This window comes from Anser brachyrhynchus (assembly GCF_964034855.1).
Source record: "Anser brachyrhynchus genome assembly, contig: SCAFFOLD_49, whole genome shotgun sequence".
Classification (NCBI taxonomy): domain Eukaryota; kingdom Metazoa; phylum Chordata; class Aves; order Anseriformes; family Anatidae; genus Anser; species Anser brachyrhynchus.
Genome location: NW_027664038.1, coordinates 324,323 through 468,501, shown reverse-complemented (window position 1 = coordinate 468,501; position 144,179 = coordinate 324,323).

Here is a 144,179-nt window from a genome sequence, read left to right as displayed (position 1 = left end):
TCACTGCAGTGCATCCCCAGTGGTGCCAGTGCACTCTCTGGACACACTGAAGTGCATTTTCAGTGGTGCCAGTGCACTCTCTGGACTCACTGCACTGCATCCACAGTGGTGCCAGTGCACTCTCTGGACTCACTGCACTGCATCCCCAGTGGTGCCAGTGCACTCTCTGGACTCACTGCAGTGCATCCCCAGTGGTGCCAGTGCACTCTCTGGACTCACTGCACTGCATCCCCAGTGGTGCCAGTGCACTCTGTGAACTCACTGCGGTGCATCCCCAGTGGTGCCAGTGCGCTCTCTGGACTCACTGCAGTGCATCCCCAGTGGTGCCAGTGCACTCTCTGGACTCACTGCACTGCTTCCCCAGTGGTGCCAGTGCACTCTCTGGACTCACTGCAGTGCATCCCCAGTGGTGCCAGTGCACTCTCTGGACACACTGCAGGGCATCCCCAGTGGTGCCAGTGCGCTCTCTGGACTCACTGCACTGCATCCCCAGTGGTGCCAGTGCACTCTCTGGACTCACTGAAGTGCATTCTCAGTGGAGCCAGTGCACTCTCTGGAGTCACTGCGCTGCATCCCCAGTGGTGCCAGTGCACTCCCTGGACTCACTGCACTGCTACATCCGCGGCAGCCGCTCCAGCCGCGGTAGCCCTCCAGCCGTGGCAGCCGCTCCACTCGGTAGCGGCTGGAGCGGCTGCCGCGGCTGGAGCGGCTGGAGCGGCTGCCGCGGCTGGAGCGGCTGCCGCGGATGGAGAGGCTGGCGCGGCTGGAGGGGCTGGAGCGGCTGCCGCGGCTGGAGCGGCTGGAGCGGCTGCCGCGGCTGGAGCGTCTGCCGCGGCTGGAGGGGTTACCGCGGGGTTGACTCGGCTGGAGCGGATGCCGAGGCTGGAGCGGCACTCTCTGGACTCACTGAAATGCATTCTCAGTGGTGCCAGTGCACTCTCTGGACTCACTGCTCTACATCCCCAGTGGTGCTAGTGCACTCTGGACTCACTGCAGTGCATCCCCTGTGGGGCCATTGCACTCTCTGGACTCCAGGCACCGCATCCCCAGTGGTGTCAGTGCACTCTCTGGACTCCCGGCACCGTATCCCCAGTGGTGCCAGTGCACTCTCTGGACTCACGGCACTGCATCCCCAGTGGTGCCAGTGCACTCTCTGGACTAACTGCAGTGCATTCCCAGTGTTGCCGGGGCACTCTCTGGACTCACAGCACTGCATGCCCAGTGGTGCCAGTGCACTCTCTGGACTCACTGCATTGCATCCCCAGTGGTGCCAGTGCACTCTCTGGACTCACTGCACTGCATCCCCAATGGTACCAGTGCACTCTCTTTACTCACTGAACTGCATCCCCAAGGTGCCAGTGCACTCTCTGGACTCACTGCACTGCTCCAGCCGCGGCAGCCTCTCCAGCCGCACCAGCCGCGGCATCCGCTCCATCCTCGGCATCCGCTCCAGCCGCACCAGCCGCTCCAGCCGCGGCAGCCGCTCCAGCCGCTCCAGCCGCGGCAGCCGCTCCAGCCGCTCCAGCCGCGGCAGCCGCTCCAACCGCGGCAGCCGCTCCAGCCGCGGCAGCCGCTCCAGCCGCTCCAGCCGCGGCAGCCGCTCCAGCCGCTACCGAGTGGAGCAGCTGCCACGGCTGGAGGGCTACCGCGGCTGGAGCGGCTGCCGCGGCTGGAGCAGTGCAGTGAGTCCAGGGAGTGCAAAGGCACCACTGGCGATGCAGTGAAGTGAGTGCAGAGAGTGCAATGGCACTACTGGGGATGCACTGCAGTGAGTCCAGAGAGTGCACTGGCACCGCTGGGGATGCAGTGCAGTGAGTCCAGAGAGTGCACTGGCACCACTGGGGATGCACTGCAGTGAGTCCAGAGAGTGCACTGGCACCACTGGGGATGCACTACAGTGAGTCCAGGGATAGCACTGGCACCACTGGGGATGCAGTGCAGTGAGTCCAGAGAGTGCACTGGCACCACTGGGGATGCCCTGCAGTGAGCCCAGAGAGTGTACTGCCAAATCTGGGGATGCAGTGCAGTGAGTCCAGTGAGTGCACTGGCTCCACTGGGGATGCACTGCAGTGAGTCCAGAGAGTGCACTGGCACCACTGAGAATGCACTTCAGTGAGTCCAGAGAGTGCACTGGCACCACTGGGGATGCACTGCAGTGAGTCCAGAGAGTGCACTGGCATCACTGGGGATGCACTACAGTGAGTCCAGGGATAGCACTGGCACCACTGGGGATGCAGTGCAGTGAGTACAGAGAGGGCACTGGCACCACTGGGGATGCAGTGCAGTGAGTCCAGAGAGTGCACTGGCTCCACTGAGAATGCACTTCAGTGAGTCCAGAGAGTGCACTGGCATCACTGGGGATGCAGTGCAGTGAGTCAAGAGAGTGCACTGGCAGGACTGGGGATGCAGTGCAGTGAGTCCAGAGAGTGCACTGGCACCACTGGGGATGCAGTGCAGTGAGACAAGAGAGTGCACTGGCAGGACTGGGGATGCAGTGCAGTGAGTCCAGAGAGTGCACTGGCACCACTGGGGATGCCCTGCAGTGAGTCCAGAGAGCGCACTGGCACCACTGGGGATGCAGTGCAGTGAGTCCAGAGAGTGCACTGACACCACTGGGGATGCAGTGCAGTCACTCCAGAGAGTGCACTGGCACCACTGGGGATGCGCTGCAGTGAGTCCAAAGAGTGCACTGGCACAACTGGGGATGCAGCGCAGTGACTCTAGAGAGTGCACTGGCAACAGTGCGGATGCGGTGCAGTGAGTCCTGAGAGTGGACTGGCACCACTGGGGATGCAGTGCAGTGAGTCCAGAGAGTGCACTGGCACCACTGGGGATGCACTGCAGTGAGTCCAGAGAGTGCACTGGCACCACTGGGGCTTCAGTGCAGTGAGTCCAGAGAGTGCACTGGCACCACTGGGGCTTCAGTGCAGTGAGTCCAGAGAGTGCACTGGCACCACTGGGGATGCAGTGCAGTGAGTCCAGAGAGTGTACTGGCACCACTGGGGATGCAGCGCAGTGAGTCCAGAGAGTGCACTGGCACCACTGGGGATGCACTTCAGTGAGTCCAGAGAGTGCACTGGCACAACTGGTGATGCACTGCAGTGAGTCCAGAGAGTGCACTGGCACCACTAGGGATGCAGTGCAGTGAGTCCAGAGAGAGCTCTGGCAGCACTGGGGATGCAGTGCAGTGAGTCCAGAGAGTGCACTGGCACCACTAGGGATGCACTGCAGTGAGTCCAGAGAGTGCACTGGCACCACTGGGGATGCACTGCAGTGAGTCCAGAGAGTGCACTGGCACCACTCGGGATGCAGTGCAGTGAGTCCAGAGAGTGCACTGGCACCACTGGGGATGCACTGCAGTCACTCCAGAGAGTGCACTGGCACCACTGGGGATGCAGTGCAGTGAGTCCAGAGAGTGCACTGGAACCACTGGGGATGCGGTGGCGGGAGTCCAGAGAGTGCTTTGGCACCACTGGGGATGCAGTACAGTGAGTCCAGAGAGTGCACTGGCACCACTGGGGATGCAGCGCAGTGACTGTAGACAGTGCACTGGCACCACTGGGGATGCGGTGCAGTGAGTCCAGAGAGTGCACTGGCACCACTGGGGATGCAGTACAGTGAGTCCAGAGAGTGCACTGGCACCACTGGGGATGCAGTGCAGTGAGTCCAGAGAGTGCACTGGCAACACTGGGGATGCACTGCAGTGAGTCCAGAGTGCATTAGCACCACTGGGGATGCACTGCAGTGAGTCCAGAGAGTGCACTGGCACCACCGGGAATGCACTGCAGTGAGTCCAGAGAGTGCACTGGCACCACTGGGGATGCACTTCAGTGAGTCCAGAGAGTGCACTGGCACAACTGGGGATGCAGTGACGCGAGTCCAGAGAGTGCACTGGCACCACTGGGGATGCAGTGACGCGAGTCCAGAGAGTGCACTGGCACCACTGGGGATGCACTGCAGTCACTCCAGAGAGTGCACTGGCACAACTGGGGATGCAGCGCAGTGACTCTAGAGAGTGCACTGGCACCACTGCGGATGCGGTAGCAGTGAGTCCAGAGAGTGCACTGGCAGCACTGGGGATGCAGTGCAGTGAGTCCAGAGAGTGCACTGGCACCACTGGGGATGCAGTACAGTGAGTCCAGAGAGTGCACTGGCCCCACTGGGGATGCAGTGCAGTGAGTCCAGAGAGTGCACTGGCAGCACTGGGGATGCAGTGCAGTGAGTCCAGAGAGTGCACTGGCACCACTGGGGATGCACTGCAGTCACTCCAGAGAGTGCACTGACACCACTGCGGATGCGGTGCAGTGAGTCCAGAGAGTGCACTGGCACCACTGGGGATGCAGTGCAGAGAGTCCAGAGAGTGCACTGGAACCACTGGGGATGCGGTGGCGGGAGTCCAGAGGGTGCTTTGGCACCACTGGGGATGCAGTACAGTGAGTCCAGAGAGTGCACTGGCACCAATGGGGATGCGGTGCAGTGAGTCCAGAGAGTGCACTGGCACCACTCAGGGTGCAGTGCGGTGAGTCCAGAGAGTGCACTGGCACCACTGGGGATGCAGTACAGTGAGTCCAGAGAGTGCACTGGCACCACTGGGGATGCAGTGCAGTGAGTCCAGAGAGTGCACTGGCACCACTGGGGATGCACTGCAGTGAGTCCAGAGTGCACTAGCACCACTGGGGATGCACTGCAGTGAGTCCAGAGAGTGCACTGACACCACCGGGAATGCACTGCAGTGAGTCCAGAGATTGCACTGGCACCACTGGGGATGCAGTGCAGTGAGTCCAGAGAGTGCACTGGCACCACCGGGAATGCACTGCAGTGAGTCCAGAGAGTGCACTGGGGATGCACTTCAGTGAGTCCAGAGAGTGCACTGGCACCACTGGGGATGCAGTGACGTGAGTCCAGAGAGTGCACTGGCACCACAGGGGATGCAGTGACGCGAGTCCAGAGAGTGCACTGGCACCACTGGGGATGCACTGCAGTCACTCCAGAGAGTGCACTGGCACCACAGGGGATGCACTGCAGTGAGTCCAGAGAGTGCACTGGCACAACTGGGGATGCAGCGCAGTGACTCTAGAGAGTGCACTGGCACCACTGCGGATGCGGTGCAGTGAGTCCAGAGAGTGCACTGGCACCACTGGTGATGCAGTGCAGTGAGTCCAGACAGTGCACTGGCAGCACCTGGGATGCAGTGCAGTGAGTCCAGAGAGTGCACTGGCACCACAGGTGATGCACTCCAGTGAGTCCAGAGAGTGCACTTGCACCACGGGTGATGCAGTGCAGTGACGCCAGAGAGTGCACTGGCACCACTGGGGATGCAGTGCAGTGAGTCCAGAGAGTGCACTGGCTCCACTGGGGATGCCCTGCAGTGAGTCCAGAGAGTGCACTGGCAGCACTGGGGATGCAGTGCAGTGAGTCCAGAGAGTGCACTGGCACCACTGGGCATGCAGTGCAGTGAGTCCAGAGAGTGCACTGGCACCACTGGGGATGCCCTGCAGTGAGTCCAGAGAGTGCACTGGCACCACTGGGGATGCACTACAGTGAGTCCAGGGATAGCACTGGCACCACTGGGGATGCAGTGCAGTGAGTCCAGAGAGTGCACTGGCACCAATGGGGATGGCCTGCAGTGAGCCCAGAGAGTGCACTGGCACCACTGGGGATGAAGTGCAGTGAGTCCAGTGAGTGCACTGGCACCACTGGGGATGCACTGCAGTGAGTCCAGAGAGTGCACTGGCACCACAGAGAATGCACTTCAGTGAGTCCAGAGAGTGCACTGGCACCACTGGGGATGCACTGCAGTGAGTCCAGAGAGTGCACTGGCACCACTGGGGATGCACTACAGTGAGTCCAGGGATAGCACTGGCACCACTGGGGATGCAGTGCAGTGAGTCCAGAGAGTGCACTGGCACCACTGGGCATGCAGTGCAGTGAGTCCAGAGAGTGCACTGGAACCACTGGGGATGCAGTGCCGCGAGTCCAGAAAGTGCACTGGCTCCACTGGGGATGCGGTGCCGGAGGTCCAGAGAGTGCATTGGCACCACTGGGGATGAAGTGCAGTGACTCCAGAGAGTGCACTGGCACCACTGGGGATGCACTGCAGTGAGCCCAGAGAGTGCACTGGCACCACTGGGGATGCGGTGCCGGGAGTCCAGAGAGTGCTTTGGCACCGCTGGGGATGCACTGCAGTTACTCCAGAGAGTGCACAGGCACCACTGGGGATGCACATCAGTGAGTCCAGAGAGTGCACTGGCACCACTGGGGATGCAGTGCAGTGAGTCCAGTGAGTGTACTGGCACCACTGGGGATGCACTGCAGTGAGTCCAGAGAGTGCTCTGGCACCACTGGAGATGCAGTGCAGTGAGTCCAGAGAGTGCACTAGCACCACTGGGGATGCAGTGCAGTGAGTCCAGAGATCGCACTGGCTCCACTGGGGATGCCCTTCAGTGAGTCCAGAGAGTGCACTGGCACCACTGGGGATGCAGTGCAGTGAGTCCACAGAGTGCACGGGCTCCACTGGGGATGCACTGCAGTGAGTCCACAGAGTGCACTGGCACCAGTGGGGATGCAGTGCAGTGAGTCCAGAGATCGCACTGGCTCCACTGGGGATGCAGTGCAGTGAGTCCAGAGAGTGCTCTGGCACCACTGGGGATGCACTGCAGTGAGTCCAGAGAGTGCACTGGCACCACTGGGGATGCAGTGCAGTGAGTCCAGAGAGTGCACTGGCACCACTGGGGATGCAGTGCAGTGAGTCCAGAGAGTGCACTGGCACCAATTGGGATGCACAGCAGTGAGTCCACAGAGTGCACTGGCACCACTGGTGATGCAGTGCAGTGAGTCCAGAGAGTGCACTGGCACCACTGGGGATGCACAGCAGTGAGTCCAGAGAGTGCATTGGCACCACTGGGGATGCAGTGCAGTGAGTCCAGAGAGTGCATTGGCACCACTGGGGATGCAGTGCAGTGAGTCCAGAGAGTGCACTGGCACCACTGGGGATGCAGTGCAGTGAGTCCAGAGAGTGCACTGGCACCACTGGGGATGCAGTGCAGTGAGTCCAGAGAGTGCACTGGCACCACTGGGGATGCACTGCAGTGAGTCCAGAGAGTTCACTGGCACCACTGGAGATGCACTTCAGTGAGTGCAGAGACTGCACTGGCACCACTGGGGATGCAGTGCAGTGAGTCCAGTGAGTGTACTGGCACCACTGGGGATGCAGCGCAGTGAGTCCAGAGAGTGCACTGGCACCACTGAGAATGCTCTTCAGTGTTGCCAGAGAGTGTACTGGCACCACTGGTGATGCACTGCAGTGAGTCCAGAGAGTGCACTGGCACCACTGTGGATGCAGTGCAGTGAGTCCAGAGAGTGCACTGGCAACACTGGGGATGCACTGCAGTGAGTCCAGAGAGTGCACTGGCACCACTGGGGATGCAGTGCAGTGAGTCCAGAGTGTGCACAGGCACCACTGGGAATGCAGTGCAGTGAGTCCAGAGATCGCACTGGCACCACGGGGGATGCACTTCAGTGAGTCCAGAGAGTGCACTGGCACCACTGGGGATGCACTGCAGTGAGTCCAGAGAGTGCACTGGCACCACTGGGGATGCAGTGCAGTGAGTCCAGAGAGTGCACTGGCACCAGAGGGAATGCACTGCAGTGAGTCCAGTGAGTGCACTGGCACCACTGGGGATGCAGTACAGTGAGTGCAGGGAGTGCACTGGCACCACTGGGGATGCAGTGCAGTGAGTCCAGAGAGTGCAGTGGCACCACTGGGGATGCAGTGCAGTGAGTCCAGAGAGTGCACAGGCAGCACTGGGGATGCAGTGCAGAGTCCAGAGAGTGCTCTGGCACCACTGGGGATGCAGTGAAGTGAGTGCAGAGAGTGCACTGGCACCACTGGGGATGCACAGCAGTGAGTCCAGAGAGTGCATTGGCACCACTGGGGATGCAGTGCAGTGAGTCCAGAGAGTGCACTGGCACCATTGGAGATGCAGTGCAGTGAGTCCAGAGAGTGCACTGGCACCACTGAGAATGCACTTCAGTGAGTCCAGAGAGTGCACTGGCACCACTGGGGATGCAGTGCAGTGAGTCCAGAGAGTGCACTGGCACCACTGGGGATGCACTGCAGTGAGTCCAGAGAGTTCACTGGCACCACTGGAGATGCACTTCAGTGAGTGCAGAGACTGCACTGGCACCACTGGGGATGCAGTGCAGTGAGTCCAGAGAGTGCTCTGGCACCACTGGGGATGCTGTGCAGTGAGTCCAGAGAGTGCAGTGGCACCACTGGTGATGCACTGCAGTTACTCCAGAGAGTGCACTGGCACCACTGGGGATGCGGTGCGGTGAGTCCAGAGAGTGCACTGGCACCACTGGGGATGCACTGCAGTGAGTCCAGAGAGTGCACTGGCACCACTGAGAATGCCCTTCAGTGAGTCCAGAGAGTGTACTGGCACCACTGGGGATGCACTTCAGTGAGTCCAGAGAGCGCACTGGCACCACTGGGGATGCAGTGCAGTGAGTCCAGAGAGTGCACTTGCACCACTGAGTATGCACTTCAGTGAGTCCAAAGAGTGCACTGGCACCACTGGGGATGTACTGCAGTGAGACCAGAGAGTGCACTGGCCCCACTGGGGATGCAGTGCAGTGAGTCCAGAGAGTGCACGGGCTCCACTGGGGATGCAGTGCAGTGAGTCCAGAGAGTGCACTGGCAACACTGGGGATGCAGTGCAGTGAGTCCAGAGAGTGCACTGGCACCAATGGGGATGCAGTGCAGTGAGTCCAGAGAGTGCATTGGCACCACTGGGGATGCAGTACAGTGAGTCCAGAGAGTGCACTGGCACCACTGGGGATGCACAGCAGTGAGTCCAGAGAGTGCATTGGCACCACTGGGGATGCAGTGCAGTGAGTCCAGAGAGTGCACTGGCACCATTGGAGATGCAGTGCAGTGAGTCCAGAGAGTGCACTGGCAGCACTGGGGATGCAGTGCAGTGAGTCCAGAGAGTGCACTGGCACCACTGGTGATGCAGTGCAGTGAGTCCAGAGAGATCACTGGCACCACTGGAGATGCACTTCAGTGAGTGCACAGACTGCACTGGCACCACTGGGGATGCAGTGCAGTGAGTCCAGTGAGTGTACTGGCACCACTGGGGATGCAGTGCAGTGAGTCCAGAGAGTGGATTGGCACCACTTGGGATGCACTGCAGTGAGTCCAGAGAGTGCACTTGCACCACTGGGGATGCAGTGCAGTGAGTCCAGAGAGTGCACTGACACCACTGGGGATGCAGTGCAGTGAGTCGAGAGAGTGCATTGGCACCACTTGGGATGCACTGCAGTGAGTCCAGAGAGTGCACTTGCACCACTGGGGATGCAGTGCAGTGAGTCCAGAGAGTGCACTGGCACCAATGGGGATGCACAGCAGTGAGTCCACAGAGTGCCCTGGCACCAGTGGGGATGCAGTGCAGTGAGTCCAGTGAGTGCACTGGCACCACTGGGGATGCACAGCAGTGAGTCCAGAGAGTGCACTGGCACCATTGGAGATGCAGTGCAGTGAGTCCAGAGAGTGCACTGGCACCACTGGGGATGCAGTGCAGTGAGTCCAGAGAGTGCACTGGCACCCCTGGGGATGCAGTGCAGTGAGTCCAGAGAGTGCACTGGCACCACTGGGGATGCACTGCAGTGAGTCCAGAGAGTTCACTGGCACCACTGGAGATGCACTTCAGTGAGTGCAGAGACTGCACTGGCACCAATGGGGATGCAGTGCAGTGAGTCCAGTGAGTGTACTGGCACCACTGGGGATGCAGCGCAGTGAGTCCAGAGAGTGCACTGGCACCACTGAGAATGCACTTCAGTGTGTCCAGAGAGTGTACTGGCACCACTGGTGATGCACTGCAGTGAGTCCAGAGAGTGCACTGGCACCACTGTGGATGCAGTGCAGTGAGTCCAGAGAGTGCACTGGCAACACTGGGGATGCACTGCAGTGAGTCCAGAGAGTGCACTGGCACTGGGGATGCAGTGCAGTGAGTCCAGAGTGTGCACAGGCACCACTGGGAATGCAGTGCAGTGAGTCCAGAGATCGCACTGGCACCACGGGGGATGCAGTGCAGTGAGTCCAGAGAGTGCACTGGCACCACTGGGGATGCACTGCAGTGAGTCCAGAGAGTGCACTGGCACCACTGGGGATGCAGTGCAGTGAGTCCAGAGAGTGCACTGGCACCAGAGGGAATGCACTGCAGTGAGTCCAGTGAGTGCACTGGCACCACTGGGGATGCAGTGCAGTTAGTGCAGGGAGTGCACTGGCACCACTGGGGATGCAGTGCAGTGAGTCCAGAGAGTGCAGTGGCACCACTGGGGATGCAGTGCAGTGAGTCCAGAGAGTGCACAGGCAGCACTGGGGATGCAGTGCAGAGAGTCCAGAGAGTGCTCTGGCACCACTGGGGATGCAGTGAAGTGAGTGCAGAGAGTGCACTGGCACCACTGGGGATGCACAGCAGTGAGTCCAGAGAGTGCATTGGCACCACTGGGGATGCAGTGCAGTGAGTCCAGAGAGTGCACTGGAACCATTGGAGATGCAGTGCAGTGAGTCCAGAGAGTGCACTGGCACCACTGAGAATGCACTTCAGTGAGTCCAGAGAGTGCACTGGCACCACTGGGGATGCACTGCAGTGAGTCCAGAGAGTGCACTGGCACCACTGGGGATGCACTGCAGTGAGTCCAGAGAGTTCACTGGCACCACTGGAGATGCACTTCAGTGAGTGCAGAGACTGCACTGGCACCACTGGGGATGCAGTGCAGTGAGTCCAGAGAGTGCTCTGGCACCACTGGGGATGCTGTGCAGTGAGTCCAGAGAGTGCAGTGGCACCACTGGTGATGCACTGCAGTTACTCCAGAGAGTGCACTGGCACCACTGAGAATGCCCTTCAGTGAGTCCAGAGAGTGTACTGGCACCACTGGGGATGCACTTCAGTGAGTCCAGAGAGCGCACTGGCACCACTGGGGATGCAGTGCAGTGAGTCCAGAGAGTGCACTTGCACCACTGAGTATGCACTTAAGTGAGTCCAAAGAGTGCACTGGCACCACTGGGGATGCACTGCAGTGAGACCAGAGAGTGCACTGGCCCCACTGGGGATGCAGTGCAGTGAGTCCAGAGAGTGCACGGGCTCCACTGGGGATGCAGTGCAGTGAGTCCAGAGAGTGCACTGGCACCACTGGGGATGCAGTGCAGTGAGTCCAGTGAGTGTACTGGCACCACTGGGGATGCAGTGCAGTGAGTCCAGAGAGTGGATTGGCACCACTGGGGATGCACTGCAGTGAGTCCAGAGAGTGCACTTGCACCACTGGGGATGCAGTGCAGTGAGTCCAGAGAGTGCACTGACGCCACTGGGGATGCAGTGCAGTGAGTCCAGAGAGTGCATTGGCACCACTTGGGATGCACTGCAGTGAGTCCAGAGAGTGCACTTGCACCACTGGGGATGCAGTGCAGTGAGTCCAGTGAGTGCACTGGCACCACTGGGGATGCACAGCAGTGAGTCCAGAGAGTGCATTGGCACCACTGGGGATACAGTGCAGTGAGTCCAGAGAGTGCACTGGCACCATTGGAGATGCAGTGCAGTGAGTCCAGAGAGTGCACTGGCACCACTGGGGATGCAGTGCAGTGAGTCCAGAGAGTGCACTGGCACCACTGGGGATGCAGTGCAGTGAGTCCAGAGAGTGCACTGGCACCACTGGGGATGCACTGCAGTGAGTCCAGAGAGTTCACTGGCACCACTGGAGATGCACTTCAGTGAGTGCAGAGACTGCACTGGCACCACTGGGGATGCAGTGCAGTGAGTCCAGTGAGTGTACTGGCACCACTGGGGATGCAGCGCAGTGAGTCCAGAGAGTGCACTGGCACCACTGAGAATGCACTTCAGTGTGTCCAGAGAGTGTACTGGCACCACTGGTGATGCACTGCAGTGAGTCCAGAGAGTGCACTGGCAACACTGGGGATGCAGTGCAGTGAGTCCAGAGAGTGCACTGGCAACACTGGGGATGCACTGCAGTGAGTCCAGAGAGTGCACTGGCACCACTGGGGATGCAGTGCAGTGAGTCCAGAGTGTGCACTGGCACCACTGGGAATGCAGTGCAGTGAGTCCAGAGATCGCACTGGCACCACGGGGGATGCACTTCAGTGAGTCCAGAGAGTGCACTGGCACCACTGGGGATGCACTGCAGTGAGTCCAGAGAGTGCACTGGCACCACTGGGGATGCACTGCAGTGAGTCCAGAGAGTGCACTGGCACCACTGGGGATGCAGTGCAGTGAGTCCAGAGAGTGCACTGGCACCAGAGGGAATGCACTGCAGTGAGTCCAGTGAGTGCACTGGCACCACTGGGGATGCAGTGCAGTGAGTCCAGAGAGTGCACTGGCACCACTGGGGATGCAGTGCAGTGAGTCCAGAGAGTGCAGTGGCATAACTGGGGATGCAGTGCAGTGAGTCCAGAGAGTGCACAGGCAGCACTGGGGATGCAGTGCAGTGAGTCCAGAGAGTGCTCTGGCACCACTGGGTATGCAGTGCAGTGAGTGCAGAGAGTGCACTGGCACCACTGGGGATGCACTGCAGTGAATCCAGAGAGTGCACAGGCAGCACTGGGGATGCAGTGCAGAGAGTCCAGAGAGTGCTCTGGCACCACTGAGGATGCAGTGAAGTGAGTGCAGAGAGTGCACTGGCACCACTGGGGATGCACAGCAGTGAGTCCAGAGAGTGCATTGGCACCACTGGGGATGCAGTGCAGTGAGTCCAGAGAGTGCACTGGCACCATTGGAGATGCAGTGCAGTGAGTCCAGAGAGTGCACTGGCACCACTGAGAATGCACTTCAGTGAGTCCAGAGAGTGCACTGGCACCACTGGGGATGCAGTGCAGTGAGTCCAGAGAGTGCACTGGCACCACTGGGGATGCACTGCAGTGAGTCCAGAGAGTTCACTGGCACCACTGGAGATGCACTTCAGTGAGTGCAGAGACTGCACTGGCACCACTGGGGATGCAGTGCAGTGAGTCCAGAGAGATCACTGGCACCACTGGGGATGCTGTGCAGTGAGTCCAGAGAGTGCAGTGGCACCACTGGTGATGCACTGCAGTTACTCCAGAGAGTGCACTGGCACCACTGGGGATGCGGTGCGGTGAGTCCAGAGAGTGCACTGGCACCACTGGGGATGCACTGCAGTGAGTCCAGAGAGTGCACTGGCACCACTGAGAATGCCCTTCAGTGAGTCCAGAGAGTGTACTGGCACCACTGGGGATGCACTTCAGTGAGTCCAGAGAGCGCACTGGCACCACTGGGGATGCAGTGCAGTGAGTCCAGAGTGTGCACAGGCACCACTGAGTATGCACTTCAGTGAGTCCAAAGAGTGCACTGGCACCACTGGGGATGCACTGCAGTGAGTCCAGAGAGTGCACTGGCCCCACTGGGGATGCAGTGCAGTGAGTCCAGAGAGTGCACGGGCTCCACTGGGGATGCAGTGCAGTGAGTCCAGAGAGTGCACTGGCAACACTGGGGATGCAGTGCAGTGAGTCCAGAGAGTGCACTGGCACCACTGGGGATGCAGTGCAGTGAGTCCAGAGAGTGCACTGGCACCAATGGGGATGCAGTGCAGTGAGTCCAGAGAGTGCACTGTCACCACTGGGGATGCAGTACAGTGAGTCCAGAGAGTGCACTGGCACCACTGGGGATGCACAGCAGTGAGTCCAGAGAGTGCATTGGCACCACTGGGGATGCAGTGCAGTGAGTCCAGAGAGTGCACTGGCACCATTGGAGATGCAGTGCAGTGAGTCCAGAGAGTGCACTGGCAGCACTGGGGATGCAGTGCAGTGAGTCCAGAGAGTGCACTGGCACCACTGGTGATGCAGTGCAGTGAGTCCAGAGAGATCACTGGCACCACTGGAGATGCACTTCAGTGAGTGCAGAGACTGCACTGGCACCACTGGGGATGCAGTGCAGTGAGTCCAGTGAGTGTACTGGCACCACTGGGGATGCAGTGCAGTGAGTCCAGAGAGTGGATTGGCACCACTTGGGATGCACTGCAGTGAGTCCAGAGAGTGCACTTGCACCACTGGGGATGCAGTGCAGTGAGTCCAGAGAGTGCACTGACACCACTGGGGATGCAGTGCAGTGAGTCGAGAGAGTGCATTGGCACCACTTGGGATGCACTGCAGTGAGTCCAGAGAGTGCACTTGCACCACTGGGGATGCAGTGCAGTGAGTCCAGAGAGTGCACTGGCACCAATGGGGATGCACAGCAGTGAGTCCACAGAGTGCACTGGCACCAGTGGGGATGCAGTGCAGTGAGTCCAGTGAGTGCACTGGCACCACTGGGGATGCACAGCAGTGAGTCCAGAGAGTGCACTGGCACCATTGGAGATGCAGTGCAGTGAGTCCAGAGAGTGCACTGGCACCACTGGGGATGCAGTGCAGTGAGTCCAGAGAGTGCACTGGCACCACTGGGGATGCAGTGCAGTGAGTCCAGAGAGTGCACTGGCACCACTGGGGATGCACTGCAGTGAGTCCAGAGAGTTCACTGGCACCACTGGAGATGCACTTCAGTGAGTGCAGAGACTGCACTGGCACCAATGGGGATGCAGTGCAGTGAGTCCAGTGAGTGTACTGGCACCACTGGGGATGCAGCGCAGTGAGTCCAGAGAGTGCACTGGCACCACTGAGAATGCACTTCAGTGTGTCCAGAGAGTGTACTGGCACCACTGGTGATGCACTGCAGTGAGTCCAGAGAGTGCACTGGCACCACTGTGGATGCAGTGCAGTGAGTCCAGAGAGTGCACTGGCAACACTGGGGATGCACTGCAGTGAGTCCAGAGAGTGCACTGGCACTGGGGATGCAGTGCAGTGAGTCCAGAGTGTGCACAGGCACCACTGGGAATGCAGTGCAGTGAGTCCAGAGATCGCACTGGCACCACGGGGGATGCACTTCAGTGAGTCCAGAGAGTGCACTGGCACCACTGGGGATGCACTGCAGTGAGTCCAGAGAGTGCACTGGCACCACTGGGGATGCAGTGCAGTGAGTCCAGAGAGTGCACTGGCACCAGAGGGAATGCACTGCAGTGAGTCCAGTGAGTGCACTGGCACCACTGGGGATGCAGTGCAGTGAGTGCAGGGAGTGCACTGGCACCACTGGGGATGCAGTGCAGTGAGTCCAGAGAGTGCAGTGGCACCACTGGGGATGCAGTGCAGTGAGTCCAGAGAGTGCACAGGCAGCACTGGGGATGCACTTCAGAGAGTCCAGAGAGTGCTCTGGCACCACTGGGGATGCAGTGAAGTGAGTGCAGAGAGTGCACTGGCACCACTGGGGATGCACAGCAGTGAGTCCAGAGAGTGCATTGGCACCACTGGGGATGCAGTGCAGTGAGTCCAGAGAGTGCACTGGCACCATTGGAGATGCAGTGCAGTGAGTCCAGAGAGTGCACTGGCACCACTGAGAATGCACTTCAGTGAGTCCAGAGAGTGCACTGGCACCACTGGGGATGCAGTGCAGTGAGTCCAGAGAGTGCACTGGCACCACTGGGGATGCACTGCAGTGAGTCCAGAGAGTTCACTGGCACCACTGGAGATGCACTTCAGTGAGTGCAGAGACTGCACTGGCACCACTGGGGATGCAGTGCAGTGAGTCCAGAGAGTGCTCTGGCACCACTGGGGATGCTGTGCAGTGAGTCCAGAGAGTGCAGTGGCACCACTGGTGATGCACTGCAGTTACTCCAGAGAGTGCACTGGCACCACTGAGAATGCCCTTCAGTGAGTCCAGAGAGTGTACTGGCACCACTGGGGATGCACTTCAGTGAGTCCAGAGAGCGCACTGGCACCACTGGGGATGCAGTGCAGTGAGTCCAGAGAGTGCACTTGCACCACTGAGTATGCACTTCAGTGAGTCCAAAGAGTGCACTGGCACCACTGGGGATGCACTGCAGTGAGACCAGAGAGTGCACTGGCCCCACTGGGGATGCAGTGCAGTGAGTCCAGAGAGTGCACGGGCTCCACTGGGGATGCAGTGCAGTGAGTCCAGAGAGTGCACTGGCACCACTGGGGATGCAGTGCAGTGAGTCCAGTGAGTGTACTGGCACCACTGGGGATGCAGTGCAGTGAGTCCAGAGAGTGGATTGGCACCACTTGGGATGCACTGCAGTGAGTCCAGAGAGTGCACTTGCACCACTGGGGATGCAGTGCAGTGAGTCCAGAGAGTGCACTGACGCCACTGGGGATGCAGTGCAGTGAGTCCAGAGAGTGCATTGGCACCACTTGGGATGCACTGCAGTGAGTCCAGAGAGTGCACTTGCACCACTGGGGATGCAGTGCAGTGAGTCCAGTGAGTGCACTGGCACCACTGGGGATGCACAGCAGTGAGTCCAGAGAGTGCATTGGCACCACTGGGGATACAGTGCAGTGAGTCCAGAGAGTGCACTGGCACCATTGGAGATGCAGTGCAGTGAGTCCAGAGAGTGCACTGGCACCACTGGGGATGCAGTGCAGTGAGTCCAGAGAGTGCACTGGCACCACTGGGGATGCAGTGCAGTGAGTCCAGAGAGTGCACTGGCACCACTGGGGATGCACTGCAGTGAGTCCAGAGAGTTCACTGGCACCACTGGAGATGCACTTCAGTGAGTGCAGAGACTGCACTGGCACCACTGGGGATGCAGTGCAGTGAGTCCAGTGAGTGTACTGGCACCACTGGGGATGCAGCGCAGTGAGTCCAGAGAGTGCACTGGCACCACTGAGAATGCACTTCAGTGTGTCCAGAGAGTGTACTGGCACCACTGGTGATGCACTGCAGTGAGTCCAGAGAGTGCACTGGCAACACTGGGGATGCAGTGCAGTGAGTCCAGAGAGTGCACTGGCAACACTGGGGATGCACTGCAGTGAGTCCAGAGAGTGCACTGGCACCACTGGGGATGCAGTGCAGTGAGTCCAGAGTGTGCACTGGCACCACTGGGAATGCAGTGCAGTGAGTCCAGAGATCGCACTGGCACCACGGGGGATGCACTTCAGTGAGTCCAGAGAGTGCACTGGCACCACTGGGGATGCACTGCAGTGAGTCCAGAGAGTGCACTGGCACCACTGGGGATGCAGTGCAGTGAGTCCAGAGAGTGCACTGGCACCACTGGGGATGCAGTGCAGTGAGTCCAGAGAGTGCACTGGCACCAGAGGGAATGCACTGCAGTGAGTCCAGTGAGTGCACTGGCACCACTGGGGATGCAGTGCAGTGAGTCCAGAGAGTGCACTGGCACCACTGGGGATGCAGTGCAGTGAGTCCAGAGAGTGCAGTGGCATAACTGGGGATGCAGTGCAGTGAGTCCAGAGAGTGCACAGGCAGCACTGGGGATGCAGTGCAGTGAGTCCAGAGAGTGCTCTGGCACCTCTGGGTATGCAGTGCAGTGAGTGCAGAGAGTGCACTGGCACCACTGGGGATGCACTGCAGTGAATCCAGAGAGTGCACAGGCAGCACTGGGGATGCAGTGCAGAGAGTCCAGAGAGTGCTCTGGCACCACTGAGTATGCAGTGAAGTGAGTGCAGAGAGTGCACTGGCACCACTGGGGATGCACAGCAGTGAGTCCAGAGAGTGCATTGGCACCACTGGGGATGCAGTGCAGTGAGTCCAGAGAGTGCACTGGCACCATTGGAGATGCAGTGCAGTGAGTCCAGAGAGTGCACTGGCACCACTGAGAATGCACTTCAGTGAGTCCAGAGAGTGCACTGGCACCACTGGGGATGCAGTGCAGTGAGTCCAGAGAGTGCACTGGCACCACTGGGGATGCACTGCAGTGAGTCCAGAGAGTTCACTGGCACCACTGGAGATGCACTTCAGTGAGTGCAGAGACTGCACTGGCACCACTGGGGATGCAGTGCAGTGAGTCCAGAGAGTGCTCTGGCACCACTGGGGATGCTGTGCAGTGAGTCCAGAGAGTGCAGTGGCACCACTGGTGATGCACTGCAGTTACTCCAGAGAGTGCACTGGCACCACTGGGGATGCGGTGCGGTGAGTCCAGAGAGTGCACTGGCACCACTGGGGATGCACTGCAGTGAGTCCAGAGAGTGCACTGGCACCACTGAGAATGCCCTTCAGTGAGTCCAGAGAGTGTACTGGCACCACTGGGGATGCACTTCAGTGAGTCCAGAGAGCGCACTGGCACCACTGGGGATGCAGTGCAGTGAGTCCAGAGAGTGCACTTGCACCACTGAGTATGCACTTCAGTGAGTCCAAAGAGTGCACTGGCACCACTGGGGATGCACTGCAGTGAGTCCAGAGAGTGCACTGGCCCCACTGGGGATGCAGTGCAGTGAGTCCAGAGAGTGCACGGGCTCCACTGGGGATGCAGTGCAGTGAGTCCAGAGAGTGCACTGGCAACACTGGGGATGCAGTGCAGTGAGTCCAGAGAGTGCACTGGCACCACTGGGGATGCAGTGCAGTGAGTCCAGAGAGTGCACTGGCACCAATGGGGATGCAGTGCAGTGAGTCCAGAGAGTGCATTGGCACCACTGGGGATGCAGTACAGTGAGTCCAGAGAGTGCACTGGCACCACTGGGGATGCACAGCAGTGAGTCCAGAGAGTGCATTGGCACCACTGGGGATGCAGTACAGTGAGTCCAGAGAGTGCACTGGCACCATTGGAGATGCAGTGCAGTGAGTCCAGAGAGTGCACTGGCACCACTGGGGATGCAGTGCAGTGAGTCCAGAGAGTGCACTGGCACCACTGGGGATGCAGTGCAGTGAGTCCAGAGAGATCACTGGCACCACTGGAGATGCACTTCAGTGAGTGCAGAGACTGCACTGGCACCACTGGGGATGCAGTGCAGTGAGTCCAGTGAGTGTACTGGCACCACTGGGGATGCAGTGCAGTGAGTCCAGAGAGTGGATTGGCACCACTTGGGATGCACTGCAGTGAGTCCAGAGAGTGCACTTGCACCACTGGGGATGCAGTGCAGTGAGTCCAGAGAGTGCACTGACACCACTGGGGATGCAGTGCAGTGAGTCCAGAGAGTGCATTGGCACCACTTGGGATGCACTGCAGTGAGTCCAGAGAGTGCACTTGCACCACTGGGGATGCAGTGCAGTGAGTCCAGAGAGTGCACTGACACCACTGGGGATGCAGTGCAGTGAGTCCAGAGAGTGCACTGGCACCAATGGGGATGCACAGCAGTGAGTCCACAGAGTGCACTGGCACCAGTGGGGATGCAGTGCAGTGAGTCCAGTGAGTGCACTGGCACCACTGGGGATGCACAGCAGTGAGTCCAGAGAGTGCATTGGCACCACTGGGGATGCAGTGCAGTGAGTCCAGAGAGTGCACTGGCACCATTGGAGATGCAGTGCAGTGAGTCCAGAGAGTGCACTGGCACCACTGGGGATGCAGTGCAGTGAGTCCAGAGAGTGCACTGGCACCACTGGGGATGCAGTGCAGTGAGTCCAGAGAGTGCACTGGCACCACTGGGGATGCACTGCAGTGAGTCCAGAGAGTTCACTGGCACCACTGGAGATGCACTTCAGTGAGTGCAGAGACTGCACTGGCACCACTGGGGATGCAGTGCAGTGAGTCCAGTGAGTGTACTGGCACCACTGGGGATGCAGCGCAGTGAGTCCAGAGAGTGCACTGGCACCACTGAGAATGCACTTCAGTGTGTCCAGAGAGTGTACTGGCACCACTGGGGATGCACTGCAGTGAGTCCAGAGAGTGCACTGGCACCACTGTGGATGCAGTGCAGTGAGTCCAGAGAGTGCACTGGCAACACTGGGGATGCACTGCAGTGAGTCCAGAGAGTGCACTGGCACCACTGGGGATGCAGTGCAGTGAGTCCAGAGTGTGCACTGGCACCACTGGGAATGCAGTGCAGTGAGTCCAGAGATCGCACTGGCACCACGGGGGATGCACTTCAGTGAGTCCAGAGAGTGCACTGGCACCACTGGGGATGCACTGCAGTGAGTCCAGAGAGTGCACTGGCACCACTGGGGATGCACTTCAGTGAGTCCAGAGAGTGCACTGGCACCACTGGGGATGCAGTGCAGTGAGTCCAGAGAGTGCACTGGCACCAGAGGGAATGCACTGCAGTGAGTCCAGTGAGTGCACTGGCACCACTGGGGATGCAGTGCAGTGAGTCCAGAGAGTGCACTGGCACCACTGGGGATGCAGTGCAGTGAGTCCAGAGAGTGCAGTGGCACCACTGGGGATGCAGTGCAGTGAGTCCAGAGAGTGCACAGGCAGCACTGGGGATGCAGTGCAGTGAGTCCAGAGAGTGCTCTGGCACCACTGGGGATGCAGTGCAGTGAGTGCAGAGAGTGCACTGGCACCACTGGGGATGCACAGCAGTGACTCCAGAGAGTGCATTGGCACCACTGGGGATGCAGTGCAGTGAGTCCAGAGAGTGCACTGGCACCATTGGAGATGCAGTGCAGTGAGTCCAGAGAGTGCACTGGCACCACTGGGGATGCAGTGCAGTGAGTCCAGAGAGTGCACTGGCACCACTGGGGATGCAGTGCAGTGAGTCCAGAGAGTGCACTGGCACCACTGAGAATGCACTTCAGTGAGTCCAGAGAGTGCACTGGCACCACTGGGGATGCAGTGCAGTGAGTCCAGAGAGTGCACTGGCACCACTGGGGATGCACTGCAGTGAGTCCAGAGAGTTCACTGGCACCACTGGAGATGCACTTCAGTGAGTGCAGAGACTGCACTGGCACCACTGGGGATGCAGTGCAGTGAGTCCAGAGAGTGCTCTGGCACCACTGGGGATGCTGTGCAGTGAGTCCAGAGAGTGCAGTGGCACCACTGGTGATGCACTGCAGTTACTCCAGAGAGTGCACTGGCACCACTGGGGATGCGGTGCGGTGAGTCCAGAGAGTGCACTGGCACCACTGAGAATGCCCTTCAGTGAGTCCAGAGAGTGCACTGGCACCACTGAGAATGCCCTTCAGTGAGTCCAGAGAGTGTACTGGCACCACTGGGGATGCACTTCAGTGAGTCCAGAGAGCGCACTGGCACCACTGGGGATGCAGTGCAGTGAGTCCAGAGAGTGCACTTGCACCACTGAGTATGCACTTCAGTGAGTCCAAAGAGTGCACTGGCACCACTGGGGATGCACTGCAGTGAGTCCAGAGAGTGCACTGGCCCCACTGGGGATGCAGTGCAGTGAGTCCAGAGAGTGCACGGGCTCCACTGGGGATGCAGTGCAGTGAGTCCAGAGAGTGCACTGGCAACACTGGGGATGCAGTGCAGTGAGTCCAGAGAGTGCACTGGCACCACTGGGGATGCAGTGCAGTGAGTCCAGAGAGTGCACTGGCACCAATGGGGATGCAGTGCAGTGAGTCCAGAGAGTGCATTGGCACCACTGGGGATGCAGTACAGTGAGTCCAGAGAGTGCACTGGCACCACTGGGGATGCACTGCAGTGAGTCCAGAGAGTGCATTGGCACCACTGGGGATGCAGTACAGTGAGTCCAGAGAGTGCACTGGCACCATTGGAGATGCAGTGCAGTGAGTCCAGAGAGTGCACTGGCACCACTGGGGATGCAGTGCAGTGAGTCCAGAGAGTGCACTGGCACCACTGGGGATGCAGTGCAGTGAGTCCAGAGAGATCACTGGCACCACTGGAGATGCACTTCAGTGAGTGCAGAGACTGCACTGGCACCACTGGGGATGCAGTGCAGTGAGTCCAGTGAGTGTACTGGCACCACTGGGGATGCAGTGCAGTGAGTCCAGAGAGTGGATTGGCACCACTTGGGATGCACTGCAGTGAGTCCAGAGAGTGCACTTGCACCACTGGGGATGCAGTGCAGTGAGTCCAGAGAGTGCACTGACACCACTGGGGATGCAGTGCAGTGAGTCCAGAGAGTGCATTGGCACCACTTGGGATGCACTGCAGTGAGTCCAGAGAGTGCACTTGCACCACTGGGGATGCAGTGCAGTGAGTCCAGAGAGTGCACTGACACCACTGGGGATGCAGTGCAGTGAGTCCAGAGAGTGCACTGGCACCAATGGGGATGCACAGCAGTGAGTCCACAGAGTGCACTGGCACCAGTGGGGATGCAGTGCAGTGAGTCCAGTGAGTGCACTGGCACCACTGGGGATGCACAGCAGTGAGTCCAGAGAGTGCATTGGCACCACTGGGGATGCAGTGCAGTGAGTCCAGAGAGTGCACTGGCACCACTGGGGATGCAGTGCAGTGAGTCCAGAGAGTGCACTGGCACCACTGGGGATGCAGTGCAGTGAGTCCAGAGAGTGCACTGGCACCACTGGGGATGCAGTGCAGTGAGTCCAGAGAGTGCACTGGCACCACTGGGGATGCACTGCAGTGAGTCCAGAGAGTTCACTGGCACCACTGGAGATGCACTTCAGTGAGTGCAGAGACTGCACTGGCACCACTGGGGATGCAGTGCAGTGAGTCCAGTGAGTGTACTGGCACCACTGGGGATGCAGCGCAGTGAGTCCAGAGAGTGCACTGGCACCACTGAGAATGCACTTCAGTGTGTCCAGAGAGTGTACTGGCACCACTGGTGATGCACTGCAGTGAGTCCAGAGAGTGCACTGGCACCAATGGGGATGCACAGCAGTGAGTCCAGAGAGTGCACTGGCAACACTGGGGATGCACTGCAGTGAGTCCAGAGAGTGCACTGGCACCACTGGGGATGCAGTGCAGTGAGTCCAGAGTGTGCACTGGCACCACTGGGAATGCAGTGCAGTGAGTCCAGAGATCGCACTGGCACCACGGGGGATGCACTTCAGTGAGTCCAGAGAGTGCACTGGCACCACTGGGGATGCACTGCAGTGAGTCCAGAGAGTGCACTGGCACCACTGGGGATGCACTGCAGTGAGTCCAGAGAGTGCACTGGCACCACTGGGGATGCAGTGCAGTGAGTCCAGAGAGTGCACTGGCACCAGAGGGAATGCACTGCAGTGAGTCCAGTGAGTGCACTGGCACCACTGGGGATGCAGTGCAGTGAGTCCAGAGAGTGCACTGGCACCACTGGGGATGCAGTGCAGTGAGTCCAGAGAGTGCAGTGGCACCACTGGGGATGCAGTGCAGTGAGTCCAGAGAGTGCACAGGCAGCACTGGGGATGCAGTGCAGTGAGTCCAGAGAGTGCTCTGGCACCACTGGGGATGCAGTGCAGTGAGTGCAGAGAGTGCACTGGCACCACTGGGGATGCACAGCAGTGAGTCCAGAGAGTGCATTGCCACCACTGGGGATGCAGTGCAGTGAGTCCAGAGAGTGCACTGGCACCATTGGAGATGCAGTGCAGTGAGTCCAGAGAGTGCACTGGCACCACTGGGGATGCAGTGCAGTGAGTCCAGAGAGTGCACTGGCACCACTGGGGATGCAGTGCAGTGAGTCCAGAGAGTGCACTGGCACCACTGGGGATGTGTCCAGTGAGTCCAGAGAGTTCACTGGCACCACTGGAGATGCACTTCAGTGAGTGCAGAGACTGCACTGGCACCACTGGGGATGCAGTGCAGTGAGTCCAGTGAGTGTACTGGCACCACTGGGGATGCAGCGCAGTGAGTCCAGAGAGTGCACTGGCACTACTGAGAATGCACTTCAGTGTGTCCAGAGAGTGCTTTGGCACCACTGGCGATGCACTGCAGTGAGTCCAGAGAGTGCACTGGCACCACTGTGGATGCAGTGCAGTGAGTCCAGAGAGTGCACTGGCAACACTGGGGATGCACTGCAGTGAGTCCAGAGAGTGCACTGGCACCACTGGGGATGCAGTGCAGTGAGTCCAGAGTGTGCACTGGCACCACTGGGAATGCAGTGCAGTGAGTCCAGAGATCGCACTGGCACCACGGGGGATGCACTTCAGTGGGTCCAGAGAGTGCACTGGCACCACTGGGGATGCACTGCAGTGAGTCCAGAGAGTGCACTGGCACCACTGGGGATGCACTGCAGTGAGTCCAGAGAGTGCACTGGCACCACTGGGGATGCACTGCAGTGAGTCCAGAGAGTGCACTGGCACCAGAGGGAATGCACTGCAGTGAGTCCAGTGAGTGCACTGGCACCACTGGGGATGCAGTGCAGTGAGTGCAGGGAGTGCACTGGCACCACTGGGGATGCAGTGCAGTGAGTCCAGAGAGTGCAGTGGCACCACTGGGGATGCAGTGCAGTGAGTCCAGAGAGTGCACAGGCAGCACTGGGGATGCAGTGCAGTGAGTCCAGAGAGTGCTCTGGCACCACTGGGGATGCAGTGCAGTGAGTGCAGAGAGTGCACTGGCACCACTGGGGATGCAGTGCAGTGAGTCCAGAGAGTGCACTGACACCACTGAGAATGCCCTTCAGTGAGTCCAGAGAGTGCACTGGCACCACTGGGGATGCAGTGCAGTGAGTCCAGAGAGTGCACTAGCACCACTGGGGATGCAGTGCAGTGAGTCCAGAGAGTGTACTGGCACCACTGGGGATGCACTGCAGTGAGTCCAGAGAGTGCACTGGCACCACTGAGAATGCACTTCAGTGAGTCCAGAGAGTGCACTGGCACCACTGAGAATGCACTTCAGTGAGTCCAAAGAGTGCACTGGCACCACTGGGGATGCACTGCAGTGAGTCCAGAGAGTGCACTAGCACCACTGGGAATGTAGTGCAGTGAATCCAGTGAGTGCACTGGCACCAGTGGGGATGCACTGCAGTGAGTCCAGAGAGTGCACTGGCACCACTGGGGATGCACTGCAGTGAGCCCAGAGAGTGCACTGGCACCACTGGAGATGCAGTGCAGTGAGTCCAGTGAATGCACTGGCAACACTGGGGATGCAGTGCAGTGAGTCCAGAGAGTGCACTGGCACCACTGGTGATGCAGTATAGTGAGTCCAGTGAGTGCACTGGTACCACTGGGGATGCAGTGCAGTGAGTCCAGAGAGTGCACTGGCACCACTGGGGATGCACTGCAGTGAGTCCAGAGAGTGCACTGGCACCACTGATGATGCAGTACAGTGAGTCCAGTGAGTGCACTGGCACCATTGGGGATGTAGTGCAGTGACTTGAGAGAGTGCACTGGCACCACTGGGGATGCAGTGCAGTGACTCCAGAGAGTGCACTGGCACCACTTGGGATGCAGTGCAGTGAGTCCAGAGAGTGCACTGGCACCACTGGGGATGCACTGCAGTGAGTCCAGAGAGTGCATTGGCACCACTGGGGATGCAGTGCAGTGAGTCCAGAGAGGGCACTGGCACCACTGGGGATGCACTGCAGTGAGTCCACAGAGTGCACTGGTACCACTGGGGATGCAGTGCAGTGAGTCCAGAGAGTGCACTGGCACCACTGGGGATGCACTGCAGTGAGTCCAGAGAGTGCACTGGCACCACTGGTGATGCAGTGCAGTGAGTCCAGAGAGTGCACTGGCACCACTGGCGATGCAGTGCAGTGAGTCCAGAGAGTGCACTGGCACCACTGGGGATGCAGTGCAGTGATTCCAGAGAGTGCACTGGCACCACTGGGGATGCACTGCAGTGAGTCCAGAGAGCGCACTGGCACCACTGGGGATGCACTGCAGTGAGTCCACAGAGTGCACTGGCACCACTGAGAATGCACTTCAGTGAGTCCAGAGAGTGCACTGGTACCACTGGGGATGCACTGCAGTGAGTCCAGAGAGTGCACTAGCACCACTGGGGATGCAGTGCAGTTAATCCAGAGAGTGCACTGGCACCACTGGGGATGCAGTGCAGTGAGTCAAGAGAGTGCACTGGCACCACTGGTGATGCACTGCAGTGAGCCCAGAGAGTGCACTGGCACCACTGGGGATGCGGTGCCGGGAGTCCAGAGAGTGGACTGGCACCACTGGGGATGCAGTGCAGTGAGTCCAGAGAGTGCACTGGCACCACTGGGGATGCAGTGCAGTGAGTCCAGAGAGTGCACTGGCACCACTGGTGATGCACTGCAGTTACTCCAGAGAGTGCACTGGCACCACTGGGGATGCGGTGCGGTGACTCCAGAGAGTGCACTGGCACCACTGGGGATGCAGTGCAGTCAGTCCAGTGAGTGTACTGGCACCACTGGGGATGCACTGCAGTGAGTCCAGAGAGTGCACTGGCACCACTGAGAATGCCATTCAGTGAGTCCAGAGAGTGCACTGGCACCACTGGGGATGCACTGCAGTGAGTCCCCAGAGTGCACTAGCACCACTGGGGATGCAGTGCAGTGACTCCAGAGAGTGCACTGGCACCACTGGGGATGCACTTCAGTGAGTCCAGAGAGTGCACTGGCACCACTGGGGATGCAGTGCAGTGAGTCCAGAGAGTGCACTGGCACCACTGGGGATGCACTGCAGTGAGTCCAGAGAGTGCACTGGCAGCACTGGGGATGCAGTGCAGTGAGTCCAGAGAGTGCACTGGCACCACTGGGGATGCACTGCAGTGAGTCCACAGAGTGCACTGGCACCACTGAGAATGCACTTCAGTGAGTCCAGGGAGTGCACTGGTACCACTGGGGATGCACTGCAGTGAGTCCAGAGAGTGTACTAGCACCACTGGGGATGCAGTGCAGTGAATCCAGTGAGTGCACTGGCACCACTGGGGATGCAGTGCAGTGAGCCCAGAGAGTGCACTGGCACCACTGGAGATGCAGTGCAGTGAGTCCAGTGAATGCACTGGCAACACTGGGGATGCAGTGCAGTGAGTCCAGAGAGTGCACTGGCACCACTGGTGATGCAGTATAGTGAGTCCAGTGAGTGCACTGGTACCACTGGGGATGCAGTGCAGTGAGTCCAGAGAGTGCACTGGCACCACTGGGGATGCACTGCAGTGAGTCCAGAGAGTGCACTGGCACCACTGATGATGCAGTACAGTGAGTCCAGTGAGTGCACTGGCACCATTGGGGATGTAGTGCAGTGACTTGAGAGAGTGCACTGGCACCACTGGGGATGCAGTGCAGTGACTCCAGAGAGTGCACTGGCACCACTTGGGATGCAGTGCAGTGAGTCCAGAGAGTGCACTGGCACCACTGGGGATGCACTGCAGTGAGTCCAGAGAGTGCATTGGCACCACTGGGGATGCAGTGCAGTGAGTCCAGAGAGGGCACTGGCACCACTGGGGATGCACTGCAGTGAGTCCACAGAGTGCACTGGTACCACTGGGGATGCAGTGCAGTGAGTCCAGAGAGTGCACTGGCACCACTGGGGATGCACTGCAGTGAGTCCAGAGAGTGCACTGGCACCACTGGTGATGCAGTGCAGTGAGTCCAGAGAGTGCACTGGCACCACTGGCGATGCAGTGCAGTGAGTCCAGAGAGTGCACTGGCACCACTGGGGATGCAGTGCAGTGATTCCAGAGAGTGCACTGGCACCACTGGGGATGCACTGCAGTGAGTCCAGAGAGCGCACTGGCACCACTGGGGATGCACTGCAGTGAGTCCACAGAGTGCACTGGCACCACTGAGAATGCACTTCAGTGAGTCCAGAGAGTGCACTGGTACCACTGGGGATGCACTGCAGTGAGTCCAGAGAGTGCACTAGCACCACTGGGGATGCAGTGCAGTTAATCCAGAGAGTGCACTGGCACCACTGGGGATGCAGTGCAGTGAGTCAAGAGAGTGCACTGGCACCACTGGTGATGCACTGCAGTGAGCCCAGAGAGTGCACTGGCACCACTGGGGATGCGGTGCCGGGAGTCCAGAGAGTGGACTGGCACCACTGGGGATGCAGTGCAGTGAGTCCAGAGAGTGCACTGGCACCACTGGGGATGCAGTGCAGTGAGTCCAGAGAGTGCACTGGCACCACTGGTGATGCACTGCAGTTACTCCAGAGAGTGCACTGGCACCACTGGGGATGCGGTGCGGTGACTCCAGAGAGTGCACTGGCACCACTGGGGATGCAGTGCAGTCAGTCCAGTGAGTGTACTGGCACCACTGGGGATGCACTGCAGTGAGTCCAGAGAGTGCACTGGCACCACTGAGAATGCCATTCAGTGAGTCCAGAGAGTGCACTGGCACCACTGGGGATGCACTGCAGTGAGTCCCCAGAGTGCACTAGCACCACTGGGGATGCAGTGCAGTGAGTCCAGAGAGTGCACTGGCACCACTGGGGATGCACTTCAGTGAGTCCAGAGAGTGCACTGGCACCACTGGGGATGCAGTGCAGTGAGTCCAGAGAGTGCATTGGCACCACTGGGGATGCACTGCAGTGAGTCCAGAGAGTGCACTGGCAGCACTGGGGATGCAGTGCAGTGAGTCCAGAGAGTGCACTGGCACCACTGGGGATGCACTGCAGTGAGTCCACAGAGTGCACTGGCACCACTGAGAATGCACTTCAGTGAGTCCAGGGAGTGCACTGGTACCACTGGGGATGCACTGCAGTGAGTCCAGAGAGTGTACTAGCACCACTGGGGATGCAGTGCAGTGAATCCAGTGAGTGCACTGGCACCACTGGGGATGCAGTGCAGTGAGTCAAGAGAGTGCACTGGCACCACTGGGGATGCACTGCAGTGAGCCCAGAGAGTGCACTGGCACCACTGGGGATGCGGTGCCGGGAGTCCAGAAAGTGCACTGGCACCACTGGGGATGCAGTGCAGTGAGTCCAGAGAGTGCACTGGCACAACTGGGGATGCAGTGCAGTGAGTCCAGAGAGTGCACTGGCGCCACTGGGGATGCACTGCAGTGAGTCCAGAGATTGCTCTGGCACCACTGGGGATGCAGTGCAGTGAGTCCAGAGAGTGCACTGGCACCACTGGCGATGCAGTGCAGTGAGTCCAGAGAGTGCACTGGCACCACTGGTGATGCACTGCAGTTACTCCAGAGAGTGCACTGGCACCACTGGGGATGCGGTGCGGTGAGTCCAGAGAGTGCACTGGCACCACTGGGGATGCAGTGCAGTCAGTCCAGTGAGTGTACTGGCACCACTGGGGAAACACTGCAGTGAGTCCAGAGAGTGCACTGGCACCACTGAGAATGCCCTTCAGTGAGTCCAGAGAGTGCACTGTCAGCACTGGGGATGCAGTGCAGTGAGTCCAGAGAGTGCACTGGCAGCACAGAGGATGCAGTGCAGTGAGTCCAGAGAGTGCTCTGGCACCACTGGGGATGCAGTGCAGTGAGTCCAGAGAGTGCACTGGCACCACTGGGGATGCAGTGCAGTGAGTCCAAAGAGTACACTGGCACCACTGGGGATGCACTGCAGTGAGTCCAGAGAGTGCACTGGCACCACTGGGGATGCACTGCAGTGAGTCCAGAGAGTGCACTGGCACCACTGGGGATGCAGTGCAGTGAGTCCAGAGAGTGCACTGGCACCAGAGGGAATGCACTGCAGTGAGTCCAGTGAGTGCACTGGCACCACTGGGGATGCAGTGCAGTGAGTGCAGAGAGTGCACTGGCACCACTGGACATGCAGTGCAGTGAGTCCAGAGAGTGCAGTGGCACCACTGGGGATGCAGTGCAGTGAGTCCAGAGAGTGCACTGGCACCACTGGGGATGCACTGCAGTGAGTCCAGAGAGTGCACTGGCAATACTGGGGATGCAGTGCAGTGAGTCCAGAGAGTGCACTGGCACCACTGGGGCTGCAGTGCAGTGAGTCCAGAGAGTGCACTGGCACCACTGGGGATGCAGTGCAGTGAGTCCAGAGAGTGCTCTGGCACCACTGGGGATGTACTGAAGTGAGTCCAGAGAGTGCACTGGCACCACTGGGGATGCAGTGCAGTGAGTCCAGAGAGTGCCTTGGCAACACTGGGGTTGCAGTGCAGTGAGTCCAGAGAGTGCTCTGGCACCACTGGGGATGTAGTGCAGTGAGTCCAGAGTGTGCACTGGCACGACTGGGAATGCAGTGCAGTGAGTCCAGAGATTGCACTGGCACCACTGGGGATGCAGTGCAGTGAGTCCAGAGAGTGCACTGGCACCACAGGTGATGCACTGCAGTGAGTTCAGAGAGTGCACTGGCACCACTGGGGATGCAGTGCAGTGAGTCCAGAGAGTGCACTGGCACCACTGGGGATGCACTGCAGTGAGTCCAGAGAGTGCACTGGCACCAGAGGGAATGCACTGCAGTGAGTCCAGTGAGTGCACTGGCACCACTGGGTATGCAGTGCAGTGAGTCCAGAGAGTGCACTGGCACAACTGGGGATGCAGTGCAGTGAGTCCAGAGAGTGCAGTGACACCACTGGGGCTGCAGTGCAGTGAGTCCAGAGAGTGCACAGGCAGCACTGGGGATGCAGTGCAGTGAGTCCAGAGAGTGCACTGGCACCACTGGGGATGCAGTGCAGTGAGTCCAGAGAGTGCACTGGCACCACTGGGGATGCACTGCAGTGAGTCCAGAGAGTGCACTGGCACCACTGAGAATGCACTTCAGTGAGGCCAGAGAGTGCACTGGCACCACTGGGGATGCAGTGCAGTGAGTCCAGAGAGTGCACTGGCACCACTGGGGATGCAGTGCAGTGAGTCCAGAGAGTGCTCTGGCACCACTGGGGATGCAGTGCAGTGAGTCCAGAGAGTGCACTGGCACCACTGGGGATGCAGTGCAGTGAGTCCAAAGAGTACACTGGCACCACTGGGGATGCACTGCAGTGAGTCCAGAGAGTGCACTGGCACCACTGGGGATGCACTGCAGTGAGTCCAGAGAGTGCACTGGCACCACTGGGGATGCAGTGCAGTGAGTCCAGAGAGTGCACTGGCACCAGAGGGAATGCACTGCAGTGAGTCCAGAGAGTGCACTGGCACCACTGGGGATGCAGTGCAGTGAGTGCAGAGAGTGCACTGGCACCACTGGGGATGCAGTGCAGTGAGTCCAGAGAGTGCACTGGCACCACTGGCGATGCAGTGCAGTGAGTCCAGAGAGTGCACTGGCACCACTGGTGATGCACTGCAGTTACTCCAGAGAGTGCACTGGCACCACTGGGGATGCACTGCAGTGAGTCCAGAGAGTGCACTGGCACCACTGGGGATGCAGTGCAGTCAGTCCAGTGAGTGTACTGGCACCACTGGGGAAACACTGCAGTGAGTCCAGAGAGTGCACTGGCACCACTGAGAATGCCCTTCAGTGAGTCCAGAGAGTGCACTGGCACCACTGGGGATGCAGTGCAGTGAGTCCAGAGAGTGCACTGGCAGCACAGAGGATGCACTGCAGTGAGTCCAGAGAGTGCACTGGCACCACTGGGGATGCAGTGCAGTGAGTCCAGAGAGTGCACTGGCACCACTGGGGATGCAGTGCAGTGAGTCCAAAGAGTACACTGGCACCACTGGGGATGCACTGCAGTGAGTCCAGAGAGTGCACTGGCACCACTGGGGATGCACTGCAGTGAGTCCAGAGAGTGCACTGGCACCACTGGGGATGCAGTGCAGTGAGTCCAGAGAGTGCACTGGCACCAGAGGGAATGCACTGCAGTGAGTCCAGTGAGTGCACTGGCACCACTGGGGATGCAGTGCAGTGAGTCCGGAGAGTGCACTGGCACCACTGGACATGCAGTGCAGTGAGTCCAGAGAGTGCAGTGGCACCACTGGGGATGCAGTGCAGTGAGTCCAGAGAGTGCACTGGCAGCACTGGGGATGCACTGCAGTGAGTCCAGAGAGCGCACTGGCACCACTGGGGATGCACTGCAGTGAGTCCACAGAGTGCACTGGCACCACTGGGGCTGCAGTGCAGTGAGTCCAGAGAGTGCACTGGCACCACTGGGGATGCAGTGCAGTGAGTCCAGAGAGTGCTCTGGCACCACTGGGGATGTACTGAAGTGAGTCCAGAGAGTGCACTGGCACCACTGGGGATGCAGTGCAGTGAGTCCAGAGAGTGCACTGGCAACACTGGGGTTGCAGTGCAGTGAGTCCAGAGAGTGCACTGGCACCACTGGGGATTCAGTGCAGTGAGTCCAGAGTGTGCACTGGCACGACTGGGAATGCAGTGCAGTGAGTCCAGAGAGTGCACTGGCACCACTGGGGATGTACTTCAGTGAGTCCAGAGAGTGCACTGGCACCACAGGTGATGCACTGCAGTGAGTCCAGAGAGTGCACTGGCACCACTGGGGATGCAGTGCAGTGAGTCCAGAGAGTGCACTGGCACCACTGGGGATGCACTGCAGTGAGTCCAGAGAGTGCACTGGCACCAGAGGGAATGCACTGCAGTGAGTCCAGTGAGTGCACTGGCACCACTGGGTATGCAGTGCAGTGAGTGCAGAGAGTGCACTGGCACAACTGGGGATGCAGTGCAGTGAGTCCAGAGAGTGCAGTGACACCACTGGGGCTGCAGTGCAGTGAGTCCAGAGAGTGCACAGGCAGCACTGGGGATGCAGTGCAGTGAGTCCAGAGAGTGCACTGGCACCACTGGGGATGCAGTGCAGTGAGTCCAGAGAGTGCACTGGCACCACTGGTGATGCAGTGCAGTGAGTCCAGTGAGTGTACTGGCACCACTGGGGATGCACTGCAGTGAGTCCAGAGAGTGCACTGGCACCACTGAGAATGCACTTCAGTGAGTCCAGAGAGTGCACTGGCACCACTGGGGATGCAGTGCAGTGAGTCCAGAGAGTGCACTGGCAGCACAGAGGATGCAGTGCAGTGAGTCCAGAGAGTGCTCTGGCACCACTGGGGATGCAGTGCAGTGAGTCCAGAGAGTGCACTGGCACCACTGGGGATGCAGTGCAGTGAGTCCAAAGAGTACACTGGCACCACTGGGGATGCACTGCAGTGAGTCCAGAGAGTGCACTGGCACCACTGGGGATGCACTGCAGTGAGTCCAGAGAGTGCACTGGCACCACTGGAGATGCAGTGCAGTGAGTCCAGAGAGTGCACTGGCACCAGAGGGAATGCACTGCAGTGAGTCCAGTGAGTGCACTGGCACCACTGGGGATGCAGTGCAGTGAGTGCAGAGAGTGCACTGGCACCACTGGACATGCAGTGCAGTGAGTCCAGAGAGTGCAGTGGCACCACTGGGGATGCAGTGCAGTGAGTCCAGAGAGTGCACTGGCAGCACTGGGGATGCAGTGCAGTGAGTCCAGAGAGTGCACTGGCAATACTGGGGATGCAGTGCAGTGAGTCCAGAGAGTGCACTGGCACCACTGGGGCTGCAGTGCAGTGAGTCCAGAGAGTGCACTGGCACCACTGGGGATGCAGTGCAGTGAGTCCAGAGAGTGCTCTGGCACCACTGGGGATGCACTGAAGTGAGTCCAGAGAGTGCACTGGCACCACTGGGGATGCAGTGCAGTGAGTCCAGAGAGTGCACTGGCAACACTGGGGTTGCAGTGCAGTGAGTCCAGAGAGTGCACTGGCACCACTGGGGATGCAGTGCAGTGAGTCCAGAGTGTGCACTGGCACGACTGGGAATGCAGTGCAGTGAGTCCAGAGATTGCACTGGCACCACTGGGGATGCAGTGCAGTGAGTCCAGAGAGTGCACTGGCACCACAGGTGATGCACTGCAGTGAGTCCAGAGAGTGCACTGGCACCACTGGGGATGCAGTGCAGTGAGTCCAGAGAGTGCACTGGCACCACTGGGGATGCACTGCAGTGAGTCCAGAGAGTGCACTGGCAGCAGAGGGAATGCACTGCAGTGAGTCCAGTGAGTGCACTGGCACCACTGGGTATGCAGTGCAGTGAGTGCAGAGAGTGCACTGGCACAACTGGGGATGCAGTGCAGTGAGTCCAGAGAGTGCAGTGACACCACTGGGGATGCAGTGCAGTGAGTCCAGAGAGTGCACAGGCAGCACTGGGGATGCAGTGCAGTGAGTCCAGAGAGTGCACTGGCACCACTGGGGATGCACTGCAGTGAGTCCAGAGAGTGCACTGGCACCACTGGGGATGCAGTGCAGTGAGTCCAGTGAGTGTACTGGCACCACTGGGGATGCACTGCAGTGAGTCCAGAGAGTGCACTGGCACCACTGAGAATGCACTTCAGTGAGTCCAGAGAGTGCACTGGCACCACTGGGGATGCAGTGCAGTGAGTCCAGAGAGTGCACTGGCACCACTGAGAATGCACTTCAGTGAGTCCAAAGAGTGCACTGGCACCACTGGGGATGCACTGCAGTGAGTCCAGAGAGTGCACTAGCACCACTGGGAATGCAGTACAGTGAGTCCAGTGAGTGCACTGGCACCACTGAGGATGTAGTGCAGTGACTCGAGAGAGTGCACTGGCACCACTGGGGATGCAGTGCAGTGAGTCCAGAGAGTGCACTGGTACCACTTGGGATGCAGTGCAGTGAGTCCAGAGAGTGCACTGGCACCACTGGGGATGCAGTGCAGTGAGTCCAGAGAGTGCATTGGCACCACTGGGGATGCAGTGCAGTGAGTCCAGAGAGTGCACTGGCACCACTGGGGATGCACTGCAGTCACTCCAGAGAGTGCACTGGCACCACTGGGGATGCAGTACAGTGAGTCCAGTGAGCGCACTGGCACCACTGGGGATGTAGTGCAGTGACTCGAGAGAGTGCACTGGCACCACTGGGGATGCAGTGCAGTGAGTCCAGAGAGTGCACTGGCACCACTGGGAATGCAGTGCAGTGAGTCCACAGAGTGCACTGGCACCACTGGGGATGCTCTGCAGTGAGTCCAGAGATTGCACTGGCACCACTGGGGATGCAGTGCAGTGAGTCCAGAGAGTGCACTGCCACCACTGGGGATGCACTGCAGTCACTCCAGAGAGTGCACTGGCACCACTGGGGATGCAGTACAGTGAGTCCAGTGAGCGCACTGGCACCACTGGGGATGTAGTGCAGTGACTCGAGAGAGTGCACTGGCACCACTGGGGATGCACTGCAGTCACTCCAGAGAGTGCACTGGCACCACTGGGGATGCACTACAGTGAGTCCAGAGAGTGCACTGGCACCACTGGGGATGCTCTGCAGTGAGTCCAGAGATTGCACTGGCACCACTGGGGATGCAGTGCAGTGAGTCCAGAGAGTGCACTGGCACCACTGGGAATGCACTTCAGTGAGTTCAGAGAGTGCACTTGCACCACTGGGGATGGGTTTCAAGCCAACTGCATTAACCGCTCATGCTTCTTTCTTATGAGACGTTAGTAAACCAATTACATAGCCTTGTCAAGACTAAATCACAGGTAAAAATCCTGTACATCTCATGTGGCCAACCACTCCCAACTAGGATTCCAAGAACCAGGAGGTTCGGTGAAAATAGGGCTAGTGCTATTAGAGGGGTGATTATTAGGGTAAGCCCTAAGCTGTCTTTAATGGAGAAGTATGGGTGGAATGGGATTTTGTCGCAGTCTGATACGATTCCTAGTGGGTTATTTGAGCCTGATTCGTGTAGGAAGGTTAGGTGGACTAGGGTGATTCCTGCAATTAGGAAGGGCAGTAGGAAGTGGATGGCGAAGAATCGGGTTAAGGTTGGATTGTCTACTGAGAATCCTCCTCAGGCTCATTCTACTAGAGTTTGCCCAATGTACGGGATGGCTGAGAATAGGTTGGTGATTACGGTGGCCCCTCAGAATGACATTTGTCCTCATGGTAGGACATACCCTACGAAGGCAGTTGCTATTAGGGTGAGTAGGAGGATTACTCCTGTGTTTCAGGTTTCTTTGTATAGGTAGGAGCCGTAGTAGAGGCCTCGTCCGATGTGTAAGTAGATGCAGATAAAGAAGAGCGAAGCACCGTTGGCGTGGAGGTTGCGGATGAGCCATCCGTACTGGACGTCTCGGCATGTGTGAGCTACTGAGGAGAAGGCGAGTGAAGTGTCTGCGGTGTAGTGTATGGCTAGTAGCAGGCCTGTTAGGATTTGTGTGGCTAAGCAGATGGCTAGAAGGGAGCCGAAGTTTCATCAGGCAGAGATGTTGGAGGGGGCGGGTAGGTCGATTAGGGAGTTGTTGATTATTTTTAGTAGGGGATGGGATTTGCGGATGTTAGGGGCCATTAGTGAGTCTGTGTGTTATTAGGATTATTACCAGGATGGAGAGGGCGAAGGATCCTAGGTAGGCCTTAATTAGCCCTGTGTGTATTGAGGTTGCGGCTTTGCTTGCGGCTACTTGTAGTTCAGCAAGGCCCTCTGGCCCTATTTTTTTGAGTCAGGAGAGGTCGATCAAGTGTAGGGCAATGTTTTGTCCCTTTTCTAGTAGGTTTTTGGAGAAGAATCGGTGTACTAGGGGGTTGAAGTACCCTAATGCAGAGGAGAAGTTTATGAGGGGGTTTGGTTTGGGGTGAGTGAGGGTGTGTGTTATGTTCGATAGTTCTAGGGCTAGGATGATTCCTAGGATTGTTATGAGGATGGCAGCGGTTTTGGTGATAAGGGGTATGGTTATTGGGGGGGTTTTGGTTGGTGTGATGAAAGAGGTAATGATTATTCCTGCTGTAATGCTGCCTAGGGCGAGTCGGGTTAGGGGGGCGGTGATTAGTGGGTTGTTTTCGTTTATTGATACTATTGGGGGGATTCGGGTTTGTCCAGCTTGGACTAGGATGGTTATGCGGATGCTGTAGGTTGCGGTGAATGCTGTGGCTATAAGGGTTAGGAGTAGGGCTCAAGTATTTAGGTATGATGTGTTTAAGCTTTCGATGATGAGGTCTTTTGAGTAGAATCCGGCTAGGAATGGGGTTCCTATCAGCGCCAGGTTTCCGATGGTTAGGCAGGAAGTAGTGACTGGGAGTATTTTCTGTAGGCCTCCTATCTTTCGGATATCTTGTTCTCCGTTTAGGTTGTGGATGATAGACCCTGAGCATAGGAATAGTATGGCTTTAAAGAAGGCATGGGTTGAGATGTGTAGGAAGGCTAGTTGTGGGAGGTTTAGTCCGATAGTGACTATTATTAGTCCTAGTTGGCTGGATGTTGAGAAAGCAATGATTTTTTTGATGTCATTTTGGGTTAGGGCGCATGTGGCAGCGAATAGGGTTGATAGAGCACCTAGGCATAGGCAGGCAGTTAGGGCTGTCTGGTTGGTGGCTAGCAGGGGGTGCATGCGGATGAGCAGGAAGATTCCGGCTACTACTATGGTACTGGAGTGCAGTAGGGCTGATACTGGGGTGGGGCCTTCTATTGCTGCGGGCAGTCATGGGTGGAGTCCAAATTGGGCGGATTTTCCTGCGGCTGCGAGGATTAATCCTATGAGGGGGAGGATTGGGGTTTGGTGGGGGTGTACGGCTTGTTGGATCTCTCAGGTGTTGAATGTTGAAGCTAGTCATGCTATGCTCAGGATCAGTCCGATGTCTCCGATTCGGTTGTAGATTACGGCTTGTAGGGCGGCGGTGTTGGCATCTGCTCGGCCTTGTCATCAGCCGATGAGAAGGAAGGACATGATTCGTACTCCTTCCCAGCCTACGAATAGGAGGAATATGTTGTTTGCGGTTGTTAGGAGGAGTATGGCGACTAGGAATGTCAGTAGGTAGGTGAAAAATTTTGTTACGTATGGCTCTGAGGCCATGTATCATATGGCGAATTGTAGGATTGATCATGTTACAAATAGGGCGATTGGAAGAAATGTTATTGAGTATTGGTCTATTTTTAGGCTCAGGGGGATTTTAAAGTTTATAATGAATTTTCACTCCCAGTGGCAGGTGACAGATTCTACTCCCGAGTAGATGAATGCGGTTGTAGGGGCTAGGCTAATTAGGAATGCGGTTTTAACAGCGCGGGTGGTGGCTTGTGGGGTGTTTTTAAAGTTTTTAAATAGAAATGGCAGGATGATTGGGGTTAGGAGGATTGTCAGCGTGAGTAGTGTGAGGGAGTTGATTAGTAGTGTGGGGTTCACTCCTTTTACTTGGATTTGCACCAAGATGGGTGGTTCCTAAGACCAGTGGATTGCTGTTATCCTTTAAAAGTAAGGGGGCTGAGGTTTTAGGCTCAGATGTAAGAGTTAGCAGCTCTTGTTGGTTAAACCCTCCCCTCGGCAGGTAAGAAGGTTTGAACTTCTATTCTTAGAATCACAGTCTAATGTTTGGTTTAAACTATACTTGCATGAGGGGATTCCGGAGATCAGTTCGGGTTTGAGGATTAGGAGGAATATTGGGATAATGTGGAGTGTTATGAGCAGGTGTTCTCGCGTGGTTGAGTTTTGCATAGATGTGATGTGGGAGGGGATTGAGCCTCGTTGGGTCATTAGTAGTATGAATAAGGTGTAGGAGGCGGTTAGTAGGGTTGCGATTCCTGTTAGGATGATCGTGAAGGCAGATCAGTTGAATAAGGTGATTATAATGGTTAGCTCTGCTATGAGGTTTGTTGTTGGGGGTAAGGCTATGTTTGTTAGATTGGCCAGCAATCATCAGGTAGCTATGAGTGGTAGGAGAGGTTGTAGGCCTCGTGTGAGTAGTAGAATTCGGCTGTGCGTACGTTCATAGTTTGTGTTGGCTAGGCAGAATAGTATGGAGGAAGTTAGTCCATGGGAAATTATTAGGATCATTGCCCCTGAGAATGATCAGTGGGTTTGGATTATTCCTGCGGCGATAACTAGGCCTATGTGGCTAACGGATGAATAAGCGATTAGTGATTTTAGGTCTGTCTGTCGTAGGCAGATTGAGCTAGTCATTAGGGCGCCTCATAGGGCCAGGGTTAGGAAGGGGTAGTGCAGGAGGTTGGACAGTGGGCCCATAAATAGAGTGACTCGTATAATTCCGTATCCTCCTAGCTTTAGTAGTAGGGCGGCGAGGAGTATTGAGCCTGCGATGGGTGCTTCTACGTGGGCTTTTGGCAGTCAGAGGTGTAGGCCGTATAGTGGGGCTTTTACTATGAATGCTATGAGCAGTGCTAGACCTGATAGTATTCCTGTCCATGAGGTGGATAGGGTTGGGTGGGTTAGTTGTAGGGTTGGCAGGTGCAGGGTGCCAATTTTCACGTATAGGTGTATGATTGTGATTAGCAGGGGTAGAGAGCTTACTGGCGTGTAGAATAGCAGGTAGATGCCAGCGCTTAGGCGTTCTGGTTGGTTCCCCCATCGGGTGATTAAGATTAGGGTGGGAATGAGGGTTGCTTCAAATGAGATGTAAAATAGTGCTAGTTCTGTGGTGGAAAAGGCTAGTAGGATGAATGGCTGGACTGCGACTAAGGTTGAGATAAAGATTCGTTTGCGTTGTAGGGGTTCTTGTTGCAGGTGGTTTTGGCTTGCTATGATTATGAGTGGGAGTAGTCAGCAGGATAGTACTAGGAGGGGGGATGAGATTTGGTCAATTCCTGTTCAGTTGGATAAAAATTTGTAGGGGTAGTAGGTTGGGATTAATCACTGTAGGCTTAGGGCAGCGATTAGGAGGCTGTATAAGGTGGTGTTAGTCCATAGAAATTTTGGTGGAGACAGCAGGGCTGTTGGAAGAAGTATGATTGTGGGTAGGATGATTTTTAGCATTGCAGGAGGTTTAGGTTGTGTAGATTGTCGGAGCCATGTGTGCGGGTGGAGGCTACTAGGATGGCCAGGCCTGTGCCCGCCTCACACGCTGAGAAGGTTAGCATGAGAATTGGTACCATGGTGAATGAGGAGACTTGGTTTTCGATGGATCATATTGATAGGCCTACGAATATCGATAATATTATGCTTTCAAGGCATAGTAGGGCGGATACTAGGTGGGTTCGGTGGAAGGCTAGTCCTAGTCCGCTGAAAATGAAGGCTGAGTAGAAGCTTAAATGTAGGGGCGACATAAGAAAGTTACAGGGTTGGCTGTAATCTGCTGGGTCGAAACCAGCTATCTTTTTGGTTAGACTAACTTTCTGTTATTCTGCTCATTCTAGGCCCCCTTGAATTCACTCGTAGGCCAGTCCGAGTGTTAGGAGAAGGAGGATCGCTACAGTTCAGGTGAGGGTCATTAGGGGGGATTGGAGTTGGACGGCTCATGGCAGGGGGAGTAGGAGGGTGATTTCTAGGTCGAATAGGACGAACAGGATGGCTACTGAGGAAGAATCGGACTGAGAATGGTAATCGAGCAGATCCAAGTGGGTCGAATCCACATTCGTACGGTGAGAGTTTCTCTGAGTCGGGGTTTATTTGGGCGAGTCAGAAGTTTAATGCGGTTAGGGCGGCGCTTAGGATTGATGATAGGGCGAATATGAACATGAGTGCGTTCATTGCTCTCCTCTGGGTTTATACCAGATTCTAGAGATTGGAAGTCAATTGTAATTAATATACTAGAAGAGCAAGATCCTCATCAGTAGATGGTTATGTAGAGGAATAGTCAGATGACGTCTACGAAGTGTCAGTATCAGGCTGCTGCCTCGAATCCGAAGTGGTGGTCTGATGTAAAGTGGAACTTGATCAGTCGGAAGAGGCAGACGGTCAGGAAGGAGGATCCGATGATTACGTGGAGTCCGTGGAATCCAGTGGCAACGAAGAAGGTAGATCCGTAGACGCTATCGGCGATTGAGAATGGGGCTTCGTGGTATTCTATTGCTTGTAGGGCTGTGAAGTAGAATCCCAGGAGGATCGTTAGGGTTAGGGCGTGGATGGCGTGTTTTCGGTTTCCTTCTGTGATGCTGTGATGGGCTCACGTTACGGTAACGCCTGAGGCTAGTAGGATGGCTGTGTTTAGTAGGGGGACTTCTATCGGGTTGAGTGGTTTAATTCCTGTTGGGGGTCATTGGCCTCCTAGTTCTGGGGTTGGGGCCAGGCTCGAGTGGAAGAACGCTCAGAAGAACCCTAAGAAGAAGAATGCTTCGGATGTGATGAAAAGGATTATGCCGTATCGTAGGCCTTTTTGGACTGTGGGAGTGTGATGGCCTTGGAAGGTGCTTTCTCGTACAATGTCTCGTCATCATTGGAGTATTACTAGGAGTATTGAGATGAGGCCTAGGGTTAGTAGTACGGATGAGTTGTAGTGGAATCACATGATTAATCCTGAGGTTGTGAGTAGGGCGGCGGCTGCCCCGAAGATTGGTCAAGGGCTTGGGTCAACTATGTGGTATGAGTGTGCTTGGTGTGCCATTAGATGTTTTCTTGTAAGTATAGGCTTAGAAGGAGCACGAAGACGTAGGCCTGGATTATGGCTACTGCTACTTCTAGGATGGTTAGGAGTAGTAGGATGATTATTGTTAGGATGGATACTGCAGGAAGGGTGGGTATTAATGCAATGGAGGCTGTAGAGATGAGTTGGATGAGTAAGTGTCCTGCTGTAAGGTTGGCTGTAAGGCGGACTCCGAGGGCTAGGGGGCGGATTAGTAGGCTGGTTGTTTCGATCAGGATTAGTGCGGGGATTAGGGGTGTAGGGGTACCTTCGGGTAATAGGTGGGCTAAAGAGGCTGATGGTTGGTTTCGTAGGCCTGTTAGTAGTGTGGCGAGCCATAGTGGGAAGGCTAGGGCTATGTTCATAGATAGTTGGGTGGTTGGGGTGAATGTATATGGAAGGAGGCCTAGAAGGTTGATTGTAAGAAGTATGATTATTAGGGATGTAAATATTATGGCTCATTTGTGGCCATTTTTGTTGAGTGGGACTATTAGTTGTTTTGTGATTAGGTGAAGGAGTCATGTTTGGATAGTAGAAAGGCGGTTGTTGATTCATCGGTTGTTTGGGGACGGGAATAGTAGGGCTGGGAAGAGTAGGGATAGTAGGATTAAGGGGATGCCGAATAGATTGGGGCTGGAAAATTGGTCAAAGAAGCTTAGGTTCATGGTCAGGATCATGGTGTGGGTTTGGTAGTGAGGGAGGTCTTATTTGATGGGGGGTTGGTTGTGGTGAAGGCTAGTAGTTTTGGTTGGATGAGGAGTGCTAGGGTTAATCAGGTTATAATTATGATTGAAAATCATGGTGCGGGGTTAAGCTGTGGCATATCATTAAGGAGGGGGAAGTCCCTCTTTGGCTAGCTTAAAAGGCTAGTGCTGTTGCATAGCTTCTTAATGATTAGGATGATGATAGAAGGGACGATCAGGCCTCGAAATGTGGGAGTGGGGTTGATTCTACTACAATGGGTATGTAGCTGTGATTAGCCCCGCAAATTTCTGAGCATTGTCCGTAAAAAATCCCAGGCCGGGTGGTAATGAATGAAGTTTGGTTTAGTCGGCCTGGGATTGCGTCTGTTTTAACTCCGAGCGTTGGGACTGCTCAGGAGTGGAGTACGTCTCCTGCAGTAATGATTACGCGGATGGGGGATTCTATTGGGATAACTACGCGGTGGTCAACTTCTAGCAGTCGGAAGTGGCCGTTGGGTAAGTCTGGGGTGGGCACTATGTAGGAGTCGAAGGATAGGTCTTTGAAGTCTGTGTATTCGTAGCTTCAGTATCATTGGTGGCCGATGGCTTTTAGGGTGAGGTCTGGTTCATCGATTTCGTCCATTATGTAGAGGATTTGTAGGGATGGGAGGGCGAGGAGTACCAGGACGATAGCAGGTAGGATTGTCCAGATCAGCTCTACTTCTTGGGCGTCTACAGCATTGGACGAGAGTTTTTCTGTTAGTATGTGGGCTAAAAGGTAGAGAACTAGGCTGCAGATAGCTAGGGCAACGATTAGGGCGTGGTCGTGGAATTCAACGAGTTCTTCTATGATGGGTGATGAGGCGTCTTGGAATCCTAGTTGGGAGTGGTTGGCCACATGAGATGTACAGGATTTTTACCTGTGATTTAGTCTTGACAAGGCTATGTAATTGGTTTACTAACGTCTCATAAGAAAGAAGCATGAGCGGTTAATGCAGTTGGCTTGAAACCAGCATGTGAGGGTTCGATTCCTTCCTTTCTTGTACTTGGACGAAGGCCGGTTCCTCGAAAGTATGGTATGGGGGAGGGCAGCCGTGGATTCATTCAGCGTTTGTGGTAGTTAGTTCTGGTTGTAGGACTTTTCGTTTGGCCGGAAAGGCTTCTCAGATGATGAATATTAGTATGATTACGGCTACTATTGAGATTAGGGAGCCGATGGAGGAAATGGTGTTTCATAGTGTGTAGGCGTCGGGATAGTCCGAGTATCGTCGGGGTCTTCCTGCTAGGCCTAGGAAGTGCTGGGGGAAGAACGTTAGGTTTACTCCTGTAAATATTACCCCGAAGTGGGCTTTTGCTCATGTTTGGTGTAGGGTAAACCCAGTGAGTAGTGGGAATCAGTGAGTAAATCCTGCTAGAGGCCATCCTAGTATAGGTAGAAGGTAAGTAAGGCCAATTTGGGGCTGTAAACTAGGATGATGGCGATTCAGCCTAAGTGGGAGATGGACGAGAAGGCTAGGATTTTGCGTGTTTGTGTTTGGTTCAGTCCTATTCAGCCTCCTAGTGCTGTTGAGGCTAGGGCCATGGCGGTGAGTAGAGCTGGGTCGAGGGATTTGGATGTTAGTAGGAGCAGGGTTAGTGGGGGGAATTTTATGAGGGTCGAGAGTAGCAGGGCTGTTATTAGTGGCGATCCTTGTAGTACTTCTGGGAATCAGAAGTGAAATGGCACTAGGCCCAGTTTAATAGCGATTGCTGCTGTCAGTAGTAGACAGGAGGTTGGGTGGTTTATTTGTGTGATGTCTCATTGGCCAGTGACTCAGGCATTGGTTATGCTAGAGAATAGGACCAGGGCGGAAGCAGCTGCTTGGGTTAGGAAGTATTTCGTTGCGGCTTCTACTGCTCGTGGGTGGTGGGATTTGGCAATTAGGGGAATGATGGCTAGTGTGTTGATCTCCAGTCCTGTCCAGGCCAGAACTCAGTGGCTGCTGGAAATTGTGATTGTGGTGCCCAAGATGAGGCTGAAGGTTATGATTGGGGTCGCGTAAGGGTTCATTAGTAGAGGAGGGGGTTAAACCATCATTTTCGGGGTATGGGCCCGATAGCTTGTTTAGCTGACTCTACTAGAAAATAATATAAGGGAAGTATGGAGAATTTTGATTTCTCTTGTGTGGGTTCAATTCCTACTTTTCTAAGGTCAACAGGAAATGAGAGGGCTGTTATACCTCTATGTTCACTTTATCATAGTGACCCTTTGTAGTTCAGGCACATTTCCTTATGTAAGGAGGTAGGCCTGCATAGCAGATAGGTATGCTGATGTGTCAGAGGCACAGAGCTAGTGTGAGGGGTAGGAAGTTTTTTCATAGTAGGTGCATTAGTTGGTCATATCGGAATCGTGGGTATGAAGCTCGGACCCATAAGAAACCAGAAGATAGTAGGAGGACTTTTGTGGCTAGGATGACGGGGAATAGTTCTGTGGGTGGCCCTAGGGCGCTTGGGTTTAGGAATATGATGGCTGTAAGTGTATTTATTAGCATAATGTTCGCATATTCAGCTAGGAAGAATAAGGCGAAGGGTCCTGCGGCGTATTCAACGTTAAACCCTGAGACTAGCTCAGATTCACCCTCTGTGAGGTCAAAAGGAGCTCGGTTTGTCTCTGCTAGGGTGGATACGTATCATATTATTGCTAGGGGTCATGAGGAGAAAATGAAGTATAGAGGCTCCTGTGCGACGGCAAAGGAGCTGAGTGTGTAGCTTCCGCTTAGTATGATTATTGATAGCAGGATTATGGCCAGTGTCACTTCGTATGAAATGGTCTGTGCTACTGCCCGTAGGGCTCCGATTAGTGCGTATTTTGAGTTCGAGGCTCAGCCTGATCATAGGACTGAGTAGACGGCTAGGCTTGACATGGCTATTAGGAAGAGAACTCCGAGGTTTAGATCTGCTAGGGGAAATGGGAGTGGTAGTGGTGCTCAAGTGGTGAGGGCTAGGACAAGGGCTAGTATTGGTATCAGAATGAATAGAAGTGGGGAAGAGGTAGAGGGTCGGATGGGCTCTTTGGTAAATAGTTTCAGTCCGTCCGCAAATGGTTGAAGTAGGCCAAAAGGCCCGACAACGTTAGGGCCTTTGCGGGATTGTATGTAGCTTAGGATTTTCCGTTCTACTAGGGTTAGGAAGGCTACGGCAATCAGGATTGGGATGATGTATAGGAGGGATATAACGAGGCAGCTTAGTGTTGTTATTTGAATCATGGGTGAAGCTAGGGAGAGGATTTGAACCTCTGGGGAAAGGGCTTAAGCCTTCTGCACTTGCCGGGCTCTGCCACTCTAGCTGGTCCTTTTCTAGGATTGAAAGTGGTGGGGGAAGGCCCTCTTCACGGTTTAGTTGGTTTCACTGCTTAGAGGGGGGGGGCGTGCTTGTGGTATTGGCCCCACTTTCCCGGTCCTTTCGTACTGGGGAGAGTGTGTCATAGATAGAAACCGACCTGGATTGCTCCGGTCTGAACTCAGATCACGTAGGACTGTTAATCGTTGAACAAACGAACCCTTAATAGCGGCTGCACCATTAGGATGTCCTGATCCAACATCGAGGTCGTAAACCCCCCTGTCGATATGGGCTCTTGAGGGGGATTGCGCTGTTATCCCTGGGGTAGCTTGGTCCATTAATCAATTATATTGGGTCTGGTCACTGTTAGCACTTTGAGGGGTAGCTCTAGGTAAAGAGGTATGGTCTTGTTTTTGGAGGATTTGTTCTCCTCCAAGGTCGCCCCAACCGAAAAATATCGACCAGGCTCTGCGATGGTAGTGGCCCCAGTGGGGTTGATTGAGGATTCGCGGTGGTCGTTGATTTTTAAGTTCCACAGGGTCTTCTCGTCTTATGTTCACATCCCCGCTTTTGCACGGGGAGATCAATTTCACTGATTATCTGTGAGAGACAGTTAAGACCTCGTTTAGCCATTCATACAAGTCTCGATTTATGGGACAATTGATTGCGCTATCTTTGCACGGTTAGGATACCGCGGCCGTTAAACCTAAGTCACCGGGCAGGCATCACCTTCAATACTTGTTTAATTTGCTGAAGGCTATGTTTTTGGTAAACAGTCGGGCCTTATTAATTTGCCGAGTTCCTTTCACAGATTTTAATCGCTCTTATAGGCGCTCCTGAGTCGGGTTAACAGGGTTAGTTAATACGTGGTCTTGTAGGGGTTTTTGTATCTGTCTAGGTCTGTTAATAATGTTTCTATGTAAGCTTGCGCCGTTAGAGGGGTGTGGCCCTGAGTTACTTATTTTAGCATTAATTCTCCTATATTCATAGGTTGACCTGTTTGTGATAAGGGAATCATCTTATTTTGGTATTTTTAGGTGGTGGAGCTTTGACGCACTCTTTTTTGATGGCTGCTTTAGGGCCCACGGTAGGATCAGTAGTAAGAATTATCCGCTAGTCGAGGTTGTGTCCTTTTTTAATGGAGCTGTCCCTCCATTAAATAGCTCTTAATCATCTCATTAGGGTTCAGGATGTCCGGTAGGGAGGATTAAGGGGGAACTTAGATTCGTTTCACAGGTAACCAGCTATCACCCAGCTCGGTTGGCTTTTCACCTCTACTGACAAGTCATCCCACTCTTTTGCAACAGAGACGGGTTCGCTCTCTTTAACTGCTTGAAAGTAGCTCGCTTGGGTTTCGGGGGGGCAAACTTTAGTTCACTTTGCTTGGTTGTTCTCGCTAAACCATGATGCAAAAGGTACAAGGGTTGATCTTTGCTGTCTGTCGCTTTGATTGTTTCACTGCTATTTCATCTTTCCCTTACGGTACTGGGGTCTCTATCGCGTCTAAGTGTCTTTTCTATCGCCTATACTAAGACTGTAAAATGCTTTAGTTTAATTAGTTTAGTAAATTCTTTAGTTTTGGTGTACTATTTGTGTGGTTGAGCTAGAGGGGGGGCTTCAAGACGATCCGGTCTAGTAGATATCTTTCAGGTGTAAGCTGAGTGCTTTGGTGTTATAGCTACGTCTTGATATTCTAAGTACACCTTCCGGTACACTTACCTTGTTACGACTTACCTCATCTTCAGCGTATTTATGGTATTAGTTATGTGGGATGTGGCTTTTGAGGAGGGTGACGGGCGGTATGTACGTGCCCCAGGGCCGGCTTAAAGTAGGCTCTATTGTCCCACTTTACTGCTAAATCCGCCTTCCAGAAGTGGTTTCACGCTTCTTTCCGTGTGCCCTATGAATAGGGAATGTAGCCCATTTCTTCCACTCCATAGGCTATACCTTGACCTGTCTTATTAGCGGGGTGCTATTGTGTCCACTGTTGTGCTCTCATTCGAGGTGGGCTGGCGACGGCGGTATGTAGGCTGTGTTGGCAAGGGGTGGTTGGGTTAATCGGGGATTATCGATTGTAGAACAGGCTCCTCTAGGTGGGTTTGGGGCACCGCCAAGTCCTTAGAGTTTTAAGCGTTTGTGCTCGTAGTTCTCTGGCGGATACTTCGGTAAAGTAAGTATCAAGATTTAGGGCCAGGCATAGTGGGGTATCTAATCCCAGTTTGGGCCCTGGCTTTCGTGGGTTTAAATCAGTCGTTAGTTCCTAAGATCATCTTAATGGTGTGTTTAGGTGCATCTTGGGCTTATGACAGCTCAGTTGCATTTTGATCTTAGTTAGCTAGGATAGGCATTTTACCACTCTTTACGCCGTGTCAATAGGACGGTTGATTTGGGTTTCTTGTATGACCGCGGTGGCTGGCACAAGATTTACCAACCCTTGAAGTTAGGCTGTTGCTATAACTAAGTCAAGTTTGCACTCATTGCTTAATGTTAATTACTGCTGAATACCCGTGGGGGCGTGGCTTAGCGAGGCGTCTTGGGCTACTACTTGGGTGTGCCTGATACCCGCTCCTCAAGGCCTGTATGGGGGTAGGTGGTCGAGGGCGTTTACACTGGGGCGCGGATACTTGCATGTATATATTTAGCAAAAACCAACCGTAAGGTTAGGACTAAGTCTTTTGTCCGCAGGCATGTTTTATGCCATCTTGGCAACTTCAGTGCCATGCTTTGTGTTAAGCTATGTGGACGGGGGTGTGGTTAGCTGATAGTTGAGTGGTGAGTGAGAGTGAAGTATATGAAATTATTGCTTGTGTTTACTATTTTTAGTACTGGAGTTTCTCTAATAAGTTTAAGTTATTTTGTATGTGTTTGTGTGTATATATACATCGTTCCGATGATGTCATGGAAGGGATGATTAATGGAGTTTTAGAGGTAGTTTGCTGGGATTGGGCGATGAAGGTTTATGCTACATGGTGGTTAGCGAAAGTTTACTGGTTTAGTTTGTGAAGCGCAGGGGTTGCGCTTAATGATTTGTTGTTTTGTGCTATGTCCAACGAGCATTCATCCAATAGCCCCATTTAACCCGGAGGGTGGAGGTAACATTAACTGAATGTGGTCAAAGTGCATCAGTGTCAGGATGATTCCCCATATACGCCAACCGTCTCATCGAGGGACCCTTGAAATATAGGATAGGCCGTGAGGCAGGTGTGTCCAGGCTTAGATTGTGGGACCCCCGAGATCACTGGGAATAGCCACCTGTGAGGTAACCCCGGAAAAAATAAGAGGAACCAGAGGCGCCAAAAAGCTGGAACATGCCGCGATTACGCATTGAGAAGGTGAAAGTACTCACAGATGCCACTTTGAAGGGCAAGGAGGGGTGAGTGAACCCAATGGATGGCCCTGACCGAGGAACCAGAGGCGCAAAAATGTGAGGAGGGCGAGGGGTTTAGGGGGAACGTATGGGCCTGAAGCTAGTCATACCGGACATTATGTGCAACGGGTTGCTGATTTCACGTGAGGAGTACGATTAATAAATCCGTCTGATACGAACTGCATGAGATATGTGGTGGAGAGTTGTTGTTGGAGCATGTCCTGTGAGCATTCATTAAAATGGGGTCTTGTTATGCGCTTGAGTGGAGTTGTATTGGGTGTTGTGGGGTATGGTCCTAGAACATTCATGCCGGGTGGTTTGGTAGGAGTGTGTTTAAGGGTTTAATGGCCGTGTACATGTATGGGTTTAGCACCTGCTTATAAGATAGTCCGTATATAATGTATATTACTGGTACTATAGTATGTATGTATATGGGGTATATAAATTTATGCACGAATATGCATAACCAAATACCCCCGCCTCGGGGGGGGAGGGGGGGGGGGTTAAGCATAATGGCATAGATGGGGTAGAATTATTGGGGGCTTGCGGTTAGTTCCTGTAGTTGAGAACAATGGCGGCTTTTCGAGCCGCAGGCCTCGGGTAGTGTCCGGGCAGGAATAATGACTTATTTTATGTTTTTTTTAGGGATTTGCTTTGCGGTGGGTGTTTTGGGTGTGGCGTCGAATCCTTCGCCGTATTATGGGGTTGTTGGTTTGGTGTTAGCGTCTGTGGCGGGGTGCGGGTGGTTGCTGGGCCTTGGGGTTTCGTTCGTGGCTTTAGTGCTGTTTATGGTGTATTTGGGGGGTATGCTGGTGGTGTTTGTTTATTCAGTAGCTTTAGCAGCGGAGCCTTTCCCTGGGGCTTGGGGGGATTGACGGGTGATTGGATGTGCAGTAGCGTTTGTGGCAATTGTTTTTGGGGGGTTGGTGTTTGGGGGGTTTATGGGGGCTTGGAAGTTCGGGGTTTCTACTGTGAATAATGTTGGGGTGTTTGTTGTTCGGTCGGATTTTAGTGGAGTTTCCATGTTTTATTCACATGGGGCAGGGATGTTTTTAGTGGCGGGTTGGGGGCTGTTGTTGACTTTGTTTGTTGTATTGGAGCTTGTGCGGGGGTTGTCGCGGGGTGCTATTCGGGCGGTTTAGGGGTTAGGGTCAGAGAATAGTTTATTGAAAATGCCAGCTTTGGGAGCTGGAGATAAAGGTTTGAGTCCTTTTTTTCTGAGTTTGGGGTACTCTAAGAAGTGGTAAGTCTTCAATCTTTGGTTTACAAGACCAATGTTTTTATAAACTATTAGAGTATTTAGCAGTTGAGTATTTTGTTTTCTAGGGCGCTTGCGGCGGGGAGGAGAAATAGGAGGATAGTGAAGTAGGCGATTGAAGCGAGTTGGCCGATGATGATGAATGGGTGTTCGAAGGGTTGGCTTCCTACTCATGTTAGGACGAGGAGGTCGGCGACTAGTACTCAGAATAGGAGCTGGGAGAGTGGTCGGAATGTTATTGCTCGTTGTTTTGATTTGTGCAGGAATGGGATTAGGAATAGGATCAGTACGGAGGCGGCCAGTGCTAATACGCCTCCTAGTTTATTTGGGATTGAACGTAGGATGGCGTAGGCGAGTAGGAAGTATCATTCTGGCTTGATGTGTGGTGGGGTTACTAGTGGGTTTGCTGGGGTGAAGTTTTCTGGGTCTCCCAGGAGGTTAACCGCTCATGCTTCTTTCTTATGAGACGTTAGTAAACCAATTACATAGCCTTGTCAAGACTAAATCACAGGTAAAAATCCTGTACATCTCATGTGGCCAACCACTCCCAACTAGGATTCCAAGACGCCTCATCACCCATCATAGAAGAACTCGTTGAATTCCACGACCACGCCCTAATCGTTGCCCTAGCTATCTGCAGCCTAGTTCTCTACCTTTTAGCCCACATACTAACAGAAAAACTCTCGTCCAATGCTGTAGACGCCCAAGAAGTAGAGCTGATCTGGACAATCCTACCTGCTATCGTCCTGGTACTCCTCGCCCTCCCATCCCTACAAATCCTCTACATAATGGACAAAATCGACGAACCAGACCTCACCCTAAAAGCCATCGGCCACCAATGATACTGAAGCTACGAATACACAGACTTCAAAGACCTATCATTCGACTCCTACATAGTGCCCACCCCAGACTTACCCAACGGCCACTTCCGACTGCTAGAAGTTGACCACCGCGTAGTTATCCCAATAGAATCCCCCATCCGCGTGATCATTACTGCAGGAGACGTACTCCACTCCTGAGCAGTCCCAACGCTCGGAGTTAAAACAGACGCAATCCCAGGCCGACTAAACCAAACTTCATTCATTACCACCCGGCCTGGGATTTTTTACGGACAATGCTCAGAAATTTGCGGGGCTAATCACAGCTACATACCCATTGTAGTAGAATCAACCCCACTCCCACATTTCGAGGCCTGATCGTCCCTTCTATCATCATCCTAATCATTAAGAAGCTATGCAACAGCACTAGCCTTTTAAGCTAGCCAAAGAGGGACTTCCCCCTCCTTAATGATATGCCACAGCTTAACCCCGCACCATGATTTTCAATCATAATTATAACCTAATTAACCCTAGCACTCCTCATCCAACCAAAACTACTAGCCTTCACCACAACCAACCCCCCATCAAATAAGACCTCCCTCACTACCAAACCCACACCATGATCCTGACCATGAACCTAAGCTTCTTTGACCAATTTTCCAGCCCCAATCTATTTGGCATCCCCTTAATCCTACTATCCCTACTCTTCCCAGCCCTACTATTCCCGTCCCCAAACAACCGATGAATCAACAACCGCCTTTCTACTATCCAAACATGACTCCTTCACCTAATCACAAAACAACTAATAGTCCCACTCAACAAAAATGGCCACAAATGAGCCATAATATTTACATCCCTAATAATCATACTTCTTACAATCAACCTTCTAGGCCTCCTTCCATATACATTCACCCCAACCACCCAACTATCTATGAACATAGCCCTAGCCTTCCCACTATGGCTCGCCACACTACTAACAGGCATGTTTAACCATGTACGTGCCCCAGGGCCGGCTTAAAGTAGGCTCTATTGTCCCACTTTACTGCTAAATCCGCCTTCCAGAAGTGGTTTCACGCTTCTTTCCGTGTGCCCTATGAATAGGGAATGTAGCCCATTTCTTCCACTCCATAGGCTATACCTTGACCTGTCTTATTAGCGGGGTGCTATTGTGTCCACTGTTGTGCTCTCATTCGAGGTGGGCTGGCGACGGCGGTATGTAGGCTGTGTTGGCAAGGGGTGGTTGGGTTAATCGGGGATTATCGATTGTAGAACAGGCTCCTCTAGGTGGGTTTGGGGCACCGCCAAGTCCTTAGAGTTTTAAGCGTTTGTGCTCGTAGTTCTCTGGCGGATACTTCGGTAAAGTAAGTATCAAGATTTAGGGCCATGCATAGTGGGGTATCTAATCCCAGTTTGGGCCCTGGCTTTCGTGGGTTTAAATCAGTCGTTAGTTCCTAAGATCATCTTAATGGTGTGTTTAGGTGCATCTTGGGCTTATGACAGCTCAGTTGCATTTTGATCTTAGTTAGCTAGGATAGGCATTTTACCACTCTTTACGCCGTGTCAATAGGACGGTTGATTTGGGTTTCTTGTATGACCGCGGTGGCTGGCACAAGATTTACCAACCCTTGAAGTTAGGCTGTTGCTATAACTAAGTCAAGTTTGCACTCATTGCTTAATGTTAATTACTGCTGAATACCCGTGGGGGCGTGGCTTAGCGAGGCGTCTTGGGCTACTACTTGGGTGTGCCTGATACCCGCTCCTCAAGGCCTGTATGGGGGTAGGTGGTCGAGGGCGTTTACACTGGGGCGCGGATACTTGCATGTATATATTTAGCAAAAACCAACCGTAAGGTTAGGACTAAGTCTTTTGTCCGCAGGCATGTTTTATGCCATCTTGGCAACTTCAGTGCCATGCTTTGTGTTAAGCTATGTGGACGGGGGTGTGGTTAGCTGATAGTTGAGTGGTGAGTGAGAGTGAAGTATATGAAATTATTGCTTGTGTTTACTATTTTTAGTACTGGAGTTTCTCTAAGTCCTAGGACTAGGAGGAAATGGTGTTTCATAGTGTGTAGGCGTCGGGATAGTCCGAGTATCGTCGGGGTATTCCTGCTAGGCCTAGGAAGTGCTGGGGGAAGAACGTTAGGTTTACTCCTGTAAATATTACCCCGAAGTGGGCTTTTGCTCATGTTTGGTGTAGGGTAAACCCAGTGAGTAGTGGGAATCAGTGAGTAAATCCTGCTAGAATGGCAAAGACGGCGCCTATGGATAGGACGTAGTGGAAGTGGGCAACTACGTAGTACGTGTCGTGCAGGGCGATGTCTAGGGAAGAGTTTGCAAGAACGATTCCTGTTAATCCTCCGATGGTAAATAGGAAGATAAATCCTAGAGCTCATAGTATTGGGGGGGGTCTCATTTGATTGTTCCTCCGTGCAGGGTGGCTAGTCAGCTAAATACTTTGATTCCGGTAGGGATGGCAATGATTATAGTGGCTGATGTAAAGTAGGCTCGGGTATCAACGTCTATTCCTACTGTAAACATGTGGTGAGCTCAGACGATGAATCCTAGGAAGCCGATGGATAGTATGGCTCAGACTATTCCCATGTAGCCGAAGGGCTCCTTTTTGCCTGAGTAGTACGTGACTACGTGTGAGATGATTCCGAACCCCGGTAGGATCAGAATATAGACTTCTGGGTGTCCGAAGAATCAGAATAGGTGTTGGTACAGGATTGGGTCTCCTCCTCCAGCGGGGTCGAAGAATGTGGTGTTTAGGTTTCGATCAGTTAGTAATATTGTAATACCGGCGGCGAGTACGGGGAGTGATAGAAGGAGTAGGATGGCGGTAATTAGTACGGATCAGACAAATAGTGGGGTTTGGTATTGTGAGAGTGCGGGGGGTTTTATGTTGATGGCTGTGGTGATAAAGTTGATGGCCCCAAGGATGGAGGAGATACCGGCTAAGTGGAGTGAGAAGATAGCCAGGTCTACTGAAGCTCCGGCGTGGGCAAGGTCACCTGCTAGGGGAGGGTAGACAGTTCAGCCTGTGCCGGCGCCAGCTTCTACAGTGGATGAGGCTAGTAGGAGGAGGAATGATGGGGGGAGGAGTCAAAAGCTTATGTTGTTTATTCGCGGGAATGCTATGTCGGGGGCACCGATTATGAGGGGGACTAATCAGTTGCCGAATCCTCCGATCATGATGGGTATGACTATAAAGAAGCTTATTACAAAGGCGTGAGCGGTAACGATTACATTGTAAATTTGGTCGTCGCCTAGGAGAGTTCCTGGTTGTCCTAGTTCTGCGCGGATTAATAGGCTGAGTGCGGTGCCGACTATTCCTGCTCATGCCCCGAAGATGAGGTACAGGGTGCCAATATCCTTATGGTTAGTGGAAAATAGTCATCGGTTGATGAAGGTGACGGGTAAGATGGCTGAGTGTTGAAGCGTTAGGCTGTAGTCCTTTTTACAGAGGTTTAATTCCTCTTCTTATCGGCTCTGTAGTGAAATTCATGTTGAGTTGCAAGCTCATCGATGCGCACTAGGGTGCGTCAGGGTCTTTGTAGGCAGAAGCCAATTGGTTTAGGCATTTAGCTGTTAACTAGAGTTTTGTGGGATCGAAGCCCATCTGTCTAGGGAGGCTTTAGCTTAATTAAAGCGTCTGACTTGCATTCAGAAGATACAGGTTAATATTCTGTAAGTCTTAATGTGCAGAAACTAAGAGGGTTTAACTCTTATTTAAGGCTTTGAAGGCCTTCGGTTTGGGGTGTTATCCTAAGTTTCTAGACAATGGCATGTATTATTGGGGACAGGGGAAGTAAGAGGATTGATAGTGAGGCAAGGACCGCAGTAGGTGTGCTTGGGGCTTTGCTAGTGTATCATTGTTTTATGTGGTTAGAGGAGTTGGGGGGAAGGGTAATTGTTGAGTGGTATGCGAGGCGTAGGTAGAAGAAGAGGCTGAGCAGTGATAGCATGGCAATTGCCATGGCTGCTGGTGTTATTTCCTGTTTAGTTAGTTCTTGGATGATAAGTCACTTTGGTATAAAGCCTGTTAATGGGGGGAGGCCTGCTAGGGATAAAAGTACTAGTATTAGGGTGGCGTTTAGCACTGGGGTTTTTGTTCATGAGGTTGTGATCATGGATAGGTTAAGGGCTTTGATTTTGTTAAGGGCTAGGAATACGGCTGATGTTATGATTGTGTATAGGTAGAAGGTAAGTAAGGCCAATTTGGGGCTGTAAACTAGGATGATGGCGATTCAGCCTAAGTGGGAGATGGACGAGAAGGCTAGGATTTTGCGTGTTTGTGTTTGGTTCAGTCCTATTCAGCCTCCTAGTGCTGTTGAGGCTAGGGCCATGGCGGTGAGTAGAGCTGGGTCGAGGGATTTGGATGTTAGTAGGAGCAGGGTTAGTGGGGGGAATTTTATGAGGGTCGAGAGTAGCAGGGCTGTTATTAGTGGCGATCCTTGTAGTACTTCTGGGAATCAGAAGTGAAATGGCACTAGGCCCAGTTTAATAGCGATTGCTGCTGTCAGTAGTAGACAGGAGGTTGGGTGGTTTATTTGTGTGATGTCTCATTGGCCAGTGACTCAGGCATTGGTTATGCTAGAGAATAGGACCAGGGCGGAAGCAGCTGCTTGGGTTAGGAAGTATTTCGTTGCGGCTTCTACTGCTCGTGGGTGGTGGGATTTGGCAATTAGGGGAATGATGGCTAGTGTGTTGATCTCCAGTCCTGTCCAGGCCAGAACTCAGTGGTTGCTGGAAATTGTGATTGTGGTGCCCAAGATGAGGCTGAAGGTTATGATTGGGGTCGCGTAAGGGTTCATTAGTAGAGGAGGGGGTTAAACCATCATTTTCGGGGTATGGGCCCGATAGCTTGATTAGCTGACTCTACTAGAAAATAATATAAGGGAAGTATGGAGAATTTTGATTTCTCTTGTGTGGGTTCAATTCCTACTTTTCTAAGGTCAACAGGAAATGAGAGGGCTGTTATACCTCTATGTTCACTTTATCATAGTGACCCTTTGTAGTTCAGGCACATTTCCTTATGTAAGGAGGTAGGCCTGCATAGCAGATAGGTATGCTGATGTGTCAGAGGCACAGAGCTAGTGTGAGGGGTAGGAAGTTTTTTCATAGTAGGTGCATTAGTTGGTCATATCGGAATCGTGGGTATGAAGCTCGGACCCATAAGAAACCAGAAGATAGTAGGAGGACTTTTGTGGCTAGGATGACGGGGAATAGTTCTGTGGGTGGCCCTAGGGCGCTTGGGTTTAGGAATATGATGGCTGTAAGTGTATTTATTAGCATAATGTTCGCATATTCAGCTAGGAAGAATAAGGCGAAGGGTCCTGCGGCGTATTCAACGTTAAACCCTGAGACTAGCTCAGATTCACCCTCTGTGAGGTCAAAAGGAGCTCGGTTTGTCTCTGCTAGGGTGGATACGTATCATATTATTGCTAGGGGTCATGAGGAGAAAATGAAGTATAGAGGCTCCTGTGCGACGGCAAAGGAGCTGAGTGTGTAGCTTCCGCTTAGTATGATTATTGATAGCAGGATTATGGCCAGTGTCACTTCGTATGAAATGGTCTGTGCTACTGCCCGTAGGGCTCCGATTAGTGCGTATTTTGAGTTCGAGGCTCAGCCTGATCATAGGACTGAGTAGACGGCTAGGCTTGACATGGCTATTAGGAAGAGAACTCCGAGGTTTAGATCTGCTAGGGGAAATGGGAGTGGTAGTGGTGCTCAAGTGGTGAGGGCTAGGACAAGGGCTAGTATTGGTATCAGAATGAATAGAAGTGGGGAAGAGGTAGAGGGTCGGATGGGCTCTTTGGTAAATAGTTTCAGTCCGTCCGCAAATGGTTGAAGTAGGCCAAAAGGCCCGACAACGTTAGGGCCTTTGCGGGATTGTATGTAGCTTAGGATTTTCCGTTCTACTAGGGTTAGGAAGGCTACGGCAATCAGGATTGGGATGATGTATAGGAGGGATATAATGAGGCAGCTTAGTGTTGTTATTTGAATCATGGGTGAAGCTAGGGAGAGGATTTGAACCTCTGGGGAAAGGGCTTAAGCCTTCTGCACTTGCCGGGCTCTGCCACTCTAGCTGGTCCTTTTCTAGGATTGAAAGTGGTGGGGGAAGGCCCTCTTCACGGTTTAGTTGGTTTCACTGCTTAGAGGGGGGGGGCGTGCTTGTGGTATTGGCCCCACTTTCCCGGTCCTTTCGTACTGGGGAGAGTGCGTCATAGATAGAAACCGACCTGGATTGCTCCGGTCTGAACTCAGATCACGTAGGACTGTTAATCGTTGAACAAACGAACCCTTAATAGCGGCTGCACCATTAGGATGTCCTGATCCAACATCGAGGTCGTAAACCCCCCTGTCGATATGGGCTCTTGAGGGGGATTGCGCTGTTATCCCTGGGGTAGCTTGGTCCATTAATCAATTATATTGGGTCTGGTCACTGTTAGCACTTTGAGGGGTAGCTCTAGGTAAAGAGGTATGGTCTTGTTTTTGGAGGATTTGTTCTCCTCCAAGGTCGCCCCAACCGAAAAATATCGACCAGGCTCTGCGATGGTAGTGGCCCCAGTGGGGTTGATTGAGGATTCGCGGTGGTCGTTGATTTTTAAGTTCCACAGGGTCTTCTCGTCTTATGTTCACATCCCCGCTTTTGCACGGGGAGATCAATTTCACTGATTATCTGTGAGAGACAGTTAAGACCTCGTTTAGCCATTCATACAAGTCTCGATTTATGGGACAATTGATTGCGCTATCTTTGCACGGTTAGGATACCGCGGCCGTTAAACCTAAGTCACCGGGCAGGCATCACCTTCAATACTTGTTTAATTTGCTGAAGGCTATGTTTTTGGTAAACAGTCGGGCCTTATTAATTTGCCGAGTTCCTTTCACAGATTTTAATCGCTCTTATAGGCGCTCCTGAGTCGGGTTAACAGGGTTAGTTAATACGTGGTCTTGTAGGGGTTTTTGTATCTGTCTAGGTCTGTTAATAATGTTTCTATGTAAGCTTGCGCCGTTAGAGGGGTGTGGCCCTGAGTTACTTATTTTAGCATTAATTCTCCTATATTCATAGGTTGACCTGTTTGTGATAAGGGAATCATCTTATTTTGGTATTTTTAGGTGGTGGAGCTTTGACGCACTCTTTTTTGATGGCTGCTTTAGGGCCCACGGTAGGATCAGTAGTAAGAATTATCCGCTAGTCGAGGTTGTGTCCTTTTTTAATGGAGCTGTCCCTCCATTAAATAGCTCTTAATCATCTCATTAGGGTTCAGGATGTCCGGTAGGGAGGATTAAGGGGGAACTTAGATTCGTTTCACAGGTAACCAGCTATCACCCAGCTCGGTTGGCTTTTCACCTCTACTGACAAGTCATCCCACTCTTTTGCAACAGAGACGGGTTCGCTCTCTTTAACTGCTTGAAAGTAGCTCGCTTGGGTTTCGGGGGGGCAAACTTTAGTTCACTTTGCTTGGTTGTTCTCGCTAAACCATGATGCAAAAGGTACAAGGGTTGATCTTTGCTGTCTGTCGCTTTGATTGTTTCACTGCTATTTCATCTTTCCCTTACGGTACTGGGGTCTCTATCGCGTCTAAGTGTCTTTTCTATCGCCTATACTAAGACTGTAAAATGCTTTAGTTTAATTAGTTTAGTAAATTCTTTAGTTTTGGTGTACTATTTGTGTGGTTGAGCTAGAGGGGGGGCTTCAAGACGATCCGGTCTAGTAGATATCTTTCAGGTGTAAGCTGAGTGCTTTGGTGTTATAGCTACGTCTTGATATTCTAAGTACACCTTCCGGTACACTTACCTTGTTACGACTTACCTCATCTTCAGCGTATTTATGGTATTAGTTATGTGGGATGTGGCTTTTGAGGAGGGTGACGGGCGGTATGTACGTGCCCCAGGGCCGGCTTAAAGTAGGCTCTATTGTCCCACTTTACTGCTAAATCCGCCTTCCAGAAGTGGTTTCACGCTTCTTTCCGTGTGCCCTATGAATAGGGAATGTAGCCCATTTCTTCCACTCCATAGGCTATACCTTGACCTGTCTTATTAGCGGGGTGCTATTGTGTCCACTGTTGTGCTCTCATTCGAGGTGGGCTGGCGACGGCGGTATGTAGGCTGTGTTGGCAAGGGGTGGTTGGGTTAATCGGGGATTATCGATTGTAGAACAGGCTCCTCTAGGTGGGTTTGGGGCACCGCCAAGTCCTTAGAGTTTTAAGCGTTTGTGCTCGTAGTTCTCTGGCGGATACTTCGGTAAAGTAAGTATCAAGATTTAGGGCCAGGCATAGTGGGGTATCTAATCCCAGTTTGGGCCCTGGCTTTCGTGGGTTTAAATCAGTCGTTAGTTCCTAAGATCATCTTAATGGTGTGTTTAGGTGCATCTTGGGCTTATGACAGCTCAGTTGCATTTTGATCTTAGTTAGCTAGGATAGGCATTTTACCACTCTTTACGCCGTGTCAATAGGACGGTTGATTTGGGTTTCTTGTATGACCGCGGTGGCTGGCACAAGATTTACCAACCCTTGAAGTTAGGCTGTTGCTATAACTAAGTCAAGTTTGCACTCATTGCTTAATGTTAATTACTGCTGAATACCCGTGGGGGCGTGGCTTAGCGAGGCGTCTTGGGCTACTACTTGGGTGTGCCTGATACCCGCTCCTCAAGGCCTGTATGGGGGTAGGTGGTCGAGGGCGTTTACACTGGGGCGCGGATACTTGCATGTATATATTTAGCAAAAACCAACCGTAAGGTTAGGACTAAGTCTTTTGTCCGCAGGCATGTTTTATGCCATCTTGGCAACTTCAGTGCCATGCTTTGTGTTAAGCTATGTGGACGGGGGTGTGGTTAGCTGATAGTTGAGTGGTGAGTGAGAGTGAAGTATATGAAATTATTGCTTGTGTTTACTATTTTTAGTACTGGAGTTTCTCTAATAAGTTTAAGTTATTTTGTATGTGTTTGTGTGTATATATACATCGTTCCGATGATGTCATGGAAGGGATGATTAATGGAGTTTTAGAGGTAGTTTGCTGGGATTGGGCGATGAAGGTTTATGCTACATGGTGGTTAGCGAAAGTTTACTGGTTTAGTTTGTGAAGCGCAGGGGTTGCGCTTAATGATTTGTTGTTTTGTGCTATGTCCAACGAGCATTCATCCAATAGCCCCATTTAACCCGGAGGGTGGAGGTAACATTAACTGAATGTGGTCAAAGTGCATCAGTGTCAGGATGATTCCCCATATACGCCAACCGTCTCATCGAGGGACCCTTGAAATATAGGATAGGCCGTGAGGCAGGTGTGTCCAGGCTTAGATTGTGGGACCCCCGAGATCACTGGGAATAGCCACCTGTGAGGTAACCCCGGAAAAAATAAGAGGAACCAGAGGCGCCAAAAAGCTGGAACATGCCGCGATTACGCATTGAGAAGGTGAAAGTACTCACAGATGCCACTTTGAAGGGCAAGGAGGGGTGAGTGAACCCAATGGATGGCCCTGACCGAGGAACCAGAGGCGCAAAAATGTGAGGAGGGCGAGGGGTTTAGGGGGAACGTATGGGCCTGAAGCTAGTCATACCGGACATTATGTGCAATGGGTTGCTGATTTCACGTGAGGAGTACGATTAATAAATCCGTCTGATACGAACTGCATGAGATATGTGGTGGAGAGTTGTTGTTGGAGCATGTCCTGTGAGCATTCATTAAAATGGGGTCTTGTTATGCGCTTGAGTGGAGTTGTATTGGGTGTTGTGGGGTATGGTCCTAGAACATTCATGCCGGGTGGTTTGGTAGGAGTGTGTTTAAGGGTTTAATGGCCGTGTACATGTATGGGTTTAGCACCTGCTTATAAGATAGTCCGTATATAATGTATATTACTGGTACTATAGTATGTATGTATATGGGGTATATAAATTTATGCACGAATATGCATAACCAAATACCCCCGCCTCGGGGGGGGAGGGGGGGGGGGTTAAGCATAATGGCATAGATGGGGTAGAATTATTGGGGGCTTGCGGTTAGTTCCTGTAGTTGAGAACAATGGCGGCTTTTCGAGCCGCAGGCCTCGGGTAGTGTCCGGGCAGGAATAATGACTTATTTTATGTTTTTTTTAGGGATTTGCTTTGCGGTGGGTGTTTTGGGTGTGGCGTCGAATCCTTCGCCGTATTATGGGGTTGTTGGTTTGGTGTTAGCGTCTGTGGCGGGGTGCGGGTGGTTGCTGGGCCTTGGGGTTTCGTTCGTGGCTTTAGTGCTGTTTATGGTGTATTTGGGGGGTATGCTGGTGGTGTTTGTTTATTCAGTAGCTTTAGCAGCGGAGCCTTTCCCTGGGGCTTGGGGGGATTGACGGGTGATTGGATGTGCAGTAGCGTTTGTGGCAATTGTTTTTGGGGGGTTGGTGTTTGGGGGGTTTATGGGGGCTTGGAAGTTCGGGGTTTCTACTGTGAATAATGTTGGGGTGTTTGTTGTTCGGTCGGATTTTAGTGGAGTTTCCATGTTTTATTCACATGGGGCAGGGATGTTTTTAGTGGCGGGTTGGGGGCTGTTGTTGACTTTGTTTGTTGTATTGGAGCTTGTGCGGGGGTTGTCGCGGGGTGCTATTCGGGCGGTTTAGGGGTTAGGGTCAGAGAATAGTTTATTGAAAATGCCAGCTTTGGGAGCTGGAGATAAAGGTTTGAGTCCTTTTTTTCTGAGTTTGGGGTACTCTAAGAAGTGGTAAGTCTTCAATCTTTGGTTTACAAGACCAATGTTTTTATAAACTATTAGAGTATTTAGCAGTTGAGTATTTTGTTTTCTAGGGCGCTTGCGGAGGGGAGGAGAAATAGGAGGATAGTGAAGTAGGCGATTGAAGCGAGTTGGCCGATGATGATGAATGGGTGTTCGACGGGTTGGCTTCCTACTCATGTTAGGACGAGGAGGTCGGCGACTAGTACTCAGAATAGGAGCTGGGAGAGTGGTCGGAATGTTATTGCTCGTTGTTTTGATTTGTGCAGGAATGGGATTAGGAATAGGATCAGTACGGAGGCGGCCAGTGCTAATACGCCTCCTAGTTTATTTGGGATTGAACGTAGGATGGCGTAGGCGAGTAGGAAGTATCATTCTGGCTTGATGTGTGGTGGGGTTACTAGTGGGTTTGCTGGGGTGAAGTTTTCTGGGTCTCCCAGGAGGTTAACCGCTCATGCTTCTTTCTTATGAGACGTTAGTAAACCAATTACATAGCCTTGTCAAGACTAAATCACAGGTAAAAATCCTGTACATCTCATGTGGCCAACCACTCCCAACTAGGATTCCAAGACGCCTCATCACCCATCATAGAAGAACTCGTTGAATTCCACGACCACGCCCTAATCGTTGCCCTAGCTATCTGCAGCCTAGTTCTCTACCTTTTAGCCCACATACTAACAGAAAAACTCTCGTCCAATGCTGTAGACGCCCAAGAAGTAGAGCTGATCTGGACAATCCTACCTGCTATCGTCCTGGTACTCCTCGCCCTCCCATCCCTACAAATCCTCTACATAATGGACAAAATCGACGAACCAGACCTCACCCTAAAAGCCATCGGCCACCAATGATACTGAAGCTACGAATACACAGACTTCAAAGACCTATCATTCGACTCCTACATAGTGCCCACCCCAGACTTACCCAACGGCCACTTCCGACTGCTAGAAGTTGACCACCGCGTAGTTATCCCAATAGAATCCCCCATCCGCGTGATCATTACTGCAGGAGACGTACTCCACTCCTGAGCAGTCCCAACGCTCGGAGTTAAAACAGACGCAATCCCAGGCCGACTAAACCAAACTTCATTCATTACCACCCGGCCTGGGATTTTTTACGGACAATGCTCAGAAATTTGCGGGGCTAATCACAGCTACATACCCATTGTAGTAGAATCAACCCCACTCCCACATTTCGAGGCCTGATCGTCCCTTCTATCATCATCCTAATCATTAAGAAGCTATGCAACAGCACTAGCCTTTTAAGCTAGCCAAAGAGGGACTTCCCCCTCCTTAATGATATGCCACAGCTTAACCCCGCACCATGATTTTCAATCATAATTATAACCTAATTAACCCTAGCACTCCTCATCCAACCAAAACTACTAGCCTTCACCACAACCAACCCCCCATCAAATAAGACCTCCCTCACTACCAAACCCACACCATGATCCTGACCATGAACCTAAGCTTCTTTGACCAATTTTCCAGCCCCAATCTATTTGGCATCCCCTTAATCCTACTATCCCTACTCTTCCCAGCCCTACTATTCCCGTCCCCAAACAACCGATGAATCAACAACCGCCTTTCTACTATCCAAACATGACTCCTTCACCTAATCACAAAACAACTAATAGTCCCACTCAACAAAAATGGCCACAAATGAGCCATAATATTTACATCCCTAATAATCATACTTCTTACAATCAACCTTCTAGGCCTCCTTCCATATACATTCACCCCAACCACCCAACTATCTATGAACATAGCCCTAGCCTTCCCACTATGGCTCGCCACACTACTAACAGGCATGTTTAACCATGTACGTGCCCCAGGGCCGGCTTAAAGTAGGCTCTATTGTCCCACTTTACTGCTAAATCCGCCTTCCAGAAGTGGTTTCACGCTTCTTTCCGTGTGCCCTATGAATAGGGAATGTAGCCCATTTCTTCCACTCCATAGGCTATACCTTGACCTGTCTTATTAGCGGGGTGCTATTGTGTCCACTGTTGTGCTCTCATTCGAGGTGGGCTGGCGACGGCGGTATGTAGGCTGTGTTGGCAAGGGGTGGTTGGGTTAATCGGGGATTATCGATTGTAGAACAGGCTCCTCTAGGTGGGTTTGGGGCACCGCCAAGTCCTTAGAGTTTTAAGCGTTTGTGCTCGTAGTTCTCTGGCGGATACTTCGGTAAAGTAAGTATCAAGATTTAGGGCCAGGCATAGTGGGGTATCTAATCCCAGTTTGGGCCCTGGCTTTCGTGGGTTTAAATCAGTCGTTAGTTCCTAAGATCATCTTAATGGTGTGTTTAGGTGCATCTTGGGCTTATGACAGCTTAGTTGCATTTTGATCTTAGTTAGCTAGGATAGGCATTTTACCACTCTTTACGCCGTGTCAATAGGACGGTTGATTTGGGTTTCTTGTATGACCGCGGTGGCTGGCACAAGATTTACCAACCCTTGAAGTTAGGCTGTTGCTATAACTAAGTCAAGTTTGCACTCATTGCTTAATGTTAATTACTGCTGAATACCCGTGGGGGCGTGGCTTAGCGAGGCGTCTTGGGCTACTACTTGGGTGTGCCTGATACCCGCTCCTCAAGGCCTGTATGGGGGTAGGTGGTCGAGGGCGTTTACACTGGGGCGCGGATACTTGCATGTATATATTTAGCAAAAACCAACCGTAAGGTTAGGACTAAGTCTTTTGTCCGCAGGCATGTTTTATGCCATCTTGGCAACTTCAGTGCCATGCTTTGTGTTAAGCTATGTGGACGGGGGTGTGGTTAGCTGATAGTTGAGTGGTGAGTGAGAGTGAAGTATATGAAATTATTGCTTGTGTTTACTATTTTTAGTACTGGAGTTTCTCTAAGTCCTAGGACTAGGAGGAAATGGTGTTTCATAGTGTGTAGGCGTCGGGATAGTCCGAGTATCGTCGGGGTATTCCTGCTAGGCCTAGGAAGTGCTGGGGGAAGAACGTTAGGTTTACTCCTGTAAATATTACCCCGAAGTGGGCTTTTGCTCATGTTTGGTGTAGGGTAAACCCAGTGAGTAGTGGGAATCAGTGAGTAAATCCTGCTAGAATGGCAAAGACGGCGCCTATGGATAGGACGTAGTGGAAGTGGGCAACTACGTAGTACGTGTCGTGCAGGGCGATGTCTAGGGAAGAGTTTGCAAGAACGATTCCTGTTAATCCTCCGATGGTAAATAGGAAGATAAATCCTAGAGCTCATAGTATTGGGGGGGGTCTCATTTGATTGTTCCTCCGTGCAGGGTGGCTAGTCAGCTAAATACTTTGATTCCGGTAGGGATGGCAATGATTATAGTGGCTGATGTAAAGTAGGCTCGGGTATCAACGTCTATTCCTACTGTAAACATGTGGTGAGCTCAGACGATGAATCCTAGGAAGCCGATGGATAGTATGGCTCAGACTATTCCCATGTAGCCGAAGGGCTCCTTTTTGCCTGAGTAGTACGTGACTACGTGTGAGATGATTCCGAACCCCGGTAGGATCAGAATATAGACTTCTGGGTGTCCGAAGAATCAGAATAGGTGTTGGTACAGGATTGGGTCTCCTCCTCCAGCGGGGTCGAAGAATGTGGTGTTTAGGTTTCGATCAGTTAGTAATATTGTAATACCGGCGGCGAGTACGGGGAGTGATAGAAGGAGTAGGATGGCGGTAATTAGTACGGATCAGACAAATAGTGGGGTTTGGTATTGTGAGAGTGCGGGGGGTTTTATGTTGATGGCTGTGGTGATAAAGTTGATGGCCCCAAGGATGGAGGAGATACCGGCTAAGTGGAGTGAGAAGATAGCCAGGTCTACTGAAGCTCCGGCGTGGGCAAGGTCACCTGCTAGGGGAGGGTAGACAGTTCAGCCTGTGCCGGCGCCAGCTTCTACAGTGGATGAGGCTAGTAGGAGGAGGAATGATGGGGGGAGGAGTCAAAAGCTTATGTTGTTTATTCGCGGGAATGCTATGTCGGGGGCACCGATTATGAGGGGGACTAATCAGTTGCCGAATCCTCCGATCATGATGGGTATGACTATAAAGAAGCTTATTACAAAGGCGTGAGCGGTAACGATTACATTGTAAATTTGGTCGTCGCCTAGGAGAGTTCCTGGTTGTCCTAGTTCTGCGCGGATTAATAGGCTGAGTGCGGTGCCGACTATTCCTGCTCATGCCCCGAAGATGAGGTACAGGGTGCCAATATCCTTATGGTTAGTGGAAAATAGTCATCGGTTGATGAAGGTGACGGGTAAGATGGCTGAGTGTTGAAGCGTTAGGCTGTAGTCCTTTTTACAGAGGTTTAATTCCTCTTCTTATCGGCTCTGTAGTGAAATTCATGTTGAGTTGCAAGCTCATCGATGCGCACTAGGGTGCGTCAGGGTCTTTGTAGGCAGAAGCCAATTGGTTTAGGCATTTAGCTGTTAACTAGAGTTTTGTGGGATCGAAGCCCATCTGTCTAGGGAGGCTTTAGCTTAATTAAAGCGTCTGACTTGCATTCAGAAGATACAGGTTAATATTCTGTAAGTCTTAATGTGCAGAAACTAAGAGGGTTTAACTCTTATTTAAGGCTTTGAAGGCCTTCGGTTTGGGGTGTTATCCTAAGTTTCTAGACAATGGCATGTATTATTGGGGACAGGGGAAGTAAGAGGATTGATAGTGAGGCAAGGACCGCAGTAGGTGTGCTTGGGGCTTTGCTAGTGTATCATTGTTTTATGTGGTTAGAGGAGTTGGGGGGAAGGGTAATTGTTGAGTGGTATGCGAGGCGTAGGTAGAAGAAGAGGCTGAGCAGTGATAGCATGGCAATTGCCATGGCTGCTGGTGTTATTTCCTGTTTAGTTAGTTCTTGGATGATAAGTCACTTTGGTATAAAGCCTGTTAATGGGGGGAGGCCTGCTAGGGATAAAAGTACTAGTATTAGGGTGGCGTTTAGCACTGGGGTTTTTGTTCATGAGGTTGTGATCATGGATAGGTTAAGGGCTTTGATTTTGTTAAGGGCTAGGAATACGGCTGATGTTATGATTGTGTATAGGTAGAAGGTAAGTAAGGCCAATTTGGGGCTGTAAACTAGGATGATGGCGATTCAGCCTAAGTGGGAGATGGACGAGAAGGCTAGGATTTTGCGTGTTTGTGTTTGGTTCAGTCCTATTCAGCCTCCTAGTGCTGTTGAGGCTAGGGCCATGGCGGTGAGTAGAGCTGGGTCGAGGGATTTGGATGTTAGTAGGAGCAGGGTTAGTGGGGGGAATTTTATGAGGGTCGAGAGTAGCAGGGCTGTTATTAGTGGCGATCCTTGTAGTACTTCTGGGAATCAGAAGTGAAATGGCACTAGGCCCAGTTTAATAGCGATTGCTGCTGTCAGTAGTAGACAGGAGGTTGGGTGGTTTATTTGTGTGATGTCTCATTGGCCAGTGACTCAGGCATTGGTTATGCTAGAGAATAGGACCAGGGCGGAAGCAGCTGCTTGGGTTAGGAAGTATTTCGTTGCGGCTTCTACTGCTCGTGGGTGGTGGGATTTGGCAATTAGGGGAATGATGGCTAGTGTGTTGATCTCCAGTCCTGTCCAGGCCAGAACTCAGTGGCTGCTGGAAATTGTGATTGTGGTGCCCAAGATGAGGCTGAAGGTTATGATTGGGGTCGCGTAAGGGTTCATTAGTAGAGGAGGGGGTTAAACCATCATTTTCGGGGTATGGGCCCGATAGCTTGATTAGCTGACTCTACTAGAAAATAATATAAGGGAAGTATGGAGAATTTTGATTTCTCTTGTGTGGGTTCAATTCCTACTTTTCTAAGGTCAACAGGAAATGAGAGGGCTGTTATACCTCTATGTTCACTTTATCATAGTGACCCTTTGTAGTTCAGGCACATTTCCTTATGTAAGGAGGTAGGCCTGCATAGCAGATAGGTATGCTGATGTGTCAGAGGCACAGAGCTAGTGTGAGGGGTAGGAAGTTTTTTCATAGTAGGTGCATTAGTTGGTCATATCGGAATCGTGGGTATGAAGCTCGGACCCATAAGAAACCAGAAGATAGTAGGAGGACTTTTGTGGCTAGGATGACGGGGAATAGTTCTGTGGGTGGCCCTAGGGCGCTTGGGTTTAGGAATATGATGGCTGTAAGTGTATTTATTAGCATAATGTTCGCATATTCAGCTAGGAAGAATAAGGCGAAGGGTCCTGCGGCGTATTCAACGTTAAACCCTGAGACTAGCTCAGATTCACCCTCTGTGAGGTCAAAAGGAGCTCGGTTTGTCTCTGCTAGGGTGGATACGTATCATATTATTGCTAGGGGTCATGAGGAGAAAATGAAGTATAGAGGCTCCTGTGCGACGGCAAAGGAGCTGAGTGTGTAGCTTCCGCTTAGTATGATTATTGATAGCAGGATTATGGCCAGTGTCACTTCGTATGAAATGGTCTGTGCTACTGCCCGTAGGGCTCCGATTAGTGCGTATTTTGAGTTCGAGGCTCAGCCTGATCATAGGACTGAGTAGACGGCTAGGCTTGACATGGCTATTAGGAAGAGAACTCCGAGGTTTAGATCTGCTAGGGGAAATGGGAGTGGTAGTGGTGCTCAAGTGGTGAGGGCTAGGACAAGGGCTAGTATTGGTATCAGAATGAATAGAAGTGGGGAAGAGGTAGAGGGTCGGATGGGCTCTTTGGTAAATAGTTTCAGTCCGTCCGCAAATGGTTGAAGTAGGCCAAAAGGCCCGACAACGTTAGGGCCTTTGCGGGATTGTATGTAGCTTAGGATTTTCCGTTCTACTAGGGTTAGGAAGGCTACAGCAATCAGGATTGGGATGATGTATAGGAGGGATATAATGAGGCAGCTTAGTGTTGTTATTTGAATCATGGGTGAAGCTAGGGAGAGGATTTGAACCTCTGGGGAAAGGGCTTAAGCCTTCTGCACTTGCCGGGCTCTGCCACTCTAGCTGGTCCTTTTCTAGGATTGAAAGTGGTGGGGGAAGGCCCTCTTCACGGTTTAGTTGGTTTCACTGCTTAGAGGGGGGGGGCGTGCTTGTGGTATTGGCCCCACTTTCCCGGTCCTTTCGTACTGGGGAGAGTGTGTCATAGATAGAAACCGACCTGGATTGCTCCGGTCTGAACTCAGATCACGTAGGACTGTTAATCGTTGAACAAACGAACCCTTAATAGCGGCTGCACCAATAGGATGTCCTGATCCAACATCGAGGTCGTAAACCCCCCTGTCGATATGGGCTCTTGAGGGGGATTGCGCTGTTATCCCTGGGGTAGCTTGGTCCATTAATCAATTATATTGGGTCTGGTCACTGTTAGCACTTTGAGGGGTAGCTCTAGGTAAAGAGGTATGGTCTTGTTTTTGGAGGATTTGTTCTCCTCCAAGGTCGCCCCAACCGAAAAATATCGACCAGGCTCTGCGATGGTAGTGGCCCCAGTGGGGTTGATTGAGGATTCGCGGTGGTCGTTGATTTTTAAGTTCCACAGGGTCTTCTCGTCTTATGTTCACATCCCCGCTTTTGCACGGGGAGATCAATTTCACTGATTATCTGTGAGAGACAGTTAAGACCTCGTTTAGCCATTCATACAAGTCTCGATTTATGGGACAATTGATTGCGCTATCTTTGCACGGTTAGGATACCGCGGCCGTTAAACCTAAGTCACCGGGCAGGCATCACCTTCAATACTTGTTTAATTTGCTGAAGGCTATGTTTTTGGTAAACAGTCGGGCCTTATTAATTTGCCGAGTTCCTTTCACAGATTTTAATCGCTCTTATAGGCGCTCCTGAGTCGGGTTAACAGGGTTAGTTAATACGTGGTCTTGTAGGGGTTTTTGTATCTGTCTAGGTCTGTTAATAATGTTTCTATGTAAGCTTGCGCCGTTAGAGGGGTGTGGCCCTGAGTTACTTATTTTAGCATTAATTCTCCTATATTCATAGGTTGACCTGTTTGTGATAAGGGAATCATCTTATTTTGGTATTTTTAGGTGGTGGAGCTTTGACGCACTCTTTTTTGATGGCTGCTTTAGGGCCCACGGTAGGATCAGTAGTAAGAATTATCCGCTAGTCGAGGTTGTGTCCTTTTTTAATGGAGCTGTCCCTCCATTAAATAGCTCTTAATCATCTCATTAGGGTTCAGGATGTCCGGTAGGGAGGATTAAGGGGGAACTTAGATTCGTTTCACAGGTAACCAGCTATCACCCAGCTCGGTTGGCTTTTCACCTCTACTGACAAGTCATCCCACTCTTTTGCAACAGAGACGGGTTCGCTCTCTTTAACTGCTTGAAAGTAGCTCGCTTGGGTTTCGGGGGGGCAAACTTTAGTTCACTTTGCTTGGTTGTTCTCGCTAAACCATGATGCAAAAGGTACAAGGGTTGATCTTTGCTGTCTGTCGCTTTGATTGTTTCACTGCTATTTCATCTTTCCCTTACGGTACTGGGGTCTCTATCGCGTCTAAGTGTCTTTTCTATCGCCTATACTAAGACTGTAAAATGCTTTAGTTTAATTAGTTTAGTAAATTCTTTAGTTTTGGTGTACTATTTGTGTGGTTGAGCTAGAGGGGGGGCTTCAAGACGATCCGGTCTAGTAGATATCTTTCAGGTGTAAGCTGAGTGCTTTGGTGTTATAGCTACGTCTTGATATTCTAAGTACACCTTCCGGTACACTTACCTTGTTACGACTTACCTCATCTTCAGCGTATTTATGGTATTAGTTATGTGGGATGTGGCTTTTGAGGAGGGTGACGGGCGGTATGTACGTGCCCCAGGGCCGGCTTAAAGTAGGCTCTATTGTCCCACTTTACTGCTAAATCCGCCTTCCAGAAGTGGTTTCACGCTTCTTTCCGTGTGCCCTATGAATAGGGAATGTAGCCCATTTCTTCCACTCCATAGGCTATACCTTGACCTGTCTTATTAGCGGGGTGCTATTGTGTCCACTGTTGTGCTCTCATTCGAGGTGGGCTGGCGACGGCGGTATGTAGGCTGTGTTGGCAAGGGGTGGTTGGGTTAATCGGGGATTATCGATTGTAGAACAGGCTCCTCTAGGTGGGTTTGGGGCACCGCCAAGTCCTTAGAGTTTTAAGCGTTTGTGCTCGTAGTTCTCTGGCGGATACTTCGGTAAAGTAAGTATCAAGATTTAGGGCCAGGCATAGTGGGGTATCTAATCCCAGTTTGGGCCCTGGCTTTCGTGGGTTTAAATCAGTCGTTAGTTCCTAAGATCATCTTAATGGTGTGTTTAGGTGCATCTTGGGCTTATGACAGCTCAGTTGCATTTTGATCTTAGTTAGCTAGGATAGGCATTTTACCACTCTTTACGCCGTGTCAATAGGACGGTTGATTTGGGTTTCTTGTATGACCGCGGTGGCTGGCACAAGATTTACCAACCCTTGAAGTTAGGCTGTTGCTATAACTAAGTCAAGTTTGCACTCATTGCTTAATGTTAATTACTGCTGAATACCCGTGGGGGCGTGGCTTAGCGAGGCGTCTTGGGCTACTACTTGGGTGTGCCTGATACCCGCTCCTCAAGGCCTGTATGGGGGTAGGTGGTCGAGGGCGTTTACACTGGGGCGCGGATACTTGCATGTATATATTTAGCAAAAACCAACCGTAAGGTTAGGACTAAGTCTTTTGTCCGCAGGCATGTTTTATGCCATCTTGGCAACTTCAGTGCCATGCTTTGTGTTAAGCTATGTGGACGGGGGTGTGGTTAGCTGATAGTTGAGTGGTGAGTGAGAGTGAAGTATATGAAATTATTGCTTGTGTTTACTATTTTTAGTACTGGAGTTTCTCTAATAAGTTTAAGTTATTTTGTATGTGTTTGTGTGTATATATACATCGTTCCGATGATGTCATGGAAGGGATGATTAATGGAGTTTTAGAGGTAGTTTGCTGGGATTGGGCGATGAAGGTTTATGCTACATGGTGGTTAGCGAAAGTTTACTGGTTTAGTTTGTGAAGCGCAGGGGTTGCGCTTAATGATTTGTTGTTTTGTGCTATGTCCAACGAGCATTCATCCAATAGCCCCATTTAACCCGGAGGGTGGAGGTAACATTAACTGAATGTGGTCAAAGTGCATCAGTGTCAGGATGATTCCCCATATACGCCAACCGTCTCATCGAGGGACCCTTGAAATATAGGATAGGCCGTGAGGCAGGTGTGTCCAGGCTTAGATTGTGGGACCCCCGAGATCACTGGGAATAGCCACCTGTGAGGTAACCCCGGAAAAAATAAGAGGAACCAGAGGCGCCAAAAAGCTGGAACATGCCGCGATTACGCATTGAGAAGGTGAAAGTACTCACAGATGCCACTTTGAAGGGCAAGGAGGGGTGAGTGAACCCAATGGATGGCCCTGACCGAGGAACCAGAGGCGCAAAAATGTGAGGAGGGCGAGGGGTTTAGGGGGAACGTATGGGCCTGAAGCTAGTCATACCGGACATTATGTGCAACGGGTTGCTGATTTCACGTGAGGAGTACGATTAATAAATCCGTCTGATACGAACTGCATGAGATATGTGGTGGAGAGTTGTTGTTGGAGCATGTCCTGTGAGCATTCATTAAAATGGGGTCTTGTTATGCGCTTGAGTGGAGTTGTATTGGGTGTTGTGGGGTATGGTCCTAGAACATTCATGCCGGGTGGTTTGGTAGGAGTGTGTTTAAGGGTTTAATGGCCGTGTACATGTATGGGTTTAGCACCTGCTTATAAGATAGTCCGTATATAATGTATATTACTGGTACTATAGTATGTATGTATATGGGGTATATAAATTTATGCACGAATATGCATAACCAAATACCCCCGCCTCGGGGGGGGAGGGGGGGGGGGTTAAGCATAATGGCATAGATGGGGTAGAATTATTGGGGGCTTGCGGTTAGTTCCTGTAGTTGAGAACAATGGCGGCTTTTCGAGCCGCAGGCCTCGGGTAGTGTCCGGGCAGGAATAATGACTTATTTTATGTTTTTTTTAGGGATTTGCTTTGCGGTGGGTGTTTTGGGTGTGGCGTCGAATCCTTCGCCGTATTATGGGGTTGTTGGTTTGGTGTTAGCGTCTGTGGCGGGGTGCGGGTGGTTGCTGGGCCTTGGGGTTTCGTTCGTGGCTTTAGTGCTGTTTATGGTGTATTTGGGGGGTATGCTGGTGGTGTTTGTTTATTCAGTAGCTTTAGCAGCGGAGCCTTTCCCTGGGGCTTGGGGGGATTGACGGGTGATTGGATGTGCAGTAGCGTTTGTGGCAATTGTTTTTGGGGGGTTGGTGTTTGGGGGGTTTATGGGGGCTTGGAAGTTCGGGGTTTCTACTGTGAATAATGTTGGGGTGTTTGTTGTTCGGTCGGATTTTAGTGGAGTTTCCATGTTTTATTCACATGGGGCAGGGATGTTTTTAGTGGCGGGTTGGGGGCTGTTGTTGACTTTGTTTGTTGTATTGGAGCTTGTGCGGGGGTTGTCGCGGGGTGCTATTCGGGCGGTTTAGGGGTTAGGGTCAGAGAATAGTTTATTGAAAATGCCAGCTTTGGGAGCTGGAGATAAAGGTTTGAGTCCTTTTTTTCTGAGTTTGGGGTACTCTAAGAAGTGGTAAGTCTTCAATCTTTGGTTTACAAGACCAATGTTTTTATAAACTATTAGAGTATTTAGCAGTTGAGTATTTTGTTTTCTAGGGCGCTTGCGGCGGGGAGGAGAAATAGGAGGATAGTGAAGTAGGCGATTGAAGCGAGTTGGCCGATGATGATGAATGGGTGTTCGACGGGTTGGCTTCCTACTCATGTTAGGACGAGGAGGTCGGCGACTAGTACTCAGAATAGGAGCTGGGAGAGTGGTCGGAATGTTATTGCTCGTTGTTTTGATTTGTGCAGGAATGGGATTAGGAATAGGATCAGTACGGAGGCGGCCAGTGCTAATACGCCTCCTAGTTTATTTGGGATTGAACGTAGGATGGCGTAGGCGAGTAGGAAGTATCATTCTGGCTTGATGTGTGGTGGGGTTACTAGTGGGTTTGCTGGGGTGAAGTTTTCTGGGTCTCCCAGGAGGTTAACCGCTCATGCTTCTTTCTTATGAGACGTTAGTAAACCAATTACATAGCCTTGTCAAGACTAAATCACAGGTAAAAATCCTGTACATCTCATGTGGCCAACCACTCCCAACTAGGATTCCAAGACGCCTCATCACCCATCATAGAAGAACTCGTTGAATTCCACGACCACGCCCTAATCGTTGCCCTAGCTATCTGCAGCCTAGTTCTCTACCTTTTAGCCCACATACTAACAGAAAAACTCTCGTCCAATGCTGTAGACGCCCAAGAAGTAGAGCTGATCTGGACAATCCTACCTGCTATCGTCCTGGTACTCCTCGCCCTCCCATCCCTACAAATCCTCTACATAATGGACAAAATCGACGAACCAGACCTCACCCTAAAAGCCATCGGCCACCAATGATACTGAAGCTACGAATACACAGACTTCAAAGACCTATCATTCGACTCCTACATAGTGCCCACCCCAGACTTACCCAACGGCCACTTCCGACTGCTAGAAGTTGACCACCGCGTAGTTATCCCAATAGAATCCCCCATCCGCGTGATCATTACTGCAGGAGACGTACTCCACTCCTGAGCAGTCCCAACGCTCGGAGTTAAAACAGACGCAATCCCAGGCCGACTAAACCAAACTTCATTCATTACCACCCGGCCTGGGATTTTTTACGGACAATGCTCAGAAATTTGCGGGGCTAATCACAGCTACATACCCATTGTAGTAGAATCAACCCCACTCCCACATTTCGAGGCCTGATCGTCCCTTCTATCATCATCCTAATCATTAAGAAGCTATGCAACAGCACTAGCCTTTTAAGCTAGCCAAAGAGGGACTTCCCCCTCCTTAATGATATGCCACAGCTTAACCCCGCACCATGATTTTCAATCATAATTATAACCTAATTAACCCTAGCACTCCTCATCCAACCAAAACTACTAGCCTTCACCACAACCAACCCCCCATCAAATAAGACCTCCCTCACTACCAAACCCACACCATGATCCTGACCATGAACCTAAGCTTCTTTGACCAATTTTCCAGCCCCAATCTATTTGGCATCCCCTTAATCCTACTATCCCTACTCTTCCCAGCCCTACTATTCCCGTCCCCAAACAACCGATGAATCAACAACCGCCTTTCTACTATCCAAACATGACTCCTTCACCTAATCACAAAACAACTAATAGTCCCACTCAACAAAAATGGCCACAAATGAGCCATAATATTTACATCCCTAATAATCATACTTCTTACAATCAACCTTCTAGGCCTCCTTCCATATACATTCACCCCAACCACCCAACTATCTATGAACATAGCCCTAGCCTTCCCACTATGGCTCGCCACACTACTAACAGGCATGTTTAACCATGTACGTGCCCCAGGGCCGGCTTAAAGTAGGCTCTATTGTCCCACTTTACTGCTAAATCCGCCTTCCAGAAGTGGTTTCACGCTTCTTTCCGTGTGCCCTATGAATAGGGAATGTAGCCCATTTCTTCCACTCCATAGGCTATACCTTGACCTGTCTTATTAGCGGGGTGCTATTGTGTCCACTGTTGTGCTCTCATTCGAGGTGGGCTGGCGACGGCGGTATGTAGGCTGTGTTGGCAAGGGGTGGTTGGGTTAATCGGGGATTATCGATTGTAGAACAGGCTCCTCTAGGTGGGTTTGGGGCACCGCCAAGTCCTTAGAGTTTTAAGCGTTTGTGCTCGTAGTTCTCTGGCGGATACTTCGGTAAAGTAAATATCAAGATTTAGGGCCAGGCATAGTGGGGTATCTAATCCCAGTTTGGGCCCTGGCTTTCGTGGGTTTAAATCAGTCGTTAGTTCCTAAGATCATCTTAATGGTGTGTTTAGGTGCATCTTGGGCTTATGACAGCTTAGTTGCATTTTGATCTTAGTTAGCTAGGATAGGCATTTTACCACTCTTTACGCCGTGTCAATAGGACGGTTGATTTGGGTTTCTTGTATGACCGCGGTGGCTGGCACAAGATTTACCAACCCTTGAAGTTAGGCTGTTGCTATAACTAAGTCAAGTTTGCACTCATTGCTTAATGTTAATTACTGCTGAATACCCGTGGGGGCGTGGCTTAGCGAGGCGTCTTGGGCTACTACTTGGGTGTGCCTGATACCCGCTCCTCAAGGCCTGTATGGGGGTAGGTGGTCGAGGGCGTTTACACTGGGGCGCGGATACTTGCATGTATATATTTAGCAAAAACCAACCGTAAGGTTAGGACTAAGTCTTTTGTCCGCAGGCATGTTTTATGCCATCTTGGCAACTTCAGTGCCATGCTTTGTGTTAAGCTATGTGGACGGGGGTGTGGTTAGCTGATAGTTGAGTGGTGAGTGAGAGTGAAGTATATGAAATTATTGCTTGTGTTTACTATTTTTAGTACTGGAGTTTCTCTAAGTCCTAGGACTAGGAGGAAATGGTGTTTCATAGTGTGTAGGCGTCGGGATAGTCCGAGTATCGTCGGGGTATTCCTGCTAGGCCTAGGAAGTGCTGGGGGAAGAACGTTAGGTTTACTCCTGTAAATATTACCCCGAAGTGGGCTTTTGCTCATGTTTGGTGTAGGGTAAACCCAGTGAGTAGTGGGAATCAGTGAGTAAATCCTGCTAGAATGGCAAAGACGGCGCCTATGGATAGGACGTAGTGGAAGTGGGCAACTACGTAGTACGTGTCGTGCAGGGCGATGTCTAGGGAAGAGTTTGCAAGAACGATTCCTGTTAATCCTCCGATGGTAAATAGGAAGATAAATCCTAGAGCTCATAGTATTGGGGGGGGTCTCATTTGATTGTTCCTCCGTGCAGGGTGGCTAGTCAGCTAAATACTTTGATTCCGGTAGGGATGGCAATGATTATAGTGGCTGATGTAAAGTAGGCTCGGGTATCAACGTCTATTCCTACTGTAAACATGTGGTGAGCTCAGACGATGAATCCTAGGAAGCCGATGGATAGTATGGCTCAGACTATTCCCATGTAGCCGAAGGGCTCCTTTTTGCCTGAGTAGTACGTGACTACGTGTGAGATGATTCCGAACCCCGGTAGGATCAGAATATAGACTTCTGGGTGTCCGAAGAATCAGAATAGGTGTTGGTACAGGATTGGGTCTCCTCCTCCAGCGGGGTCGAAGAATGTGGTGTTTAGGTTTCGATCAGTTAGTAATATTGTAATACCGGCGGCGAGTACGGGGAGTGATAGAAGGAGTAGGATGGCGGTAATTAGTACGGATCAGACAAATAGTGGGGTTTGGTATTGTGAGAGTGCGGGGGGGTTTATGTTGATGGCTGTGGTGATAAAGTTGATGGCCCCAAGGATGGAGGAGATACCGGCTAAGTGGAGTGAGAAGATAGCCAGGTCTACTGAAGCTCCGGCGTGGGCAAGGTCACCTGCTAGGGGAGGGTAGACAGTTCAGCCTGTGCCGGCGCCAGCTTCTACAGTGGATGAGGCTAGTAGGAGGAGGAATGATGGGGGGAGGAGTCAAAAGCTTATGTTGTTTATTCGCCGGAATGCTATGTCGGGGGCACCGATTATGAGGGGGACTAATCAGTTGCCGAATCCTCCGATCATGATGGGTATGACTATAAAGAAGCTTATTACAAAGGCGTGAGCGGTAACGATTACATTTTAAATTTGGTCGTCGCCTAGGAGAGTTCCTGGTTGTCCTAGTTCTGCGCGGATTAATAGGCTGAGTGCGGTGCCGACTATTCCTGCTCATGCCCCGAAGATGAGGTACAGGGTGCCAATATCCTTATGGTTAGTGGAAAATAGTCATCGGTTGATGAAGGTGACGGGTAAGATGGCTGAGTGTTGAAGCGTTAGGCTGTAGTCCTTTTTACAGAGGTTTAATTCCTCTTCTTATCGGCTCTGTAGTGAAATTCATGTTGAGTTGCAAGCTCATCGATGCGCACTAGGGTGCGTCAGGGTCTTTGTAGGCAGAAGCCAATTGGTTTAGGCATTTAGCTGTTAACTAGAGTTTTGTGGGATCGAAGCCCATCTGTCTAGGGAGGCTTTAGCTTAATTAAAGCGTCTGACTTGCATTCAGAAGATACAGGTTAATATTCTGTAAGTCTTAATGTGCAGAAACTAAGAGGGTTTAACTCTTATTTAAGGCTTTGAAGGCCTTCGGTTTGGGGTGTTATCCTAAGTTTCTAGACAATGGCATGTATTATTGGGGACAGGGGAAGTAAGAGGATTGATAGTGAGGCAAGGACCGCAGTAGGTGTGCTTGGGGCTTTGCTAGTGTATCATTGTTTTATGTGGTTAGAGGAGTTGGGGGGAAGGGTAATTGTTGAGTGGTATGCGAGGCGTAGGTAGAAGAAGAGGCTGAGCAGTGATAGCATGGCAATTGCCATGGCTGCTGGTGTTATTTCCTGTTTAGTTAGTTCTTGGATGATAAGTCACTTTGGTATAAAGCCTGTTAATGGGGGGAGGCCTGCTAGGGATAAAAGTACTAGTATTAGGGTGGCGTTTAGCACTGGGGTTTTTGTTCATGAGGTTGTGATCATGGATAGGTTAAGGGCTTTGATTTTGTTAAGGGCTAGGAATACGGCTGATGTTATGATTGTGTATAGGTAGAAGGTAAGTAAGGCCAATTTGGGGCTGTAAACTAGGATGATGGCGATTCAGCCTAAGTGGGAGATGGACGAGAAGGCTAGGATTTTGCGTGTTTGTGTTTGGTTCAGTCCTATTCAGCCTCCTAGTGCTGTTGAGGCTAGGGCCATGGCGGTGAGTAGAGCTGGGTCGAGGGATTTGGATGTTAGTAGGAGCAGGGTTAGTGGGGGGAATTTTATGAGGGTCGAGAGTAGCAGGGCTGTTATTAGTGGCGATCCTTGTAGTACTTCTGGGAATCAGAAGTGAAATGGCACTAGGCCCAGTTTAATAGCGATTGCTGCTGTCAGTAGTAGACAGGAGGTTGGGTGGTTTATTTGTGTGATGTCTCATTGGCCAGTGACTCAGGCATTGGTTATGCTAGAGAATAGGACCAGGGCGGAAGCAGCTGCTTGGGTTAGGAAGTATTTCGTTGCGGCTTCTACTGCTCGTGGGTGGTGGGATTTGGCAATTAGGGGAATGATGGCTAGTGTGTTGATCTCCAGTCCTGTCCAGGCCAGAACTCAGTGGTTGCTGGAAATTGTGATTGTGGTGCCCAAGATGAGGCTGAAGGTTATGATTGGGGTCGCGTAAGGGTTCATTAGTAGAGGAGGGGGTTAAACCATCATTTTCAGGGTATGGGCCCGATAGCTTGATTAGCTGACTCTACTAGAAAATAATATAAGGGAAGTATGGAGAATTTTGATTTCTCTTGTGTGGGTTCAATTCCTACTTTTCTAAGGTCAACAGGAAATGAGAGGGCTGTTATACCTCTATGTTCACTTTATCATAGTGACCCTTTGTAGTTCAGGCACATTTCCTTATGTAAGGAGGTAGGCCTGCATAGCAGATAGGTATGCTGATGTGTCAGAGGCACAGAGCTAGTGTGAGGGGTAGGAAGTTTTTTCATAGTAGGTGCATTAGTTGGTCATATCGGAATCGTGGGTATGAAGCTCGGACCCATAAGAAACCAGAAGATAGTAGGAGGACTTTTGTGGCTAGGATGACGGGGAATAGTTCTGTGGGTGGCCCTAGGGCGCTTGGGTTTAGGAATATGATGGCTGTAAGTGTATTTATTAGCATAATGTTCGCATATTCAGCTAGGAAGAATAAGGCGAAGGGTCCTGCGGCGTATTCAACGTTAAACCCTGAGACTAGCTCAGATTCACCCTCTGTGAGGTCAAAAGGAGCTCGGTTTGTCTCTGCTAGGGTGGATACGTATCATATTATTGCTAGGGGTCATGAGGAGAAAATGAAGTATAGAGGCTCCTGTGCGACGGCAAAGGAGCTGAGTGTGTAGCTTCCGCTTAGTATGATTATTGATAGCAGGATTATGGCCAGTGTCACTTCGTATGAAATGGTCTGTGCTACTGCCCGTAGGGCTCCGATTAGTGCGTATTTTGAGTTCGAGGCTCAGCCTGATCATAGGACTGAGTAGACGGCTAGGCTTGACATGGCTATTAGGAAGAGAACTCCGAGGTTTAGATCTGCTAGGGGAAATGGGAGTGGTAGTGGTGCTCAAGTGGTGAGGGCTAGGACAAGGGCTAGTATTGGTATCAGAATGAATAGAAGTGGGGAAGAGGTAGAGGGTCGGATGGGCTCTTTGGTAAATAGTTTCAGTCCGTCCGCAAATGGTTGAAGTAGGCCAAAAGGCCCGACAACGTTAGGGCCTTTGCGGGATTGTATGTAGCTTAGGATTTTCCGTTCTACTAGGGTTAGGAAGGCTACGGCAATCAGGATTGGGATGATGTATAGGAGGGATATAATGAGGCAGCTTAGTGTTGTTATTTGAATCATGGGTGAAGCTAGGGAGAGGATTTGAACCTCTGGGGAAAGGGCTTAAGCCTTCTGCACTTGCCGGGCTCTGCCACTCTAGCTGGTCCTTTTCTAGGATTGAAAGTGGTGGGGGAAGGCCCTCTTCACGGTTTAGTTGGTTTCACTGCTTAGAGGGGGGGGGCGTGCTTGTGGTATTGGCCCCACTTTCCCGGTCCTTTCGTACTGGGGAGAGTGTGTCATAGATAGAAACCGACCTGGATTGCTCCGGTCTGAACTCAGATCACGTAGGACTGTTAATCGTTGAACAAACGAACCCTTAATAGCGGCTGCACCATTAGGATGTCCTGATCCAACATCGAGGTCGTAAACCCCCCTGTCGATATGGGCTCTTGAGGGGGATTGCGCTGTTATCCCTGGGGTAGCTTGGTCCATTAATCAATTATATTGGGTCTGGTCACTGTTAGCACTTTGAGGGGTAGCTCTAGGTAAAGAGGTATGGTCTTGTTTTTGGAGGATTTGTTCTCCTCCAAGGTCGCCCCAACCGAAAAATATCGACCAGGCTCTGCGATGGTAGTGGCCCCAGTGGGGTTGATTGAGGATTCGCGGTGGTCGTTGATTTTTAAGTTCCACAGGGTCTTCTCGTCTTATGTTCACATCCCCGCTTTTGCACGGGGAGATCAATTTCACTGATTATCTGTGAGAGACAGTTAAGACCTCGTTTAGCCATTCATACAAGTCTCGATTTATGGGACAATTGATTGCGCTACCTTTGCACGGTTAGGATACCGCGGCCGTTAAACCTAAGTCACCGGGCAGGCATCACCTTCAATACTTGTTTAATTTGCTGAAGGCTATGTTTTTGGTAAACAGTCGGGCCTTATTAATTTGCCGAGTTCCTTTCACAGATTTTAATCGCTCTTATAGGCGCTCCTGAGTCGGGTTAACAGGGTTAGTTAATACGTGGTCTTGTAGGGGTTTTTGTATCTGTCTAGGTCTGTTAATAATGTTTCTATGTAAGCTTGCGCCGTTAGAGGGGTGTGGCCCTGTACATGAGGGGCCTAGGATGATTCCTAGGATTGTTATGAGGATGGCAGCGGTTTTGGTGATAAGGGGTATGGTTATTGGGGGGGTTTTGGTTGGTGTGATGAAAGAGGTAATGATTATTCCTGCTGTAATGCTGCCTAGGGCGAGTCGGGTTAGGGGGGCGGTGATTAGTGGGTTGTTTTCGTTTATTGATACTATTGGGGGGATTCGGGTTTGTCCAGCTTGGACTAGGATGGTTATGCGGATGCTGTAGGTTGCGGTGAATGCTGTGGCTATAAGGGTTAGGAGTAGGGCTCAAGTATTTAGGTATGATGTGTTTAAGCTTTCGATGATGAGGTCTTTTGAGTAGAATCCGGCTAGGAATGGGGTTCCTATCAGCGCCAGGTTTCCGATGGTTAGGCAGGAAGTAGTGACTGGGAGTATTTTCTGTAGGCCTCCTATCTTTCGGATATCTTGTTCTCCGTTTAGGTTGTGGATGATAGACCCTGAGCATAGGAATAGTATGGCTTTAAAGAAGGCATGGGTTGAGATGTGTAGGAAGGCTAGTTGTGGGAGGTTTAGTCCGATAGTGACTATTATTAGTCCTAGTTGGCTGGATGTTGAGAAAGCAATGATTTTTTTGATGTCATTTTGGGTTAGGGCGCATGTGGCAGCGAATAGGGTTGATAGAGCACCTAGGCATAGGCAGGCAGTTAGGGCTGTCTGGTTGGTGGCTAGCAGGGGGTGCATGCGGATGAGCAGGAAGATTCCGGCTACTACTATGGTACTGGAGTGCAGTAGGGCTGATACTGGGGTGGGGCCTTCTATTGCTGCGGGCAGTCATGGGTGGAGTCCAAATTGGGCGGATTTTCCTGCGGCTGCGAGGATTAATCCTATGAGGGGGAGGATTGGGGTTTGGTGGGGGTGTACGGCTTGTTGGATCTCTCAGGTGTTGAATGTTGAAGCTAGTCATGCTATGCTCAGGATCAGTCCGATGTCTCCGATTCGGTTGTAGATTACGGCTTGTAGGGCGGCGGTGTTGGCATCTGCTCGGCCTTGTCATCAGCCGATGAGAAGGAAGGACATGATTCGTACTCCTTCCCAGCCTACGAATAGGAGGAATATGTTGTTTGCGGTTGTTAGGAGGAGTATGGCGACTAGGAATGTCAGTAGGTAGGTGAAAAATTTTGTTACGTATGGCTCTGAGGCCATGTATCATATGGCGAATTGTAGGATTGATCATGTTACAAATAGGGCGATTGGAAGAAATGTTATTGAGTATTGGTCTATTTTTAGGCTCAGGGGGATTTTAAAGTTTATAATGAATTTTCACTCCCAGTGGCAGGTGACAGATTCTACTCCCGAGTAGATGAATGCGGTTGTAGGGGCTAGGCTAATTAGGAATGCGGTTTTAACAGCGCGGGTGGTGGCTTGTGGGGTGTTTTTAAAGTTTTTAAATAGAAATGGCAGGATGATTGGGGTTAGGAGGATTGTCAGCGTGAGTAGTGTGAGGGAGTTGATTAGTAGTGTGGGGTTCACTACTTTTACTTGGATTTGCACCAAGATGGGTGGTTCCTAAGACCAGTGGATTGCTGTTATCCTTTAAAAGTAAGGGGGCTGAGGTTTTAGGCTCAGATGTAAGAGTTAGCAGCTCTTGTTGGTTAAACCCTCCCCTCGGCAGGTAAGAAGGTTTGAACTTCTATTCTTAGAATCACAGTCTAATGTTTGGTTTAAACTATACTTGCATGAGGGGATTCCGGAGATCAGTTCGGGTTTGAGGATTAGGAGGAATATTGGGATAATGTGGAGTGTTATGAGCAGGTGTTCTCGCGTGGTTGAGTTTTGCATAGATGTGATGTGGGAGGGGATTGAGCCTCGTTGGGTCATTAGTAGTATGAATAAGGTGTAGGAGGCGGTTAGTAGGGTTGCGATTCCTGTTAGGATGATCGTGAAGGCAGATCAGTTGAATAAGGTGATTATAATGGTTAGCTCTGCTATGAGGTTTGTTGTTGGGGGTAAGGCTATGTTTGTTAGATTGGCCAGCAATCATCAGGTAGCTATGAGTGGTAGGAGAGGTTGTAGGCCTCGTGTGAGTAGTAGAATTCGGCTGTGCGTACGTTCATAGTTTGTGTTGGCTAGGCAGAACAGTATGGAGGAAGTTAGTCCATGGGAAATTATTAGGATCATTGCCCCTGAGAATGATCAGTGGGTTTGGATTATTCCTGCGGCGATAACTAGGCCTATGTGGCTAACGGATGAATAAGCGATTAGTGATTTTAGGTCTGTCTGTCGTAGGCAGATTGAGCTAGTCATTAGGGCGCCTCATAGGGCCAGGGTTAGGAAGGGGTAGTGCAGGAGGTTGGACAGTGGGCCCATAAATAGAGTGACTCGTATAATTCCGTATCCTCCTAGCTTTAGTAGTAGGGCGGCGAGGAGTATTGAGCCTGCGATGGGTGCTTCTACGTGGGCTTTTGGCAGTCAGAGGTGTAGGCCGTATAGTGGGGCTTTTACTATGAATGCTATGAGCAGTGCTAGACCTGATAGTATTCCTGTCCATGAGGTGGATAGGGTTGGGTGGGTTAGTTGTAGGGTTGGCAGGTGCAGGGTGCCAATTTTCACGTATAGGTGTATGATTGTGATTAGCAGGGGTAGAGAGCTTACTGGCGTGTAGAATAGCAGGTAGATGCCAGCGCTTAGGCGTTCTGGTTGGTTCCCCCATCGGGTGATTAAGATTAGGGTGGGAATGAGGGTTGCTTCAAATGAGATGTAAAATAGTGCTAGTTCTGTGGTGGAAAAGGCTAGTAGGATGAATGGCTGGACTGCGACTAAGGTTGAGATAAAGATTCGTTTGCGTTGTAGGGGTTCTTGTTGCAGGTGGTTTTGGCTTGCTATGATTATGAGTGGGAGTAGTCAGCAGGATAGTACTAGGAGGGGGGATGAGATTTGGTCAATTCCTGTTCAGTTGGATAAAAATTTGTAGGGGTAGTAGGTTGGGATTAATCACTGTAGGCTTAGGGCAGCGATTAGGAGGCTGTATAAGGTGGTGTTAGTCCATAGAAATTTTGGTGGAGACAGCAGGGCTGTTGGAAGAAGTATGATTGTGGGTAGGATGATTTTTAGCATTGCAGGAGGTTTAGGTTGTGTAGATGGTCGGAGCCATGTGTGCGGGTGGAGGCTACTAGGATGGCCAGGCCTGTGCCCGCCTCACACGCTGAGAAGGTTAGCATGAGAATTGGTACCATGGTGAATGAGGAGACTTGGTTTTCGATGGATCATATTGATAGGCCTACGAATATCGATAATATTATGCTTTCAAGGCATAGTAGGGCGGATACTAGGTGGGTTCGGTGGAAGGCTAGTCCTAGTCCGCTGAAAATGAAGGCTGAGTAGAAGCTTAAATGTAGGGGCGACATAAGAAAGTTACAGGGTTGGCTGTAATCTGCTGGGTCGAAACCAGCTATCTTTTTGGTTAGACTAACTTTCTGTTATTCTGCTCATTCTAGGCCCCCTTGAATTCACTCGTAGGCCAGTCCGAGTGTTAGGAGAAGGAGGATCGCTACAGTTCAGGTGAGGGTCATTAGGGGGGATTGGAGTTGGACGGCTCATGGCAGGGGGAGTAGGAGGGCGATTTCTAGGTCGAATAGGACGAACAGGATGGCTACTGAGGAAGAATCGGACTGAGAATGGTAATCGAGCAGATCCAAGTGGGTCGAATCCACATTCGTACGGTGAGAGTTTCTCTGAGTCGGGGTTTATTTGGGCGAGTCAGAAGTTTAATGCGGTTAGGGCGGCGCTTAGGATTGATGATAGGGCGAATATGAACATGAGTGCGTTCATTGCTCTCCTCTGGGTTTATACCAGATTCTAGAGATTGGAAGTCAATTGTAATTAATATACTAGAAGAGCAAGATCCTCATCAGTAGATGGTTATGTAGAGGAATAGTCAGATGACGTCTACGAAGTGTCAGTATCAGGCTGCTGCCTCGAATCCGAAGTGGTGGTCTGATGTAAAGTGGAACTTGATCAGTCGGAAGAGGCAGACGGTCAGGAAGGAGGATCCGATGATTACGTGGAGTCCGTGGAATCCAGTGGCAACGAAGAAGGTAGATCCGTAGACGCTATCGGCGATTGAGAATGGGGCTTCGTGGTATTCTATTGCTTGTAGGGCTGTGAAGTAGAATCCCAGGAGGATCGTTAGGGTTAGGGCGTGGATGGCGTGTTTTCGGTTTCCTTCTGTGATGCTGTGATGGGCTCACGTTACGGTAACGCCTGAGGCTAGTAGGATGGCTGTGTTTAGTAGGGGGACTTCTATCGGGTTGAGTGGTTTAATTCCTGTTGGGGGTCATTGGCCTCCTAGTTCTGGGGTTGGGGCCAGGCTCGAGTGGAAGAACGCTCAGAAGAACCCTAAGAAGAAGAATGCTTCGGATGTGATGAAAAGGATTATGCCGTATCGTAGGCCTTTTTGGACTGTGGGAGTGTGATGGCCTTGGAAGGTGCTTTCTCGTACAATGTCTCGTCATCATTGGAGTATTACTAGGAGTATTGAGATGAGGCCTAGGGTTAGTAGTATGGATGAGTTGTAGCGGAATCACATGATTAATCCTGAGGTTGTGAGTAGGGCGGCGGCTGCCCCGAAGATTGGTCAAGGGCTTGGGTCAACTATGTGGTATGAGTGTGCTTGGTGTGCCATTAGATGTTTTCTTGTAAGTATAGGCTTAGAAGGAGCACGAAGACGTAGGCCTGGATTATGGCTACTGCTACTTCTAGGATGGTTAGGAGTAGTAGGATGATTATTGTTAGGATGGATACTGCAGGAAGGGTGGGTATTAATGCAATGGAGGCTGTAGAGATGAGTTGGATGAGTAAGTGTCCTGCTGTAAGGTTGGCTGTAAGGCGGACTCCGAGGGCTAGGGGGCGGATTAGTAGGCTGGTTGTTTCGATCAGGATTAGTGCGGGGATTAGGGGTGTAGGGGTACCTTCGGGTAATAGGTGGGCTAAAGAGGCTGATGGTTGGTTTCGTAGGCCTGTTAGTAGTGTGGCGAGCCATAGTGGGAAGGCTAGGGCTATGTTCATAGATAGTTGGGTGGTTGGGGTGAATGTATATGGAAGGAGGCCTAGAAGGTTGATTGTAAGAAGTATGATTATTAGGGATGTAAATATTATGGCTCATTTGTGGCCATTTTTGTTGAGTGGGACTATTAGTTGTTTTGTGATTAGGTGAAGGAGTCATGTTTGGATAGTAGAAAGGCGGTTGTTGATTCATCGGTTGTTTGGGGACGGGAATAGTAGGGCTGGGAAGAGTAGGGATAGTAGGATTAAGGGGATGCCGAATAGACTGGGGCTGGAAAATTGGTCAAAGAAGCTTAGGTTCATGGTCAGGATCATGGTGTGGGTTTGGTAGTGAGGGAGGTCTTATTTGATGGGGGGTTGGTTGTGGTGAAGGCTAGTAGTTTTGGTTGGATGAGGAGTGCTAGGGTTAATCAGGTTATAATTATGATTGAAAATCATGGTGCGGGGTTAAGCTGTGGCATATCATTAAGGAGGGGGAAGTCCCTCTTTGGCTAGCTTAAAAGGCTAGTGCTGTTGCATAGCTTCTTAATGATTAGGATGATGATAGAAGGGACGATCAGGCCTCGAAATGTGGGAGTGGGGTTGATTCTACTACAATGGGTATGTAGCTGTGATTAGCCCCGCAAATTTCTGAGCATTGTCCGTAAAAAATCCCAGGCCGGGTGGTAATGAATGAAGTTTGGTTTAGTCGGCCTGGGATTGCGTCTGTTTTAACTCCGAGCGTTGGGACTGCTCAGGAGTGGAGTACGTCTCCTGCAGTAATGATCACGCGGATGGGGGATTCTATTGGGATAACTACGCGGTGGTCAACTTCTAGCAGTCGGAAGTGGCCGTTGGGTAAGTCTGGGGTGGGCACTATGTAGGAGTCGAATGATAGGTCTTTGAAGTCTGTGTATTCGTAGCTTCAGTATCATTGGTGGCCGATGGCTTTTAGGGTGAGGTCTGGTTCATCGATTTTGTCCATTATGTAGAGGATTTGTAGGGATGGGAGGGCGAGGAGTACCAGGACGATAGCAGGTAGGATTGTCCAGATCAGCTCTACTTCTTGGGCGTCTACAGCATTGGACGAGAGTTTTTCTGTTAGTATGTGGGCTAAAAGGTAGAGAACTAGGCTGCAGATAGCTAGGGCAACGATTAGGGCGTGGTCGTGGAATTCAACGAGTTCTTCTATGATGGGTGATGAGGCGTCTTGGAATCCTAGTTGGGAGTGGTTGGCCACATGAGATGTACAGGATTTTTACCTGTGATTTAGTCTTGACAAGGCTATGTAATTGGTTTACTAACGTCTCATAAGAAAGAAGCATGAGCGGTTAATGCAGTTGGCTTGAAACCAGCATGTGAGGGTTCGATTCCTTCCTTTCTTGTACTTGGACGAAGGCCGGTTCCTCGAAAGTATGGTATGGGGGAGGGCAGCCGTGGATTCATTCAACGTTTGTGGTAGTTAGTTCTGGTTGTAGGACTTTTCGTTTGGCCGAAAAGGCTTCTCAGATGATGAATATTAGTATGATTACGGCTACTATTGAGATTAGGGAGCCGATGGAGGAAATGGTGTTTCATAGTGTGTAGGCGTCGGGATAGTCCGAGTATCGTCGGGGTATTCCTGCTAGGCCTAGGAAGTGCTGGGGGAAGAACGTTAGGTTTACTCCTGTAAATATTACCCCGAAGTGGGCTTTTGCTCATGTTTGGTGTAGGGTAAACCCAGTGAGTAGTGGGAATCAGTGAGTAAATCCTGCTAGAATGGCAAAGACGGCGCCTATGGATAGGACGTAGTGGAAGTGGGCAACTACGTAGTACGTGTCGTGCAGGGCGATGTCTAGGGAAGAGTTTGCAAGAACGATTCCTGTTAATCCTCCGATGGTAAATAGGAAGATAAATCCTAGAGCTCATAGTATTGGGGGGGGTCTCATTTGATTGTTCCTCCGTGCAGGGTGGCTAGTCAGCTAAATACTTTGATTCCGGTAGGGATGGCAATGATTATAGTGGCTGATGTAAAGTAGGCTCGGGTATCAACGTCTATTCCTACTGTAAACATGTGGTGAGCTCAGACGATGAATCCTAGGAAGCCGATGGATAGTATGGCTCAGACTATTCCCATGTAGCCGAAGGGCTCCTTTTTGCCTGAGTAGTACGTGACTACGTGTGAGATGATTCCAAACCCCGGTAGGATCAGAATATAGACTTCTGGGTGTCCGAAGAATCAGAATAGGTGTTGGTACAGGATTGGGTCTCCTCCTCCAGCGGGGTCGAAGAATGTGGTGTTTAGGTTTCGATCAGTTAGTAATATTGTAATACCGGCGGCGAGTACGGGGAGTGATAGAAGGAGTAGGATGGCGGTAATTAGTACGGATCAGACAAATAGTGGGGTTTGGTATTGTGAGAGTGCGGGGGGTTTTATGTTGATGGCTGTGGTGATAAAGTTGATGGCCCCAAGGATGGAGGAGATACCGGCTAAGTGGAGTGAGAAGATAGCCAGGTCTACTGAAGCTCCGGCGTGGGCAAGGTTACCTGCTAGGGGAGGGTAGACAGTTCAGCCTGTGCCGGCGCCAGCTTCTACAGTGGATGAGGCTAGTAGGAGGAGGAATGATGGGGGGAGGAGTCAAAAGCTTATGTTGTTTATTCGCGGGAATGCTATGTCGGGGGCACCGATTATGAGGGGGACTAATCAGTTGCCGAATCCTCCGATCATGATGGGTATGACTATAAAGAAGCTTATTACAAAGGCGTGAGCGGTAACGATTACATTTTAAATTTGGTCGTCGCCTAGGAGAGTTCCTGGTTGTCCTAGTTCTGCGCGGATTAATAGGCTGAGTGCGGTGCCGACTATTCCTGCTCATGCCCCGAAGATGAGGTACAGGGTGCCAATATCCTTATGGTTAGTGGAAAATAGTCATCGGTTGATGAAGGTGACGGGTAAGATGGCTGAGTGTTGAAGCGTTAGGCTGTAGTCCTTTTTACAGAGGTTTAATTCCTCTTCTTATCGGCTCTGTAGTGAAATTCATGTTGAGTTGCAAGCTCATCGATGCGCACTAGGGTGCGTCAGGGTCTTTGTAGGCAGAAGCCAATTGGTTTAGGCATTTAGCTGTTAACTAGAGTTTTGTGGGATCGAAGCCCATCTGTCTAGGGAGGCTTTAGCTTAATTAAAGCGTCTGACTTGCATTCAGAAGATACAGGTTAATATTCTGTAAGTCTTAATGTGCAGAAACTAAGAGGGTTTAACTCTTATTTAAGGCTTTGAAGGCCTTCGGTTTGGGGTGTTATCCTAAGTTTCTAGACAATGGCATGTATTATTGGGGACAGGGGAAGTAAGAGGATTGATAGTGAGGCAAGGACCGCAGTAGGTGTGCTTGGGGCTTTGCTAGTGTATCATTGTTTTATGTGGTTAGAGGAGTTGGGGGGAAGGGTAATTGTTGAGTGGTATGCGAGGCGTAGGTAGAAGAAGAGGCTGAGCAGTGATAGCATGGCAATTGCCATGGCTGCTGGTGTTATTTCCTGTTTAGTTAGTTCTTGGATGATAAGTCACTTTGGTATAAAGCCTGTTAATGGGGGGAGGCCTGCTAGGGATAAAAGTACTAGTATTAGGGTGGCGTTTAGCACTGGGGTTTTTGTTCATGAGGTTGTGATCATGGATAGGTTAAGGGCTTTGATTTTGTTAAGGGCTAGGAATACGGCTGATGTTATGATTGTGTATAGGTAGAAGGTAAGTAAGGCCAATTTGGGGCTGTAAACTAGGATGATGGCGATTCAGCCTAAGTGGGAGATGGACGAGAAGGCTAGGATTTTGCGTGTTTGTGTTTGGTTCAGTCCTATTCAGCCTCCTAGTGCTGTTGAGGCTAGGGCCATGGCGGTGAGTAGAGCTGGGTCGAGGGATTTGGATGTTAGTAGGAGCAGGGTTAGTGGGGGGAATTTTATGAGGGTCGAGAGTAGCAGGGCTGTTATTAGTGGCGATCCTTGTAGTACTTCTGGGAATCAGAAGTGAAATGGCACTAGGCCCAGTTTAATAGCGATTGCTGCTGTCAGTAGTAGACAGGAGGTTGGGTGGTTTATTTGTGTGATGTCTCATTGGCCGGTGACTCAGGCATTGGTTATGCTAGAGAATAGGACCAGGGCGGAAGCAGCTGCTTGGGTTAGGAAGTATTTCGTTGCGGCTTCTACTGCTCGTGGGTGGTGGGATTTGGCAATTAGGGGAATGATGGCTAGTGTGTTGATCTCCAGTCCTGTCCAGGCCAGAACTCAGTGGCTGCTGGAAATTGTGATTGTGGTGCCCAAGATGAGGCTGAAGGTTATGATTGGGGTCGCGTAAGGGTTCATTAGTAGAGGAGGGGGTTAAACCATCATTTTCGGGGTATGGGCCCGATAGCTTGATTAGCTGACTCTACTAGAAAATAATATAAGGGAAGTATGGAGAATTTTGATTTCTCTTGTGTGGGTTCAATTCCTACTTTTCTAAGGTCAACAGGAAATGAGAGGGCTGTTATACCTCTATGTTCACTTTATCATAGTGACCCTTTGTAGTTCAGGCACATTTCCTTATGTAAGGAGGTAGGCCTGCATAGCAGATAGGTATGCTGATGTGTCAGAGGCACAGAGCTAGTGTGAGGGGTAGGAAGTTTTTTCATAGTAGGTGCATTAGTTGGTCATATCGGAATCGTGGGTATGAAGCTCGGACCCATAAGAAACCAGAAGATAGTAGGAGGACTTTTGTGGCTAGGATGACGGGGAATAGTTCTGTGGGTAGCCCTAGGGCGCTTGGGTTTAGGAATATGATGGCTGTAAGTGTATTTATTAGCATAATGTTCGCATATTCAGCTAGGAAGAATAAGGCGAAGGGTCCTGCGGCGTATTCAACGTTAAACCCTGAGACTAGCTCAGATTCACCCTCTGTGAGGTCAAAAGGAGCTCGGTTTGTCTCTGCTAGGGTGGATACGTATCATATTATTGCTAGGGGTCATGAGGAGAAAATGAAGTATAGAGGCTCCTGTGCGACGGCAAAGGAGCTGAGTGTGTAGCTTCCGCTTAGTATGATTATTGATAGCAGGATTATGGCCAGTGTCACTTCGTATGAAATGGTCTGTGCTACTGCCCGTAGGGCTCCGATTAGTGCGTATTTTGAGTTCGAGGCTCAGCCTGATCATAGGACTGAGTAGACGGCTAGGCTTGACATGGCTATTAGGAAGAGAACTCCGAGGTTTAGATCTGCTAGGGGAAATGGGAGTGGTAGTGGTGCTCAAGTGGTGAGGGCTAGGACAAGGGCTAGTATTGGTATCAGAATGAATAGAAGTGGGGAAGAGGTAGAGGGTCGGATGGGCTCTTTGGTAAATAGTTTCAGTCCGTCCGCAAATGGTTGAAGTAGGCCAAAAGGCCCGACAACGTTAGGGCCTTTGCGGGATTGTATGTAGCTTAGGATTTTCCGTTCTACTAGGGTTAGGAAGGCTACGGCAATCAGGATTGGGATGATGTATAGGAGGGATATAATGAGGCAGCTTAGTGTTGTTATTTGAATCATGGGTGAAGCTAGGGAGAGGATTTGAACCTCTGGGGAAAGGGCTTAAGCCTTCTGCACTTGCCGGGCTCTGCCACTCTAGCTGGTCCTTTTCTAGGATTGAAAGTGGTGGGGGAAGGCCCTCTTCACGGTTTAGTTGGTTTCACTGCTTAGAGGGGGGGGGCGTGCTTGTGGTATTGGCCCCACTTTCCCGGTCCTTTCGTACTGGGGAGAGTGTGTCATAGATAGAAACCGACCTGGATTGCTCCGGTCTGAACTCAGATCACGTAGGACTGTTAATCGTTGAACAAACGAACCCTTAATAGCGGCTGCACCATTAGGATGTCCTGATCCAACATCGAGGTCGTAAACCCCCCTGTCGATATGGGCTCTTGAGGGGGATTGCGCTGTTATCCCTGGGGTAGCTTGGTCCATTAATCAATTATATTGGGTCTGGTCACTGTTAGCACTTTGAGGGGTAGCTCTAGGTAAAGAGGTATGGTCTTGTTTTTGGAGGATTTGTTCTCCTCCAAGGTCGCCCCAACCGAAAAATATCGACCAGGCTCTGCGATGGTAGTGGCCCCAGTGGGGTTGATTGAGGATTCGCGGTGGTCGTTGATTTTTAAGTTCCACAGGGTCTTCTCGTCTTATGTTCACATCCCCGCTTTTGCACGGGGAGATCAATTTCACTGATTATCTGTGAGAGACAGTTAAGACCTCGTTTAGCCATTCATACAAGTCTCGATTTATGGGACAATTGATTGCGCTACCTTTGCACGGTTAGGATACCGCGGCCGTTAAACCTAAGTCACCGGGCAGGCATCACCTTCAATACTTGTTTAATTTGCTGAAGGCTATGTTTTTGGTAAACAGTCGGGCCTTATTAATTTGCCGAGTTCCTTTCACAGATTTTAATCGCTCTTATAGGCGCTCCTGAGTCGGGTTAACAGGGTTAGTTAATACGTGGTCTTGTAGGGGTTTTTGTATCTGTCTAGGTCTGTTAATAATGTTTCTATGTAAGCTTGCGCCGTTAGAGGGGTGTGGCCCTGAGTTACTTATTTTAGCATTAATTCTCCTATATTCATAGGTTGACCTGTTTGTGATAAGGGAATCATCTTATTTTGGTATTTTTAGGTGGTGGAGCTTTGACGCACTCTTTTTTGATGGCTGCTTTAGGGCCCACGGTAGGATCAGTAGTAAGAATTATCCGCTAGTCGAGGTTGTGTCCTTTTTTAATGGAGCTGTCCCTCCATTAAATAGCTCTTAATCATCTCATTAGGGTTCAGGATGTCCGGTAGGGAGGATTAAGGGGGAACTTAGATTCGTTTCACAGGTAACCAGCTATCACCCAGCTCGGTTGGCTTTTCACCTCTACTGACAAGTCATCCCACTCTTTTGCAACAGAGACGGGTTCGCTCTCTTTAACTGCTTGAAAGTAGCTCGCTTGGGTTTCGGGGGGGCAAACTTTAGTTCACTTTGCTTGGTTGTTCTCGCTAAACCATGATGCAAAAGGTACAAGGGTTGATCTTTGCTGTCTGTCGCTTTGATTGTTTCACTGCTATTTCATCTTTCCCTTACGGTACTGGGGTCTCTATCGCGTCTAAGTGTCTTTTCTATCGCCTATACTAAGACTGTAAAATGCTTTAGTTTAATTAGTTTAGTAAATTCTTTAGTTTTGGTGTACTATTTGTGTGGTTGAGCTAGAGGGGGGGCTTCAAGACGATCCGGTCTAGTAGATATCTTTCAGGTGTAAGCTGAACTGGAGGGGAGGTGTAAGCTGGACTGACTGCACTGCATCCCCAGTGGTGCCAGTGCACTCTCTGGACTCACTGCACTGCATCCCCACTGGTGCCAGTGTACTCTCTGGACTCACTGCACTGCATCCCCAGTGGTGCCAGTGCACTCACTGGACTCACTGGACACATCCCCAGTGGTGCCAGTGCACTCTCTGGACTCACTGCAGTGCATCCCCAGTGGTGCCAGTGCACTCTCTGGACTCACTGCAGTGCATCCCCAGTGGTGCCAGTGCACTCTCTGGACTCACTGCAGTGCATCCCCAGTGGTGCCAGTGCACTCTCTGGACTCACTGCAATGCATCCCCAGTGGTGCCAGTGCACTCTCTGGACTCACTGCACTGCATCCCCAGTGGTGCCAGTGCACTCACTGGATTCACTGCACTGTATCCCCAGTGGTGCCAGTGAACTCTCTGGACTCACTGTGTTAGTGTTGGGGAGAATCGAATGGATGTTCTATTAATGTTTCTCAGGTGATGGATCATACGGTATAATTAAATATTATTAAATGTACTTACATTATCAAGTAATCTATGTATACTGGAAACCTAGGGAGTACATTGAACATTTAAAGGAATCGTTGAAGGGGAACCCTGGGAGGGAACAGGTACAACCTGACCTTGGATAAGGGCCTGGAGATGATGAAATGAGTTGAAGCAGAACCAAGGAGCGGAGGGAGCATGCGTCGAGTGAGAAAGGTGAAAGAGTTTAGCGGAGAGGAAGACTCCTTACTTCATCTGGACGACCACCTGGACGACCACCAGAGTGCGCCACGCATGTGCAAAGGGGAGGGGAGCTAATTAGAATGAAAAGCGAGGCTGATGTTGCAACCTGTAATGAATATGTATACCTGACGCAATATTGTATGTATAAATAACGGCTGGGAAGTAACGGGACTTGAAGCCAGATTTGGGCACCTGCCCCGGCTTCCAGCGCTGAATAAAGCACCTTCATATAATCACTTGGTGGTTATGTGGTTGCTACGCTAACATTTTGGCGACCCAGATGGGACAGCGTGGGCACTGCTGAGGCGGATCGTGTCTCGGTTTCGCTCCAGCCGGCACCGAGGGATTCTCGGGGAGCAGTCGACCACGACCGACCTCCGCTGCTCACGACGTACCACTGGAGTGGTAAGCAAAGGTGCTTTCAACTTTGGGTATTCGGTACCGATTTGGTTGGGAAAGCCTGCCGGTCAGACGCGGCGAAAGCCACGCTCGGTTGGGCAGGGAGCTCCCGGGGTAAGCCTAGGCGCCGTCCGTTAGACAGAGCGAAAGCTCTGCAGGTTCGGCATTGGTAATTGTATTGGTTTGTGCTGAAGGGTCAGCACCTGGTATTATTGGTATGTAGAAAGCGTGCTGCTGCTGCTCCGGCAGCTTTTTGCGAAAGCACGCTGCTGCTCCGGCAGCTTTTGGGAAAGCACACTGCTGCTCCGGCAGCTTCTGGAAAGTGTGCTGTTGCTGCTCCGGCAGCTTTCGGGAGAGTGTGTTGTTGCTCCGGCAGCTTTCGGGAGAGTGTGTTGCTGCAGCTTTCGGGAGAGTGTGTTGTTGCTCCAGCAGCTTTCGGGAGAGTGTGTTGCTGCAGCTTTCGGGAGAGTGTGTTGCTGTTCCGGCAGCTTTCGGGAGAGTGTGTTGCTGCTCCGGCAGCTTTCGGGAGAGTGTGTTGTTGCTCCAGCAGCTTTCGGGAGAGTGTGTTGCTGCAGCTTTCGGGAGAGTGTGTTGCTGCTCCGGCAGCTTTCGGGAGAGTGTGTTGCTGCAGCTTTCGGGAGAGTGTGTTGTTGCTCCAGCAGCTTTCGGGAGAGTGTGTTGCTGCAGCTTTCGGGAGAGTGTGTTGCTGCTCCGGCAGCTTTCGGGAGAGTGTGTTGCTGCAGCTTTCGGGAGAGTGTGTTGTTGCTCCAGCAGCTTTCGGGAGAGTGTGTTGCTGCAGCTTTCGGGAGAGTGTGTTGCTGCTCCGGCAGCTTTCGGGAGAGTGTGTTGCTGCTCCGGCAGCTTTCGGAAGAGTGTGTTGCTGCTCCGGCAGCTTTCGGGAGAGTGTGTTGCTGCAGCTTTCGGGAGAGTGTGTTGCTGCTCCGGCAGCTTTCGGGAGAGTGTGTTGCTGCTCCGGCAGCTTTCGGGAGAGTGTGTTGCTGCTCCGGCAGCTTTCGGGAGAGTGTGTTGCTGCTCCGGCAGCTTTTGGGTCCGTATCATAAGCTCAAAATGAAAAAGATTAAAGAAATTCTGGGAAAAGATGTACCTATCCCGCGGACATCCCCGCTGGGGTGTTTGCTAGCACACTGGAAAGAGGGAGGTTTTGGTCAAGAAATGCGGAAAGGAAAGCTGATTGATTATTGTAATATTTGGTGGCCACAGTATAAACTAGAGGACCAAGAAACTTGGCCTGAGAATGGAACATTGCAATATAATACAATTTTACAATAATGCTATTTTGTAAGTGGGAAGGAAAATATGATGAACTGCCGTATGTGGAATTATTCTTTTATTTGCGCCGAAAGCCTGAATGGCAGCATGCTTGTGGAATAATGGTGCTTGAAGTTTAAACTGAGGAACGTTGTTGTGCATGTACTAAGGAGGGACGCTGTATACAGCATCAGGCAATAGAGAATAATAAGTATTATGGGAAATAATATAATATAATAATATAATAATGTATATAATAATATAATAATGTATATAATAATATAATAATATAATATAATAATATAATAATGGAAATATTGATCTGGAAGTTGCGCCGTCGGCTCCGCCGGAAGAGCCAGGACAGGGAGGGAAAAGAGAAAAGGAAGATAGCAGTAGTGATGGAGAATCCCCGATTTTAGTCTCCCCGTGTCACATAGGACCCGGCAACAGCGAAGGGCAGGAGAAACTATAAACGAACAGGGAGGGAAAATAATCGCTCTCCTCAGGCAAGGAGTGGGGACAGAAGGACCGGTATATGTCAAGGTGCCTTTTTCAGCTGGGGACTTAATGATATGGAAACAAGCAGCCGGCACCTACAGGGAAAACCCAGATAAAGTAGCCAGGGTAATGAAAATGATAATTAAAACCCAAAATCCCGATTGGGATGATCTCCAGGTGATCCTGGATACTTTGATGGACTCGACAGAAAAAGACATGGTATTGCGGGCAGCCAGAGAGAGAGCCCGAGAAGATATATGAAATGGATTAGTGCTTGGAAATCTAGATCAAAACTTCCCCACTGAGGATCCCCAATGGGATTATAACACAGGGGATGGAATAAGGAGGCTGAAGAGATATCAAGATTGGGTACAAATCGGGGTACAGAATGCCATGCCCCGGACCATAAATTGGTCAAAATTGTATAATGTCAGGCAAGAAAAAGCGGAATCACCTTCCGCCTTTTTAGAGAGATTGAAAGAAACTGCTAAGAAATATACAGATTTAGACGTAGAGACTGAGCAAGCTAAAGCTCAATTAGCACTCATTTTCTTGGGACAAGCCCAAGAGGATATTAGGAAGAAATTGCAAAAGTTAGAAGGTGCAGATTTGAGAAATTTGGATAGGCTGTTGGAAATAGCCTGGAAAATCAAAACTAGCCCAGCCAGTAAAAATTGAACTTAAGGAAGGGGCCCGACCGGTACGGATTAAACAGTACCCGTTGAAGCTAGAAGCTAGGCTAGGGATAGTAAAGATTATAGATAAATTTCTTAGCTACCACATTCTGGAGGAATGCAAATCTGAATATAATACCCCAATTTTCCCAGTAAAGAAACCTAATGGGGAATACAGGCTAGTGCAGGACCTTAGGGCAATAAACGAAATAACAAAAGATATTCACCCAGTGGTGGCTAATCCTTATACATTGTTAACATCTGTAAAAGAGAAATATAAGTGGTTTACGGTAATTGATTTAAAAGACGCCTTCTTCTGCATACCCATTGACAAGGAAAGTAGAAAGCTTTTTGCTTTTGAATGGGAAAATCCACGGAACGGACGAAAGATGCAACTAACCTGGACAAGGTTGCCTCAAGGATTCAAGAATAGCCCGACCCTCTTCGGCAGTCAACTAGCTAAAGAAATAGAAGACTGGATTAACCAAGAACAGATTCAGGTACCAAAGGACCGATACTTGCTGCTACAATATGCGGACGATATATTAATAGCTACCGAAGGAGAGTCAGAATGTATTCAGGTAACTATTGATATTTTGAATCAATTGGGACTAAATGGGTACAAGGTTTCTAAACAAAAGGCACAAATCGCGTGCACAACAGTAATTTATTTGGGATGTGAAATTTCTCAAGGACAAAGAAAATTGGGAGTTAACCGAATACAAGCTACTTGTGAAATCCCCGAGCCGCGAAATCTGCACGAACTACGGGCTTTCCTAGGTATGGCCGGGTGGTGTAGACTGTGGGTAATGGACTATGGACTCATAGCAAAGCCCCTCTATGAAACCCAAAAGGCCTGTACATTTACCTGGGGAAAGCCACAACAAGAGGCCTTTAAGAAATTAAAAAAAGCCCTGATAAAGGCGCCTGCCTTGGGCTTGCCGGACTCATCAAAGGACTTTCAGCTGTTTGTGCATGAGAGACAACGATTGGCATTAGGAGTACTGACCCAGCGACTCGGGAGCTGGAAAAGACCTGTGGGGTATTTTTCTAAACAATTGGATGCGGTAAGCGCCGGATGGCCCTCGTGTTTAAGGGCCGTGGCAGCCACAGTCCTTTTAATACAGGCAAAAGGGGGGCCATTGGCTATCGCCCAGCCAAATGAATCTTAAGAACTACTAACCTATTGAACCCAGCAGTGTTTCTAGGAACAACTGCGGAGGAAGGAGACCTCAGTCATGATTGCGTGGAGATCATCGAACATACCTATGCCAGCAGAACAGACTTAAAAGATCAGCCTCTGGAGAGACCAGATTGGGAACTTTTCACAGATGGAAGCAGCTTCGTGGAAAATGGGACTCGTTATGCAGGATACGCAGTAACTACATCAAAGGTAGTGATCGAGGCAAATTCCCTACCTCCGGGGACTTCAGCCCAACGAGCAGAAATAGTCGCCCTGACGCGGGCCCTGGAACTAAGCGAGGGTAAGAATGTGAATATTTGGACAGATTCAAAATATGCATTCGGGGTAGTCCACGTACATGGGGCATTATGGAAAGAAAGGGGAATGCTATCCTCACAAGGGACTAATATAAAATATCAGGAAGAAATATTGAAATTAATAACAGCTGTACAGAAACCCCAACAGGTGGCCATAATGCATTGTAAAGCCCATCAAGGAGGGGCGTCAGAGATTGCAGAAGGTAACAGACTGGCAGATTTGACGGCCCGGAAGGTTGCGCGTGAAGTATGGAAAGCAATGGCTCTAATTCCATCGAAGGTAGGCCTCTCTTGTTTTAAATTACCTAAAAACCCAAAGTATTCAGCAGAAGATGAGAGACTTGCAAATTTGATGAAGGCCCAGAAGAATCCTGACGGCTGGTATGTGACTGCGACAGGACAACTTATAGTGCCTCCTATAGTAATGCGAGAAATCTTACAAATAAAACATAATGAATGTCACTGGGGTGCAGAAGCAATGGTGACCTATTTGAAACGAGGTGTCATCTCGGTACACATGTTAACAATGGCAAAGTCAGTAATGTCAAAATGTGAGCTTTGCTTAAAGAATAACCCGGTAGCAAGGAAACATGCTGAGATGGGGAGAACTAGAGCTGGAATAGAGCCTGGAGATTACTGGCAAATAGATTTCGTGGAACTGCCTAAAGCAAGAGGTTATAAATACCTATTGGTAGGGGTTGATACTTTTTCAGGATGGCCAGAGGCCCTTCCCTGTCGAACCAACCAAGCTAAAGAAACGGTAAAATGGTTACTACGGGAAATAGTCCCTAGATTTGGTGTACCATTGGGTATTTCTTCAGACAGGGGACCACATTTCATTGCCAATGTGGTTAAGGAGGTTAGTAGGTTACTAGGAATTACCTGGAACTTACATACCCCATGGAGGCCTCAATCTAGTGGTCAAGTAGAGAGGATGAACCAAACTTTAAAAGGACAATTACGCAAAATCTGTCAGGAGGCTAAGATACAGTGGCCACAGGCCTTACCGATAGCTTTGCTAAGAATTAGAATAAAGCCAGCCAAGAAGTGGGATGTCAGTAAGTCCCTATGAAATCATGTATGGAAAACCTTATGAGTCTCCTGAACCGAACCCGAATATGCATGTTACCGGTAAACAGGATGTATATAATTATGTTTTAATAGTAATGAAAATACTTGCTCTTGGTATGAGTGAAGTATTTTCAAAGGGGGGAAATGTTAGTGTTGGGGAGAATCGAATGGATGTTCTATTAATGTTTCTCAGGTGATGGATCATACGGTATAATTAAATATTATTAAATGTACTTACATTATCAAGTAATCTATGTATACTGGAAACCTAGGGAGTACATTGAACATTTAAAGGAATCGTTGAAGGGGAACCCTGGAAGGGAACAGGTACAACCTGACCTTGGATAAGGGCCTGGAGATGATGAAATGAGTTGAAGCAGAACCAAGGAGCGGAGGGAGCATGCGTCGAGTGAGAAAGGTGAAAGAGTTTAGCGGAGAGGAAGACTCCTTACTTCATCTGGACGACCACCTGGACGACCACCAGAGTGCGCCACGCATGTGCAAAGGGGAGGGGAGCTAATTAGAATGAAAAGCGAGGCTGATGTTGCAACCTGTAATGAATATGTATACCTGACGCAATATTGTATGTATAAATAACGGCTGGGAAGTAACGGGACTTGAAGCCAGATTTGGGCACCTGCCCCGGCTTCCAGCGCTGAATAAAGCACCTTCATATAATCACTTGGTGGTTATGTGGTTGCTACGCTAACAACTGCACTGCATCCCCAGTGGTGCAAGTGCACTCTCTCGAGTCACTGCACTACATCTCCAGTGGTGCCAGTGCACTCACTGGACTCACTGTACTGCATCATCTGTGGTGCCAGTGCACTCTCTGGACTCACTGCAATGCATCCCCAGTGGTGCCAGTGCACTCTCTGGACTCACTGCAATGCATCCCCAGTGGTGCCAGTGCACTCTCTGGACTCACTGCAATGCATCCCCAGTGGTGCCAGTGCACTCTCTGGACTCACTGCACTGTATCCCCAGTGGTGCCAGTGCACTCTCTGGAGTAACTGCAGTGCATCCCCAGTGGTGCCAGTGCACTCTCTGGACTCACTGCACTGCATCCCCAGTGGTGCCAGTGCACTCTGTGGACTCACTGCACTGCATCCCCAGTGGTGCCAGTGCACTCTCTGGACTCACTGCAGTGCATCCCCAGTGGTGACAGTGCACTCTCAGGACTCACTGCAGTGCATCCCCAGTGGTGCCAGTGCACTCTCTGGACTCACTGCACTGCATCCCCAGTGGTGCCAGTGCACTCTCTGGAGTAACTGCAGTGCATCCCCACTGGTGCCAAAGCACTCTCTGGACTCCCGGCACCGCATCCCCAGTGGTGCCAGTGCACTCTCTGGACTCACTGCACTGCATCCCCAGTGGTGCCAGTGCACTCTCTGGAGTCACTGAAGTGCATCCCCAGTGGTGCCAGTGCACTCTCTGGACTCACTGCAGTGCATCCCCACTGGTGCCAGTGCACTCTCTGGACTCACTGCACTGCATCCCCAGTGGTGCCAGTGCACTCTCTGGACTCACTGAAGTGCATTCTCAGTGGTGCCAGTGCACTCTCTGGACTCACTGCAGTGCATCCCCAGTGGTGCCAGTACACTCACTGGACTCACTGCACTGCATCCCCAGTGGTGCCAGTGCACTCTCTGGACTCACTGCAGTGCATCACCAGTGGTGCCTCTGCACTCTCTGGACTCACTGCACTGCTTCCCCAGTGGTGCCAGTGCACTCACTGGACTCACTGCACTGCATCCCCAGTGGTGCCAGTGCACTCTCTGGACTCACTGCACTGCATCCCCAGTGGTGCCTGTGCGCTCTCTGGAGTCACAGCACTGCATCCCCAGTGGTGCCAGTGCAATCTCTGGACTCACTGCACTGCATCCCCAGTGGTGCCAGTGCACTCTCTGGACTCACTGAAGTGCATTCTCAGTGGTGCCAGTGAACTCTCTGGACTCACTGCACTGCATCCCCAGTGGTGCCAGTGCACTCTCTGGACTCACTAAACTGCATCCCCAGTGGTGCCAGTGCACTCTCTGGACTCACTGCACTGCATCCCCAGTGCTGCCAGTGCACTCTCTGGACTCACTGCACTGCATCCCTAGTGGTGCCACTGCACTCTCTGGACTCACTGCACTGCTTCCCCAGTGGTGCCAGTGCACTCTCTGGACTCACTGCACTGCATCCCCAGTGGTGCCAGTGCACTCACTGGACTCACTGCAGTGCATCCCCAGTGGTGCCAGTGCACTCTCTGGACTCACTGCACTGCATCCCCAGTGGTGCCAGCGCACTCTCTGGACTCACTGCACTGCATCCCCAGTGGTGCTAGTGCACTCTGTGGACTCACAGCAGTGCATCCCCAGTGGTGCCAGTGCACTCTCTGGACTCACTGTACTGCACCCCCAGTGGTGCCAGTGCACTCACTGGACTGACTGCACTGCATCCCCAGTGGTGCCAGTGCACTCTCTGGACTCACTGCACTGCATCCCCACTGGTGCCAGTGTACTCTCTGGACTCACTGCACTGCATCCCCAGTGGTGCCAGTGCACTCAATGGACTCACTGGACACATCCCCAGTGGTGCCAGTGCACTCTCTGGACTCACTGCAGTGCATCCGCAGTGGTGCCAGTGCACTCTCTGGACTCACTGCACTGCATCCCCACTGGTGCCAGTGTACTCTCTGGACTCACTGCAGTGCATCCCCAGTGGTGCCAGTGCACTCTCTGGACTCACTGCACTGCATCCCCAGTGGTGTCAGTGCACTCTCTGGACTCACTGAAGTGCATCCCCAGTTGTGCCAGTGCACTCTCTGGACTCACTGCACTGCATCCCCAGTGGTGCCAGTGCACTCTCTGGACTCACTGCACTGCATCCCCAGTGGTGCCAGTGCAATCTCTGGACTCACTGAAGTGCATCCCCAGTGGTGCCAGTGCACTCTCTGGACTCACTGCAGTGCATCCCCAGTGGTGCCAGTGCACTCTCTGGACTCACTGTACTGCATCACCAGTGGTGCAAGTGCACTCTCTGGACTCACTGCTGTGCATTCCCAATGGTGCCAGGGCACTCTTTGGAGTCACTGCACTGCAGCCCCATTGGTGCCAGTGCACTCTCTGGACTCACTGCACTGCATCACAGGTGGTGCCAGTGCACTCCCTGGACTCACTGCACTGCATTCCCAGTGGTGGCAGTGCACTCTCTGGACTCACTGCAGTGCATCCCCAGTGGTGCCAGTGCACTCTCAGGACTCACTGCACTGCATCCCCAGTGGTGCCAGTGCACTCTCTGGACTCACTGCACTGCATCCCCAGTAGTGACAGTGCACTCTCTGGACTCACTGCAGTGCATCCCCAGTGGTGCCAGTGCACTCTCTGGACTCACTGCACTGCATCCCCAGTAGTGCCAGTGCACTCTCTGGACTCACTGCACTGCATCCCCAGTGGTGCCAGTGCACTCTCTGGATTCACTGCACTGCATCCCCAGTGGTGCCTGTGAAGTCTCTGGACTCACTGCAGTGCATCCCCAGTGGTGCCAGTGCACTCTGTGGACTCACTGTACTGCATCCCCAGTGGTGACAGTGCACTCTCTGGACTCACTGCAGTGCATCCCCAGAGGTGCCAGTGCACTCTCTGGACTCACTGCAGTGCATCCCCACTGGTGCCAGTGCACTCTCTGGACTCACTGCACTGCATCCCCAGTGGTGCCAGTGCAGTCTCTGGAGTAACTGCAGTGCATCCCCACTGGTGCCAAAGCACTCTCTGGACTCACTGCAGTGTACCCCCAGTGGTGCCACTGCACTCTCTGGACTCACTGCAGTGCATCCCCAGTGGTGCCAGTGCACTCTCTGGACTCATTGAAGTGCATTCTCAGTGGTGCCAGTGCACTCTCTGGACTCACTGCAGTGCATCCCCAGTGGTGCCAGTACACTCACTGGACTCACTGCACTGCATCCCCAGTGGTGCCAGTGCACTCTCTGGACTCACTAAACTGCATCACCAGTGGTGCCACTGCACTCTCTGGACTCACTGCACTGCATACCCAGTGGTGCCACTGCACTCACTGGACTCACTGCAGTGCATCCCCACTGGTGCCAGTGCACTCTCTGGGCTAACTGCAGTGCATCCCCAGTGGTGCCAGTGCACTCTCTGGACTCACTGCACTGCATCCCCAGTGGTGCCAGTGCTCTCTCTGGAGTCACAGCACTGCATCCCCAGTGGTGCCAGTGCAATCTCTGGACTCACTGCACTGCATCCCCAGTGGTGCCAGTGCACTCTCTGGACTCACTGCACTGCATCCCCGGTGGTGCCAGTGCAGTCTCTGGAGTGACTGCACTGCATCCCCACTGGTGCCAAAGCACTCTCTGGACTCACTGCACTGCATCCCCAGTGGTGCCAGTGCACTCTCTGGACTCACTGCACTGCATGCCCAGTGGTGCCAGTGCACTCTCTGGACTCACTGTACTGCATCCCCAGTGGTGACAGTGCACTCTCTGGACTCACTGCAGTGCATCCCCAGTGGTGCCAGTGCACTCTCTGGACTCACTGCAGTGCATCCCCAGTGGTGCCAGTGCACTCCCTGGACTCACTGCACTGCATCCCCACTGGTGCCAGTGCACTCTCTGGACTCACTGCAGGGCATCCCCAGTGGTGCCAGTGCACTGTCTGGACTCACTGCAGTGCATCCCCAGTGGTGCCAGTGCACTCTCTGGACTCACTGTACTGCACCCCCAGTGGTGCCAGTGCACTCACTGGACTGACTGCACTGCATCCCCAGTGGTGCCAGTGCACTCTCTGGACTCGCTGCACTGCATCCCCACTGGTGCCAGTGTACTCTCTGGACTCAATGCACTGCATCCCCAGTGGTGCCAGTGCACTCACTGGACTCACTGGACACATCTCCAGTGGTGCCAGTGCACTCTCTGGACTCACTGCAGTGCATCCCCAGTGGTGCCAGTGCACTCTCTGGACTCACTGCACTGCATCCCCAGTGGTGCCAGTGTACTCTCTGGACTCACTGCAGTGCATCCCCAGTGGTGCCAGTGCACTCTCTGGAGTCACTGCACTGCATCCCCAGTGGTGCCAGTGCACTCTCTTGACTCAATGCACTGCATCCCCAGTGGTGCCAGTGCACTCTCTGGACTCACTGCACTGCATCCCCAGTGGTGCCAGTGCACTCTCTGGACTCACTGCACTACATCCCCAGTGGTGCCAGTGCACTCACTGGACTCACTGTACTGCATCATCTGTGGTGCCAGTGCACTCTCTGGACTCACTGCAATGCATCCCCAGTGGTGCCAGTGCACTCTCTGGACTCACTGCACTGCATCCCCAGTGGTGCCAGTGCACTCTCTGGACTCACTGCACTGTATCCCCAGTGGTGCCAGTGCACTCTCTGGACTCACTGCACTGCATCCCCAGTGGTGCCAGTGCACTCTGTGGACTCACTGCACTGCATCCCCAGTGGTGACAGTGCACTCTCTGGACTCACTGCAGTGCATCCCCAGTGGTGCCAGTGCACTCTCTGGACTCACTGCAGTGCATCCCCAGTGGTGCCAGTGCACTCTCTGGAGTAACTGCACTGCATCCCCAGTGGTGCCAGTGCAGTCTCTGGAGTAACTGCAGTGCATAACCACTGGTGCCAAAGCACTCTCTGGACTCCCGGCACCGCATCCCCAGTGGTGCCAGTGCACTCTCTGGACTCACTGCACTGCATCCCCAGTGGTGCCAGTGCACTCTCTGGACTCACTGAAGTGCATTCTCACTGGTGCCAGTGCACTCTCTGGACTCACTGCACTGCATCCCCAGTGGTGCCAGTGCACTCTCTGGACTCACTGAACTGCATCACCAGTGGTGCCAGTGCAGTCTCTGGACTCACTGCACTGCATCCCCAATGCTGCCAGTGCACTCTCTGGACTCACTGCACTGCATCCCTAGTGGTGCCACTGCACTCTCTGGACACACTGCACTGCTTCCCCAGTGGTGCCAGTGCACTCTCTGGACTCACTGCACTGCATCCCCAGTGGTGCCAGTGCACTCACTGGACTCACTGCAGTGCATCCCCACTGGTGCCAGTGCACTCTCTGGACTCACTGCACTGCATCCCCAGTGGTGCCAGCGCACTCTCTGGACTCACTGCACTGCATCCCCAGTGGTGCTAGTGCACTCTGTGGACTCACTGCAGTGCATCCCCAGTGGTGCCAGTGCACTCTCTGGACTCACTGAAGTGCATTCTCAGTGGTGCCAGTGCACTCTCTGGACTCACTTCAGTGCATCCCCAGTGGTGCCAGTACACTCACCGGACTCAGTGCAGTGCATCCCCAGTGGTGCCAGTGCACTCTCTGGACTCACTGCAGTGCATCCCCAGTGGAGCCAGTGCACTCTCTGGAGTCACTGCAGTGCATCCGCAGTGGTGCCATTGCACTCTCTGGACTCACTGCACTGCATCTCCAGTGGTGCCAGTGCACTCTCTGGACTCACTGCACTGCATCCCCAGTGCTGCCATTGCACTCTCTTGAGTCACTGCACTGCATCCCCTGTGGTGCAAGAGCACTCTCTGGACTCACAGCAGTGCATCACCAGTGGTGCCAGTGCACTCTCTGGACTCACTGCACTGCATCCCCAGTGGTGCCAGTGCACTCTCTGGACTCACTGCACTGCATCCCCAGTGGTGCTAGTGCACTGTGTGGACTCACTGTACTGCATCCCCAGTGGTGCCCGTGCAATCTCTAGACTCACTGCACTGCATCCCCAGTGGTGCCAGTGCACTCTCAGGACTCACTGCACTGCATCCCCAGTGGTGCCAGTGCACTCTCTGGACTCACTGCACTGCATCCCCAGTAGTGACAGTGCACTCTCTGGACTCACTGCAGTGCATCCCCAGTGGTGCCAGTGCACTCTCTGGACTCACTGCAGTGCATCCCCAGTAGTGCCAGTGCACTCTCTGGACTCACTGCACTGCATCCCCAGTGGTGCCAGTGCACTCACTGGATTCACTGCATTGCATCCCCAGTGGTGCCAGTGCGCTCTCTGGACTCACTGCACTGCATCCCCAGTGGTGCCAGTGCACTCTGTGGACTCACTGTACTGCATCCCCAGTGGTGACAGTGCACTCTCTGGACTCACTGCAGTGCATCCCCACTGGTGCCAGTGCACTCTCTGGACTCACTGCAGTGCATCCCCAGTGGTGCCAGTGCAGTCTCTGGAGTAACTGCAGTGCATCCCCAGTGGTGCCAGTGCACTCTCTGGACTCACTGCAGTGTATCCCCAGTGGTGCCACTGCACTCTCTGGACTCACTGCAGTGCATCCCCAATGGTGCCAGTGCACTCTCTGGACTCATTGAAGTGCATTCTCAGTGGTGCCAGTGCACTCTCTGGACTCACTGCAGTGCATCCCCAGTGGTGCCAGTACACTCACTGGACTCACTGCACTGCATCCCCAGTGGTGCCAGTGCACTCTCTGGACTCACTAAACTGCATCCCCAGTGGTGCCACTGCACTCTCTGGACTCACTGCACTGCTTCCCCAGTGGTGCCAGTGCACTCACTGGACTCACTGCAGTGCATCCCCACTGGTGCCAGTGCACTCTCTGGGCTGACTGCAGTGCATCCCCAGTGGTGCCAGTGCACTCTCTGGACTCACTGCACTGCATCCCCAGTGGTGCAAGTGCGCTCTCTGTAGTCACAGCACTGCATCCCCAGTGGTGCCAGTGCAATCTCTGGACTCACTGCACTGCATCCCCAGTGGTGCCAGTGCACTCTCTGGACTCACTGTACTGCATCCCCGGTGGTGCCAGTGCAGTCTCTGGAGTAACTGCACTGCATACCCACTGGTGCCAAAGCACTCTCTGGACTCCCAGCACCGCATCCCCAGTGGTGCCAGTGCACTCTCTGGACTCACTGCACTGCATCCCCAGTGGTGCCAGTGCACTCTCTGGACTCACTGCACTGCATCCCCAGTGCTGGCAGTGCACTCTCTGGACTCACTGCACTGCATCCCCAGTGGTGCCACTGCACTCTCTGGACTCACTGCACTGCTTCCCCAGTAGTGCCAGTGCACTCTCTGGACTCACTGCACTGCATCCCCAGTGGTGCCAGTGCACTCACTGGACTCACTGCAGTGCATCCCCAGTGGTGCCAGTGCACTCTCTGGAGTCACTGCACTGCATCCCCAGTGGTGCCAGTGCACTCTCTGGACTCACTGCACTGCATCCCCAGTGGTTCCAGCGCACTCTCTGGACTCACTGCACTGCATCCCCAGTAGAGCTAGTGCACTCTGTGGACTCACTGCAGTGCATCCCCAGTGGTGCCAGTGCACTCTCTGGACTCACTGAAGTGCATTCTCAGTGGTGCCAGTGCACTCTCTGGACTGACTTCAGTGCATCCCCAGTGGTGCTAGTACACTCTCTGGACTCACTGCAGTGCATCCCCAGTAGTGCCAGTGCACTCTCTGGACTCACTGCACTGCATCCCCAGTGGAGCCAGTGCACTCTCTGGACTCACTGCAGTGCATCCGCAGTGGTGCCATTGCACTCTCTGGACTCACTGCACTGCATCCCCAGTGGTGCCAGTGCACTCTCTGGACTCACTGCACTGCATCCCCAGTGCTGCCAGTGCACTCTCTTGAGTCACTGCACTGCATCCCCTGTGGTGCAAGAGCACTCTCTGGACTCACAGCAGTGCATCCCCAGTGGTGCCAGTGCACTCTCTGGACTCACTGCACTGCATCCCCAGTGGTGCCAGTGCACTCTCTGGACTCACTGCACTGCATCCCCAGTGGTGCTAGTGCACTGTGTGGACTCACTGTACTGCATCCCCAGTGGTGCCAGTGCACTCTCTGGACTCACTGCAGTGCATCCCCAGTGGTGCCAGTGCACTCTCTGGACTCACTGCAGTGCATTCCCTCTGGTGCCAGTGCACTCTCTGGACTCACTGCACTGCATCCCCAGTAGTGCCAGTGCACTCTCTGGACTCACTGCAGTGCATCCCCAGTGGTGCCAGTGCACTCTCTGGACTCACTGCAGTGCATCCCCAGTGTTGCCAGTACACTCACTGGACTCACTGCACTGCATCCCCAGTGGTGCCAGTGCACTCTCTGGACTCACTGCAGTGCATCCCCAGTGGTGCCAGTGCACTCTCTGGACTCACTGCAGTGCATCCCCAGTGGAGCCAGTGCACTCTCTGGAGTCACTGCAGTGCATCCGCAGTGGTGCCATTGCACTCTCTGGACTCACTGAACTGCATCTCCAGTGGTGCCAGTGCACTCTCTGGACTCACTGCACTGCATCCCCAGTGCTGCCAGTGCACTCTCTTGAGTCACTGAACTGCATCCCCTGTGGTGCAAGAGCACTCTCTGGACTCACAGCAGTGCATCACCAGTGGTGCCAGTGCACTCTCTGGACTCACTGCACTGCATCCCCAGTGGTGCCAGTGCACTCTCTGGACTGACTGCACTGCATCCCCAGTGGTGCTAGTGCACCTTGTGGACTCACTGTACTCCATCCCCAGTGCTGCCAGTGCAATCTCTGGACTCACTGCAGTGCATCCCCAGTGGTGCCAGTGCACTCTCAGGACTCACTGCACTGCATCCCCAGTGGTGCCAGTGCACTCTCTGGACTCACTGCACTGCATCCCCAGTAGTGACAGTGCACTCTCTGGACTCACTGCAGTGCATCCCCAGTGGTGCCAGTGCACTCTCTGGACTCACTGCACTGCATCCCCAGTAGTGCCAGTGCACTCACTGGATTCACTGCATTGCATCCCCAGTGGTGCCAGTGCACTCTCTGGACTCACTGCACTGCATCCCCAGTGGTGCCAGTGCACTCTGTGGACTCACTGTACTGCATCCCCAGTGGTGACAGTGCACTCTCTGGACTCACTGCAGTGCATCCCCAGTGGTGCCAGTGCACTCTCTGGACTCACTGCAGTGCATCCCCCCTGGTGCCAAAGCACTCTCTGGACTCACTGCAGTGCATCCCCAGTGGTGCCACTGCACTCTCTGGACTCACTGCAGTGCATCCCCAGTGGTGCCAGTGCACTCTCTGAACTCATTGAAGTGCATTCTGAGTGGTGCCAGTGCACTCTCTGGACTCACTGCAGTGCATCCCCAGGGGTGCCAGTACACTCACTGGACTCAAGCACTGCTTCCCCAGTGGTGCCAGTGCACTCTCTGGACTCACTAAACTGCATCCCCAGTGGTGCCAGTGCACTCTCTGGACTCACTGCACTGCTTCCCCAGTGGTGCCAGTGCACTCACTGGACTCACTGCAGTGCATCCCCACTGGTGCCAGTGCACTCTCTGGGCTCACTGCAGTGCATCCCCAGTGGTGCCAGTGCACTCTCTGGACTCACTGCACTGCATCCCCAGTGGTGCCAGTGCGCTCTCTGGAGTCACAGCACTGCATCCCCAGTGGTGCCAGTGCAATCTCTGGACTCACTGCACTGCATCCCCGGTGGTGCCAGTGCAGTCTCTGGAGTAACTGCACTGCATCCCCACTGGTGCCAAAGCACTCTCTGGACTCCCATCACCGCATCCCCAGTGGTGCCAGTGCACTCTCTGGACTCACTGCACTGCATCCCCAGTGGTGCCAGTGCACTCTCTGGACTCACTGCACTGCATCCCCAGTGGTGCCAGTGCACTCTCTGGACTCACTGCAGTGCATCCCCAGTGGTGCCAGTGCACTCTCTGGACTCACTGAAGTGCATTCTCAGAGGTGCCAGTGCACTCTCTGGACTCACTGCAGTGCATCCCCAGTGTTGCCAGTACACTCACTGGACTCATTGCACTGCATCCCCAGTGGTGCCAGTGCACTCTCTGGACTCACTGCACTGCATCCCCAGTGGTGCCAGTGCACTCTCTGGACTGACTGCACTGCATCCCCAGTGGTGCTAGTGCACCTTGTGGACTCACTGTACTCCATCCCCAGTGGTGCCAGTGCAATCTCTGGACTCACTGCAGTGCATCCCCAGTGGTGCCAGTGCACTCTCAGGACTCACTGCACTGCATCCCCAGTGGTGCCAGTGCACTCTCTGGACTCACTGCACTGCATCCCCAGTAGTGACAGTGCACTCTCTGGACTCACTGCAGTGCATCCCCAGTGGTGCCAGTGCACTCTCTGGACTCACTGCACTGCATCCCCAGTAGTGCCAGTGCACTCACTGGATTCACTGCATTGCATCCCCAGTGGTGCCAGTGCACTCTCTGGACTCACTGCACTGCATCCCCAGTGGTGCCAGTGCACTCTGTGGACTCACTGTACTGCATCCCCAGTGGTGACAGTGCACTCTCTGGACTCACTGCAGTGCATCCCCAGTGGTGCCAGTGCACTCTCTGGACTCACTGCAGTGCATCCCCACTGGTGCCAGTGCACTCTCTGGACTCACTGCAGTGCATCCCCAGTGGTGCCAGTGCACTCTCTGGAGTAACTGCAGTGCATCCCCACTGGTGCCAAAGCACTCTCTGGACTCACTGCAGTGCATCCCCAGTGGTGCCACTGCACTCTCTGGACTCACTGCAGTGCATCCCCAGTGGTGCCAGTGCACTCTCTGAACTCATTGAAGTGCATTCTCAGTGGTGCCAGTGCACTCTCTGGACTCACTGCAGTGCATCCCCAGGGGTGCCAGTACACTCACTGGACTCAAGCACTGCTTCCCCAGTGGTGCCAGTGCACTCTCTGGACTCACTAAACTGCATCCCCAGTGGTGCCAGTGCACTCTCTGGACTCACTGCACTGCTTCCCCAGTGGTGCCAGTGCACTCACTGGACTCACTGCAGTGCATCCCCACTGGTGCCAGTGCACTCTCTGGGCTCACTGCAGTGCATCCCCACTGGTGCCAGTGCACTCTCTGGACTCACTGCACTGCATCCCCAGTGGTGCCAGTGCGCTCTCTGGAGTCACAGCACTGCATCCCCAGTGGTGCCAGTGCAATCTCTGGACTCACTGCACTGCATCCCCAGTGGTGCCAGTGCAGTCTCTGGAGTAACTGCACTGCATCCCCACTGGTGTCAAAGCACTCTCTGGACTCCCATCACCGCATCCCCAGTGGTGCCAGTGCACTCTCTGGACTCACTGCACTGCATCCCCAGTGGTGCCAGTGCACTCTCTGGACTCACTGCACTGCATCCCCAGTGGTGCCAGTGCACTCTCTGGACTCACTGAAGTGCATCCCCAGTGGTGCCAGTGCACTCTCTGGACTCACTGAAGTGCATTCTCAGAGGTGCCAGTGCACTCTCTGGACTCACTGCAGTGCATCCCCAGTGTTGCCAGTACACTCACTGGACTCATTGCACTGCATCCCCAGTGGTGCCAGTGCACTCTCTGGACTCACTGCACTGCATCCCCAGTGCTGCCAGTGCACTCTCTGGACTCACTGCACTGCATACCCAGTGGTGCCACTGCACTCTCTGGACTCACTGCACTGCATCCCCAGTAGAGCTAGTGCACTCTGTGGACTCACTGCAGTGCATCCCCAGTGGTGCCAGTGCACTCTCTGGACTCACTGAAGTGCATTCTCAGTGGTGCCAGTGCACTCTCTGGACTGACTTCAGTGCATCACCAGTGGTGCTAGTACACTCTCTGGACTCACTGCAGTGCATCCCCAGTAGTGCCAGTGCACTCTCTGGACTCACTGCACTGCATCCCCAGTGGAGCCAGTGCACTCTCTGGATTCACTGCAGTGCATCCGCAGTGGTGCCATTGCACTCTCTGGACTCACTGCAGTGCATCCCCAGTGGTGCCAGTGCACTCTCTGGACTCACTGCACTGCATCCCCAGTGCTGCCAGTGCACTCTCTTGAGTCACTGCACTGCATCCCCTGTGGTGCAAGAGCACTCTCTGGACTCACAGCAGTGCATCCCCAGTGGTGCCAGTGCACTCTCTGGACTCACTGCACTGCATCCCCAGTGGTGCCAGTGCACTCTCTGGACTCACTGCACTGCATCCCCAGTGGTGCTAGCGCACTCTCTGGACTCACTGCAGTGCATTTCCTCTGTTGCCAGTGCACTCTCTGGACTCACTGCACTGCATCCCCAGTAGTGCCAGTGCACTCTCTGGACTCACTGCAGTGCATCCCCAGTGGTGCCAGTGCACTCTCTGGACTCACTGCAGTGCATCTCCATTGTTGCCAGTACACTCACTGGACTCACTGCACTGCATCCCCAGTGGTGCCAGTGCACTCTCTGGACTCACTGCAGTGCATCCCCAGTGGTGCCAGTGCACTCTCTGGACTCACTGCAGTGCATCCCCAGTGGAGCCAGTGCACTCTCTGGACTCACTGCAGTGCATCCGCAGTTGTGCCATTGCACTCTCTGGACTCACTGAACTGCATCTCCAGTGGTGCCAGTGCACTCTCTGGACTCACTGCAGTGCATCCCCAGTGGTGCCAGTGCACTCTCTTGAGTCACTAAACTGCATCCCCTGTGGTGCCAGTGCACTCACTGGATTCACTGCATTGCATCCCCAGTGGTGCCAGTGCACTCTGTGGACTCACTGTACTGCATCCCCAGTGGTGACAGTGCACTCTCTGGACTCACTGCAGTGCATCCCCAGTGGTGCCAGTGCACTCTCTGGACTCACTGCAGTGCATCCCCACTGGTGCCAGTGCACTCTCTGGACTCACTGCAGTGCATCCCCAGTGGTGCCAGTGCACTCTCTGGAGTAACTGCAGTGCATCCCCACTGGTGCCAAAGCACTCTCTGGACTCACTGCAGTGCATCCCCAGTGGTGCCACTGCACGTTCTGGACTCACTGCAGTGCATCCCCAGTGGTGCCAGTGCACTCTCTGAATTCATTGAAGTGCATTCTCAGTGGTGCCAGTGCACTCTCTGGACTCACTGCAGTGCATCCCCAGGGGTGCCAGTACACTCACTGGACTCAAGCACTGCTTCCCCAGTGGTGCCAGTGCACTCTCTGGACTCACTAAACTGCATCCCCAGTGGTGCCAGTGCACTCTCTGGACTCACTGCACTGCTTCCCCAGTGGTGCCAGTGCACTCACTGGACTCACTGCAGTGCATCCCCACTGGTGCCAGTGCATTCTCTGGGCTCACTGCAGTGCATCCCCAGTGGTGCCAGTGCACTCTCTGGACTCACTGCACTGCATCCCCAGTGGTGCCAGTGCGCTCTCTGGAGTCACAGCACTGCATCCCCAGTGGTGCCAGTGCAATCTCTGGACTCACTGCACTGCATCCCCGGTGGTGCCAGTGCAGTCTCTGGAGTAACTGCACTGCATCCCCACTGGTGCCAAAGCACTCTCTGGACTCCCAGCACCTCATCCCCAGTGGTGCCAGTGCACTCTCTGGACTCACTGCACTGCATCCCCAGTGGTGCCAGTGCACTCTCTGGACTCACTGCACTGCATCCCCAGTGGTGCCAGTGCACTCTCTGGACTCACTGCAGTGCATCCCCAGTGGTGCCAGTGCACTCTCTGGACTCACTGAAGTGCATTCTCAGAGGTGCCAGTGCACTCTCTGGACTCACTGCAGTGCATCCCCAGTGTTGCCAGTACACTCACTGGACTCATTGCACTGCATCCCCAGTGGTGCCAGTGCACTCTCTGGACTCACTGCACTGCATCCCCAGTGCTGCCAGTGCACTCTCTGGACTCACTGCACTGCATACCCAGTGGTGCCAGTGCACTCTCTGGACTCACTGAAGTGCATTCTCAGTGGTGCCAGTGCACTCTCTGGACTGACTTCAGTGCATCACCAGTGGTGCTAGTACACTCTCTGGACTCACTGCAGTGCATCCCCAGTAGTGCCAGTGCACTCTCTGGACTCACTGCACTGCATCCCCAGTGGAGCCAGTGCACTCTCTGGACTCACTGCAGTGCATCCGCAGTGGTGCCATTGCACTCTCTGGACTCACTGCACTGCATCCCCAGTGGTGCCAGTGCACTCTCTGGACTCACTGCACTGCATCCCCAGTGCCGCCAGTGCACTCTCTTGAGTCACTGCACTGCATCCCCTGTGGTGCAAGAGCACTCTCTGGACTCACAGCAGTGCATCCCCAGTGGTGCCAGTGCACTCTCTGGACTCACTGCACTGCATCCCCAGTGGTGCCAGTGCACTCTCTGGACTCACTGCACTGCATCCCCAGTGGTGCTAGTGCACTCTCTGGACTCACTGCAGTGCATTCCCTCTGTTGCCAGTGCACTCTCTGGACTCACTGCACTGCATCCCCAGTAGTGCCAGTGCACTCTCTGGACTCACTGCAGTGCATCCCCAGTGGTGCCAGTGCACTCTCTGGACTCACTGCAGTGCATCTCCAGTGTTGCCAGTACACTCACTGGACTCACTGCACTGCATCCCCAGTGGTGCCAGTGCACTCTCTGGACTCACTGCAGTGCATCCCCAGTGGTGCCAGTGCACTCTCTGGACTCACTGCAGTGCATCCCCAGTGGAGCCAGTGCACTCTCTGGACTCACTGCACTGCATCCGCAGTGGTGCCATTGCACTCTCTGGACTCACTGAACTGCATCTCCAGTGGTGCCAGTGCACTCTCTGGACTCACTGCACTGCATCCCCAGTGCTGCCAGTGCACTCTCTTGAGTCACTGAACTGCATCCCCTGTGGTGCAAGAGCACTCTCTGGACTCACAGCAGTGCATCACCAGTGGTGCCAGTGCACTCTCTGGACTCACTGCACTGCATCCCCAGTGGTGCCAGTGCACTCTCTGGACTGACTGCACTGCATCCCCAGTGGTGCTAGTGCACCTTGTGGACTCACTGTACTCCATCCCCAGTGGTGCCAGTGCAATCTCTGGACTCACTGCAGTGCATCCCCAGTGGTGCCAGTGCACTCTCAGGACGCACTGCACTGCATCCCCAGTGGTGCCAGTGCACTCTCTGGACTCACTGCACTGCATCCCCAGTAGTGACAGTGCACTCTCTGGACTCACTGCAGTGCATCCCCAGTGGTGCCAGTGCACTCTCTGGACTCACTGCACTGCATCCCCAGTAGTGCCAGTGCACTCACTGGATTCACTGCATTGCATCCCCAGTGGTGCCAGTGCACTCTCTGGACTCACTGCACTGCATCCCCAGTGGTGCCAGTGCACTCTGTGGACTCACTGTACTGCATCCCCAGTGGTGACAGTGCACTCTCTGGACTCACTGCAGTGCATCCCCAGTGCTGCCAGTGCACTCTCTGGACTCACTGCAGTGCATCCCCACTGGTGCCAGTGCACTCTCTGGACTCACTGCAGTGCATCCCCAGTGGTGCCAGTGCACTCTCTGGAGTAACTGCAGTGCATCCCCACTGGTGCCAAAGCACTCTCTGGACTCACTGCAGTGCATCCCCAGTGGTGCCACTGCACTCTCTGGATTCACTGCAGTGCATCCCCAGTGGTGCCAGTGCACTCTCTGAACTCATTGAAGTGCATTCTCAGTGGTGCCAGTGCACTCTCTGGACTCACTGCAGTGCATCCCCAGGGGTGCCAGTACACTCACTGGACTCAAGCACTGCATCCCCAGTGGTGCCAGTGCACTCTCTGGACTCACTAAACTGCATCCCCAGTGGTGCCAGTGCACTCTCTGGACTCACTGCACTGCTTCCCCAGTGGTGCCAGTGCAATCTCTGGACTCACTGCACTGCATCCCCGGTGGTGCCAGTGCAGTCTCTGGAGTAACTGCACTGCATCCCCACTGGTGCCAAAGCACTCTCTGGACTCCCAGCACCGCATCCCCAGTGGTGCCAGTGCACTCTCTGGACTCACTGCACTGCATCCCCAGTGGTGCCAGTGCACTCTCTGGACTCACTGCACTGCATCCCCAGTGGTGCCAGAGCACTCTCTGGACTCACTGCAGTGCATCCCCAGTGGTGCCAGTGCACTCTCTGGACTCACTGCAGTGCATTCTCAGAGGTGCCAGTGCACTCTCTGGACTCACTGCAGTGCATCCCCAGTGTTGCCAGTACACTCACTGGACTCATGGCACTGCATCCCCAGTGGTGCCAGTGCACTCTCTGGACTCACTAAACTGCATCCCCAGTGTTGCCACTGCACTCTCTGGACTCACTGCACTGCTTCCCCAGTGGTGCCAGTGCACTCACTGGACTCACTGCAGTGCATCCCCACTGGTGCCAGTGCACTCTCTGGGCTCACTGCAGTGCATCCCCAGTGGTGCCAGTGCACTCTCTGGACTCACTGCACTGCATCCCCAGTGGTGCCTGTGCGCTCTCTGGAGTCACAGCACTGCATTCTCAGTGGTGCCAGTGCACTCTCTGGACTCACTGCACTGCATCCCCAGTGGTGCCAGTGCACTCTCTGGACTCACTGAACTGCATCGCCAGTGGTGCCAGTGCACTCTCTGGACTCACTGCACTGCATCCCCAGTGCTGCCAGTGCACTCTCTGGACTCACTGCACTGCATCCCCAGTGGTGCCACTGCACTCTCTGGACTCACTGCACTGCTTCCCCAGTGGTGCCAGTGCACTCTCTGGACTCACTGCACTGCATCCCCAGTGGTGCCAGTGCACTCACTGGACTCACTGCAGTGCATCCCCAGTGGTGCCAGTGCACTCTCTGGACTCACTGCACTGCATCCCCAGTAGTGCTAATGCACTCTGTGGACTCACTGCAGTGCATCCCCAGTGGTGCCAGTGCACTCTCTGGACTCACTGAAGTGCATTCTCTGTGGTGCCAGTGCACTCTCTGGACTGACTTCAGTGCATCCCCAGTGGTGCTAGTACACTCTCTGGACTCACTGCAGTGCATCCCCAGTGGTGCCAGTGCACTCTCTGGACTCACTGCACTGCATCCCCAGTGGAGCCAGTACACTCTCTGGACTCACTGCAGTGCATCCGCAGTGGTGCCATTGCACTCTCTGGACTCACTGCACTGCATCCCCAGTGGTGCCAGTGCACTCTCTGGACTCACCGCACTGCATCCCCAGTGCTGCCAGTGCACTCTCTTGAGTCACTGCACTGCATCCCCTGTGGTGCAAGAGCACTCTCTGGACTCACAGCAGTGCATCCCCAGTGGTACAAGAGCACTCTCTGGACTCACAGCAGTGCATCCCCAGTGGTGCCAGTGCACTCTCTGGACTCACTGCAGTGCATCCCCACTGGTGCCAGTGCACTCTCTGGACTCACTGCACTGCATCCCCAGTGGTGCCAGCGCACTCTCTGGACTCACTGCACTGCATCCCCAGTGGTGCTAGTGCACTCTGTGGACTCACTGCAGTGCATCCCCAGTGGTGCCAGTGCACTCTCTGGACTCACTGAAGTGCCTTCTCAGTGGTGCCAGTGCACTCTCTGGACTCAGTGCAGTGCATCCCCAGTGGTGCCAGTACACTCTCTGGACTCAGTGCAGTGCATCCCCAGTGGTGCCAGTGCACTCTCTGGACTCACTGCAGTGCATCCCCAGTGGAGCCAGTGCACTCTCTGGAGTCACTGCAGTGCATCCGCAGTGGTGCCATTGCACTCTCTGGACTCACTGCACTGCATCTCCAGTGGTGCCAGTGCACTCTCTGGACTCACTGCACTGCATCCCCAGTGGTGCCTGTGCGCTCTCTGGAGTCACAGCACTGCATTCTCAGTGGTGCCAGTGCACTCTCTGGACTCACTGCACTGCATCCCCAGTGGTGCCAGTGCACTCTCTGGACTCACTGAACTGCATCCCCAGTGGTGCCAGTGCACTCTCTGGACTCACTGCACTGCATCCCCAGTGCTGCCAGTGCACTCTCTGGACTCACTGCACTGCATCCCCAGTGGTGCCACTGCACTCTCTGGACTCACTGCACTGCTTCCCCAGTGGTGCCAGTGCACTCTCTGGACTCACTGCACTGCATCCCCAGTGGTGCCAGTGCACTCACTGGACTCACTGCAGTGCATCCCCAGTGGTGCCAGTGCACTCTCTGGACTCACTGCACTGCATCCCCAGTAGTGCTAATGCACTCTGTGGACTCACTGCAGTGCATCCCCAGTGGTGCCAGTGCACTCTCTGGACTCACTGAAGTGCATTCTCTGTGGTGCCAGTGCACTCTCTGGACTGACTTCAGTGCATCCCCAGTGGTGCTAGTACACTCTCTGGACTCACTGCAGTGCATCCCCAGTGGTGCCAGTGCACTCTCTGGACTCACTGAACTGCATCCCCAGTGGTTCCACTGCACTCTCTGGACACACTGCACTGCTTCCCCAGTGGTGCCAGTGCACTCTCTGGACTCACTGCACTGCATCCCCAGTGGTGCCAGTGCACTCACTGGACTCACTGCAGTGCATCCCCACTGGTGCCAGTGCACTCTCTGGACTCACTGCACTGCATCCCCAGTGGTGCCAGCGCACTCTCTGGACTCACTGCACTGCATCCCCAGTGGTGCTAGTGCACTCTGTGGACTCACTGCAGTGCATCCCCAGTGGTGCCAGTGCACTCTCTGGACTCACTGAAGTGCATTCTCAGTGGTGCCAGTGCACTCTCTGGACTCACTTCAGTGCATCCCCAGTGGTGCCAGTACACTCTCTGGACTCAGTGCAGTGCATCCCCAGTGGTGCCAGTGCACTCTCTGGACTCACTGCAGTGCATCCCCAGTGGAGCCAGTGCACTCTCTGGAGTCACTGCAGTGCATCCCCAGTGGTGCCATTGCACTCTCTGGACTCACTGCACTGCATCTCCAGTGGTGCCAGTGCACTCTCTGGACTCACTGCACTGCATCCCCAGTGCTGCCATTGCACTCTCTTGAGTCACTGCACTGCATCCCCTGTGGTGCAAGAGCACTCTCTGGACTCACAGCAGTGCATCACCAGTGGTGCCAGTGCACTCTCTGGACTCACTGCACTGCATCCCCAGTGGTGCCAGTGCACTCTCTGGACTCACTGCACAGCATCCCCAGTGGTGCCAGTGCACTCTCTGGACTCACTAAACTGCATCCCCAGTGGTGCCCGTGCAATCTCTAGACTCACTGCACTGCATCCCCAGTGGTGCCAGTGCACTCTCTGGACTCACTGCACTGCATCCCCAGTAGTGACAGTGCACTCTCTGGACTCACTGCAGTGCATTCCCAGTGGTGCCAGTGCACTCTCTGGACTCACTGCACTGCATCCCCAGTAGTGCCAGTGCACTCTCTGGACTCACTGCACTGCATCCCCAGTGGTGCCAGTGCACTCACTGGATTCACTGCATTGCATCCCCAGTGGTGCCAGTGCGCTCTCTGGACTCACTGCACTGCATCCCCAGTGGTGCCAGTGCACTCTGTGGACTCACTGTACTGCATCCCCAGTGGTGACAGTGCACTCTCTGGACTCACTGCAGTGCATCCCCACTGGTGCCAGTGCACTCTCTGGACTCACTGAACTGCATCCCCAGTGGTGCCAGTGCAGTCTCCGGAGTAACTGCAGTGCATCCCCAGTGGTGCCAGTGCACTCTCTGGACTCACTGCAGTGCATCCCCAGTGGTGCCACTGCACTCTCTGGACTCACTGCAGTGCATCCCCAGTGGTGCCAGTGCACTCTCTGGACTCATTGAAGTGCATTCTCAGTGGTGCCAGTGCACTCTCTGGACTCACTGCAGTGCATCCCCAGTGGTGCCAGTACACTCACTGGACTCACTGCACTGCATCCCCAGTGGTGCCAGTGCACTCTCTGGACTCACTAAACTGCATCCCCAGTGGTGCCACTGCACTCTCTGGACTCACTGCACTGCTTCCCCAGTGGTGCCTGTGCACTCACTGGACTCACTGCAGTGCATCCCCACTGGTGCCAGTGCACTCTCTGGGCTGACTGCAGTGCATCCCCAGTGGTGCCAGTGCACTCTCTGGACTCACTGCACTGCATCCCCAGTGGTGCAAGTGCGCTCTCTGTAGTCACAGCACTGCATCCCCAGTGGTGCCAGTGCAATCTCTGGACTCACTGCACTGCATCCCCAGTGGTGCCAGTGCACTCTCTGGACTCACTGTACTGCATCCCCGGTGGTGCCAGTGCAGTCTCTGGAGTAACTGCACTGCATACCCACTGGTGCCAAAGCACTCTCTGGACTCCCAGCACCGCATCCCCAGTGGTGCCAGTGCACTCTCTGGACTCACTGCACTGCATCCCCAGTGGTGCCAGTGCACTCTCTGGACTCACTGCACTGCATCCCCAGTGCTGGCAGTGCACTCTCTGGACTCACTGCACTGCATCCCCAGTGGTGCCACTGCACTCTCTGGACTCACTGCACTGCTTCCCCAGTAGTGCCAGTGCGCTCTCTGGACTCACTGCACTGCATCCCCAGTGGTGCCAGTGCACTCACTGGACTCACTGCACTGCATCCCCAGTGGTGCCAGTGCACTCTGTGGACTCACTGCAGTGCATCCCCAGTGGTGCCAGTGCACTCTCTGGACTCACTGCACTGCATCCCCAGTGGTTCCAGCGCACTCTCTGGACTCACTGCACTGCATCCCCAGTGGTGCTAGTACACTCTCTGGACTCACTGCAGTGCATCCCCAGTAGTGCCAGTGCACTCTCTGGACTCACTGCACTGCATCCCCAGTGGAGCCAGTGCACTCTCTGGACTCACTGCAGTGCATCCGCAGTGGTGCCATTGCACTCTCTGGACTCACTGCACTGCATCCCCAGTGGTGCCAGTGCACTCTCTGGACTCACTGCAGTGCATCCCCAGTGCTGCCAGTGCACTCTCTTGAGTCACTGCACTGCATCCCCAGTGGTGCAAGAGCACTCTCTGGACTCACAGCAGTTCATCCCCAGTGGTGCCAGTGCACTCTCTGGACTCACTGCACTGCATCCCCAGTGGTGCCAGTGCACTCTCTGGACTCACTGCACTGCATCCCCAGTGGTGCTAGTGCACTGTGTGGACTCACTGTACTGCATCCCCAGTGGTGCCAGTGCACTCTCTGGACTCACTGCAGTGCATCCCCAGTGGTGCCAGTGCACTCTCTGGACTCACTGCAGTGCATTCCCTCTGGTGCCAGTGCACTCTCTGGACTCACTGCACTGCATCCCCAGTAGTGCCAGTGCACTCTCTGGACTCACTGCAGTGCATCCCCAGTGGTGCCAGTGCACTCTCTGGACTCACTGCAGTGCATCCCCAGTGTTGCCAGTACACTCACTGGACTCACTGCACTGCATCCCCAGTGGTGCCAGTGCACTCTCTGGACTCACTGCAGTGCATCCCCAGTGGTGCCAGTGCACTCTCTGGACTCACTGCAGTGCATCCCCAGTGGAGCCAGTGCACTCTCTGGACTCACTGCACTGCATCCGCAGTGGTTCCATTGCACTCTCTGGACTCACTGAACTGCATCTCCAGTGGTGCCAGTGCACTCTCTGGACTCACTGCACTGCATCCCCAGTGCTGCCAGTGCACTCTCTTGAGTCACTGAACTGCATCCCCTGTGGTGCAAGAGCACTCTCTGGACTCACAGCAGTGCATCACCAGTGGTGCCAGTGCACTCTCTGGACTCACTGCACTGCATCCCCAGTGGTGCCAGTGCACTCTCTGGACTGACTGCACTGCATCCCCAGTGGTGCTAGTGCACCTTGTGGACTCACTGTACTCCATCCCCAGTGGTGCCAGTGCAATCTCTGGACTCACTGCAGTGCATCCCCAGTGGTGCCAGTGCACTCTCAGGACTCACTGCACTGCATCCCCAGTGGTGCCAGTGCACTCTCAGGACTCACTGCACTGCATCCCCAGTGGTGCCAGTGCACTCTCTGGACTCACTGCACTGCATCCCCAGTGCTGCCAGTGCACTCTCTGGACTCACTGCAGTGCATCCCCAGTGGTGCCAGTGCACTCTCTGGACTCACTGCAGTGCATCTCCAGTGTTGCCAGTACACTCACTGGACTCACTGCACTGCATCCCCAGTGGTGCCAGTGCACTCTCTGGACTCACTGCAGTGCATCCCCAGTGGTGCCAGTGCACTCTCTGGACTCACTGCACTGCATCCCCAGTGGAGCCAGTACACTCACTGGACTCACTGCAGTGCATCCGCAGTGGTGCCATTGCACTCTCTGGACTCACTGAACTGCATCTCCAGTGGTGCCAGTGCACTCTCTGGACTCACTGCACTGCATCCCCAGTGCTGCCAGTGCACTCTCTTGAGTCACTGAACTGCATCCCCTGTGGTGCAAGAGCACTCTCTGGACTGACTGCACTGCATCCCCAGTGGTGCTAGTGCACCTTGTGGACTCACTGTACTCCATCCCCAGTGGTGCCAGTGCAATCTCTGGACTCACTGCAGTGCATCCCCAGTGGTGCCAGTGCACTCTCAGGACGCACTGCACTGCATCCCCAGTGGTGCCAGTGCACTCTCTGGACTCACTGCACTGCATCCCCAGTAGTGACAGTGCACTCTCTGGACTCACTGCAGTGCATCCCCAGTGGTGCCAGTGCACTCTCTGGACTCACTGCACTGCATCCCCAGTAGTGCCAGTGCACTCACTGGATTCACTGCATTGCATCCCCAGTGGTGCCAGTGCACTCTCTGGACTCACTGCACTGCATCCCCAGTGGTGCCAGTGCACTCTGTGGACTCACTGTACTGCATCCCCAGTGGTGACAGTGCACTCTCTGGACTCACTGCAGTGCATCCCCAGTGCTGCCAGTGCACTCTCTGGACTCACTGCAGTGCATCCCCACTGGTGCCACTGCACTCTCTGGACTCACTGCAGTGCATCCCCAGTGGTGCCAGTGCACTCTCTGGAGTAACTGCAGTGCATCCCCACTGGTGCCAAAGCACTCTCTGGACTCACTGCAGTGCATCCCCAGTGGTGCCACTGCACTCTCTGGACTCACTGCAGTGCATCCCCAGTGGTGCCAGTGCACTCTCTGAACTCATTGAAGTGCATTCTCAGTGGTGCCAGTGCACTCTCTGGACTCACTGCAGTGCATCCCCAGGGGTGCCAGTACACTCACTGGACTCAAGCACTGCATCCCCAGTGGTGCCAGTGCACTCTCTGGACTCACTAAACTGCATCCCCAGTGGTGCCAGTGCACTCTCTGGACTCACTGCACTGCTTCCCCAGTGGTGCCAGTGCAATCTCTGGACTCACTGCACTGCATCCCCGGTGGTGCCAGTGCAGTCTCTGGAGTAACTGCACTGCATCCCCACTGGTGCCAAAGCACTCTCTGGACTCCCAGCACCGCATCCCCAGTGGTGCCAGTGCACTCTCTGGACTCACTGCACTGCATCCCCAGTGGTGCCAGTGCACTCTCTGGACTCACTGCACTGCATCCCCAGTGGTGCCAGAGCACTCTCTGGACTCACTGCAGTGCATCCCCAGTGGTGCCAGTGCACTCTCTGGACTCACTGCAGTGCATTCTCAGAGGTGCCAGTGCACTCTCTGGACTCACTGCAGTGCATCCCCAGTGTTGCCAGTACACTCACTGGACTCATGGCACTGCATCCCCAGTGGTGCCAGTGCACTCTCTGGACTCACTAAACTGCATCACCAGTGTTGCCACTGCACTCTCTGGACTTACTGCACTGCTTCCCCAGTGGTGCCAGTGCACTCACTGGACTCACTGCAGTGCATCCCCACTGGTGCCAGTGCACTCTCTGGGCTCACTGCAGTGCATCCCCAGTGGTGCCAGTGCACTCTCTGGACCTACTGCACTGCATCCCCAGTGGTGCCTGTGCGCTCTCTGGAGTCATAGCACTGCATTCTCAGTGGTGCCAGTGCACTCTCTGGACTCACTGCACTGCATCCCCAGTGGTGCCAGTGCACTCTCTGGACTCACTGAACTGCATCGCCAGTGGTGCCAGTGCACTCTCTGGACTCACTGCACTGCATCCCCAGTGCTGCCAGTGCACTCTCTGGACTCACTGCACTGCATCCCCAGTGGTGCCACTGCACTCTCTGGACTCACTGCAGTGCTTCCCCAGTGGTGCCAGTGCACTCTCTGGACTCACTGCACTGCATCCCCAGTGGTGCCAGTGCACTCACTGGACTCACTGCAGTGCATCCCCAGTGGTGCCAGTGCACTCTCTGGACTCACTGCACTGCATCCCCAGTAGTGCTAATGCACTCTGTGGACTCACTGCAGTGCATCCCCAGTGGTGCCAGTGCACTCTCTGGACTCACTGAAGTGCATTCTCTGTGGTGCCAGTGCACTCTCTGGACTGACTTCAGTGCATCCCCAGTGGTGCTAGTACACTCTCTGGACTCACTGCAGTGCATCCCCAGTGGTGCCAGTGCACTCTCTGGACTCACTGCACTGCATCCCCAGTGGAGCCAGTACACTCTCTGGACTCACTGCAGTGCATCCGCAGTGGTGCCATTGCACTCTCTGGACTCACTGCACTGCATCCCCAGTGGTGCCAGTACACTCTCTGGACACACTGAAGTGCATCCCCAGTGGTGCCAGTGCACTCTCTGGACTCACTGCGTTGCATCCCCAGTGGTGCCTGTACACTCACTGGACTCACTGCACTGCATCCCTCGTGGTGCCAGGGCACTCTCTGCAGACACTGCAGTGCATCCCCAAAGGTGACAGTGCACTCTCTGGACTCACTGCACTGCATCCCCAGTGGTGCCAGTGCACTCTCTGGACTCACTGCAGTGCATCCCCAGTGGTGCCAGTGCGCTCTCTGGAGTCACAGCATTGCATCCCCAGTGGTGCCAGTGCAATCTCAGGACTCACTGCACTGCATCCCCAGTGGTGCCAGTGCACACTCTGGACTCACTGAAGTGCATTCTCAGTGGTGCCAGTGCACTCTCTGGACTCACTGCAGTGCATCCCCAGTGGTGCCAGTGCACTCTCTGGACTCACTGAACTGCATCCCCAGTGGTGCCAGTGCACTCTCTGGACTCACTGCACTGCATCCCCAGTGGTACCAGTGCACTCTCTGGACTCACTGAAGTGCATTATCAGTGGTGCCAGTGCACTCTCTGGACTCACTGCACTGCATCCCCGGTGGAGCCAGTGTACTCTCAGGACTCACTGCAGTGCATCCCCAGTGGTGCCAGTGCACTCTGTGGACTCAGTGTACTGCATCCCCAGAGGTGCCAGTGCACTCTCTGGACTCACTGCACTGCACCCCAATGCTGCCAGTGCACTCTCTGACGTCACTGCACTGCATCCCCCGTGGTGCAAGTGCACTCTCTGGACTCACTGGAGTGCATCACCTGTGGTGCCAGTGCACTCTCTGGACTCACTGCACTGCATCCCCAGTGCTGCCAGTGCACTCTCTGGACTCACTGCACTGCATCACCTGTGGTGCCAGTGCACTCTCTGGACTCACTGCACTGCATCCCCCGTGGTGCCACTGCACTCTCTGGACTCACTGGAGTGCATCACCTGTGGTGCCAGTGCACTCTCTGGACTCACTGCACTACTCCAGCCGCGGCAGTCGCTGCAGCCGCGGTAGCCCTCCAGCCTCGGCAGCCGCGGCAGCCGCGGTGGCCGCTCCAGCCGCGGCAGCCGCTCCGTCCGCGGCATACGCGGCAGACTCTCCAACCGCGGCAGCCGCACCAGCCGCGGAAGCCGCGGCATCCGCTCCAAACGCGGCAGGCGCTCCAACCGCGGCAACCGCTCCAGCCGTGGCAGCCGCTCCACTCGGTAGCGGCTGGAGCGGCTGCCGCGGCTAGAGCGGCTGCCGCGGCTGGAGCTCCTGCCGCGTTTGGAGTGGTTACCGCGGCTGGAGCGGCTGGAGCGGCTGGAGCGGCTGGAGCGCCTGGAGCGGCTGCCGCGGTTGGAGCGGCTGGAGCGGCTGCCGCGGCTGGAGCTCCTGCCGCGTTTGTAGCGGCTTCCGCGGCTGGAGCGGCTTCCGCGGCTGGAGGGGCTAACGCGGCTGGAGAGGCTGACGCGGTTGAAGCGTCTAGAGCGTCTGCCGCGGCTGGAGGGGGCTACCGCGGCTGGAGCGGTTGACGAGGCTGGAGCGGAAACCGAGGCTGGAGCGCCACTCTCTGGACTCACTGCACTGCATCACCAGTGGTGCCAGTGCACTCTCTGGACTCACTGCACTGCATCCCCCGTGGTGCCACTGCACTCTCTGGACTCACTGCACTACTCCAGCCGCGGCAGTCGCTCCAGCCGCGGTAGCCCTCCAGCCTCGGCAGCCGCGGCAGCCGCGGTGGCCGCTCCAGCCGCGGCAGCCGCTCCGTCCGCGGCATACGCGGCAGACTCTCCAACCGCGGCAGCCGCACCAGCCGCGGAAGCCGCGGCAGCCGCTCCAAACGCGGCAGGCGCTCCAACCGCGGCAACCGCTCCAGCCGTGGCAGCCGCTCCACTCGGTAGCGGCTGGAGCGGCTGCCGCGGCTGGAGCGGCTGCCGCGGCTGGAGCTCCTGCCGCGTTTGGAGCGGTTACCGCGGCTGGAGCGGCTGGAGCGGCTGGAGCGGCTGGAGCGCCTGGAGCGGCTGCCGCGGTTGGAGCGGCTGGAGCGGCTGCCGCGGCTGGAGCTCCTGCCGCGTTTGTAGCGGTTACCGCGGCTGGAGCGACTGGAGCGGCTGCCGCGGCTGGAGCGTCTGCCGCGGCTGGAGGGGCTACCGCGGGGTTGACTCGGCTGGAACGGATGCCGAGGCTGGAGCGGCACTCTCTGGACTCACTGAAATGCATTCTCAGTGGTGCCAGTGGACTCTCTGGACTCACTGCTCTGCATCCCCAGTGGTGCTAGTGAACTCTGGACTCACTGCAGTGCATCCCCAGTGGTGCCATTGCACTCTCTGGACTCACTGCACCGCATTCCCACTGGTGTCAGTGCAGTCTGTGGACTCACTGCATTGCATCCCCAGTGGTGCCAGTGCACTCTCTGGACACACTGAAGTGCATTTTCAGTGGTGCCAGTGCACTCTCTGGGCTCACTGCACTGCATCCACAGTGGTGCCAGTGCACTCTCTGGACTCACTGCACTGCATCCACAGTGGTGCCAGTGCACTCTCTGGACTCACTGCAGTGCATCCCCAGTGGTGCCAGTGCACTCTCTGGACTCACTGCACTGCATCCCCAGTGGTGCCAGTGCACTCTGTGGACTCACTGCACTGCATCCCCAGTGGTGCCAGTGCACTCTCTGGACTCACTGCACTGCATCCCCCGTGGTGCCACTGCACTCTCTGGACTCACTGGAGTGCATCACCTGTGGTGCCAGTGCACTCTCTGGACTCACTGCACTGCATCCCCAGTCCTGCCAGTGCACTCTGTGGACTCACTGCACTGCATCCCCAGTGCTGCCAGTGCACTCTCTGGACTCACTGCACTGCATCCCCAGTGGTGCCACTGCACTCTCTGGACTCACTGCACTGCATCCCCAGTGGTGCCAGTGCGCTCTCTGGACTCACTGCAGGGCATCCCCAGTGGTGCCAGTGCACTCTCTGGACTCACTGCACTGCATCCCCAGTCCTGCCAGTGCACTCTCTGGACTCGCTGCACTGCATCCCCAATGGTGCCAGTGCACTCTCTGGACTCACTGAAGTGCATTCTCAGTGGAGCCAGTGCACTCTCTGGACTCACTGCAGTGCATCCCCAGTGGTGCCAGTACACTCACTGGACTGACTGAAGTGCATCCCCAGTGGTGCCAGTGCACTCCCTGGACTCACTGCACTGCTACAGCCGCGGCAGCCGCTCCAGCCGCGGTAGCCCTCCAGCCGTGGCAACCGCTCCACTCGTAAGCGGCTGGAGCGGCTGCCGCGGCTGGAGCGGCTGGAGCGGCTGCCGCGGCTGGAGCGGCTGCCGCGGATGGAGAGGCTGCCGCGGATGGAGAGGCTGGAGCGGCTGCCGAGGCTGGAGCGACTGGAGCGGCTGCCGCGGCTGGAGCGTCTGCCGCGGCTGGAGGGGCTACCGCGGGGTTGACTCGGCTGGAGCGGATGCCGAGGCTGGAGAGGCACTCTCTGGACTCACTGAAATGCATTCTCAGTGGTGCCAGTGGACTCTCTGGACTCACTGCTCTGCATCCCCAGTGGTGCTAGTGAACTCTGGACTCACTGCAGTGCATCCCCAGTGGTGCCATTGCACTCTCTGGACTCACTGCACCGCATTCCCACTGGTGTTAGTGCAGTCTGTGGACTCACTGCACTGCATCCCCAGTGGTGTCAAAGCACTCTCTGGACTCCAGGCACCGCATCCCCAGTGGTGTCAGTGCACTCTCTGGACTCCCGGCACCGTATCCCCAGTGGTTCCAGTGCATTCTCTGGACTCACGGCACTGCATCCCCAGTGGTGCCAGTGCACTCTCTGGACTCACTGCACTGCATCCCCAATGGTGCCAGTGCACTCTCTTTACTCACTGCACTGCATCCCCAAGGTGCCAGTGCACTCTCTGGACTCACTGTACTGCTCCAGCCGGGGCAGCCTCTCCAGCCGCACCAGCCGCGGCATCCGCTCCAGCCTCGGCATCCGCTCCAGCCGCGTTAACCGCTCCAGCCGCGGTAGCTCCTCCAGCCGCGCCAGCCGCTCCAGCCGCGGCAGCCGCTCTAGCCGCGGCAGCCGCTCCAGCCGCTCCAGCTGCGGCATCCGCTCCAGCCGCTCCAGCCGCTCCAGCCGAGTCAGCCGCTCCAGCCGCTACCGAGTGGAGCGGCTGCCACGGCTGGAGGGCTACCGCGGCTGGAGCGGCTGCCGCGGCTGGAGCAGTGCAGTGAGTCCAGGGAGTGCAAAGGCACTAGTGGGGATGGAGTGCAGTGAGTCCAAAGACTTCACTGTCACCACTGGGAATGCAGTGCAGTGAGTCCAGAGAGTGTACTGGCACCACTGGGGATGCAGCGCAGTGAGTCCAGAGAGTGCACTGGCACCACTGAGAATGCACTTCAGTGTGTCCAGAGAGTGCACTGGCACCACTGGGGATGCGGTGCAGTGAGTCCAGAGAGTGCACTGGCACCACTGGGGATGCAGTGCAGTGAGTCCAGAGAGTGCACTGGAACCACTGGGGATGCGGTGGCGGGAGTCCAGAGAGTGCTTTGGCACCACTGGGGATGCAGTACAGTGAGTCCAGAGAGTGCACTGGCACCACTGGGGATGCAGTGCAGTGACTCTAGAGAGTGCACTGGCACCACTGGGGATGCGGTGCAGTGAGTCCAGAGAGTGCACTGGCACCACTCAGGGTGCAGTGCGGTGAGTCCAGAGAGTGCACTGGCACCACTGGGGATGCAGTACAGTGAGTCCAGAGAGTGCACTGGCACCACTGGGGATGCACTTCAGTGTGTCCAGAGAGTGCACTGGCACCACTGGGGATGCGGTGCAGTGAGTCCAGAGAGTGCACTGGCACCACTGGGGATGCACTGCAGTGAGTCCAGAGTGCACAATCACCACTGGGGATGCAGTGCAGTGAGTCCAGAGAGTGCACTGGTACCACTGGGGATGCAGTGACGCGAGTCCAGAGAGTGCACTGGCACCACTGGGGATGCACTGCAGTCACTCCAGAGAGTGCACTGGCACCACTGGGGATGCAGTGCAGTGAGTCCAGAGTGCACAATCACCACTGGGGATGCAGTGCAGTGAGTCCAGAGAGTGCACTGGCACCACTGGGGATGCAGTGACGCGAGTCCAGAGAGTGCACTGGCACCACTGGGGATGCACTGCAGTCACTCCAGAGAGTGCACTGGCACCACTGGGGATGCACTGCAGTGAGTCCAGAGTGCAAAATCACCACTGGGGATGCAGTGCAGTGAGTCCAGAGAGTGCACTGGCACCACTGGGGATGCAGTGACGCGAGTCCAGAGAGTGCACTGGCACCACTGGGGATGCACTGCAGTCACTCCAGAGAGTGCACTGGCACCACTGGGGATGCAGTGCAGTGAGTCCAGAGAGTGCACTGGCACCACTGGGGATGCAGCGCAGTGAGTCCAGGGAGTGCACTGGCACCACTGGGGATGCCCTGCAGTGAGTCCAGAGAGTGCACTGGCACCACTGGGGATGCACTACAGTGAGTCCAGGGATAGCACTGGCACCACTGGGGATGCAGTGCAGTGAGTCCAGAGAGTGCTCTGGCACCACTGGGGATGCCCTGCAGTGAGCCCAGAGAGTGCTCTTGCACCACTGGCGATGCAGTGCAGTGAGTCCAGAGAGTGCACTGGCACCACTGGGGATGCACTGCAGTGAGTCCAGAGAGTTCACTGGCACCACTGGGGATGCACTTCAGTGAGTGCAGAGACTGCACTGGCACCACTGGGGATGCAGTGCAGTGAGTCCAGAGAGTGCACTGGCACCAATGGGGATGCACAGCAGTGAGTCCACAGAGTGCACTGGCACCACTGGGGATGCAGTACAGTGAGTCCAGAGAGTGCACTGGCACCACTGGGGATGCACTGCAGTGAGTCCAGAGAGTGCTCTTGCACCACTGGCGATGCAGTGCAGTGAGTCCAGAGAGTGCACTAGCACCACTGGGGATGCAGTGCAGTCAGTCCAGTGAGTGTACTGGCACCACTGGGGATGCACTGCAGTGAGTGCAGAGAGTGCACTGGCACCACTGAGAATGCACTTCAGTGAGTCCAGAGAGTGCACTGGCACCACTGGGGATGCAGTGCAGTGACTCCAGAGAGTGCACTGGCACCACTGGGGATGCACTTCAGTGAGTCCAGAGAGTGCACGGGCTCCACTGGGAATGCACTGCAGTGAGTCCACAGAGTGCACTGGCACCACTGGGGATGCAGTGCAGTGAGTCCAGAGAGTGCACTGGCTCCACTGGGGATGCAGTGCAGTGAGTCCAGAGAGTGGACTGGCACCACTGGAGATGCAGTGCAGTGAGTCCACAGAGTGCACTAGCACCAGTGGGGATGCAGTGCAGTGAGTCCAGAGAGTGCACTGGCAACACTGGGGATGCACTGCAGTGAGTCCAGAGAGTGCACTGGCACCACTGGGGATGCAGTGCAGTGAGTCCAGAGTGTGCACTGGCACCACTGGGAATGTAGTGCAGTGAGTCCAGAGATCGCACTGGCACCACATGGGGATGCAGTGCAGTGAGTCCAGAGAGTGCACTGGCACCACTGGGGATGCACTGCAGTGAGTCCAGAGAGTGCACTGGCACCACTGGGGATGCACTGCAGTTAGTCCAGAGAGTGCACTGGCACCACTGGGGATGCAGTGCAGTGAGTCCAGAGAGTGCACTGGCACCAGAGGGAATGCACTGCAGTGAGTCCAGTGAGTGCACTGGCACCACTGGGGATGCAGTGCAGTGAGTGCAGGGAGTGCACTGGCACCACTGGGGATGCAGTGCAGTGAGTCCAGAGAGTGCACTGGCACCACTGGGGATGCAGTGCAGTGAGTCCAGAGAGTGCACAGGCAGCACTGGGGATGCAGTGCAGTGAGTCCAGAGAGTGCTCTGGCACCACTGGGGATGCAGTGCAGTGAGTCCAGAGAGTGCACTGGCACCACTGGGGATGCACTGCAGTGAGTCCAGAGATTGCACTGGCACCACTGGAGATGCACTTCAGTGAGTGCAGAGACTGCACTGGCACCACTGGGGATGCAGTGCAGTGAGTCCAGTGAGTGTACTGGCACCACTGGGGATGCACTGCAGTGAGTCCAGAGATTGCATTGGCACCACTTGGGATGCACTGCAGTGAGTCCAGAGAGTGCACTTGCACCACTGGGGATGCAGTGCAGTGAGACCAGAGATTGCACTGACACCACTGGGGATGCAGTGCAGTGAGTCCAGAGAGTGCACTGGCACCACTGGGGATGGACTGCAGTGAGCCCAGAGAGTGCACTGTGAACACTGGGGATGCAGTGCAGTGAGTCCAGAGAGTGCACTGGCACCACTGGGGATGCAGTGCAGTGAGTCCAGAGTGTGCACTGGCACCACTGGGGATGCACTGCAGTGAGTCCAGAGATTGCACTGGCACCACTGGGGATGCACTGCAGTGAGTCCAGAGAATGCACTGGCACCACTGGGGATGCAGTGCGGTGAGTCCAGAGAGTGCACTGGCACCACTGGGGATGCAGTGCAGTGAGTCCAGAGAGTGCACTGGCACCAGAGGGAATGCACTGCAGTGAGTCCAGTGAGTGCACTGGCACCACTGTGGATGCACTGCAGTGAGTCCAGAGAGTGCACTGGCACCACTGGGGATGCAGTGCAGTGAGTCCAGAGAGTGCACTGGCACCACTGGAGATGCAGTGCAGTGAGTCCAGAGAGTGCACTGGCACCACTGGGGATGCAGTACAGTGAGTCCAGAGAGTGCACTGGCACCACTGGGGATGCACAGCAGTGAGTCCAGAGAGTGCATTGGCACCACTGGGGATGCAGTGCAGTGAGTCCACAGAGTGCACTGGCACCACTGGGGATGCAGTGCAGTGAGTCCAGAGAGTGCACTGGCACCACTGGGGATGCAGTGCAGTGACTCCAGAGAGTGCACTGGCACCACTGGGGATGCACTGCAGTGAGTCCAGAGAGTTCACTGGCACCACTGGAGATGCACTTCAGTGAGTGCAGAGACTGCACTGGCACCAGTGGGGATGCAGTGCAGTGACTCCAGTGAGTGTACTGGCACCACTGGGGATGCACTGCAGTGAGTCCAGAGATTGCATTGGCACCACTTGGGATGCAGTGCAGTGAGTCCAGAGAGTGCACTTGCACCACTGGGGATGCAGTGCAGTAAGTCCAGAGAGTGCTGTGGCACCACTGGGGATGCGGTACAGTGAGTCCAGAGAGTGCACTGGCACCAGTGGGGATGCACAGCAGTGAGTCCAGAGAGTGCATTGGCACCACTGGGGATGCAGTGCAGTGAGTCCAGAGAGTGCACTGGCACCACTGGGGATGCACAGCAGTGAGTCCACAGAGTGCACTGGCACCACTGGGGATGCGGTGCAGTGAGTCCAGAGAGTGCACTGGCACCACTCAGGGTGCAGTGCGGTGAGTCCAGAGAGTGCACTGGCACCACTGGGGATGCAGTACAGTGAGTCCAGAGAGTGCACTGGCACCACTGGGGATGCACTTCAGTGTGTCCAGAGAGTGCACTGGCACCACTGGGGATGCGGTGCAGTGAGTCCAGAGAGTGCACTGGCACCACTGGGGATGCACTGCAGTGAGTCCAATGTGCACAATCACCACTGGGGATGCAGTGCAGTGAGTCCAGAGAGTGCACTGGTACCACTGCGGATGCAGTGACGCGAGTCCAGAGAGTGCACTGGCACCACTGGGGATGCACTGCAGTCACTCCAGAGAGTGCACTGGCACCACTGGGGATGCAGTGCAGTGAGTCCAGAGTGCACAATCACCACTGGGGATGCAGTGCAGTGAGTCCAGAGAGTGCACTGGCACCACTGGGGATGCAGTGACGCGAGTCCAGAGAGTGCACTGGCACCACTGGGGATGCACTGCAGTCACTCCAGAGAGTGCACTGGCACCACTGGGTATGCACTGCAGTGAGTCCAGAGTGCAAAATCACCACTGGGGATGCAGTGCAGTGAGTCCAGAGAGTGCACTGGCACCACTGGGGATGCAGTGACGCGAGTCCAGAGATTGCACTGGCTCCACTGGGGATGCACTGCAGTCACTCCAGAGAGTGCACTGGCACCACTGGGGATGCAGTGCAGTGAGTCCAGAGAGTGCACTGGCACCACTGGGGATGCAGCGCAGTGAGTCCAGGGAGTGCACTGGCACCACTGGGGATGCCCTGCAGTGAGTCCAGAGAGTGCACTGGCACCACTGGGGATGCACTACAGTGAGTCCAGGGATAGCACTGGCACCACTGGGGATGCAGTGCAGTGAGTCCAGAGAGTGCTCTGGCACCACTGGGGATGCCCTGCAGTGAGCCCAGAGAGTGCTCTTGCACCACTGGCGATGCAGTGCAGTGAGTCCAGAGAGTGCACTGGCACCACTGGGGATGCACTGCAGTGAGTCCAGAGAGTTCACTGGCACCACTGGGGATGCACTTCAGTGAGTGCAGAGACTGCACTGGCACCACTGGGGATGCAGTGCAGTGAGTCCAGAGAGTGCACTGGCACCAATGGGGATGCACAGCAGTGAGTCCACAGAGTGCACTGGCACCACTGGGGATGCAGTACAGTGAGTCCAGAGAGTGCACTGGCACCACTGGGGATGCACTGCAGTGAGTCCAGAGAGTGCTCTTGCACCACTGGCGATGCAGTGCAGTGAGTCCAGAGAGTGCACTAGCACCACTGGGGATGCAGTGCAGTCAGTCCAGTGAGTGTACTGGCACCACTGGGGATGCACTGCAGTGAGTGCAGAGAGTGCACTGGCACCACTGAGAATGCACTTCAGTGAGTCCAGAGAGTGCACTGGCACCACTGGGGATGCAGTGCAGTGACTCCAGAGAGTGCACTGGCACCACTGGGGATGCACTTCAGTGAGTCCAGAGAGTGCACGGGCTCCACTGGGAATGCACTGCAGTGAGTCCACAGAGTGCACTGGCACCACTGGGGATGCAGTGCAGTGAGTCCAGAGAGTGCACTGGCTCCACTGGGGATGTAGTGCAGTGAGTCCAGAGAGTGGACTGGCACCACTGGAGATGCAGTGCAGTGAGTCCACAGAGTGCACTAGCACCAGTGGGGATGCAGTGCAGTGAGTCCAGAGAGTGCACTGGCAACACTGGGGATGCACTGCAGTGAGTCCAGAGAGTGCACTGGCACCACTGGGGATGCAGTGCAGTGAGTCCAGAGTGTGCACTGGCACCACTGGGAATGTAGTGCAGTGAGTCCAGAGATCGCACTGGCACCACATGGGGATGCAGTGCAGTGAGTCCAGAGAGTGCACTGGCACCACTGGGGATGCACTGCAGTGAGTCCAGAGAGTGCACTGGCACCACTGGGGATGCACTGCAGTTAGTCCAGAGAGTGCACTGGCACCACTGGGGATGCAGTGCAGTGAGTCCAGAGAGTGCACTGGCACCAGAGGGAATGCACTGCAGTGAGTCCAGTGAGTGCACTGGCACCACTGGGGATGCAGTGCAGTGAGTGCAGGGAGTGCACTGGCACCACTGGGGATGCAGTGCAGTGAGTCCAGAGAGTGCACTGGCACCACTGGGGATGCAGTGCAGTGAGTCCAGAGAGTGCACAGGCAGCACTGGGGATGCAGTGCAGTGAGTCCAGAGAGTGCTCTGGCACCACTGGGGATGCAGTGCAGTGAGTCCAGAGAGTGCACTGGCACCACTGGGGATGCACTGCAGTGAGTCCAGAGATTGCACTGGCACCACTGGAGATGCACTTCAGTGAGTGCAGAGACTGCACTGGCACCACTGGGGATGCAGTGCAGTGAGTCCAGTGAGTGTACTGGCACCACTGGGGATGCACTGCAGTGAGTCCAGAGATTGCATTGGCACCACTTGGGATGCACTGCAGTGAGTCCAGAGAGTGCACTTGCACCACTGGGGATGCAGTGCAGTGAGACCAGAGATTGCACTGACACCACCGGGGATGCAGTGCAGTGAGTCCAGAGAGTGCACTGGCACCACTGGGGATGCACTGCAGTGAGCCCAGAGAGTGCACTGTGAACACTGGGGATGCAGTGCAGTGAGTCCAGAGAGTGCACTGGCACCACTGGGGATGCAGTGCAGTGAGTCCAGAGTGTGCACTGGCACCACTGGGGATGCACTGCAGTGAGTCCAGAGATTGCACTGGCACCACTGGGGATGCACTGCAGTGAGTCCAGAGAATGCACTGGCACCACTGGGGATGCAGTGCGGTGAGTCCAGAGAGTGCACTGGCACCACTGGGGATGCAGTGCAGTGAGTCCAGAGAGTGCACTGGCACCAGAGGGAATGCACTGCAGTGAGTCCAGTGAGTGCACTGGCACCACTGTGGATGCACTGCAGTGAGTCCAGAGAGTGCACTGGCACCACTGGGGATGCAGTGCAGTGAGTCCAGAGAGTGCACTGGCACCACTGGAGATGCAGTGCAGTGAGTCCAGAGAGTGCACTGGCACCACTGGGGATGCAGTACAGTGAGTCCAGAGAGTGCACTGGCACCACTGGGGATGCACAGCAGTGAGTCCAGAGAGTGCATTGGCACCACTGGGGATGCAGTGCAGTGAGTCCACAGAGTGCACTGGCACCACTGGGGATGCAGTGCAGTGAGTCCAGAGAGTGCACTGGCACCACTGGGAATGCAGTGCAGTGACTCCAGAGAGTGCACTGGCACCACTGGGGATGCACTGCAGTGAGTCCAGAGAGTTCACTGGCACCACTGGAGATGCACTTCAGTGAGTGCAGAGACTGCACTGGCACCAGTGGGGATGCAGTGCAGTGACTCCAGTGAGTGTACTGGCACCACTGGGGATGCACTGCAGTGAGTCCAGAGATTGCATTGGCACCACTTGGGATGCAGTGCAGTGAGTCCAGAGAGTGCACTTGCACCACTGGGGATGCAGTGCAGTAAGTCCAGAGAGTGCTGTGGCACCACTGGGGATGCGGTACAGTGAGTCCAGAGAGTGCACTGGCACCAGTGGGGATGCACAGCAGTGAGTCCGGAGAGTGCATTGGCACCACTGGGGATGCAGTGCAGTGAGTCCAGAGAGTGCACTGGCACCACTGGGGATGCACAGCAGTGAGTCCACAGAGTGCACAGGCACCACTGGGGAATGCAGTGCAGTGAGTCCAGAGAGTGCACTGGCACCAATGGGGATGCAGTACAGTGAGTCCAGAGAGTGCACTGGCACCACTGGGGATGCACAGCAGTGAGTCCAGAGAGTGCATTGGCACCTCTGGGGATGCAGTGCAGTGAGTCCAGAGAGTGCACTGGCACCATTGGAGATGCAGTGCAGTGAGTCCAGAGAGTGCACTGGCACCACTGGGGATGCAGTGCAGTGAGTCCAGAGAGTGCACTGGCACCACTGGGGATGCAGTGCAGTGAGTCCAGAGAGTGCACTGGCACCACTGGGGATGCACTGCAGTGAGTCCAGAGAGTTCACTGGCACCACTGGAGATGCACAGCAGTGAGTCCAGAGAGTGCATTGGCACCACTGGGGATGCAGTGCAGTGAGTCCAGAGAGTGCACTGGCACCACTGGGGATGCACTGCAGTGAGTCCAGAGAGTTCACTGGCACCACTGGAGATGCACTTCAGTGAGTGCAGAGACTGCACTGGCACCACTGGGGATGCAGTGCAGTGAGTCCAGTGAGTGTACTGGCACCACTGGGGATGCAGTGCAGTGAGTCCAGAGAGTGCACTGGCACCATTGGAGATGCAGTTCAGTGAGTCCAGAGAGTGCACTGGCACCAATGGGGATGCACTTCAGTGAGTCCACAGAGTGCACTGGCACCACTGGGGATGCAGTGCAGTGAGTCCAGAGAGTGCACTGGCACCATTGGAGATGCAGTGCAGTGAGTCCAGAGAGTGCTCTTGCACCACTGGCGATGCAGTGCAGTGAGTCCAGAGAGTGCACTGGCACCACTGGGGATGCACTGCAGTGAGTCCAGAGAGTGCACTAGCACCACTGGGGATGCACTTCAGTGAGTGCAGAGACTGCACTGGCACCACTGGGGATGCAGTGCAGTGAGTCCAGAGAGTGCACTGGCACCAATGGGGATGCACAGCAGTGAGTCCACAGAGTGCACTGGCACCACTGGGGATGCAGTACAGTGAGTCCAGAGAGTGCACTGGCACCACTGGGGATGCACTGCAGTGAGTCCAGAGAGTGCTCTTGCACCACTGGCGATGCAGTGCAGTGAGTCCAGAGAGTGCACTAGCACCACTGGGGATGCAGTGCAGTCAGTCCAGTGAGTGTACTGGCACCACTGGGGATGCACTGCAGTGAGTCCAGAGAGTGCACTGGCACCACTGAGAATGCACTTCAGTGAGTCCAGAGAGTGCACTGGCACCACTGGGGATGCAGTGCAGTGAGTCCAGAGAGTGCACTGGCACCACTGGGGATGCACTTCAGTGAGTCCAGAGAGTGCACGGGCTCCACTGGGAATGCACTGCAGTGAGTCCACAGAGTGCACTGGCACCACTGGGGATGCAGTGCAGTGAGTCCAGAGAGTGCACTGGCTCCACTGGGGATGCAGTGCAGTGAGTCCAGAGAGTGGACTGGCACCACTGGAGATGCAGTGCAGTGAGTCCACAGAGTGCACTAGCACCACTGGGGATGCAGTGCAGTGAGTCCAGAGAGTGCACTGGCAACACTGGGGATGCACTGCAGTGAGTCCAGAGAGTGCACTGGCACCACTGGGGATGCAGTGCAGTGAGTCCAGAGTGTGCACTGGCACCACTGGGAATGTAGTGCAGTGAGTCCAGAGATCGCACTGGCACCACATGGGGATGCAGTGCAGTGAGTCCAGAGAGTGCACTGGCACCACTGGGGATGCACTGCAGTGAGTCCAGAGAGTGCACTGGCACCACTGGGGATGCACTGCAGTTAGTCCAGAGAGTGCACTGGCACCACTGGGGATGCAGTGCAGTGAGTCCAGAGAGTGCACTGGCACCAGAGGGAATGCACTGCAGTGAGTCCAGTGAGTGCACTGGCACCACTGGGGATGCAGTGCAGTGAGTGCAGAGAGTGCACTGGCACCACTGGGGATGCAGTGCAGTGAGTCCAGAGAGTGCAGTGGCACCACTGGGGATGCAGTGCAGTGAGTCCAGAGAGTGCACAGGCAGCACTGGGGATGCAGTGCAGTGAGTCCAGAGAGTGCTCTGGCACCACTGGGGATGCAGTGCAGTGAGTCCAGAGAGTGCACTGGCACCACTGGGGATGCACTGCAGTGAGTCCAGAGAGTTCACTGGCACCACTGGAGATGCACTTCAGTGAGTGCAGAGACTGCACTGGCACCACTGGGGATGCAGTGCAGTGAGTCCAGTGAGTGTACTGGCACCACTGGGGATGCACTGCAGTGAGTCCAGAGATTGCATTGGCACCACTTGGGATGCACTGCAGTGAGTCCAGAGAGTGCACTTGCACCACTGGGGATGCAGTGCAGTGAGTCCAGAGAGTGCACTGACACCACTGGGGATGCAGTGCAGTGAGTCCAGAGAGTGCTCTGGCACCACTGGGGATGCAGTACAGTGAGTCCAGAGAGTGCACTGGCACCACTGGGGATGCACAGCAGTGAGTCCAGAGAGTGCACTGGCACCACTGGGGATGCAGTGCAGTGAGTCCAGAGAGTGCACTGGCACCATTGGAGATGCAGTGCAGTGAGTCCAGAGAGTGCACTGGCACCACTGGGGATGCACAGCAGTGAGTCCACAGAGTGCACAGGCACCACTGGGGATGCAGTGCAGTGAGTCCAGAGAGTGCACTGGCACCACTGGTGATGCAGTACAGTGAGTCCAGAGAGTGCACTGGCACCACTGGGGATGCACAGCAGTGAGTCCAGAGAGTTATTGGCACCACTGGGGATGCAGTGCAGTGAGTCCAGAGAGTGCACTGGCACCATTGGAGATGCAGTGCAGTGAGTCCAGAGAGTGCACTGGCACCACTGGGGATGCAGTGCAGTGAGTCCAGAGAGTGCACTGGCACCACTGGGGATGCAGTGCAGTGAGTCCAGAGAGTGCACTGGCACCACTGGGGATGCACTGCAGTGAGTCCAGAGAGTTCACTGGCACCACTGGAGATGCACAGCAGTGAGTCCAGAGAGTGCATTGGCACCACTGGGGATGCACTGCAGTGAGTCCAGAGAGTGCACTGGCAACACTGGGGATGCACTGCAGTGAGTCCAGAGAGTGCACTGGCACCACTTGGGATGCACTGCAGTGAGTCCAGAGTGTGCACTGGCACCACTGGGAATGCAGTACAGTGAGTCCAGAGAGTGCACTGGCACCACTGGGGATGCAGTGCAGTGAGTCCAGAGAGTGCACTTGCACCACTGGGGATGCAGTGCAGTGAGTCCAGAGAGTGCACTGGCACCACTGGGGATGCAGTGCAGTGAGTCCAGAGAGTGCACTGGCACCAATCCGGATGCACTTCAGTGAGTCCACAGAGTGCACTGGCACCACTGGGGATGCAGTGCAGTGAGTCCAGAGAGTGCACTGGCACCATTGGAGATGCAGTGCAGTGAGTCCAGAGAGTGCACTGGCACCACTGGGGATGCAGTGCAGTGAGTCCAGAGAGTGCACTGGCACCACTGGGGATGCACTGCAGTGAGTCCAGAGAGTTCACTGGCACCACTGGGGATGCACTTCAGTGAGTGCAGAGACTGCACTGGCACCACTGGGGATGCAGTGCAGTGAGTCCAGTGAGTGTACTGACACCACTGGGGATGCAATGCAGTGAGTCCAGAGAGTGCATTGGCACCACTTGGGATGCACTGCAGTGAGTCCAGAGAGTGCACTTGCACCACTGGGGATGCAGTGCAGTGAGTCCAGAGAGTGCACTGGCACCACTGGGGATGCGGTGCAGTGAGTCCAGAGAGTGCACTGGCACCAATGGGGATGCACAGCAGTGAGTCCACAGAGTGCACTGGCACCACTGGGGATTCAGTACAGTGAGTCCAGAGAGTGCACTGGCACCACTGGGGATGCACTGCAGTGAGTCCAGAGAGTGCTCTTGCACCACTGGCGATGCAGTGCAGTGAGTCCAGAGAGTGCACTAGCACGACTGGGGATGCAGTGCAGTCAGTCCAGTGAGTGTACTGGCACCACTGGGGATGCACTGCAGTGAGTCCAGAGAGTGCACTGGCACCACTGAGAATGCACTTCAGTGAGTCCAGAGAGTGCACTGGCACCACTGGGGATGCAGTGCAGTGAGTCCAGAGAGTGCACTGGCACCACTGGGGATGCACTTCAGTGAGTCCAGAGAGTGCACGGGCTCCACTGGGAATGCACTGCAGTGAGTCCAGAGAGTGCACTGGCACCACTGGGGATGCAGTGCAGTGAGTCCAGAGAGTGCACTGGCTCCACTGGGGATGCAGTGCAGTGAGTCCAGAGACTGCTCTGGCACCACTGGGGATGCAGTGCAGTGAGTCCACAGAGTGCACTAGCACCACTGGGGATGCAGTGCAGTGAGTCCAGAGAGCGCACTGGCACCACTGGGGATGCACTGCAGTGAGTCCACAGAGTGCACTGGCACCACTGAGAATGCACTTCAGTGAGTCCAGAGAGTGCACTGGTACCACTGGTGATGCACTGCAGTGAGTCCAGAGAGTACACTAGCACCACTGGGGATGCAGTGCAGTGAATCCAGTGAGTGCAGTGGCACCACTGGGGATGCAGTGCAGTGAGTCCAGAGAGTGCACTGGCACCACTGGGGATGCACTGCAGTGAGTCCAGAGAGTGCACTGGCACCACTGGAGATGCAGTACAGTGAGTCCAGTGAATGCACACGCAACACTGGGGATGCAGTGCAGTGAGTCCAGAGAGTGCACTGGCACCACTGGTGATGCAGTATAGTGAGTCCAGAGAGTGCACTGGCACCACTGGGGATGCACTGCAGTGAGTCCAGAGAGTGCACTGCCACCACTGGGGATGCAGTGCAGTGAGTCCAGAGAGTGCACTGGCACCACTGATGATGCAGTACAGTGAGTCCAGTGAGTGCACTGGCACCACTGGGGATGTAGTGCAGTGACTCGAGAGAGTGCACTGGCACCACTGGGGATGCAGTGCAGTGAGTCCAGAGAGTGCACTGGCACCACTTGGGATGCAGTGCAGTGAGTCCAGAGAGTGCACTGGCACCACTGGGGATGCAGTGCAGTGAGTCCAGAGAGTGCATTGGCACCACTGGGGAGGCAGTGCAGTGAGTCCAGAGAGTGCACTGGCACCACTGGGGATGCACTGCAGTGAGTCCACAGAGTGCACTGGTACCACTGGGGATGCAGTGCAGTGAGTCCAGAGAGTGCACTGGCACCACTGGGGATGCAGTGCAGTGAGTCCAGAGAGTGCACTGGCACCACTGGGGATGCAGTGCAGTGAGTCCAGAGAGTGCACTGGCAGCACTGGGGATGCAGTGCAGTGAGTCCAGAGAGTGCACTGGCACCACTGGGGATGCACTGCAGTGAGTCCAGAGAGCGCACTGGCACCACTGGGGATGCACTGCAGTGAGTCCACAGAGTGCACTGGCACCACTGAGAATGCACTTCAGTGAGTCCAGAGAGTGCACTGGTACCACTGGGGATGCACTGCAGTGAGTCCAGAGAGTGCACTGGCACCACTGGGGATGCAGTGCAGGGAATCCAGTGAGTGCACTGGCACCACTGGGGATGCAGTGCAGTGAGTCCAGAGAGTGCACTGGCACCACTGGGGATGCACTGCAGTGAGCCCAGAGAGTGCACTGGCACCACAGGGTATGCGGTGCCGGGAGTCCAGAGAGTGCACTGGCACCACTGGGGATGCAGTGCAGTGAGTCCAGAGAGTGCACTGGCACCACTGGGGATGCACTGCAGTGAGTCCAGAGAGTGCTCTGGCACCACTGGGGATGCACTGCAGTGAGTCCAGAGAGTGCACTGGCACCACTGGGGATGCAGTGCAGTGAGTCCAGAGAGGGCACTGGCACCACTGGTGATGCACTGCAGTTACTCCAGAGAGTGCACTGGCACCACTGGGGATGCGGTGCGGTGAGTCCAGAGAGTGCACTGGCACCACTGGGGATGCAGTGCAGTCAGTCCAGTGAGTGTACTGGCACCACTGGGGATGCACTGCAGTGAGTCCACAGAGTGCACTGGCACCACTGAGAATGCCCTTCAGTGAGTCCAGAGAGTGCACTGGCACCACTGGGGATGCACTGCAGTGAGTCCACAGAGTGCACAGGCACCACTGGGGATGCAGTGCAGTGAGTCCAGAGAGTGCACTGGCACCACTGGGGATGCACTTCAGTGAGTCCAGAGAGTGCACTGGCACCACTGGGGATGCAGTGCAGTGAGTCCAGAGAGTGCATTGGCACCACTGGGGATGCAGTGCAGTGAGTCCAGAGAGTGCACTGGCACCACTGGGGATGCACTGCAGTGAGTCCACAGAGTGCACTGGTACCACTGGGGATGCAGTGCAGTGAGTCCAGAGAGTGCACTGGCACCACTGGGGCTGCACTGCAGTGAGTCCAGAGAGTGCACTGGCACCACTGGGGATGCAGTGCAGTGAGTCCAGAGAGTGCACTGGCACCACTGGGGATGCAGTGCAGTGAGTCCAGAGAGTGCACTGGCACCACTGGGGATGCACTGCAGTGAGTCCAGAGAGTGCACTGGCACCACTGGGGATGCACTGCAGTGAGTCCAGAGAGCGCACTGGCACCACTGGGGATGCACTGCAGTGAGTCCACAGAGTGCACTGGCACCACTGAGAATGCACTTCAGTGAGTCCAGAGAGTGCACTGGTACCACTGGGGATGCACTGCAGTGAGTCCAGAGAGTGCAGTGGCACCACTGGGGATGCAGTGCAGTGAATCCAGTGAGTGCACTGGCACCACTGGGAATGCACTGCAGTGAGCCCAGAGAGTGCACTGGCACCACTGGGGATGCGGTGCCGGGAGTCCAGAGAGTGCACTGGCACCAGTGGGGATGCACAGCAGTGAGTCCAGAGAGTGCATTGGCACCACTGGGGATGCAGTGCAGTGAGTCCAGAGAGTGCACTGGCACCACTGGGGATGCACAGCAGTGAGTCCACAGAGTGCACAGGCACCACTGGGGATGCAGTGCAGTGAGTCCAGAGAGTGCACTGGCACCAATGGGGATGCAGTACAGTGAGTCCAGAGAGTGCACTGGCACCACTGGGGATGCACAGCAGTGAGTCCAGAGAGTGCATTGGCACCACTGGGGATGCAGTGCAGTGAGTCCAGAGAGTGCACTGGCACCATTGGAGATGCAGTGCAGTGAGTCCAGAGAGTGCACTGGCACCACTGGGGATGCAGTGCAGTGAGTCCAGAGAGTGCACTGGCACCACTGGGGATGCAGTGCAGTGAGTCCAGAGAGTGCACTGGCACCACTGGGGATGCACTGCAGTGAGTCCAGAGAGTTCACTGGCACCACTGGAGATGCACAGCAGTGAGTCCAGAGAGTGCATTGGCACCACTGGGGATGTAGTGCAGTGAGTCCAGAGAGTGCACTGGCACCACTGGGGATGCACTGCAGTGAGTCCAGAGAGTTCACTGGCACCACTGGAGATGCACTTCAGTGAGTGCAGAGACTGCACTGGCACCACTGGGGATGCAGTGCAGTGAGTCCAGTGAGTGTACTGGCACCACTGGGGATGCACTGCAGTGAGTCCAGAGAGTGCATTGGCACCACTTGGGATGCACTGCAGTGAGTCCAGGGAGTGCACTTGCACCACTGGGGATGCAGTGCAGTGAGTCCAGAGAGTGCACTGGCACCACTGGGGATGCAGTTCAGTGAGTCCAGAGAGTGCACTGGCACCAATGGGGATGCACTTCAGTGAGTCCACAGAGTGCACTGGCACCACTGGGGATGCAGTGCAGTGAGTCCAGAGAGTGCACTGGCACCATTGGAGATGCAGTGCAGTGAGTCCAGAGAGTGCTCTTGCACCACTGGCAATGCAGTGCAGTGAGTCCAGAGAGTGCACTGGCACCACTGGGGATGCACTGCAGTGAGTCCAGAGAGTTCACTGGCACCACTGGGGATGCACTTCAGTGAGTGCAGAGACTGCACTGGCACCACTGGGGATGCAGTGCAGTGAGTCCAGAGAGTGCACTGGCACCAATGGGGATGCACAGCAGTGAGTCCACAGAGTGCACTGGCACCACTGGGGATGCAGTACAGTGAGTCCAGAGAGTGCACTGGCACC